Genomic DNA, 144,179 nt, shown 5'->3' on the forward strand with positions numbered 1-144,179 from the left:
TTTGGATAGAATTCTCCCTAATGTGATGTCAGCATTATGTTTCACTCTTCATGTAATTTTCAACTTTGTTTTAAACTTTTCTTCATAAATTACTTCTTGATTGGTGTAAAACTATAATTCATATTTACCACAAGTATTATCCCACCAAATTAAGCCACAATCATGAAAATCTGTCATACTCACTTTAAGTCAACTTTTTCAATGTTTTCTTTTTTTTTTTTTTTGCCTTAGTTTTAGTATATTACAAATTACAAATGTTTCCTCAGAGTTTACTTTTACTTAATCAAACTTTACCAGTCCCTTGGTGCACCATGTTGTTTTAATTTGGCAGGCCATTCAATCATTTTGACAAAGCTACATTTAATCATTGAGTCACCGGGATCAATAGATGTGGCCTTTTAATCATAGTAATATAATTATGCAAAACTATATTAGAAATAAAATTGCAAATATGAATGAAAAGGTCAGGATCAGATTGGCTGTCCACATATACCGTATAAGAACAAAGCTCCCCTTACATTGTCCTGGTTCAGGCTTTGTGAAAGATTATTACCTTAATGTAAGATGAAGTTAAATCATTCTACAGACTAATGAATTAATCTGGCTTTGTAATAACTTCAGTAATGACTTTGACCAGACTGTCTTTCTGTATCAAATTCACGTGATCAAGGGCATGCTGCCTCATTTCAGATGAAGAGAGCTTTGGTGTCTAGGTTCACTGCCTGTGTCTCCTCAGAGATGGAAACATTTACTTGATGTATGTAGAAATATGAGAAGTGTGAAAGTTAAACATGTGCATTCTCTCATGTACTGAATCATCATTTGAAGTTATTAAATGGTGAGTATTTAGGAAAATTATTTGATTGTATGCAGTGTGTGTGCATGGAGCTCTGTGATACACTTCAGTGTACAGACTCATACATCATACATGCTGCTGCACCAGAGCTGCAGCTGGGATGAACTCACCCAGAGAACACACAGCAGGATTCTGTGTAGGACCATGCTCATACAGTATGTGCTCATAAACAAGAGCCAGTCAAAAGCCCACAATAATCAAGAGAATTGACAAGGTTTGTAGAAGGTTTGTTGACATTTGACATTTCAAGGTGACAAACTGTCTATGCAAATCTAATTTATTTTCACTTTCAAGTCCATTACATTCTATAATTGGTCTACTGCCCCCCATTAGCTTGATCTCTTTGCTTAAACATGTTGTAGAGTAAATAGAAGGGTAATGTAGGGTTACTGTCTAATTTAAGAGGCCAAGCGTTATTTGTCGATACTGTATCACTAGCCGAAGTCTTATTCACTTAAAATTAACCAGATTGACTGAGCACCTCGTCTCCAGGACTTCTTGAGTGAGTACAGACACAGGTACAAGTAGTAAACATGTCGTCTTTATAATAGCTCACACACATCACTCAGTTTGGTTTTTGCGGCGTCTCAATAAGTTTGGACAGGAGCAACAAAAGACTAATAAAGTAAGTGTAGGAGGAACTCATTGTGCCCTTGTTGCTTTCCAAACATGACACATCCCGTCCATACTTTCTTTATGGCATGAGATCACACTGTAAATGAATAATTTCAGAAATATGTAAATAACTCCATAATAAATAAAGAATGTTTATTTAATTGGTACATATGTAAATGCATCAAACAATGTTACAGACAATAGACATCTCCAATAGGTGATCAGAAATGACACAATTGTGACATTATTATTCATCATATTTTATTATTATTATAATTATGTATGACATCTATCCTGAGCTTTTCAGTCAACTGAAATCTTATAGACATTTAACACAGTCGATGAGCTGGTGAAGTAATTCAAATAAATAGATGGTAGGATGTTTTCTGTAGGCTTTTGCAGTGTGTTCAATATGTTTCAGACCTATTTAAAAATGCACATAAAAATAGGACCCTAAGGTATAGCTTTTAGGGCATGTTTGAAATGATTTGTCATAATACAGTTTTAATTCACGCACCATGCAAGTTCTTTTACATTTTTACAGGATCGCTTATAGTGTTTTGACAGGTGGGTTCATGTTATTGTCATTAAAAGAAGTCAAAATAGGTCGGAAAAAACGTGAGTGACTTCCCCATGAGGGACATTTCAGGAATGGGACAATGCAGGTCACGTCAGACAGGATTCACATCTTTGATAAAAAGTGACACTGTACAACAGTTTCTATGGCAACAACCACATTGAGTAGCCCCCCAGCCCACAGACACACATATACCCCACCCTGCCCCATGTACCTTTACAGGAGTCCAAACTGAATGGTGAATCTTAGTAATAAAAAGAAATTACATTTGCAGTGGACCTTATGGGACAAAAATGTGAAATTATAGAGGTGGGTTGAAACCATTGTACAAAAAGAACTAACAGCAACCCACAGAAACACATTATTGTTGAAAAATCCATTGTAAATTTATTGATTTGTACAGGTTGCGCAGTCTACTTTTGAAACTCCAGGTGTGCCCAAACCTGGCATGTCACAGGAGCTGAGGGGGAAAAATGGTGGAGAAATCCAAAGTTGAAAGAAGTCACTCCTCCTCTGCACATCCCAGGATCTCAGCGCGCAAAGTGATTCGTCCGTACCACGACCAGGGCAGGATCCGGACGAAGCGCGCATAGATGGGAGGGTCTATCACATTCTTTCTGTGCGTGTCGTTGTCAAAGTTCCCCTGGAAAACCTGGAAGAACAAGAGGGGTATACGTAAGAAACAAGCTTCACATTTTAAAGTGCACTATGTAACCTTTCTGATGGAGAGCACTCCACCTGTTTGTCTCCATGGAGATGTTATTGTTTTACCTGGAATATTCCAAAGTAAGGTAAGTTATTCAATTACAGGCGTTTTTATGCTTGAAAATTACCTTGAAAACATACATTCTCATTTACAGTGGACTTGCCTCTACACAGATCTGACAGGTGACTAAAATGCCATACCAGTCAAAGGAACAACAGCACCATGGAGACAAGCAGTTGGCAGGATCCACCACCATAAAAGTACATGGTGCAACTTTAATTACTATAACCCACTTCACCACATGAAGATGCAGTGCTGATTAATAGCCTTGCATAGAGGTTTTGGCTGCACCAAATAAAGGCTCTGCTTCAGCCTCGGTATCATGAAAATCAACAATTTGGTGAATGTCTCTCCCCAGTCTTCACCACAATTTCACACATTCACACATACATTTCTCATGACAATTAAAGCCTGTTTATTTTATGACAAATTATAGCAAAATTTAAGAGCAGTAAACACATCTAAAAGTCTATCTATATAATTTAATGGAAAACACACATGTTAAAGGGTCTTTATCATCAATTTTGAAAGAAATTATTCTCACACCATTTTAAATTGCATTTTATTTCTAAACAGCAACAATTACCAAACCACAGTGCCCGACTACTGCAGAATACACTTAAAGCTGCTACAGTCATTAAACTCAACACTTAACCAAACACAACCTGAGACCTCCAGACACCCACATGCTTAGTCTGTAGGCTGGAAAAATCTCTTAACCACATGAACAAAACTACTGTGGGAAGCAATTCTGTGTGACCGCCACCTTGAAAAGCAGAGACAACTGAAATCGAGCGTTACCAGAAAATCCACTCTGCTGGTTTCACCACTGCATAGCACCACCTGTTGAAAACTATTGGGATGCTGCAACTTGACAATCAGAAACAAACATCTGCTGCTGTTTACCTATTAACATACTTGTGTTTTATCACACAAAAAGCCTGTTTTCTGTCATGAAATGTTAATATTCAGACTGTAGGACATTAAGACAAAGATCAATAAGGGGTTAACTAATCACAAATGTGTTTTAATTATCTAATAGGGATGGCTGCTCTGCTGTTGATTTATTTTATCCCATGCGTGTGTGTGTGTCTGTGTGTGCGTGTGTGTGTGTGGATAGTGAAATAAAGTTTATTGGAAGGAAATGTATCTACGGGGACAGCTTCATTGAAGGATATCATCGTTTTAATTAAAGACGCGTGATTATGGCCGTGTAATGTTAATGAAATTGGATTCACTGTTGTGTGGAAAAGGAAAATTATGCAGCACAACAAAACAATGCAATCAAACTGATTATTGGTAAAGTAGATAAAAGAATAAAGAAAATATAATACTGATTTTAGAAAATATATGCTCTGAACTGAAAAGGTATGCAAGACGCTATTGGTGATTGAATTAATGATTTATTTTATTTCTTTGCATCTTGTTCCAACATAATCCATGGCACAACCCTACAGACACAGATGCAAATGAACTGGGTCCACAGGCTCCAGCGTATCACTGGAGAGCCGGGCAATTACCACACATCCAAGAAAACAAATGTATTTGAACAGCAGCAGCTGCACAGAAACATCATGTATCATTAATACACAAAACTCTTTGTACGAGCACATCCTAGGATCAAACACAAACGTGTTTACATGCAAGTCCAAAGCACAAAGTTTGCTTTAATCGCTTACAGTTACTTACAGATTATTAGGCCCATATATACACTACAATGAGCCTAAGGCTGCAGTAGAAAAGACTGTTTTTCCCGATATGATCAAACAACCTCTACAATGCTCTTCAAGAGCTTTTACTCTTTCCTGATGTCAAAGGATAGAAAATTCCAAACATTTTGTGGCATGTAAAACAAAACTTCTATAAACTGATAATAAACTCAAGCCTGCCAATACACAGTGGTCAGGCGGTGATTTTGAATCTTTAAATTACAATGCTCTTATTGCTTTTCCTGGCACCAACCTTTTGGCGAATGCTTCTAAATTCTCTCTCCCGATTCCGTGCTCCAGCTATCATATCTTATAAACCCTTTGAGACAGAATATCTTTAAAAGAGTTTACTATCTTTCAATTATGCAATTACAGATCTTTTATTTCACTTGCTCTCCTCTCCACAGATCTGACCTGCTGTTTGGCCTGATGGCATCACCTGCTAGTCTCCATGGAAATAGATGCATAAGGTCATACTGTGTAGCAGAAAAGTTACGTAGTGAACTTTTTATAATTTATTTAAATCTAATATGTTGTATAGCTCTCACAGGGAACGTGCTGTTTCATGTAATAATCAGCATGCAACCTCTTGTGTACACGTATGACAAGTTTTTACCCTTGGTGCTACTCCCACACAGTGTTCAGTTTAATCATCTCACATCTGTCTTTATTCCTGTATATTTTCCACAGTCGGTGGACAAACCTGAGTCAATTCTTTGCTCCAAGTATATTTTCTGAGATTAAAAGTTTCACAGCATGCTTTTCTAGCCCTTATATCCTTGTGTATTATATAATATTAAATCTAGGCTACCTTTGCATATTGTTTCCTTTACATTGTCATTACCTTTGTGTGAACTCCTGTCTTTGAGCTGCAGTAGTGTTGAAAAAGACACATGTATTTTTATATTTTTATACTTATATTTTCTCTTCCTGTACTCTGCTTTAAGTGTTCAAACTGTCCAGACTGTACCCCCTGTATATATGTCCTCACATAAAGGTGCGGTAGGGTTTGCATTGTAAGGTCACAGATATATAAACTAATATAAAATCAATATAAAAGGCCCTCCTTTTATATTGAGTTCATATACTAGGGGAGGGCAGTAAAATCTGATTGAAATATGACAAGACACCATGTCAGAGTCAGTGTCCTTAAAATAAACAGTCTGGAACAGGGCAGGGAGAAACATCATAAAAGCAGTAATAATATTAGAATGGAGAGACAGGTAAGGACTCAGAAAGGTGTCAAAAATAATGTAGCTGAAATGTCTAATATATGGCTTTGTGCAAGACAACAGTTTGAGAAGTTGCTAGAGTGTATTTTGATGCACAACCCCTTAGTGATTATCCTTTTACATTACTTTTTTAAGTACACCAGGTCTGTGGCTTTTGTTTGTGGAAGCGGAGGCTGTGTTCTGTTCTAAATGTTTCATGGGTGACCTTCTTCTGTCCTCTAGAGCTTTCACTGAGAAATACTGGAGCTCTGTTAATAGCATGTCTTATTGTTTGGCAACAAAAACAGCAGCAACAAATAAATGCATGAGGTAATAAGAAAACTTTAAAAACTTTCTAAAATGAAATAAAGATGTATTTATTTTGAAGTATGTTTTATAATATTCAGGTCATGTCTAACTACCTCTGTTTCTTTTATTATTTAACTGACTGTTTTACAGTTCAACAATTATTACTCTTCTTATCTCTTCTAATCACTGTGACTTGAGGAACCATCATGGCCATATGCTTCTTTTCCTTGTTTGAATGACAAGTAAAGAACGTTAAACCTTGATAGATGGCAACAGACAAAATACATTAAGGGTAATAATCAACATAAGCAGTTTAGTCCCAAGATACTTCTAAATGTGTACTTCATTCCTTAAAAATACATGACAATAACTTGGATAGCAAAAAGATGGAAAGATATAGAAGTTCGTGGTTGTGGAAATATACATTAATAATAATGCTCTATGTAACATTTCTTGTAGAAGGTCCTTCATCTATTTGTCCCCATGGAGCTGATCTTGCTTTGCCTGGAATATTCCACAGTGAGGCATTTTTTCAAGTTATTTCTGAGCAAATAAACATTTGTAATTGAAATAAATTCAAAACAGACATATTTAATGAAATGTTATGGAATATTTAACACATAGAAAGCAATAACCTTTTCATATAGAAACAAGCAAGTGGTGGACCCTCCACCAGAAAAGTTGCATTAAAGTGTACCTTTAATTTACAAAAGTGTGATTATTTTTCACTGATGATTATGGAAAATATCAGAATAGTAATGATTTTAAGAGGTTTTTGTCTCCAAATCCATCCATAAAAAAAAACAAAACAAATGAATGTGCCCCAGTGGGTTATTGGGCTAAATATTTGTTTAGTTGCATATCACACCTACTAGTAAAAGAACTCTTCAATGACACAATCAGTGTGGTAAAAAAAAATCTGGTATATTTCTGATCTAAAAATATGATTCAGCCTCAGTATATCTAAAAACATTTCTGAGTCTTTTGAGCCTGACCCTCTCGCTCGGCCATGCTCCTTTATTGATTGGGCTGCTCCTGGAGTCACTGGTGTGTGGGGGAGGCGGGAGGAGTCTGCACACTGCTTTGAGCACACTCCATTATTTAAAGGTGCGGCGCAGGTCAGGGGAGGGGCTGGTCATATCTCTGCCCTGTGCCCCGGGGTGGAGACGCAGGACAGCACCAAAGCACAAGAACACTTATGAAAAAGGTCAAGAGGGACATTCACGAAGAAAAGGCCCTTAAACCAAATCAGGCCTGACAGATGATCTCTTATAGCCATTGACGAATATTTTGTAACAGGGCAATGGTTATACTCTAGACATAATGTGCTAATACTAATAGTCTAATGTGGATTGCTTCGATGCCTTGTCAATAATTCTGTATGGATCAGTCTTTTTTTGTCTCACTGTGTGAGTGCAGAGGATCCATAACAGTTACTGACTGTTACGACTCCCACAAGGTGGGTCTCAACATATTTAAAAAAGGACACAGGAGTGAAGATATGGCTCTTTAATTTCTTTTATTTATCGTTTGCTCTTAATTGATTTGCTTTTTTTTCCTTTACCTTTTTAAAGAAATTTAAAAACCCTCCCGTGCCCAGAAAAAAATAATGAAAAGTAATAAACAGAAAGGTGGACCTGGCGAGCCGGCCAAACAGAACAAAAAGGTGCGACACCGGGCCAACCCCGTACAGGGCCGTAGAAGCCGGTGCCAGCACCTGTAACTCAAACAAAAAAAAAACCCAAACCAACCTGAACCCAAAAGAAATGCGAAAACAGGACAGCTGGTCCCACCAGGTCAAAACAAAAGGCTAACGGCTAACACAGGCTACATTTGAGCCCACCCTGCACCTGGCTGACAGGGGCGAGGCCCTCAGGGCACCCTCAGGGCGCGCGCACGGAGACTTGAGCGCGCAAGGTGAGCGGGGCTGGGCGGGGCAAGGCGCACGGAGCGGAGGAGCAGAGAGAGAGCGCGCCACAGGCAACCAGCCCTATTTATAGGCTCCGCACAGTCAAACAAAAATAAACCATAAACAAAGACTATACCAACAAAGACTAATTACAACTTACTACAAAATAAAACAAAAACAACTAATAATCCGAATTAATGCACCTGCATGTAACACTGACTATTCCATACTGATATATATCTCTATCTCTATCTCTATATATCTACATATCTATATATCTATTACACAGTAGTACTGTATAGTTCTATTTTTATATACAATTTCACTTTTCAATTTGATGTTGTTACTCAACAAAAGGCTCAACAGTGGTGCAATGTATACAAGTAAAAGTAAAGTACTTAAGTATAAATTTTAGGTATCTGTACTTTACTTAAACAAAATACTTTTGACTTTAACTTCACTACAGTTGAGAGTAGGCATCTTTATTTTCTACTCCACTATATGCATTATTTCTGTGTTCTTTTAAGTAGACAGAAAATACCTTAGACTATATGACTTGATCTACTGCCAGAACTGCCATTAGACACCAAATAATCTAGAGATACATTTTCAATAGAATCCACAGTGATCAAATTCAGTATTCATAAAGCCGCAGGATGCTTTTGACTGGTAATATCTTGCTCTTTATTACCAAAAAAAAGTCTACATTTTATCCCAAATCTTGGGTTTGACCTGGTTTTACTCTCTGACATACAGGTCCCAGCAGCTAATTAACCTCCTAGTGTTACCGTGGTGACAATATTAAACATAAATCAATAACGTTTTGTGCTTGATTGCTCTCAGAGACTTCCTGTGTAAATGTTGACACTTACGGAGGTGTACTGTGTAGGAGCTAAGTAACCCCGGGTCATTTGAGGAGGCAGTTAACAGGAATTTAATAGACTGCATCCTTTGATCTCGTTGAAACAAAAATCCCTTTCGTCACAGCCAATGGCACTGTTATCATATATCATTAACAGAACAGTTTTTCTAATAAACACTTTTGTATCAAACTTGTGTGAGTGCCAGTGAGCAGAGTCTGACACCATCGGTATTCTGATGGGTCTTTCTCTCTCAATCTCTATCTAACAGCCTGCAGCCTCTGCCACACAGGAGCTGCAAGAGGGAGCTGAGAGGAATACTTACAAGACTATACCAATGTGTGCTTTCCTCAGACACACTCTCCCTCTATATATCTCTCAACCCCACTCTCTCTCTTTCTCCCTCTCTCCCCTCTCCCTCTCACCTCTATCTCTCTACCCCACTCTTTCCTCTACTCTTTCCTTCCTCTCTCCTCTATCTCTCCTCTTCCACTCCCCTTTATGTCTCTGTCCCTTCTCTCTCATCCTCTGTCTCTCTATCCCTCCTCTCTCTTCCCCGTTCTCTCTACATATATAGTTCTCGTCTCTCTCTCTCCCTCTCTCTTTCTCTGTATATTCTTGCCGACAGGAGCATGGTTCTGTGGCGGGAGTAGCCTCTGGAGCCCGGCAGCCAAAAGTGTCCTCTAGCATTATGGGCTGTGTGTGACTGAAGGGGAAACACCTTGAAGAATGGCACTTCAGAACAGCGCCGGGGGGGATGTCTGGGGACAAACTGATTGACATTCTCTGAAGCCCACACTAAACATGGCTGCCCTCTAATAAATACCCCAACATCTCATGGCTGTGTGGAAAAACAACGTACATGAAAGAAGCGTAAACATGCTCAGATTCTATTGATTCTTGTTATGATTCAGCAAAACAATGGTGCTACTTTGCCATGTCAGTAAAGCAGGCTGACCTGTAATGTTCTGTGGTAAATGCTCAAGCTTTTAAACCCCCACATGCTCCTGTCTAATTAGATGTAGTAATTAAGGTGTCCATGATGAACTTTCCTGAACATTTTTATCAAATCTTGTTAAAATACTTCAAAAGTGCAAATTAATACATTTGCCACATCTATTCTTAGTAACATCTTTGTGATTCAGTGCAAATTCATAATGTGTCAAATGTCTCAATGCTGTGAGCTAAAGCTCTATCTCTTTCTTGACACAGTGTAAATCCTTTCTCTTCTCTTCTCACACAGTCTACAGTGGTGTCTGCAGGCCTTTGGGGCCTATCCAGTCGCTGGTGTTGATATAACTTGAGTGAAAATCATGCTGAGCAGTCACTGGCCTGTATCCAAAGATCATCATGGGTGTTGAAATTATAAACCTCTCAAGCAAGGAATGAAACTGCTGAAATGGAGAGATGTTTCCAGGCCGTCTAGCTCCGTGGCACAAGGGTGTAATATTCATGTGGCTATTCAATAGTGTTACTCACCTTAATGACATGTTGTCAATTTCATTAACCACCCGCACAGACGCCTCAGCTAAACAGATCTACTACAGGTAATTGAGTCAGAGAGAAAGATGGTGCATTCTATATACAGTATTTCAATGTTTATGTTTGATTAAATACACACATATATGATCAGTATAAGGGTCAAACTACTATAGTTTTAATATATTAATTAATCCTATTGTGCATCACAGGAGAGATAGCTAGCAAAATATACAACACCTTATTAAAATTGCAAAACATTAACTTTCCTGCTATGACCAACAGATTATATTTGTCAAACATAAATCATCTTATAACACTTTGTGGATATGCCAACACAACTCCAAAATGTTTCTTCGACTTCTCATTCTAACTCAATCCACAAAAGCCTGAATGACAAATGCATCTGCACATACATAGTGAATGTTTCTCACTGGCTCCCTTAAAAGTGCAGCCTGTCTCTGTGCCATTGTCTGCTTCTCTCCTCATATCAGCACCTGTGTCTGTCACTGAGGGCCACTGCCATGGACTTGAGGATTTTGTTGAAGGCTCGTAAACAAGATTTGCAGCATAGCATTGGCCAGGCCTGTAGGTAGCCTGACAGTGCACTTTTATCTGATCCAAAACCTATGAGAGGCAATAGGCTGAAGCAGTCAGTACAAGTTTGGTCCAAAGATAAGATGTAGAGGATGGAGGATGTGGGGTGGACACATAATCTTCTTGACATTTCTGCATCAGATTTCATAATGTGCTGTTCATTTATGTCCTTCCTGTGCACTTTTCTACTTTGCTCCTTGTGACTTTACTGTGTGATATATAATTTAGACTTGAGTACTTCAGCTCCTGCAGTCATGCACTTACAATCCTTTACGTCAATATAGATTAAAATATCATGGGAAATTCTACATTTTTCTGGATGATGGTTCAAGGTAAAACCTACAGTGTATGAATTCATCATTTAAATATTTCAGTGATTTAATTTAATGGTGACTATCTAAGCAACTCAAGTAGGATATGGTATACTAAATTTATACATTCCATTTTAAATGTTGTTTCCTTTTCAGAAACATACCTAGATTGGTGTTTTGTTTCATTCATACATGATTAAGACACAAACCCTGCATAGGCTTAATTCTTTTCTCACACAGATAACACTCTGTTCCAGCCTGTGATGTAATGTGGTAATACAGGAAGTACTCCCATGTGTTTTTATACTCCATACACCTTCACTAGAATCATTTGGATGATTTCAGCCCTGAAAGTACCAATCTCTACTGAACTACAGTTAAAAGGTAGCTGTTAGCTTGAACATTATTGCTTCTGCTGAACAGAGCATTTTAAGCTTTCGAGATGTAGACAAACTGATAATAAAGGATTGTCTTGATACAACTATAATGTAATGTAGACAATAAAATGTAATTTTCAACACAAAATAATAGTACTTTCTTTAGTTTTGTCATGTACTCCTGTAGTTTTAATACAGATCAAGACCATTCTAAAAATATCCAGAAAAGGTCCAGTATTGTCATATACATGTAGGACAACAGGGTGATACCTGCTCAAAATACTATGTTGACACTAATTTTAATGTCAGTTTTTATCTGGTATTTGATTTTTATTTTTTTTTTCTTGACAACTTTAGACATGGACATACAGTCACTGACAGATCCTAATTTAATCTCACAATTCACAAAATTTTAATTCATTCTTGCATAACAGTGTGGCAATAAAGCAATGAAGACATGGTTTGTGGTACAGACTCATCTATAGCTTACTTGATGTTTGCAGTGAGTGCTGTTTACCTTGTCCTTGCCCTGCTTCACATCTTGATACACTCTCCACCTCTCTCCATCATTGCTGTAGGCCACTTTGTATGATCCCACAAACTGAACATGGCCGAAATCTTTGGCTCCCTGGGTGATGACTCCCGTGACTTTAGTTGGCACCAGCAGATCCACCTGGAAGAGAGAAAAACAAATGTTAGATGTTACATGTTTGAAATAGAGTCAGCAGATTCTCTTTTAATGTCATCCATGGATTTATAAGACAGTGGGTGCAAGAAATCTGTTTCAATTATTCAATGAATACTGAACAACAAGGAGAAAAAGTCCATAAGTTCATCTCAGCAAAACAGAAAGTGCTCTGTGCAGCAGCTTCAGAGACCTACATTGGCCCATTTGGGTTAATTTTTAATAGGTTCTCATTTGTTGTGAACAATTTACAGTGCAGGGGTGGTAGGCAGTAAACACGTGCACGCTGTTACTTATATAGGGCTTTTCCCCACTTCAATTATGCCTCATTATTCAGAATAAACACAACTGTCTGGCCTTTTAAACAAATACATACACACACCAGTTTGTTTCACAACGCATCAAAGAAAAAGTCTTACTAAACTGTGTCACACAGGCCAAACAACATGCTTTTTTTATATGTTAATTATAAGACTTCAGATGAATAATGCATACAAATCAACAGGCCTAAAGAGCAATGAAGAGGAAGGCGGTGCCTGCTCTGATTGGTAATCAAGAGTAGCTGTATAAATGCTGCTTATTCATGCACACAGAGAATTAAAGGGAGGCTCTGCAGCCTAAAAAACGTACTACAATCATAGCTGAAGATGACACAAACTAGTTTTGCTCATTCCCCTATACTCACTGAGCTGCAGAGGCTGCAATATCACCGGTTAATGAATAGTTGCGGATGGTGGGGTTTAGGGTTTAGTTCAAATCAGAGAGAGTCCTTTTAGGTTTTAACCAACTGGATTCTGGCATTGGAACTGGCATCCCAAATAAGAGACTCATGAGAGGTTCCTTGTGCTTTCTGATTGGATAACTGTCTTGAGAACCAAAACACCAAATAACATAAACAACATGTTTAAGGTAATTTTCACACGTTAGTGGACTCTGTGGACTGACCCCAGTGCACACTAGATTTAGTTCTGTTTACTTCACTTTTGAGTCAGCCATTCACCCAAAACACACCTTGAGCCACATGAGAGGAATAAGCTGATAACCAAACTTATTTCCATGACAACACGCTTCAAGTTGACTGGAGCCCCATGAATAGGCACACACATGTTCTCTTCCTCTATAGGTGGTGCTCTTTTCTTTCACCTGTGGCTAAATAGCTACACTGTGAGGGCTACATGCACTGGCGGTGAAGGAGAAAAGGCTTTTTGAACAACATACAGACTCAGGCTCACCTGTACAGACAGAGACAGGAGAAGATGTGCTGCTGAGATTACTGGTAAGTTGATTCAAATTTCCTTTCCACACTCACCACCTGTTTGAAGTGCTCTCGGAGCCGCCTGTTAATGTGAATCAGAATGCAGCTGTCATGTTCACACTGGCCCAAGTACACTGCTCTCTGAGTGAATGCTATTTTATGTTGACCTAACTAGTGGCAGTAGGAAAAACATAATTTTAATTAAAAATAAACACTAACATATAACATTGGGCCTCATTCATGAAACGTACGAACAAATTTGTACTCAAGGCCTTCTTATGAACAATTGTGGTATTTACAAATTTTTCTTATCTGAAAATGTTCTTCTGGAAAAACAAATCCTACAAACAGGCTTATTTCAGTAAGTTTATGACTTAAATATTTCCTCACTGAGCATGTTCATGTGAATTTGGACATTTGTAATCGCTGCTGAAACTGTAAAACAGCTGTATGTAGACACGGTCCACCTGACCCCCTCAGTCACACCTCAGTCACACCCTCCCTCACGCTTTCACATGTCATAACACCAAGCCTACACTGGCCATACATGGAAGTTCAGAGGGTGTATCTAACCAAATACATATTTATATTTTTATGTAAATGAAACGTAAATGAGTGTGGAGGTGTTCGTAGCTTGTGTTGGTGAATTAGGCGTAACTGTCACTTAAGAAGGAATTCGCGCTCTTAAGAATGCTTTGTGAATCTGGCACACAAGTTAAGAACAAGATTCATGAATGAGGCCCATTACGCCTCATTCACTTTAAGAAATTTCTGCCCCAGATTCACAGAGCCTTCTTACGCATTCCAAAATCCCTAATTCAGTTTTAAGAGACAGTTGCGCCGAATTCACCAACACCAACTATGAACATCTCCATGCTCATTTACAATTAATTTACATAGAAAATGAATATGTGTTTGGTTAGAAACACCCTCTGAACAACTTCCATATATGGCCAATATGGGTTTGGCATAACATGGGAGCACGAGGGAGAGCGGGAACAAGGAAGTGAGGTGGAGCACATCTACAGACTACTTCAGCAGCGATTTCAAATCTCCAAACTGACATGAATAAACTCAGAGAGGGAATATTTAAGTCATAAACTTACTGAAATAAGGTGCATATTTATTGCACTCTTTATCGCGGTAATTAGCAAGGGAGGGAGGCTGAGGTAGGGTGCATAAGAGTGCGCTCTGATCATGGGAGGTCAGGGGGGTGATGTGAATGTTGAGTCCAGCACGGTGGCCAGGCACAGGGCTGTGACAGTGGCCCATATGGAGAGCACTGGGGCTGGAGGACAGACTGAAGCTCACTGCAGCCTGTATAAAGTCTGTTAGGCCCAACAGAATACATGCTCTATAAAGCCCCTCATAAATGTTATTGGATCAGATAGTAATATGTTTATATGAAATAAGAAAGAATAAGAAAATATATAACTTACAATCATGGAGGAATTTGAACTTTTAGTTGCATTGTCAGAGTGATAATATTCTAAAACAGTAGATTTTTTGTTCTGACTGTTTGCAGGCAAGTACAAATTTGTTTGTAAGAACGTTTCATGAATGAGGCCCGTTGTTATTAGCAAAATCAGTATTTGATTTTAATCAAAAATGACTCTGCCTAAGGCCCCTAGTTGTGAAAGTCATACTTTTTGTCCTAGTTAAGATGCCTGCTTTATTCAATAGGAAACTGAAAAGTCAGGGCGCTGTGTAAAAATCTGCACACGGTGACATTTTGCTGTCAGGTTGTAGAACATAATGGCAAAATTTAGCAGCGCAGAGAGAGCAGGATATACAAAGCATGCAAATGAATGTCCCCTGCCACATACACGCACACAAGATGGAGGCAGCATACATCATGTTAATTGGCCCGGTCATAGGCCAACAAATATAGTCTCACCACAAGGCTTTGACAAAACAAATGCGCTGTAATAGAGGCGAGTTTCTGCTTCCCTGAAGTGTATGAACATATTAGTTACTGGCTCAGTGACTTCCTGTGATCACGACACTGCTTTAACATGTGTGCACTGTTATGGACCCCTGCTGAGCACATCAAGCACAGATCAAAACACACACCCACTACTGTCTATTAGCAACTTCATATAGATAATCTATACTTTAAAAATTCATAGTTAAGTACAGCTTGCAGCTATGATAAAGCAGGCTTAGAAATACAATATGTACACCAACAGCAGTCAGCACCAATATTGAGTCCAGTGATGTGGCATCGCTTATGTAGACCCTTCTTCACCAAATATGTTGTTTATGTTGTTAGTATAAATAGTTATGGAAAAAAGCATCCCCCTTTCTACAGACCACATTCAATATTGGAATAAATCTTAGTTAGCACTTAGTATTTTTATATTGCCTTTCAAGAGCTAATTAAAGCTACCGGTACACTATTTTATGTGGCGACACAGTGTGATCCACCTTTCCATAAAATATGAGAGTAACACTTAAGTCAAGTGTAATCTATTACATGCATCTGTTATGAACCTTCTTGTCCCATTCTTAAGCTTCGGATGCTCTGATACAAAGTGGACATTAGGCATACTATGTACTGTATAACACTGCTGCTATAAGGAGCCTGATCCTGCTAGCCGTATTGTCACAGCCCTCTGGTGGATAAAGGACCTGGAGGAACAGTGGCAGGGGCAGCTCAGGTTGATTTAAAGCCAGTGACAGCGTGCATTGTACACCTTTGATTATGCTCCGGTCTCACAACACTGGGGTAATCGCGTTCTCGGCAAGCAGTCAGGTCTGTCACCAAAACAAAGGCGGGCTTGAAGGGGAACCTGTAATTGCTGTCACAGGTAGCGGTCAAAAAATACGAGTGCTCATGGCAGCGGCCCCTCTCAGCACTTTGATGGCCAAACTAAATTAGGAGGAGAGATAAGCTTGTTAAACCAAAACCCCTCCTCTCTTTCTCTCCTCTGTCCCGTCCTCTTCTGTTCCATCAAACCTTTATCAGACACACTCACTCTTTGGGCTTATCTCTGAATTCTTATACCAATACTCCAAAGAAGAAAAAAGGCAGAAACGATTTAAGGATTATTTTGAAGCTTGTTTATGTTGCAGACGGTTCAATTACATTGATTATAATCTATTAAAAATAAACTATAACTCTAAAAATTTAGTTGTAGAAGTTGTAATAAAAAGTATGCAGCTATTATGGCATAATGTCCATTTGTCCATAAAGAACCTAGTGCTTTATATACAGGAGAACCAGTCAATAACATTACAATGTGTTTGACCTTATTCTGCCCTGCCCACTTTTGCCTCTGCATGTTACTAAACCACACTTACAGGTGCATAGTGTAACTTTTCTGGTGGAGGGACTGTCAAATAAATATGATCCTTGTGGATCAATAAAGTTCGTCTAAGTCTAAGTCTAATTGCATTTCTTCATGGAGATGTTATTGCTTTGTCTGGAATGTTTCACAGTATGGCATTAAACCTTCCTATCTTCATGGAAACCAAACCTGACCAAGTTACAGGTCAGATCTGTGGAACCAGAATGCCTGTTTTTCCTGGTATTTTTGAGCTACAAAACCACCTGTAATTTATTAAATGCAAGGTAGAGCTGTTTAATGTCACACTGTGGAACATTCCAGATAGAGCAATGACATATCCATAGAAACAAGCAGGTGACGAACCCCCAACCAGAAAATTAAACAGTGCACCTTTAAGTGGGAAGCCCATTTATTTAAAAGGATAATTTGAGAAACTTTTTTTCCCCACTAAAATATGATATAAAGTAGATACTTTGTGTAAAATGTTCAATGTTCATATACACTTTGTTTCCCATCAAGATAGGCAGCCATGTGCAAAATAATACACAACAACTTCCAGAAAAAGGCAAAAAGCTCAACTTGAAAGCATTGCAAAATTCATCAGTTAATTTACTTTTGGATTCATTTTCCAAGAGTGATATGTATTTGAACAGAAGTATGCAACGCCAAACTCTATTTCCTCATCGACCAGTTTGCTAGCTTGCAGATTTTTGGAGTATTCCTGCTGAAATGAAAACCCAGCAATTAGGATTTGTTCATTATGTCTAAGATCAAAAATGGTGAGACATCTTGTGCACATCCATAATACAGTCTGGGTCAATAGTAATTAGTACTTGTCTTGTCTGCATGTAAAGAATTTTGAACATTTGTCCTCATTAAAATAAGAGCTACAGAGTAATGTGTCCTTATTTGAACTGGCGTCACCGTGGCAGGATATAGATTTTTTGCAGTGATGAAGAGGCTTACAAGATGGAGAGGAAGGAGAAGGGGTTGTTTTATGATCCCTGCCTACTGCATCCCAAGTCCCACTTTGTTAATGTAACTGTAACCTGTTTAAGACTCATTTGATCTTCATAGTCTCTAACTCAGCTAAATGTGACAGTGTGAGTGTGAGACAGCACTAGGGACACTTCAATGAAAATAGGTAACTTTTAAACATATTAATGGGCCCATGTTACGCTGTTTTCTGATCTTATTATGTTGTTTCTTCATCACAAACATACCTGGAGTTTTGTTTTGTTTCATTCTCATATATTTAACACACAAACCCTGCATATTTAGGCTGAGTTCTTCTCTCAAACAAAACACACTCTATTTCACCTTGTGATGTCATTTGATGGTACAGTAGAATAATTTGGGATGATTTCAGCCCTGAAATGGCCAATCTCTAGTGAAGCAAAGATAAAAGGTAAATCATGCTTCATGACATCAGAAGGTGGAATAGAGCATTTTGAGCTTTGGAGATGAAGACAGACTAAAAATAAAGGATTACTCAAACATGTGTAAATAAAACAAAACACAACTCCAGTATGTTCCTGAAGAGTAAACAGCATTATAACATGGCTAAAAGCTTGCAGGAGTCAAATGTATGCAATATAGAACCCTTAATGAAAAAGTAAAAAGCATTTGTAACTCATTGGTCTCCTTCTAGCAAATGTATTGCATTCAGCATCTGATGCTGAAAATGTCCCATTTGAGGCAACTGTGGGGCTACTAACAAGCATTGATTTGTCTAAAAGTATGATGTTAAAACTGTAAACCCACAGTAAATCTTTATTAATTAAATATTGTTGCATAAATGTTAAGGAGACTAGAGTCCTATTGTTGTGGCTGAGATGACTTCTGTGGTTTATCAAGGGACTGCATTGCTCCTGACATTGGGAGGGGTGATGCTACAAGAAGAGAAGAGAATGGATAGGTTTCTATAATGCAGGAGCAGTGGGCAGCTTTTTGGCTGCTGTTTCTTATGGTTTTCTCTTATTGTCTAGATTGACTTGAGGGTTGGAGCACTCTACAGTTCTATTATTGATGCTAGACGAAGTGTGGAATAGTAACTCATGCAGTATTATATGTTGCAGGAAATGTCGAGGTGTAGTTAAAGGTAAAGTTTTTGGAGGAGGATACACCACCTGCTTTGCCTGCTACAGTATTGCATTATTTATCATCATGGAGACAAACTGGTGAGGCCAACAATCCAAGTTACAGGTCAGATCTGCTGAGATGTGACCCTGTTCACGACAAGAATGCATGTTGTTTTCCCAAGGTATTTTTCAGTAATAACAAACCTAAACCTGAATACATGCACTACATATATGATTAATGCCACATTGAAGAATATTTCAGCCAGGAAAAGCAATATCTTCTCCATAGAGACAAGCAGCAGGTGTTTCCTCCAAAAAGGTTCCTTTAAGATTGTACTGTTGCATCAAGTTTGACAATGTGATGTGACTAAATGAAATCTTTCAGCTTACAGCCTGCTATGGGCCAATTACAATGCTCTGAGAATCGTATGAGTTTGTGCCTGCAGGCGACTCCAGCACAAGTCTCTCCTCTGAGAATGTTTGGAAGCTCTTTAAATGCTTGAAAAATCCACACATATCTGATAAATCCCACCACAACGGATTTTATGTGTCAGTCAAAACAAAGACTGACATTAACGCATTGATCCGTGGACCTCTGCACCACTGCTATACCTTTGTGACCATGGAAAAGATTAAATACAAAACCATCTCCAAAAATAAGGCTAAAATTTGAGAATATAAAAAATCTCAAGTGTTGATATTTGAAAATGTAATGAGCGTTAAGAATATAGTGGATAAAGCGTGTGTCTAAATCCTGCATGTGTAGATACTGTTGTGGTGTGATGTGTCAAATAATGAACACAAAGGGCCAGAAAGTACCACTGGTCCACCACTACTATTTCTTAAAGCACTTGTACTTCTTCTTTCCCCTTAAGATATTGATACTTTACAGTCACATCATGCTGGGGCTGTGCTACATGTACCTCTATTACTGGAATGTTTAGGAGTTTCCATGGTGACACAATGCAAAAATGTTTTAATATTGTCTGAAAACTCAAGAAATAATACTGAATGGATTTACACAACACATTGAGGAGCATGTGATCAACATGAGCGTCCATGGTCCTGTATAAGTGTTTGATTTTCAACAAAAATGTAAGAGTGACTAATTGAAAAACTGTTGGTTAATGCGAGCTCACGTGTGCCTGTATTGTTATTTGAGAGACGCTTGTTCACCAGCTCGCCCATTGTAGTTCAGCTAAATCAGTTCTTTATGGTCAGATTGTGTTATAACAAAAGTACTTGAGTAATAGAGCTTCAGACAGAGCAGAGCTTACAGTTAGTGTCATATCCCCCGAGAATATCGATGACATCAGCTGCAGAGTATCAATGATATTCTTTTACTATCTACTACACAGCAAACCAAAACGATCTCGCCTTTCACCATTTGCTATGAGACTGAGCTTATGTTGATAGAGATTTAAAGGTGTAAAATGTAACTTTTCTGCTGGTGTCTCTACTACCTACTTTTCTAAATGGAGATGTTGCTGCTTTGCCTGGAAAGACCAGGTTACCACCAGGCCAAGTTACTGTTAAAATCTGTGGAGAGGTGAGTTCGACCACAGAAATAATGCATGTTTTTCTTGTATTTTTTTAATGAATGAAATAGCTGTATAATGTATAAAATAAATGTGAGATAGATATAATGCCAGACAATGGAACATTCTAAGGAAAGCTATACTATCTCACTGAAAAGTTACATGGTTCACCTTTAAACTTGATATTATCAGTAGCAAAATGGACATGGCTGACCTTTTTAGCACCACCACATTGGCCAGTGATCACAGTAGTTTAACATTTGAATGATCTGACTCATACACAATGTTTAAGTGAGTCATGTTAAAATGTGATAGGACAGAGCAGAGGAGCCATCAGGATGAAGGTCTTTGTTAAATAGCGGGATGACTGGTTTTGGCACCACATAAGGCACAGTCAGCTACTTGGCCGGATGTAGTAGGTTTACAGCCAAATGAGTAAGGACAAGGATGAAAGATGGTGGCACGATCACAGACCAGTCTTACAAAGCAACTGTGCATTTAACAGTCTCCATGGTGTTTTGTTCTTAATGGTACACTCGTATGAAAATAAATGTTACGCTAATTAAGCATTTCTATGACACCGTAATTATCTAGACAGCAGCTACTGATTCATTAAGTCAGCTTGATATTAATTACTACTTAACACTGTAAAAGTTTCAAGTGCCTTGATGGTAAAAGTGCTATATTAAAATGTGACCATGTAACCATTTATCATATATGCTGTCTCTATAAAAGAATAAAAACACTTGGTTTGAGCAGACACTTTTGAGGTTAAAGTTTTGAAAAATCAAGTGACAAAAGCTTTATGTTGACAGTATTTCTTGCACTGGTTCTTCAGATATTATGATTTTTTTTTGTTTAATATCAAAGTATGTGTCTGTTGACTCTATTTTATGAAAAACACAACATTTTGTGCAGAATTTAATGTTTATCCTTCCATTTATTTTTACTTGACTAATATCTTGGAGCACAACTTTGTACTTCTCCTTGAGTATTATCATTTCTGAAGTGACATTTTTGGCTACTCGTCCAACCTCTCCATGTACATGATACGACTACAAACAGCCAGTAGCCTAACAGTACACTTATCATCTGCTGTAGAGGTTTCCGGAAGCATCAGAGCCCAAATGTTATACCTGAGATGATAACAGGCCATTGGGGGAGCGCCGTAATAAAACAGACAGTGCTCGGCTCAGCGTGTCAACTGAAGCTTAAATGGTGGCACAGAGCGATGGGGGAATTGGCCATGGCAAAAGGAACAGGAAGCAAATCAAGCATGGTGCACTGGATCATTGGGAGCTATTACCACAAAGGAACAGCATCTCCAGGCCCAGTGAGGCGCACAGCCTTTCAGAGAGAGTGAAGCAGAGACTGGGACCCATGTGCGTAAAAATGGCCTTGGCGACACTGTACTAAAGGACTGGAGGATTTCACACTCTGTTTAATTGTCACTGAGACCTGATGTATGATGGACACTCTGCAAATGATCCACCCAGTCTTCCCAGAGTCTGCAGTCAAAACACTATATCTACAGTGAACATGCACAAACAAAAACAGAAATACTTTTGTCCTTTAAGCGAAAATACTTTGAGAGTGGTTTTCTGGTTATTTTAGGCCAATATTTGACAATATCAGTTCAGTTCAAAATATAATACTTGATCAAACTAGTGCTGTACAAACATTTCTTGATTGTGATATTATGCAATAGACTCGATACTCAAAGAAAGAGAGTAGAATGTGATGTATCTGTAATCCAGGTATATTCCATAGTGGTCCATGGGTCTAGTCTATAATGCAGCTGAAGATCACTCTATGCTAAGATATTCAGGAATAGGTTCTGTCCTGTGAATGTGATTTTTTTAGTACTGATACTTGTTTAAATGAGTATATAGTTTTGATATTAGTTTTAGTATTGGTTATTACCTGATTTTACTTTTCACAAATCCATGATAAACAAATCTGTACACATTGTGGAAGGGGAAAGTATACTGGATTTGTCTATTTGGGTTAAAAATACACTTGTCATTACATTACATTTCCATGATAATGTGAGAGGTAACAGGTATATGAACAACGTGTAACCTGTGATTTCTACCTTCATTCTGTAGACTTTGAAGCTTTGGTAAAAAAGACCTTGATGTGATTGATTTAACTTACAACCTAACCATACACTGCTTGTGCTGTGTAGCTCCTAATCTCCAGAGAACACGCTATAAAGATGTTAGCTTCAAATGAACTCCAGAGAATCTCCCAGATCCTCATGCACAACAGCCTGAACCCATCTCCGCCGCACTGATTTAGGCTCAGACACCTTCACTTCTGACAATTCCTCCCAATCTCCAGATTACAGTGGCGCTGCTGTGAAGTCATGAATCAATCATCTGCAGATAAAGGAGATAAATGTAGCCTGCCTTTAGCCGGGAGCCGATGAAGATCAGGAAGTAGCGCTGAGGATAAGATGGCTTCCTGGGATAATGAAAACAAAGCATTCACATCACAGGTTGTTGGTATGTTTAAGCGGACGCGGTAGCAGGGAGCAGGCACTAAAAGGCAACCAATTGGATCAGAGAAGCAGATGGATTCAGCTGCCTTACCCGTAACTTCATTTGTGAGTTAATTGAATCTGCATAGTGCTAGCTGCAGGGAATGGAAGCAAATAACACAAAAGAAACAGGCTCATTGGGTAGAACTGTGACAATAAAAGTTCAGATCAAACTAGTGAGGATTTATTTTTTAAAATTCCTGGATAATGTTGCAGCAAATTATCGAATTAACAGTGGCTGCAGGCAACAGAGTGGAACCGATATCAAACCAAAACAGTGATTATAGTATTAAGTATTGAAGTTGCCAATTTGTCATTGGATAAATATCTCAAACAATAACAGCATGAATGAGGGTTCAAAGACTTCTTCTTGTTAAGGGTTACAAATCCATGGCCATTTTGACCTGCATGCAGATGATTGACACTATGGTGGACTAAAATTCACAAAATCGCAATTTTCTTGCAGCCAGATCATAATTTGGATTTTATCATTATCATTTAGGAATGTATTTTATACTTTTCTATTTTTCTAATATCTTCAAGAGTTAAATAAAGCCATCTGCTTCCCCTGAAAGTTCAAACTTCACTGAGATTGCTATTACTAAGACGTGTTTGCCACACATATTTTATTTTTGGCCCAAGCCAGTAACAAAGTAATGGCAGGGCTATTGTTCTTTTTTTTCTCTCTGTAAGAAATCGCATTTTTCACCCTGTGAACATGGATGAAAAGTTTCCAAACTGGGTATGGGATCGACTGGCCTGGCCTGAATCTAACAGACTATAAAGTACATACAGATAATACAGCTGAACACTATAGCACCTCCTACCATAGACATGAAATGTCAAATTCTATGCATGACTACAAGCAAAAACATATATTACTGACATGAGGCATTTTTCACGGTTGGTCAGCAGGGGTGCAAAGACTCCCCAAATAAATTCTTGTTTTTTTTAAATCTTCCATGCACAGGCTTAGTCCGATCATGTTGAAATTTTATGTGATCTTGCCCTGAATATAATACACTATAAAGCATATAACAAGTTTGCAGTACAGCTCCCCCTACCACAGGCATGAAACATCAACATTATATGATTTGCAGCAAATTTGAGGCTTGGGGTTAGAGGCAAAAATATATATACTGTGTAATTTTTCTGATGGAGGATCTGCTGGCCTGGGCCACTATTGGGAAGAGAGAGAAAGGCATGAATAGTCACGTGGGAAGGGTGTGTGTGCCAGGGTGAGGGCCATCATCGTGAGTGGCTTTAATTATTTTTTATTTTTATTTAACTAATATCTTGAATCACAACTTTGAACTTCTACTTGAGTAATATGAATTCTGAAGTGACATTTTTGGCTACTCTGCCAACCTCTCCATCTAATGCATCTACTTGATACGACAGTACAATCATCATCTGCTGTACAGGTTTCTGGAAGCATCAGACCCAAATGTTTTACCTGACATGGCCACTGTGATTAGCTAGTTCTACCCGTCACTCACACACGGCCTTGCAGAAGTTAAGCAACTGAATGTGACAGTGGATGATAAAAAGTGTCAATGTTTGAGCATACAGCCGCATTAAATAGGGAAATAGAGAATCACAATATGGCCAAACTAGTAGATAGTCAAAGGAATGAGGTGGTAACAGTTTGATTTCCAACAGCATATTGCCCAACCCAAGTTGACAGATACAGTCCGTGCCCCTCACTGATTGCATGAGAAGCAGAGAGATGCCACCCTGGTAACACGTTTTAATCAGTGCAGAGACGAGTGGTTGCAGGTGCTGCTTGTTCTCATTGTGTTCTGTGACAAATCACACAAAAACAACACAAACTTTTAGGACTGTGGAGCCTTCACATCTGCAGGGACAAGTGGCTTTTCTGTTTAGATGCAATCAGACCTGAAAGACTGACATTTCTCTTGACCCTGGATTAGACAGAAAATGTATATGTTGTGCTATGCATCTTAAAATGCATGCTGTGAAACATTTCTGAGAAAGGGAGCTTGTCTCCATGGAGATTTTATTACTTTGCATACATTGTGTCACATTATAGACTTAAACTAATAAATCACTATGGAGACAAGCAAGCAGGTTAAGTCACAGGTCAGATCTGTGTGGAGGCAGCCCTTTTCATAGTACAGATACATGGTTTTCAAGTATATTTTTTGAGCAATAAAAACACCTGTAATTAAATAACTGCAAGATGGATAGGTTTAAGGACATGGAGACAAGCTAATAGTAGCTAACGTGCTAGCCGCCACATTCCAAGTAGGAAGTGCGCCAAGGGGCCCTTCCGGCTCCTTCTAACCCTGGTTCCCACTGACTTACACTGGAATAATGTCACCCCTTTCTCTGTAACTGCTGCTGTGAGCATTATCATTTTGGTCTTAAAATATTGGTTTTAGCCTGCTCTACATGATCCTGACTTTTTCATTTTGATAATTTGTCCCTAAGATAAGTAAGCTAAGTAGCTAATTAAGTCAGGAGACACAATTATGGGCTTTAACAAGTGGATTTAATCAACCTATCATACCCCTGCCATTTTGTTTGTGGATGTAAGTGTGATGGCTGATCACGTTCGTCAAGGAGTGCATCTAACAATTTTCACTTGTTAGACAACTATTTTTTCAGGTTGTTGTACTTTTTAATTAGTTCTATTAGTCTTAATATATAGCAATATAGGTTCATTTACAGTTCGTCATGGCTTGTTCAGCATTTAATTGTGCTAGCTAGACCTTCGAAGACCCCCCATTTTCCAGTTTTTCTGGTAAGTAAAATAAATAAAATAAACTGGTGGTAATTGATTCATTAGTTAAATAACCTGTATGGACGTGTCGTAGTGTAATAGCCCAATGCAACTATAACATCTGTGTTCATATGAAAAAAACAAAAACTACCGAACTACTGCGATTCGTGCAGAACAGTGTGGACAGGCACTCAATGACAATTATTACTGACAGATGTAAACAAACTGAACGATCTAACTACATCATTGCTGATTGTTTGTATTTACTTGAACTAAATCCTCCTGTGTGACCAGATGGATACATACATATACATATATATATATATATATATATATATATATATATATATATATATATATATATATATATATATATATATAAGACTAGGGATTTCAAGATTACTCAATTAATCTATAATAAATTCAGAAAGCTATATCTCATAAAGCTGGTCACATACAATGTGATGGTTGTACCCTGATCATGATTTTGACTTTAAAGTTCCTATATTACATAAAATGCATTCTTGTGAGCTTGAAGCCATGTTAGAATTTTGTTGCCTCTTCAAAAACCTACCAGAGTTGTGTTTTGTTTTATTCACACAACTTTGAGAAATCCTGGTTTATTAGTCTGTCTGCATCTACAAAGTTCAAAATGCTTGTGATGTCATGTAGTGGTTGTTTTCAAGTTAATGGCTACCTTTTACCGTTAGTTCAGTAGAGATAGGCAATTCCAGGGCTGAAATCATCCAAATGATTGTAGTGAAAATATATGGAGGTAAAAACACAGTGGAGCGCTTCCTGTATTACCACATGGTATCACAAACTGGAGCAGAGTATAATCTGTTTGAGAGAAAACTCAGCCTAAAAATGCAGGGTTTGTGTGTTAAACATGTGTGAATGAAACAAAGCACAAATACAGGTATATGTGATGAGGAAACATTATAACATAAATCAGAAAATAGCATAATGATTCATGCATACTTTGTACATTTCTATTGCCTTTATCCATCCTAAATCCAGCAGCTCACTCACAGCCTTACAGAGACTAACCAATAAGAGAACAGACAGAGAACCTAAAGTAGCACTATGTGAACACACATACGCCTCCTCCTCCTCGTAGCTGTGACTTAATCAATATGGCGTGCCTGTAGAGCTCTGGGTGAAAGAGGAGCCTGTCTCATGCTGACTGGTACTAATAGCTTCATTTGTGAGTATCAAGGCTTGAAGGACACTGAGGATACATACCCCTTGAAAGTTTGCTATAATCTCCACTTTGCCAAAGTGCTGCTCTGTTGTTCTGGAAATAGAGACATGATAGTCACTATTCCAGATGATCAAAATCCCATCCTAAATCCTTTCATGCCACAAAGCTCAACTCTCTCTCTCTCTGAAGCGGTATTTCTGTTTTAAGAACGAAAGTCTTTATCTTCACTGCGTAAACACTCGAGAAGAGCCCTGAGTTTCAATGGGACAAATTAAAGCCATTCTCCACTGTGAACAAACAGCAAGCTAATTCTGCTGATTAAAAGACATAAGAGCTAGTCGTCAACACAGCTAGCTCGATCAGAGGTTTTATATGATTAGAAGGCTTGGCGAAAATGGCATCATGCAAATACAGTAGACTACGTTGCAGTTTGATAGCAACAAAGGATTACAGAGATTCCTAATGGTCGCCTAATCTCAGCAATTTTTCTCTTCTGAGGGCCATATTCAAATTCAGATATATGGTGGAGGGCCAGACCAGTGTAAGAAACTGCTCATAACCAAATTTCTGTAAAATATAAGCTGTTGAGATCTATTTATACTATTCTATAAGTAGCACTGGTTGCTACTTAAGCCAAGAAGAATTAAAGTTAGCCAGGGTTAGAAAAATATAACAGACAAGCATACTCGAATTGTAACATTATTTCTTTTGGATAACACTTTATTCATTTCTGGTATTTCCATATAAGATACACTTAAATATTACATTAATACAGAGAACCCCTTGCTGTTCCACTGTACTATTTTACATTACCAATCAGGAGGAGCACAGTTTTCGAGGTTCTCTAACCACTGACCAATTCGAACTGTCCAATAAAGGCAATGCTTGAACTGCGAAGTAAACAGTAAAAAATACCATGAAATTTAAAGATTTATAAATGTAAAGTTATAAAATGAGTTAGTTTGAGAGAAAATATTGTACAGGAGTGAGCTAACAGAATGAGCTAAAAGGATGCACATGAGTTACTGTTAGAGTTAGGGCACACTGGTCCCCTGGTCACGCCACTGAGCAGACGCCACCTGCCTCTGAAAGTTTCCACTTCCACAGCACTCGTTTGCCTAATTGCTGTGTGTCTCTTTGCTTAATTAAGACTAGAGTCCAAACAGGAGAAACACCATACCATTCTGAGGGTCTTGAATTCACAGCAATTGCCATCAAACATTTCTGGGTGGTTTACACAAATAAATAATGTGTAAAATAAACTGTAAATCTTCTCATAATAGGCCCTGGTGACTGCTAAGCTCACATTACATGATCATTGACAGAGGTGTGTACGGGCCACAGGACACATATTTACGAGATAATAGTGTGTGAAAACAGCTCAACAAACCACAGGAGTTGTTTGAGATCCTGTCAGGTACACACTTTTAAGTTGCAAATGAAGTGAGGAATCTCGCAATGTAAACAGGTTTGACAAAATTTTTTTTTTTGAAAGAGCACTGTTTCATAACATTGTTTCAAAATAAACCTAAAAAATAAAAGAAATTTATATGTCATGTGATTTGAGAACATGGATGTAATAATTGTTTTCCCTCTTTACCAGCATGCTGCAAGTCTTTATTTGAAGCAGAGCTGAAGCTGTATCAACACTGACATGGTGAAACAAAAAAAGTACAGTGTCTCTGTGGTCACTACTTTCTGCTATGTGGACATGTTGATGTGCGTAATTAACTAATCAGCTTATACCAGCTGGAACTCTTGGCAGCTTCGTCTGACAGCTTCGGCTTTTCTCTCGAAAACATCTTGAAAAGATTATAGTTTAGTATCCCTCTAAGTAATTTTATCTCCTGACAAGACAGACAAACTCTCAACAGTCCATTTGTATGGTTTCTCTGAAGTTTTCATACACACTGTCATTGTGAAGTGTAGCTGCTGTTATTATCTGCTAATCAAGTGGTTATTCAAAAAATACTTTATTAGACAGAAAGTGCACTCTGCCCTAAGAACGTAACACTGCAAATTAACATGTGCAGCTTTGATGCTGTGCTAAATTATTATGCTTAAAAAAATGAATAAAAAAGGATTTCATTCATATTGTCTCCTCTTTTCATCTTTTTGCCACCAGTAAGAATATAAATCTATGAAAATATTTGCTCTGAACCAAACAAACATGTATTTTGATAATTAGTGCACACTACGCTTCAGCAGTGGCTACACTTACACCATTTGCCTTTTGCTTAAAATCTAGTGTCCGCTAAGCCTTTGCTGGGAGCCAGCACTCACAGCTCTGCAGTCGTCTTGATTAATAGGAATACTTAATTTGTCATTAGCCCTGATTAATTCCATTAATCCAGCAGCTTTAAACCCATTTCGTAATGTTGCTGAGAATTACGTCTTTGCCACTGTGACCACTCAGAGAAAGACAGTAAGTATGGTCATTACCTTATGATCAATAACAACATCCATATCAGTTTCATTGTGAGGCCCACATTACACAGGCCTAGTGTAAAAGAGACAGACATTTTATATGCCCGGCTGTGTAGAAATGGACTCCTGCCCAGGAAGCCATTGATTTTCTGGCTGCGCCTGTATAGCATCTCCCCTCTCCTACAAGCGCAGCATGTAATATGAGACCACTAGTTTTCTTTTACCCACAGCAATCAATTTTGCTTAGTCGAGCCCTATGGCCTAGACTGGGACTGGCTAAGTACCTGTCTCCTCTGACAGTGCCTGAACACCTCACCTTCAGCAAAAGTGTGCTGTGTAAAACCAGCATATCTGACTGGAGACCTGACCAATCCAATAACAGCGGGTGAGCAGTGTGACTGCAGAGAGAACTGTGTCACTGAGGAGAGGCCATGTGTGCTCAGAACCAAATCAAAGAAATCATTCTGACCGTTCAAATGGTGATTGCTTCTATACTGTTTTGCAGCTTGCAGCAACTTGCAAAGGTATTTATGGTCTTTTACCCTAAAAGGACGAAAGGAGAAAAGATTCAATATATAAGGTATTGCGTGAAGCCGTAGTGGGCATGATGGAGCCTGATAGATATCTTCCCTTGAGCTGCATGAATCTCTCAGTCTCATAGCCAAGCTGAGATTGTGCTGTAAAGTACACTTGGAGCCATGTCTTGTCCCTTTCAGCAGACAGTCACAACCATCAGCTGCTCTAATGAATATGATGGGCTGCTTTCTTCCAACTGTGTATACAGCGTGGGCTGCAGCTGAGCATAACAAGACTCAACTTTCCAACAGAGGCGTGTGGGAGTGTTATTCAAATACACTGGAATTAAAGGAAAAATGGAAATGCATCCTACTGCTCAATGTTTCTAAGGAGAAGGCATGAAAGAAAGCTAATAGAGTTAGAGCTTAAAGATACAGAACCCTCCACAGCAGACAGTAAAGTATATCAATTATGCAGTCAACGATGATGCCGGGTAGAGTCCATTGATATGCACTGGCATGTATATAGCATGAATTACTATGCTGGGGGAGTCACTGCTAATCGTCAAAGGAAGAGCAATACTCTAGAAAGCAGCCCTTTTGGCCAGTGGTCTTTTGTGTACCTGATGAAGACGAGCCGAGCATTACCTGTAGCCACTGAGACTGGTCACTACGTCCGGCTGTCCAGGCGTTGACCTTGCCCTGTTTGTCCAGGCGGGCCTTCCCGGGCTCCCACGTGAACATGTCCATGTTGAGGGTCCTGAAGACACTGGAGGCTGTGACCTGGTAGTCCTGGATATGACCGGACTTCATCCCCAGGGGTTCAGAGCAGCCTAGCACACATCACATATGCACACAGTACATGTTATATTTACCAGTGTGCTGCAGTGCGTTTTCACTATTGCAAGAGCAACAGAAACAGCTGCATTGGAGAACATGATTAATTGTCTGAGTGGCTAGAGCTCCTGCACTGCTACATGTGAGCATAACAGCAGAGCACGTATCCCCTGGTGCATTCTGGGTGTCCAGGTGAAAAGCATGAAGATAATAAGTATTGCTTTCTATCCACTAGCATGAACACAACCAGTGACAGACTTGTGCAGACTCATTTACAAAGACTAGTTTTATTTACTGCAACAGTTTGAGCAGACCTGAAAACTCCAACTACATCCTCCAAATATATGGTCACAGATGACAAACATCCTTTCAAGGCTGTAAACTGTTGCTCAGTCATTTACATTTCCTTTAAACATTTTGCCCTGAATGCTCTTCCTGAATGGCCTCCTCCATTTATTTAAGATGAGGACTGACTAAAACCTGTGTTAACCTTACATTGACAGTGAAGTATTACAAAGACAATTACCTGACAGCTCACACCCAAGTAGCTCCATGCGTAGAGTACAGTGCCTCCTGCAGACTTGTGGGTAAATCCGCACATACTGGGCCTCAATGGGAGGAGTAAAGGAGTTGGCCGATGGGGCGTTGTTGTCCACATTTCCTCTGAAAATCTGAAACATAAAATAGAAAAGCATTTAAAGGGATTTTTTCTGTTTCAGTGATGTAACTAGTCTGTCTGCCACTGTCTCTAGTGACTACTCCACGCTCAACAAATTGCTGTCATTCAAGGTCAATGAGCTAGAATTACCGGGAAAAATAGACAATTTTTCGCACCATTTGAGCTTGTAATTTATAAGAACAGTGGTGTGGTCTAAATTAGTGGTCCAATTATGCTACTTTACCTTCTGGAGTGTTTTATCCGAATGACCTGAGATTAGCACTGATGCATAATACATCACTGTAAAAAAACGAGAGGAAGAGAAAATGCCATGTATTTTACTGTGCCATAAGTAAAGTATGCTCAAACTTAAAAGCTTTTAGTCACTCACCACAAGCCTATTCTGTACTGAAATAAAACGCAGATGCAGTTTAGAGGTAAGATAACAATATTTCAGTTTCATATTCTGCAAACTAAGAAAGTATAATTTGATGATTTTATAATTAAATGAGTGAATGGTTGTGGTTCATAAATGTTATTTTAATTAAAGCAAGTATCATTACCAGAAGACAGTAATTTATTTAAATATGTATTGAGCATAACAAATTCTCGGCATTTGCTTGTCTTTTATAGTTGCTAATTGCTTGGTTAAAAAGAGGGTATGCAAAACGTTAACACCTGAATTTTTGTTAATGAAAAAGGAAAATTGGCTATAAATTTCCCATATAATCAAAATAATAGCTCGTAATTTTAAAATGTGTTATAACTGCTTCATAAATTCCATAGTATAGTAATTTTTGGGACCATCTTTGGAACAATGTCATTTTACAAACATACTACAGGCTTTCTTATGCCATGTTTAGTTTATTTGTGTGATTGGGGGGAATGGGTGGACTAGGGATGTGAGGTTTGTTGTTTTATATTTTTTGTGTCTTGTTTATTATTATTCTATGTTTAATGTTTTATTATATTGTCCTGAATAAAAAATATATATACCTCAGGGCTTCTATTAGATTAAATGCAACTCAGAAAAAACGAGAACTACCCTGGCTATTGTTGTGCGTAATAAATTTACAGAGAAATTTGGAGGTCGTGGTCTTTCGGGAAGCCCAGCCAAATGGAGGACAGGCGCAGTTCGCTGTCAGAGATGATAGAATGCTGTGAGGCCTGTTTGGTGGCCGTTCATCCCCAAATAGTATAAAAATTCAATCTAGAAGTCATAAAAGTGGAGAGGGGGGTACGGCAGGGGCGGAGAGACAGGCCCCGGTGTGCGCTAGCTAATTAAAAAGCCATCTCATCATGTCCTCCAGCTCGTCCTTGGTTCTGTTCACTATGTGTGTGTTGTTGTCTGTGAAAGTCTATGGGGATCACTGATGGCTGCAGTGTCTTACCATATCATCGTCTTTGCCCTTCGCTTTATATGTCCGCCATGTCTTCCCGTCGTCACTGTAGGCTACTTTGTAAGACTTGACGTACTCTGGGCTGCCGATCCGCTTGGCACCCTGCGTAATTAGGCCGGTGACCCTCATTCTCCGCAGCAGGTTTATCTATAGGAGCGAAGGAAAAAGGAAAAATGTATGAAATTATAACATTCAAACGGCTGTGCTTGTGGATGATGTGAGAGTGATTGGAATCAATTCACAGCCTGTATCTTTTCTGTCGGGGCCATCCATCTTGTTCAGAGACGCAGTGATAAAATGGAACGTTGAATTAATTTGCAGAGCCCAGATCGGGTCTGTTAGGCCTGCACAGACTGTCAATACTGAGTCAATATAAAGCAGAGGCAATTTACAAGGAAATAGAGGCTAAAGTGCTGTAATATCCAAAATGATCTTTTGTCTCAGCACACAGGAAAAGATCATTTTGTGTTTCAAGTTTTGATTTTCTGCACTGGATTGATGGTGAAGTTAGTTGAGTTGTAGGGATGTGACCATATCAGATTTTTATGTGATAATTTACATAATGTCAGATTATTATCATTGATGTACTTTGTGAACACTTTCATGAAAACAAACTAAATGATAAAGTAAGGTGAAGTAAACAAACAGCATTAGGTTTAGGTTTACATGTTTGGTCAAATGAAATCGCTGAAGCTAATTCTGCATCTAAAATGGTCAAAATATTTTTTTTTTAATTTTTTTTTTTATTCTTGGTTTATTCTTATAATTAGCCTTATTCATCAGCCGGTTTCACTTCATAGAAACCGTCTGACCTCGCAGCGTTAGAATTAATTTGCTTGACGGAAGGCGGGTACTTTTTTCAACCAATTTTTTTTAACCAATCACTGCTATTTGGTCGTGATGTATGTAATACGCGGCTAACGGGGCTAACTAGTATATTAGTTTTTCCCAAATCCCGTAGGAAGAAGGGCAATAATGTCTTTCCCTTTGATAACACTCATCGAACATTCTCTTTCTTCTGGCTTTAAATCCTCGATCTAGGGATACATTGCCAACACAGAATGTATGACTCTTTACTGATTGGCTGGTGCCCAAACTCACACTTCCGGGGTTTTAGCAAACTGTCTAGTGTATTCCGATTCCTGACCTAGTCGCTGGTGAGAAATGAAATTGAGTGGAGGCACTAGGTGGGGCCAGCCTGGCTAGGTTATAATATGATCTAAAAATATATATAACGTTACAGATTTACCAAATAATCTTGAAATTAAAAACTGATGTTCCATAGTATGACATTAAACAGCTCTTCTTTACAGCTCAAAAATATCTAGAAAAACAGGCATTCTGACTGTGTGTGGGGTTGCTTCTCCACAGATCTAACCTGTAACTTGGTCTAGTTTGGTCTCCATGAAGACAAAAACATTTAATACCATACTGTGAAACCCATTTGACGGACCCTCCACCAGAAAGGTTACAAAATGAACCTTTCATGCCAGAACCAACTACTATACTATATATTACTATTCAGGTAAAATAATGGCATAACACTGGGAATATCACTCTTCTAAAATCACCTTTTTGGGCACAGGTTCATATAGATACTAAAGTCACTCTTGTTTTACTTCTGTTTGTCAACCCAGTTCCGCTTGAAAATAATATGAATAGATTTATAAATGCATATATAACACATCGTACAATGCGCATGGACATTTACTGATAAAAGCTAACTGCATGCTTTATATTGCAGAATAGGTGAGCCGAGCATTAAATACAAATCCCTTTAAGTGAGTAATAGCTTCTTGGCAGGGAACATAAGTGATGTTTTTTCTCAACGCTAACACATGGACTGAAACCTCGGCCACCCTGTAATTCTGTTTTCTTGTTTAAAAACGAGACGAGACATGATTTTAAATTTTTCCTTAACACCCTTTGACAGTTGCCGACAGCTCACTTCATTATAACAGTGTGACAAAGCCTTTGGGGCCAAGGAGCACTGAGTCACAGATCCACACTACAGGGGACCAAACAAAAAGACTCAAATCCTCTCTCGACATTTTCTATAAACAAATGAGCGATGAAGACTACGGAGAGTGATGACAGATATCCATTAATCATTTTAACACCACATTCACACCAACTGTTTTTATAGGGATGGGAAAAACACTCCGCAGATGTCCACTCTCAAGTGACAAAGTGACGGGCCAAAAGAGAAAACTGAGCATTAGAGATATGAAAAGAAGTGATAAAAAAAACTCCACATTATCAATCCAAATGCAACTTACTCAGTTCATAATAATACAATGTTTACATGTTAATATGGCAAATACTTTGTTTTCTTTGAAGACCCAAGGGTGAAACAAAAACAAATAATTTAAAAAGATGGTACAAAAAATTTAAAAAGGCAACCTATGGTGCAAGAAACATGCACCATACTGTAGGTAAAATCCTCCAGCTAGGTAGTCCTGACCAAACCCAGCAACAAGATCATAAAGATGAGTCCCCAGGCACCCCATGTGCTGCCCATTGCTCCTGAAAGGATGGGTGAAATGCACAAGACAATTTCCCTACAAGGATAATAATAAAAAAAGCACTAGAAATGTATTACAAGTACTAAAATAAACACCTAAAATTATAATAAAAAGACATATATTTGGTTATTATGAATACACTGGATAAACTGCACAGTGTGATTTTAATGACTAAATTCAAATATATAATGATACATATTCTAATTGCTATTTAAAAGGGCCGCTTCTGATCTATGATATAATGTTGTATACCTGGAGTTGTATTTTGTTTCATTCACACACGTTTAATACACAAATTCTGCATAATACTATTATTTATGCTAATATGTCATTCTGCTGTCTAATAAAGTGGTATTTAAAACTGCCTGTCCTTAAAATCAAACTGGAATTTTAGAATCAGTGCAACCAGGGCATCTGGCATAAAACTATTGCAAATCACAGAGCAGTACCTAGACAGATATAATGCAATTGTCTTAAAACTGAATGCGTTCTACTATGTATTGCCCCTTTCATGTCAACCATGCTGTTACCTTTGTATTCACCACAATCTCCTGTTGTTTAATGACTGTTAATTATGCATGAGGACCACTCTTTGAGGCCCCCTCTGTAATAAGCCTCTCGTGAGCATTTCTTTACTCTAGCCACAGATGGATACTTCTCACTAATTAGAAGGCTTGTCACCAAAAGGCCATGGGCGAGTTAATTGGGGTGATCCTTCAGAAACACGCCTCTGTCACATGACCGCTAATAGTGATGCATTTGTTTGACTGTGGCATCAGAGACAACATCGCTCACTTCAAAAACCTTTGGCCTGTACTGCTTTTGTAGATCTGTGCAGGAAGTATATGTCAGGAATAAGCAACAATAATGGTTTAAGCTCAGAGGAAATTAGGACTCATTTTCCTTCACAAATTAACAATATATCCACAGGCATGATTTCCTCACTAAGATCCAGTTCAGTTCATTTCTACTGCACATTTTATAAACAAAGCTGCTTCCAAAGTGCTGCACATGGTGGTCAAATACACAATGAGCAAATTTAGTAGTTGCTTTAGTAAAATGAAAACAATAAAGATAAATTAAAACAGTAAAACCAAACAACACAACCAAAAACAAAATCATTCAGTCAAATCAACAAACTGAAACAATAAATGAGTACAAAAGAATAAAATGGACGGTCTGTCATCTGTTTGCCATCAGGTCAAGTTACAGGTTATACTTTTCACTCAGAATAAGATATATGTAGATTTTTTTTTAAATTTCTTTGCCATAAAATAATAAATACCGGACAGATGCTTTTAATGCAAAACTTTCCAGGCAAAGCAATATTATCTCCAAGGAGACAAACAAATGGTGGACCCTCCAGCAGAACAAGTCCCATAACCAGTGATGGGAAGTACACTTTGAAAATGCATTTAATTAGAGAATACTGAATATCTGAATTAAAATGTATGTTTTCTTTTTTTCTAACTAATACCATGCAGTTCAGAGCCAAAGGAACTGTACCGGAAAAGTCAAAATAAATATTCAGAATATGTACTATTTGTGGTAGATGTATTGAGTTACTTCCCAACACTGCCCATAAGGCATCTTTAAATAAAATGTATGTTCAGGATGCTTCATAGCTCTCTCAAACCAGCAGTGGGCCACGTGTGAAGTGTACAGAAAGTGTCTTTGCTTTGTTCGAACACCTGGTATCTGCATGTTGTGATTTAACCTGTTTTCTAAAGAGTCCTCTTTGAATTGAGAACATGCTCAGCATGGAACCATTGGCAATGCCCATCAGGGAGTGTTTTTACAAGAACTCAAGTGTTATGACCTGTTTTTGTGCTTCAATCCACTACAGAAGATACTTTTCTTAGAATATCAAAAGAACACACATTTGATTATAAATGGTATCTGTCTGCTACAGATGTAGGCATATAATTCAATCAATATACCATTTATTTACTGTGTTTAAGGTCATAGCTGCACAAGGCTCTTTGTTTGTGATTAGAGTTCCTTTTACAGTGCAGTTGCATGCTGATTATATGTCTGATTTGATTTAAGTGTGTGAAAATGTGTCAGTCCATATGTGGGACAATAAAATCATCCTTCGTTGTGTCTCTCCCTCTTCTGTACAATGCCTGTGCTTCCTATAGCAAACCACAAGAGTCTGCAGTCTTTCCCATATAAGCCAGAGCCCGTGCCTGACGGAGCCCTGTGTCCTTCCATTATGTCATTAACTGTTTAGCTCCTATTAAATTATGTATAGCCCTCTTAGGCTTCACCGCTGATTTGCTTTGTTTCATTTCACAACACTGCTCACTACAGCAGCAGCTACTACTTTCTGCCTCATATTGGTCAGACCTGGAACATATTTCCCTGGAGTCTTCAAATGCAATTTTTTGTGTGAGCAGCTCCAAGTGGCGTGCCAGATATAGACGCACACATGCACACTTCATAAACACACACACAGAGTAAAGCATGCCTGTTTGAATCACTATGATGTATTATTCAATGCTAGAGTCTGCGCTCCACTCTTTTGTCAGGGCTTTTTACAGGCATTTTATAGGAGGGAGGCTGGTCTACAGTGGTGGAAGGTAACAAAGTATTCAAGTAAATGTACTGTATTTACAGTACTTTTACTTTACACTACATTTGAGATCCTGCATATGTACTGAAAAGTAGACACATTTTTTCTTGGTGATGTCTTGCCTGAAAATATTGAATGTCCCAAGTTTAACAGACATCGACGAGTAAAAATGACCAGAAAAATTAAACAGATTCAGTGCCATCTGATGACAAAAAAAAAAAAATCTGCTAATTTATTTATCAGGGTTATATTTGACTTCTTAATAGTTTTTCAAATTGATGTGGAATACAAATTTTACAGATTAACTTGGAAATTATTTGGAAACAGCTGCTTAAACATCACAATATATTATATTAACAAAGTGCAAAAATATAAATGGTAATAACACTTTCAGAACAAATAGCAAAAATAGAAAAAGGCTGGTGTCAATAAGGCATAATTATACACATGTATTTGAACAAGTAAAAATAAAATATAGAAATATAAATGTATCTCAGTTATATATAGGTGGTTGTAAGGAGAAGCAGTGTAAAGATAAAATAATGATTGACATGACATAGGGTTATCTATTACATATCACATACATTTACTTTTAGATTTTTTCAAGTGATACTTTTACTTTTTTAGCAAGTCATGGTTTGCCCCTGTATCTGTACTTTTACTGGAGTAACAAAACTCTGTACTTCTTCCACCACTGCTGATCTGACAGATATCTATCCAACACAGACCGCTAACATGGCATACACACACTCACACACGCATCTCTGCTGATTGGCCTGTCATGTGAGAGGAAAAGCTGTCCCCATGCCACAAAACAGCACGTAGGCAAGCCCCTCACCACTCCTTCTTCTTCTTAGCATAATCCCAAATCACTGACATGACTACACCTCTGTACTCACGTCCCAATTACCAGCTCCCTCTGTAGCGCCGCGCAATGCCTCCAGCACCTCTCATGTCGTCCCACGTGGCATCATTAAAGTCAAACAGGCGCTAGGATGGTGTGGTATTCTGCTCTCAGCCATGTGCCAAGATGTCTGTCTCTCCCCTCTGTCTCTATCTGCCATGCTTTTACCAATTCATCCTTTTTCATTACCAACCTGTCGGCGCTTTGGTGCCTTGACTTTTCCCCATCACTGTGTTGTCTTTGTTTTTTGATTATATTTTGTTCACGGTTCAGCGTCTGTGCGTAAGGGAATCTGATAAGAGTATTTTAAAAAGTTGCTGTCAGCGTTTCTGTCGATCATGCCAAGACAAAAAATACAGGAGTATGTACCTATCTCAGATGAGGTTCACAGTTGAGATTAAGATGAGTCTTTTAGATTCCAATTATTTTTTGAGCTCTTGTTCAGATGGAAATGGAATATGTCTACATGTGTTTGAATACATGTATGTCACACAAGAAGGAGGACATCTTTGTTACACAGGCAGACAAAGCCTATGGCATAGGCAGTACAGGTAAACTGTAAGGCACATGGTGACAGGAGAAGTGCCAGCTGTTGCCCCATGTGCTGTGCTCAGTGACTTAAAATGTACCTAAATGAACCTGATCATTAACAGTGTATAGTGCAAAGTCAAATACTCAAACTGTTTTGAAAATGGTTTGTGAAACGATGCTCTACATCCACTAAGCTTTTACTCAGTTTTACTCTATCGTTTTGGACCGAAAATAGTGATCTCAGACAACATGATTTTGGGAGCGTCAAAAGTGTGTTTTTTTACAGTGCTCCTAACTAACCCAGGTTTTGATCCGTCAACTATTTCACACATGTATGCATCATCAGCATACCTCTGTCACAGAAAGAACACCAATATTCCACTGAGTCGTGTCTTTTAGTTCGGCATCAGCGCACAAAGAGCAAACTGTTTTTTCAGAACTTGAAGTGTATGCAAATGAGCCATGTGGTTTTAAGTTTTGTTTCTCTAAAATGTAAACAAATACATGCAAAGCCGTGTTAAACACATTCTAATCTCAAACGGGGCTGATGTGGCTCTATAGTGGTTATGTTTTATATGTTGTAAAGTTGAGTTTATTTATGCAGATTAGTAATAGTAATAATAATGATGATAATAATTTTTTAATTTTTATATAAAACATTAATGATTAATTGAAGACCTGGTGTAGTCCTGGTTCAGTCCTAGTTTAGTCCTGGTTTAGTTCGGGTTCAGTCCTGGTTTAGTCCTGGTTCAGTCCGTATGCGGCGTAAAAGTCCCGCATCTCGATCAATGTTTGTTCTGTTCAATAAATAATGCCTGTGAAGTGATGACGAATTTTTGACAGCAGTAGTCACGCCACGCACCCGCAGGCACCCGACCCAGTGCAGGTATCTGGTATGATGTAAGTTTTTGTGATGTTCATGTGCACTGATACTTGATTTGAAAAAAAAATGTGGATGAAATCGAAATTGCAGTATCCGCCAGAAAAATCACAATTACATTTTTTCTTGAAATCATTCAGTCCTAGTTTCTGGTTTTTGGTCTTTTGCATACTTATTCATGGACTTATGACAAACAGCTGATGAACTAATCCATGTATAGATGTAATAGCAACCATACTGCAACGGATTGTGACACATTTTTCTCCACACTTCTAAATTCTTAAAGAAGCAACATAAAATATGAGTCATAAAGTATGAGTCTGAATTAAAGTTTTGGGCTTTGGACTCCACTTTGAATTGTGGAGACATCATTATGTATGACTACTGCACAGATATTAACTACTGTCAAAAATTATCTGTTGATGTAATTTACCCCGGATTACAGGAGATTCCTTCTGTTTTGTTAAAAAATTTTCCCTGACCCCCCAGCTACAAGATTAATCAAGAATTTTATCCAAGGTTTCTAATTAATGGACTAATGCTTACAAATATGCTGGCAAAACAAAGTACCCACTTTTTATTAGACTATTTATTATTGAGGGTGTGACCAGGGAGGGCGGCATAAGAAATCTCACCATAAGAAGGGTGCCAAAAAATATAAGGTCATCACTTTATGCATGGTCAACACTTATAATCTGGCATCTACTCACTACTTTCAATTTTTTATTTAGTAAGTGAATAGTTTCAGATAATAATATTGCATCAGTTTTATATAGCGCTTTTTTGGACACTCAAAGATGGTCTATAGAGCATTATTCATTCACTCCATACCCAGTAGTGGTAAGATACTATAGTAGCCACAGCTGCCCTGGTGCAGACTGACGGAAATGAGGCTGCCAATCGCCGCCATCGGCCCCTCCAACCACTACCATCACTCATGCACACATCAGATGAAAATATCCAAACAAAGCAAACTAAAGGAGTCTAAAGAAGGAGTCTAAAGAAGGAGTTTAATAAAGGGGGTTAATAAATATCACAATTACTAACAATTATTAACACTGTGATCAAACATTTGTGAAATACTGAATTCACTTTCATGAACATTGTCTAAGAGATCCTCTGGAGTATGTGATCATCTTAACTTGCTAAATGATAAACTCTTGTTAATGTGACAGACAAAAGCATTTAACATGTGAGTTTTTTGGAGAATAGATTGAATTGATTGAACTGAACTGTTTTATTTTTGTAACTTAAATTACAATATTATAACAGAGACAATCTGTTCAAACAGCCTTCACTATGCAGCTAACCAAAGTTAACAGCTTCTTTTTTATGCTAAAATGAGAACTTTATAAAGGGTTATGAGCTTGACTACAGGAGCATTTTTTCTTGTAAATTTGCATCTCTTATAAAATGATGATTACAGTCCAATGCATATAGTTACCATGTAGGATTATAAAGTTCAGGTTTGTAATTACCACATGCAGGTATGAGGACCTCAGAATAGATTTGCCCTTTTGCACTGTTCTACACACATGAGCACATCTGCATCTGTAATACTCAAGATCACACTTTGTAATTGTATTAAATACCAGGGAAGTAAGTCATCACTTTTCTCAAGTTTAATTTATGTTCCCAGCAAATTAACCTCTAAATGGTCAAGTACTTAAAGGCACTAAACCATGACATTGTTTAAGTACAGTATATGTGTATTTGCCTGCTTTCCAAAATGGCTGAGTGTGTGTTGTGAGGCTTCAGTACCTGGATCCAGGGCCATCTGTCGTTCTCGGCAGCGGTCCAGGCGTTGACCAGGCCTTTCTTGTTGAGGCGGGCGAAGTAGGGGTACCACTTCTGTAAGCCGAAGAGTGCACGGTGAGTGGAAGAGGCTGTGATCTGCTGGTTGGAGATGATCCCGCCCTCCATGCCCAGCGGTCCGGAGCATTCTGAAGAGAGAGGGCAAAGAATGAGGCGCCATTATTCATGTAAACCAAATGTGAATTCAAATTTAGAGCAAGAGCACAAATGTCAAGATGTAATGTCAGTGATTGTGTCCTTTTTAAGTTGATGTATGACACTGCAAGTTTTCTTTTGGTCTTTTCATATTCAGAGCAGCTTTCACAAAAATCCAAATAATTCTTTCTTGCCTCAGTTCAGGTATATTGTATAAGAAGCTCTTGAGGTCAAAATCTGCATCTAATTAGATAGTATTTTATTGGCTGGTTGCTTTTAGCTTTACATCACAGCAAAACTCTGAACTGGTCTCTGGAAGATGTGAAAAGTCATCACAGAGAATAATTAGGATGATTGCAATGCATAAGGTAAGGGGGGATCACTGCATATACTGTTTAAACTGGATTAATTCATTTTCCCACATTTTAAGACTGTATAACTCAGGTACATCACCTTTAATCCAAATGTCTCTTAATTAATGTCAATGTATATATGTTTACAGTATTTGTACAAGTAAACCTTTAGGATCCACAAAACATATTGATCTGATTCACAATTCACCAAATTTTAAATTGATTTGCTTAAAGTAGCTCTGGGCAAATCAATACACTTTTCATTTGTACATGATTGTATTCTTCACTGTGTTTCATGAGAGATTTTGTAGAGCTAAAAGAAGCCACTATTCTGCATTGAACAGATTTTGATGGATTTAGTCATTTAAAAATCCAATAGAGAAAGAGGAAGAGAGGGAAAACACAACTTGTCTCTACAGATGGAAAATGAACCATGAATTCTGAAAATACATTGGACATTACAGCACTCACTGTACTGGATAAATAAACAGCACTGTCAACATTGTAATATCAGGCGTTTAAAAAGGTACCTCCAGCCTAATGAGATTTTCTTAATTGCTCATTTACATATAAAACATCTGCCTTTTCTATCAGATCGCATCAGGTTTTGATAGATTCCTAGTGCTCTGGAAGGATTCAATTAGAAGGCAATATGCACAGGAACGTGGCAGTTTGCCTCCGCAATTATAAGTTAACTGAGCAGGTAGAAGCTTCATAATTGGGCATGGAGGTACGCTACCAAACAACCTAAACAGTCTGGCCCTGGATTGTTCTCCCCAGCAGATGGCTATAAGGTGGCTATAGTTAGCTATATGTGCATCTTTGTGTGTAAAACTTTCTTATTGTGTGTTTTTGTAACCAAGAAATCAACATTAGTGCCTCCTAGTGCTATTTTTCAGTTTGTACTCACAGTTAATCATCTGGAATGACAACTGAGACCATAATAGTATACAGTTGTATTTGTAACATAACATTGCTTCAAGTTAATAAAGATGAAGTCAAAATCTAAGCACAGTCTCTCAAAAATGTATTTTTCCATTCAAAAACCACCTGCATGTGTTAAAATTAATACTGGGAATCAATTGAGGAAGCAAAATATCTAGAATCCTAATTATGTAAAACGATGAAAGTGAAGATCCGCACACTCTTTTTTAGTGAACACTGACAAATGACAAACAAACATCAGTATTATCAGTGTTTTGAGTTCTGCCAACATGTATCCCAATCACAGGAGGCAATTACATCTTAACTTTCATTCAGAAAATTGAAAGAATGTAATGGATTTCTCGCAAATTAGCCCTGAATGGTTACATTTTATAAAAACTACACCTCACATGATTCAGGCTTAGTGACTATTTAACTGGGGGATAAGGTTAGGAATTAGGGTATTTATTAAGTATTAGTTATTAAAGACAGTATGTTTCATGAAGTCATGTCACAGACAACATTTTATCTAACACCAACTCTCTACTAAGCCTGAATTATTCTTAATAAACAATTCACTAATTATGAATGAAGCATTTCTTCATGCTTTATTAAGGCTAATTAGGAACAGTTATTATAAAAGGTCACCCAATAAATAATGTTTAAAATTTGCAGTGGCCTTTCCAACAGCAGACTGATGATGCAATTCCTGTTACCAAACTACAGTGTGTTCATGTGTGAAATGTAATCCAGAAGTGTGAGGGGAAGCTCCACTCAAGTCTAGTCCCAAAAGAGCCAGGACATGGCAGTCACAAAGTCCAGCCACAGGCATTGGGCTCTCATGCTCGATACAATGTGAAATGTCCATATAAAGTAGCCCTGAAGCAGCGCCCCAAGCAACGGTCACCAAAAAGCTGAGACTTCAACTCCAAATGTACTGTTAGCATTTAAAAAGGACCTGAGACCCAAGCCAAAAGACAATAATAAAAATGATAGCACAGAAAAGTCAAAAGAAGAATGAAACAATGAAAACAAGTCCTCACCAGCTGCTACACCATAGGCTCAGGGCTATAGGGAGTGCACCATAGACAGTGAGAAATGCCTTTGAGAACGCACAGAGATGTGTGTGTTTCTATATTTCACTAAGGTAAATCTCTGGGGCCACACTTTTTATGGTGTCTGACTCACCATTTGCTGCGTATGAGAGGGTGGTGTAGGTGTATGCAGCAAACATATGAACGATGGTACTTCAACAGTGTCAAGTACCAGTTTAGTTGTGGTTTCATATACACATGTTTAGGGTCATTATTGCTGAATGGAGGCTTAGTGGCAGAGTAGATATTGTTCGTGTGATTTTGTTATTGCTAAGAAGCCAATGAATATGAAATAATACATGGTTGACCTGAATTGTTACTGTAAATAAATAAAAAGATTAACAGAAAATTATAAATCAAATTATAGAAAATGTGCAATGAACCACTGCACCCAAGCAAAGTTGGATTTCTAATAGTGTTCTAGGCTAGGTATCACCTCCCTGACTCAAACCCCATGTCCTGTGCCTAACAAGGCAGGGCATTTCTGTACAAAGAATGACATTTTATATAAAACCAATCATTATTTATGTTTAAAGTACCATATATTTATGTATGCTTAACCCAAGGTTGACTTTGCATTGTAATGGTCACACTTTTGACCCCGTCTGTTGCAGAGGCTACAGTGCACTGTTGCATCACCAGAGCATTAGTGTGGATATGGTGACTCTCCCGGTGGGCTCTCACCTGGTCTGACGGCCACTCTTAACGAGCTGCTGCCACGCGTCCGTCAGCCGGAGGAGACACGGGGCCTCGGGGCCCTGGCCTAGTGGCCCCTGAGCATACATCAGCCAGACAGCAGCCATCACTAACACAAGCACTGGCCCCTGACAGCTGAATCCATCTCTCCCACACACGCCCTACCTACAGCCTAAACAAATTAGACACCCACTCAAATGAACACAGTGTCAATACTAATGAGCAGAGGGAGCGTGAAAAAGAGGAATACATAATACTAAGCAGATGTTGGCCATACAACAAAAGTTCTACAGGTAATGAACGAAATGAAGGAGCCCCACTTCTATCTGCATATTAACATATACTAGTAGAAGTAGTTCTCAAACTGTGGTACTGATACCACTGGTAATATTCATCCTTCTACTGGTGATGCTTGAAGTCATGTTTTGAGGCTGATTTCATCTTGATCATGTTAAACTTTGTTTAACCCAATGATGATCTGTATGAAGCCGCATATTTCACAGTGGCACTTAAATTTAAATAACTACACTAATTTAAACTTACTCTCTTAACAATGACCATTTTAACCTCATTTTAAGGGAAAAAGAGTCTTACGATGGCTGTGCAGTGGAAAAGTCTGTGACAACATCTCTCGCTGATGGTTATTGTTAGCCTTAAGATGCCTTTGGTTAATGAGGCCTGTACCGTCATCACCTCTGTTCAGTATGCGCCTTTAACTGCCCATTTAGCCCTTATCATTGTTTTTAAATGGGAAAAGGCTCTGGATGATTACAGCAATAACAACCCTGAAGCACTCAGAAGAATACGTGTGACTATCATCAGTAAAGCGCAGTTTCAGAGTTTATTTTTAACTAGACCTAAAAATAAGCAGTCCGTACTTTAATAGCAGTCCATACTTAAAAAAAATATATATGTTGTTATTTGCAATATTGCTACATTTGAAACACAGTGCATGTCCAGAGAGAAGATTTGAGAATGTAAAGTAAACATGGCAACTTGTTACCTTGTGGCCTTATACTAGTTTTGATAAAGCCCAACACCATTCTAAAACTGTTCAGGAACAGTCAAATTTTGTCCTGACTTTCTTTCAGTATCTATACATGTGCAAATGAGTAGTTTCAATACTAGTTTTACAATTGGTTAGTATCTGATTTTCAATACTTTTGATAAGCCTAGAACTTGGTGTATATTTTTCATACTAGCTAAACATCTGCCACCAGTGATTCTCTCTACAGGATTATATGGGTATTATATGGGTATTTAGGCTGTGGGCATGTGAACACCACTACTATTGAACAGCAGCTTTATGGCCTTCTGATGCCATGAGGAAATATCACTAAAAAGTGCCCTATTTCTACACACTTCATCTGCTATATTACATTATAAGCAATACTATGAGTCAGCATTGTTTTAGTGCACATTTGGATGGAAGGCAAAAAAGAAGAATAAAATTTGAACACTTTGCACCTTTTATATGCTGAGAGAATTCATACTTTTGTAATTTGTTCTGCAAATATTTAATCCACAGAGGAAATAGGTCTGAGCATCATTAACTCAATTATGGAGCTTAGCTTTCAATTGTTTTTCTTCTCCTCTTTCTCTGAAAAATGCAATGCCCATTTCAACATAAGGCACAGGCTGCCAACAGTTCAGACTAAACTGTGGATAGGTCCATTTGCACATTCACCCAGCATGAGATCAAATTAAATCTTAAAATGTTCCCTGATAAAAAAAATAAATAAAAAAAAAGACAAAATGTTCAACAAATGTGAGAAAAATTGAAAAACGTGACATAAGATAGCGTCACAAAAAGAAATAGAAGTTTTACTTTGCCAAAGCTTTTATGCATTTCAATGATTTTATATTGGGCAGAGCCTGTCCCAGCACGGAGAGGCATGGCATTAGCTATTACACATAAAACAGGATACATTTCATTTTTTAAAATTCCATAACTGTGGAGGGTCACTTGTTTGTCTAATCTATCTCACACAGCAAGTTTTTGTAATAATCTGATGAAATGCTAGATATACATTTAATGCCTTACTATGAAACATTCCAAGCAATGCAACAATATATCCATGGAGACAAGCAGGCGCACCTTTAAAGGGAGCAAATAACACATGTTTTCTGATAAACTGTATCTTATAATGTTGTTTCCTCATCAAAACATACCATGTGTTTTGTTTCATACATGTTTAACACACAGATACTGCATATTTAGGCTCAGTTCTTCTCTCAGACAGAAAACACTCCACTCCACCTTGTCATGTGTCAGTACAGGAAGTGATCCACAATTTGTTTGTTTTTTTAACACCATACACCTTCAGTAGAACCATTTGGATGACTTCAGTCTTGGAATTGCCAATCTTTAATGAACTAAAAGGAGCTCTTAACTTGAAAACTACTACCTCATGACATCACAATGTGGAACTGAGCATTTTGAGCTTTGGAGATGTAGACAGACTAATAATGCAGAATTACTCAGACATGTGTGAATGAACCAAAACACAACTGCGAGCATGTTTTTGTAGAGACATGGCTTAGAGCTCAAGAGTGATTTTTTGCTTTAAAGGATGTATAATGTGAATTAGTCTATAGCGGAAATCATGTTGAAGTCAATGGTTGTTGGTGAGTAGCTTTATGTCACTTCCCAGCATGTATCCATGTGTGAACAGCCTATGGGGGGCTCTATAAAAGTAGTAGAGTTGTGAGAGCTAATTTAAATCATAATTAACAGCCCAAGTCAGCAGAAGTGTGTTTAATGGTCTAATATTTGAGGTGCAAACAGTTGTACCATTCTACTTACTATACTGGCAGTTGTGGCCCATGTATTCTCCAGGGCATTCACACGAGTAGTTGGCCACCAGGTCTGTGCAGATGCCTCCATTCTTGCAGGGCTCCCGTTCACACTCATTAATATCTGGAAGAAACCCAAAACACACAAAGCTGAATTCATTTATCCAATGTGGACGTGTGGAAAATTAAAAAGGGCTCTTCCTCATTAGAATGCATTGGTGGAGACGCTATATTGAATTTTCCCTGTTCGTTACTTGATTCTGACCATATGAAAGCTCATGAAGATACAGAAGCAGGGAGAGCAATACATTAAAGGCTTCTATTATGGTGTTTGAATGCACTGGAAAATATGCAATTTCTTTATGACTTTATGATGCAAATGATGATGTTTTGTGTTGGATTTGAGCCTTGAAGAGTTGCCATTAGTTTTGTTTATATATACACTGTACTGGCTGTCAATAAGTCTGTGGCAGGGCTCTATTAAAAACTCAGGCAAGATCAAAATTCCAAGTGCAGGTGGTTTATTGTGCCAGTGTCCAAAGTGCAAAAAATCCCCAAAACAGTGCAAAAATATTTACAGTGCGCAAAACAGTCCAAAAAGTATTTACAGCAAAGAAACAGGGTCGAGTTCAGCATTAACTGTCCCCTTTAAGATCCTTGTTCAGCATACCGACGTTATCTGCTCTGTAACCGGTGGCAGACTGATTGACAGCCAGAAACGGCTCTCCTTTATCCCCTCCTGGCTCCTCCCACTGAGCAATACATCAAAATCATTATAGAGACAGACAATATCACAATAAACCTACCTTGTCTATGCTATGTTGAGCACACAGTAATAAAGTACATTAAATGTCAAAAATAATAGCTGAAAAACGTGAAGAAAATCATATTACATAACGAGCGTCACATGGTCAGCACCACGGCGCGAACAGTGCCTATTTCAACTAGCAGGAAATAGTGGCTCGGGTTGGCAGAGGTGCGCCGCGTCGAAGGAGAGAGACGGCGTCATTGGACAGGTAAGAGACAAGTATGAAATAAAGTACTCTAATGCGCTCAAGTGTGCACCCTTGGCGAATTAGTAACGGAGGAAAGAGGGGAAAAGGCAATAATAGTGAATACGACGCGGATGAATGAAACAGCGGGGAAATGGGGAGTGAACTCGTGTGTGCGGGATGAATCAGCGTGTGTGTGCGCGGGCACATCAGTGCAGGCCGCGGTTATGTGTAGGGGGGAGAACGCCACCTAAAATCATAGACGGACTGACTCCGTCACAAAGTCATATAGAGAAAAGTTAGGACACACCACAAAGTACCATAGACCCATATCAAGGCATTTCCCAAATCTCGCAATCTCGCATTAGCCAACAGTTTTGCAGTTAGTCACTCTCACTTTTTTGTTGAAAATCAAAACATCTAAATGCTCATATTGAACACAGGGTCCAGAAAATCCATTTTATTATTTAAATCCATGTTTTTTTTGTTTGTTTGTTTGTTTTGTTTTGCTTTTCTTGAAGACGATTTTTAACTGTGTTTGCTAATGTGCATTATGTGTACATTGTGTGTACATTGTGTGTGCATTGTGGGGGTCTTTAATGATTGAATGTTTAGAAGTTACATCATTAGAGATGTAAAGTACGCCCAGTATGTTACTGCAAAGTATAAATTGTATTCACTAAGCCATAATGTATCTAACGGTAGCAAACTTCTTAATTTAATTTGTGAACCCATGTGATCAGGACATAATATGTTGCATTTGTGTATTTCTGTGTTCCTGTCTTGCTCTTTTATTGAGACATTAAGGCTGTCCCAATGCAGCCTTTTTAGTTTCAATACAAATAATTTGTCTTTAAATATTTACTGATACCAAATATACAATTATGATTTCCTCGAATACAAACTAAATTTAACAAAACCGACCTAATTGTGCTATGTTACTATTATTAATTAGGGATGTAATGATATCCAAATGTCATGGTATAATATTATCACAATATGCATCTCACGGTATGATATTTATTGCGATATTTCGAAGACGCTAATATAATTGTAGATGGGACACTCTTTTGCTTTTAAAATACCTTGACAAGATTTTGGTGTGAATCATTATGTCATAATCCCAAGAATTCAAGTAAATACATATTTCTTCATGTTGTCTGCACTGAAATGAATCATGGGATATGTAGTTCCCTATGTTTATAAGCTGTTGCTACTATAAAACCATGCATTTAAGCAAAGGAACTTGTGATTCGATATATTGTCACAGCCCATGACATTATTGTGAGATTTTACATTTACGTTACAGCCCTATTATTTATCCTTTAAAGGTGCACTGTGTAACGTTTTTGATGGGAAATCTGCTACCTACTTGTCTCTATGGATATGTTATTGCTTTCCCTGTAATGTTCCATGGTATGGCATTAAGCATTGCTCAAAAACACAATAATTTATTCCGTGAAAAGGGGTGACTCTCCACAGATCTGAAATGTAATGTAGAATAGTCCTGTAACTTGATTGTCTCCCTCGTGATAGATATGTTTAAACTATACTGTGGAACATTCTAGACAAAGCAAAAGCATTTCCATGGAGGCAAGCAGGTGGCAGGCCCTCCACTAAAAATGTTATGCAGTGCAACTTTAAGTCACTACAGAACAGCTTTGTGTAAATAAAAATCAAACACTATGGGCTAACCTTGGCCTATAAATAGTCTTATTACATCAGTTCCGACGCCCCGCCAGGATGTGAGCCCTTGTTAATTCTAAAACAGTCTATTTTAATCCATGTCAAGCCCAGACTATAACTCCCAGCAGATTCGACAGACATGCTAAGTCAAAGTTTGCTCAAAATCGCAGTTATCTTGATTTAACCTTATTCCTCCTTTGGGGAAAAATACAAAAATCATTTACCAACAGAACAGGGCAGTCAGCGAGACAAAAGAGCAAGTATGATAAAGTGTGCTATGTGTGCTGTGCAGTCACCTTTGCTTTTAATGGGCCTTTGAAACAGCTGCTTTGCTCTAACCACTGACTACTGCTCAAGGTGAGATTCTGTATACAGCTCCTCAGTTACACTTGAATTTAAGAGGTAAACTTCTCCCACATTTTTAAAAATAAATTTAAGCAAACATCTAATGGTTTCCACACTTGCCTGGAGCAGTCACACAACTTTTAATCCTCTTCAGCATGCCCCGAGTTCTTCAGTGACTCACAGGTACGTTTTGGCTCCATGAATATGTAACTAGGACTGCGATTTGGAAAGCTTAAGAAAGTGAAATATGATTAGAATAAGTATGTTACAGAGCTACATCTCCCCGTTTAATCTCCGCTATCTTGTAAAGTCACCCGGGTGCGTTTGGTAATATCTTCAAATATCTTCAAATGTGTAATGCTTTAGGGAAGTAATCTTTTGGAGGTTTTTACGCACATTTTCAAATTCACTTACTTTTCAAAAATGGGCCACCAAGAAAAATCCATAGAGGTGGTTATGAAAATTTGGATTGATTGATGTGAAAAGAAATAAGTCAAAATCAATCAATTGCAATAAATCTCATGAGAATCAAAATGTTAATGCCATTACATTTGCAGTTGCACAAGTTTATTGAAATGTAAATGAGTTTGTATCCATATTTTCTTGGCTAAAATATAATTGTGATTTGAGTTATTGCTATATTCAATTACATTTACGCTATAATAAAAAAATGCAATGAATTAACTTTATTCTGATAATTAATTAACTTTGTGGCTGATACAGTATGTGTACTCGTTCTGCTCAGTAAAACCTAGAGCACTTGTTTAGCGGACAAACTATAGCGGTTTGATTCTTTCTGTATCGGTACATTTATTGAAGTAATCACTTGAAATCACTGTGATTTAAAATATGAGCCAAATCATGATTATAGTTTTAATTCAACTTCACCTATTGGTAGACAATGGTAGACAGTTTGCACTTGTTTGTTATCTTGGTTAATTTAACACATTCAGTAGCAAAAGAGCCAGTGGTACCAACTCCATCAGACAACGTTACCAAGGAAATGATTTTATATGATTTCTCTTCTGATGTAAAAACATAGCGAGTCAATATAGATAAATGTATATTATTAATCACTCTATTGCTGAAACGTTCTGATTGTGGGACCAATAGAGGTTCTTTTATCTTATAAGACACATTTGATAAATGCCTAAATGTAATGAAATATAGAAAATGTTGAAAGAACGTTGAGTGTGGTCAGTTATCAGACCTTCAGTGCACAAGGCCATCAGGAGCCAATCACAGAGCGTCCAGTGCTGTCATTACTGGGGAGGGTGAGGGCGGTTTGGGGTGTACTGGCACAGCCTAAGTGCTAACTCTAATCACATGCAAAATATGCAGCAATCAGCAGTAATTCTTTGTGGCTGATTATAATAACTATGATGACTTAAATCAAAATCATATCTTAATAGCGGGTTCCTGTGTTGTTTCATATACTTGAGCCCCAGAGGAAATGAGCTACTGTGGGACAATTGGATGTGATTACAAATGCAAAAACAGCTAGCATGGGCAAAATAAACCACATTGGAATTGAACTGCCAAACTAAATGGTGAGATATAATGTGCTTTGGAGTGTGAGCAATGCTAATTTAGAATACTCTATATAAATCTCTATAATAATTACTGACATTATTATTAGCACATTATATTAAAGGTCCTATATTACACAAAATGTATTCTTGTAAGCTTAAAGCCATGTTATAAAGTTATCACCTCCTCAGAAACATACCTGGAGGTGTGTTTTGTTTCAGTCACACATGTTTGAATCTGTATTTTACTATTAGTCTGACTACATCCCCAAAGCTCAAAATGCTCTGTTCTACCTTGTGATGTCATCTAGTGGCAGTTTTCAAGTTCACAACTACTTTTTGCTTTTAGTTCAATAGAGAATGGAAATTCCAGGGCTGAAATGATACAAATGATTCTAACGAAGTTGCATGGAGTTTGAAAACACTTCGTATATTATGACTTCACAAGGTGGAACAGAGATCAAAGCACTCAGCCTCAATATGCATGGTATGTGTGTTAAACATGTGTGAATAAAACAAAACACAACCCCAGATATATAAAAACAACATTATAACACAGATCAGAAAGCACAAACTGCAAAGCACAAAGTGAACAGAAATTCTGAAGAAAATAAATAAATAAATAAATAATTCAGGCTGTGTTATCCAGTCCCATTGATAAATCATGGTTCTATACGTGCTACCTCTAGGTTCAACTGCAAAGGTTATGGAAGTGGGTAAAGCCACTCAGATGGCCTGAAGCAAAACACAGCACAGTGAGAGCAAAACACGGCACACCCATCCAAAGGTTTAGCTTTCTTTTTATGAGAGGCCATCAGCCCCTAGGAGCAGAATACAGAGAAGGAGATGTTAAGGTAATGCAGTGTACTTGTAGTAAATCAGGTGGGAGGACTGCAAAGACTGCACAAAGCTACACAGCTGTGAAGCAGAGGTAAGAGACATGTATTCATTACTGTCAATACAACTATGTAATACAACAGTGTGGGCTACAGTCTGCATGTTTATATTCAAATAAACTAGACAAAGATGCTTTTATGTCAGTAGTGTTGATGTAGACTCTTACAAGATGTCTCTGTAATCAATAATTAGATCCAAGACATCAGAAAGCAATGGTATTCCCAAAGCTTTTGGCTCAGTCCTGCAGTGAGAATGCCAAAATGAACCAAAAAGTTCACAATTGGGACTAGACCAGGATTAAACCAGGACTAAACCAGGGCAAAAACCAGGACTAACAGGACCAAACCTAGTCTGCACAAACCAGGAAAAGCACACCTTTAAGTATCTCGTTTGCATGTTTTATAATCCAGACAGAAAAGAACAGTAGTGATCGTTTTCAGTCTCAGATGAAAAGAGTAGAACCATAACCTGAGTAGAACCATAATCTGTTAATCAGATCTAAAAATGAAAAACATAACTCTATAACTGTTCCAAATTTCATCCACCTACGCCAAGACTTGCCAGTCCCCTCTATCATAAGGATCTTCTTCTAGGTGGTGCTACTGAGTCAGTTTGCATCAGACATTTTCCCAATGTTAAATTTATCCAGTTTTTCATTGGGCCATTTGTTCGTACACCCAGTTTGCTTTGACTTTTCTGCAAAGTTCAAGGAATCAAAAATGCCATCTTTTAGGAGGAAAAATAATAAGAAAGCAGGCAAAAACAACAGCCTGTCCAGTTACTTTGTTGGTTCAGGCTAACGAATACATAGCCAGAGAACACTGTTGAGAATGACAGTTTCTTCCCCAGTTGAAAGTACACGTCTCCAGTTTGACTTTGGTCTTGGCTCAGAAGCTCTTTGCTCCAGTGGCTGTCTCGCTGCGTGGCCTGGCTGCTCTGTCGTTCTGTAAGAAGTGTCTCAGTCTGCCAATAATGAGAGCAATGAATAGTGCTGTGTGTCAGGGGCTCACCCCAACCAAGGCGCTAAATTGGCTCGAGTGTGTCCAGGGAGCACGGGCAGGTCGGCTTAAGTGTGTGTGTGTGTGTGTGAGGGGTCAGATGTGCTCTGTTCACTGGGCTGTTCTGTACACCTGCACCTGCTGTCCATTCTCTCTCTCTCTCTCTCTCTCTCTGTCTCTCTGTGTGTGTGTGTTCTGTCTCTCCTTCTCTCTCTCTGTCTCTGTGTGTGTGTGTTCTGTCTCTCTGTCTCTCTGTGTGTTCTGTCTCTCCTTCTCTCTCTCTCAGTCTTTCTCTCTCCATCTGTCTTTCTCTCTGTGTGTGTTCTGTCTCCCTTTCTCTCCCTCTGTGTCTTCTTCTTTCTCTCACTCTCTCTCTGTGTCTCTCACTCTCAGTTAAATGGACTGTAGAGGTGATATGTAAAAGCTTTCCCCAGAGAAATATAGATGAGTTAAAAGCAATTAAGGGAAGAAACATTGACAGCCATAACAATCAGACCAATTTAGCAAATTTACCATGACAATGACGACACAAAGTATTTTATGAGCTGCTGGAGAATATGAATGATTGGTTACATTGGCTTACCTGGCAGAGCGTATATTACACACTCTGTCTCTATTTCAAAACATTTTATGTGTTTTTTGGTTTTTTGGAGATGGGTCTTTGGGTGTTGCATTGAGATCACCCACTGCAGCAGCATTGAAGGAAGGCCAAATGCAAAGTCCAAATTTCCCAACAGGAACAATAAAGGATGCCTTAATATTAATGTTGCTAGTAATTTTAATAACTGGATTAGACACTATATTGTTAAATATGATTAAAACAATAGTAAAAGGTAGCAGATAACTTGAAAATTACCACAACATCACAAGGTGGAACAGAGCATTTTGAGCTTTGGAAATGTAGACAAAGTAATAAAAAAAAAAAAAGGTTAATCAAACATGCGTGAATGAAAAAAAACACAACTTTGAGGAAATAACAGCATTATAACACGACTAAAAGCTCACAAGAGTCAATTTTGTGTAATATAGAACCTTTAATTTAAAGCCACAAGACATTAGTAGAATTGCTTAATTCCCCCTTGTACTTCCATTTCCACCTCAATCTAATTCCACTCAGATGTCTTTGGCTGAATATTTTCCCAGTACATTATAAACCACACAACTGTAATCTCTTACAGTTACTACATCTGGACTGAGTTTAACCCTGGGCGAGGCTCATCCTTAAAGTGCTGATTCATCAAACCAACCCCATTGACCCTGTGTGAGACAGAGGCAGCTCTACACCTCTGTCACTGACGGACATGAATGAAGTGCTCCTGTGCTTGTTTATTCCTGCCACATCATTAACCTCTGACCTTGGGAACTAACTTCCTCTGAGCACATTTGTGATGCAGGGTGTGGCTTCCCCCGAGACTCTGTGATGAGATAGTGCTCTGATTTATGGACAGATGTTAAATTTGATACACACTTTTGGCAATGAAAAAGACTGTTTCACAGTATGCAACAGCTAGGTCAGGTTTTTGTATAAATTAGACTAATGTTCCAAATCATATGCTGAAATAATCTCTATCCAGGCTGGCAATGCTTTAATTTGCATATTGATTTGGCATAGGTTTTGTAAAAGCTCGTTTCTGATGCAAACCTCTCAACGTATTTGCATTTTGGACTGGGAATAATCACACTGGCGTGGGACTTGGGTGCCGTTTGAAAGTTGGATTAAACCATTTAATTTAATATGTACTGAAAAATGTAAAACTGTTATCAGAATTGAAAGACAAATTTGACTACTTTGCTTCCTGAGCATATTATAGATAATTTGCACTTTTAACCCACATTCCACATCACTTTCTTTGTAGATATTTAATAATATTGAACTATTCATTCCACTTTCTGCTGGAAAACTTGAAGTATAGTAAAACACAGCATCATAAACACAGATTATTTAACTTTAGACATGTGAGCTGGTAGTAAATCACAGCCTAATGACTGTAAGAATTAGTATCTTCCAGTATCTTCCAATCCAATCCACTTTTCTTATGTAGTATATTTCATAAACAAAAGAGTTTCCAAAACAAAACAATGGGAAAATAAAATAAAGCTCTATTTAACTCCACTAGTTCTCATTTTTTTATCCATCTTTTTTCACATTAAAGCTCTATTACATATATTCTCTCTTGGAAATTGGTGATGTTAATTTTCCCCCAAATAAGGTTCACAGCAGAAGCAGTGTTTTGTAAGAAAATTAGATCACTGCACACTACCTGTATGTAGTTGTATAATTATGGTGTTTCTATGCTTTGGGACGAGAACTTATTGATTGGTCTTAGGTGGTCCACTCTGGTTCATGCCTTGTGTGAAAAAGGTGTTCAAGACCTGTGCATGTGTCCAAAATGTATGCAACGGTTTGTGAAAGCTAGGAACTAGTTTGACAGATTTACTTTCTCCTTTCGCTGTTTGAAAAGCGGGCAACCCCTCAGGTTTAAGCAGCTCAAAGTTATGCCTTCTTACCACACACTAATTTATAATATGACAGTACCACACTGACAGGTATGTACCTAATACATAAACATATGTGCCAAGAGAGAACAAATCTTAAACATCAAAGACCCTTGCATATAACACTGAATTTGATATGTGTAAATTGCATGTACTATATATTCCTATATGCAGATTTTGGTGACTAGTTTCTGCAAATATTTTATGAAATCTATCACCACTTCTTAGAGATAAAAGAGACTGAAAACATACCAGCAAGGACAGCTAGTACGTTGAGAGAGAGTATACAATCTCTTAGTGTACACTTTTTATTTGATCTGATCCCTCTGCTGTCCGATTCGGTTTTATTCATTGTCATGGCTGGCTGCCCGTACAGAGCTCACACCGCACTACACCTTTACGATTATTGGCTGTGTCTCTATAATGTCACAGGGGTGCACAGGACTCTGCAGTGGGGAAGCAGCCTTGGATGTCGGATTTGACAGGCTATGGAGCAGTGAAATGTGTCCGCTTCACAATACGCAAGGCCAAAAGCAGCAGCGCCTCTCCAAATTAAGTTGGGAATTGAAGGCGGCATCAGGAAGTGGCTGTCTTCGCTGTCAGTCCACCCTGTCACTCTGCACTCTGCTCCCTGACACCAGTGACCATCAGTAACGCAAACTTTCTATGGTCCTCTGTATTAGCGCCCTAAATTCATAACTCAACGTACAAAGAATAATTTTTAAATCTATTGTATCGATTATCTATTATCGATGTCAGCAAACGCATTGAATCATGTTTCTATGGGTTTGTAGATGCTTTGGCCTTGTCTCATTGTCCAAAGACATTTCTGGAACTCTAGGCCTGCCATGATAAACTTCGAAGTGTGATATATTGCTGAAGAAATTAAAAACTAAATTATAGCTCAATAAAGCTGAAGTAATGAATATTCTAAATGTAAAATATGGTAAGAAACACAACCTCCAATAAATAAATTGCAGAGGGAAACACTTTTGTAATTAGTTTGTATCTCTAATGAGTCATAGAAGTTAATTATTCAACCTTCTAGAGCTTAAATCTAATCACAGTACAGTAAAAAAAAAAAAAAAAGTATTGTATATATTAATATAATACATAATAATATCGAACCCCAAAAATTATTATTCCATCGGTTATAAATTGAATGAAAAGTCAACATGCTAATTATCCTGACAGGCCTATGGAACTCTAAACTCCTATCAGCCATTACAAGATGAATGATCATAGCTTGTCTAAATATGTGGTTAACTTTTTGTTTGATAGTTACTACATACCAGTGGTGTGCGGTCAGGGCAATCACGGCAAGCAATCTAAAATCATTGCATGTCAAAAGTCTCCAAATAGTCCCATTTTCTCTTTAACATGGTGCAGTCACGATGTGCTTTATAACACTCTTATGGCCACTGAGCAGATTGCAGCAACTGTGGCTCCACGTAACGAAGACCTGGAAGCACATATTGAGAGTGCGGCTTTCTACATGCACTCTTACAACCGTGGAGGCCTGTAAGTTGTTTTAGAGGTTTGAGCAGGCGAACTGAAGACCACGGCCAGCTCAAACAGCACTGAATAAACCCATGTCATCATCCATGGGAATCATACATGTGAGGCAATTCCAAGTATGTGTGCATGTGCAGCAGAAGATGACAACAGCAACTCTAAATTTTAACACAAATATTACATAGTATGGAGGTCCAGGTCTCTCTAATTTGATTTGACTGATGTATTTAATATGTCAGTGAAATAAATATAGTAATTTGCTAAGTAGTATGTATAAAAAGTGGCATTATTAAATTGTTAAAATCGTAAAAGTCATTGCACACTACTGCTGCATACATATACAGTGAGGATGCACAAAATATTCAGAGAAGTCGCAAATAGAACATGTATTGACAGTTTTATTTCAGACCTTACAGAAGAGTTTTTGCCTTCCCCAGAGGCACCATTTGGCTCAGCACAGTTCCTTCCCTGGAACAAAAATACTGACCACTGCACATCTACAAACAACAAGAACTGAAGTTTTGGAGAATCTCACACACCGTCATCTTGGTATGATTAATAATTGAAAAATGACTTAATATTTCCCCCTGGTGCATATTATCAACTTCAAGAGGAAAATTTGACAATTAAATAGCAATGGGCATGTGCTATTTTGTCAATCTGCCAAAGTAATAATGTCATAGTGATGCTTTAAGTCCCGGTGGATAGCTAGACTTAGACAATCTTTACTGATCCACAAGGGAAATTATTTGGACAAAGTAGCTCACACATCACAATATACAGTATTATAAAATAGTTATAAAATAGCATAGTTTCTGGGATTGGTCACAACTCCTAACATTCAAAACATGGCAAAACACTTAATCCACGGCATGTTTCAAAGGATTCTATGTGTTTGAAACAGAGAACAGTATATTCCTTGGACAGGATTTTTGAAGTGGGATAAGACTTGAAACACTAGCTTTTAGGTGCATTGTAGTGGAGTTTCTAAGAAGCCAAACACTTGTGGTTTGTGCTGTCCGGTGGAGAGTGCATGCACAAAGTGAAGAGCACACTCGACTTGCAGATGAGCAGTAGCACTGGGAGGAAAGCCTAAAGTGTCATTTTGAGCTTATACAGATGGAGGCTCCAAAAGCACGTGTGTGCGGCGAATACTGATGGGCCTGGAGCAGTGCTATAATCCGGTAGCAGCTTTGGAGTGTCACCTGGATACAGTGGGTGAATGCTAAAAGACACTCAGACATCTGCTCTTATCATCAGCGCTGATGGAAATAAATGGGCTGCTTTGAGGTGACTGTAATTGTGATTTGATGGGAGATTTGGGTCATAAAGAAGTAAAATATGCAACACTCTAAAACTTAATTTCTAAAATGATAGGGTAATGTATATTTCAGTGTGAATAATAAACCAAGTAAAGGTAATTTGAATGTCTTTCTCTAGCTGAAGCAAAAAACACAATATCACAAATGAAACTGTAAAAAATATAACTTTGAAATTAATTATGCATAGCTATATCATAGTGATAAACAAATGTGGTTATGGATTGAGAGAAGAGTGAAGATTCTGTTACCTGATTGTGTGCTTTAAACAATCGAGAATACAGGAATTAGTATATTCAAAAAGTTCAAATATGGGTGTAGTGGGAATAATTAAAGGCAGAAAATACTTAAAGTAAAAGTAAAAGTGTATGTATATGTGTATGTGTACAGATGGGAGAGCTACAGTATGTTATGTTGCATGGAGGGGCAGCTTGTGTCAGCTTGTGGTAATGATGGATGCTCATGCAGAAAGCACATTGCTCTCTAAAAACAGTCAATCTTAACCTTTGCCTATTTGCATGCTGTATCCTTTATGTGCAATGGACATATTGACTAGCAACGCACTGTTTATCAGCGTGGTTTCTCAGCCCAACTGTAAAAAGCCTTTTATAATCCTGGGAAATAAAATCATTTTGCAGTCTATTAGAAATATCACATCTCAAGGGGCCAGCCAAATAAATAAAATGGTATAATTTAAGTTCCTGGGACAGTGTGTGTGAGGAACCAAACCTAAGCGGCAGTATGTTAATGGTGCACTTGGCTGTTGTTATTGTTGCACTTTGAATGAGCTATGGCCTCCCAGCAGCCCCTCTCACTTGGACCTGCACTGACCCTCCTGCATTAATGCAGCTCTTGTGTAGTGGAGCCGAACATTTATCAGAACTGTGTTTTGGATGGCCGGGCCAAATTCAAGGGCAGCTCTGCATCCAGCTCTGTTTGTGCCACCTGGGATTTGAAAGTGCATCTCCATTTAAAGTCTGGACATCTGCCAACAGGTCCATCCTTATAGTGCAGTAGGCCGGAGGTGACAGCCCAGCTCAAGTGGACCTTACACAATTAGGCCCAAGTATAACGGCTTATTCCCCCACATCCGCTGCAGGCAGAGGGATAAAGCAGCTGAATGTGTGCTCAGGGACATGCACTGGCACAGAGCAGGGGAGAGAAATATGCGCACGCTTTCTGGCAACTCATTATTTTGAAGTTATTTTCTGCATAAAAGCAAAAGCAACTCATTCCATGCCATTTTCTAACTCAGATTTAACATAATTGCTGAAATTCAGGTTGGAAAAACACTCTCCTGAAGCGTTCTCAGCGTTCTCAGCCATGTCTCTGCAAAGTATGTTTTGCTAACACGCCTGCCCTTCAACTCACCTCTCGATTTCATGCAACTCTAATAAAAACCCACTGCCAATATATACAAACAGCAGATTTCTCTTATTGTAGCAACTATGCCAGAAAAGCATGACCTTGCCAGAGAAGAGGCTATACTTTACAAAGTGTGTTCAGTGGCCTTGTGCAAAAGTGTGCCCTTTGAAAGCTTTACTGGGGTAATCCTTAAAGAGCCCTGGCTTTAAGTACACTGTATGTAAAGCCTGACAGGGTCACTGTGCCACTTGGCATTTATGGTTTGGTTGAATATATCAAAACAATAAGAATACATTTGATTTGACACAATGCAATACATATATATGCCCTGGATGTGGATACCATTTGCTATCCAGTTTATTCTGCAAATGCTTTTGGAGGTTAAGGTCAAAGGTGAGGGTCACCTCTATTGGGAGAGAAATAAAGACAGCTGTATTGAATGTCTTATTTGCAGCATGTTGTAATGAATCAAAAAAATGAAGAAATGCCACAGAGTATATAAAAATGTTGTTAATTAAAAAGCATTGTAGGTATAGCCAACAGAGTAACTCACCTTAAGAATACAAATATGCAGTAATTAATTAACAAAATGAAAATGACAATCAACTGCAGCCTCAGTCCACACAGAATAGACTAGCTTGAATGTGAATAAATTGCCTTGAACACCAGCTATCCATTGTCATTGAATAAATCCCATCTTTTCACCTTCCTAAATATTACAGGGCTCTCGGGGACACTCTACTAAAGACAGTGCACATTTGTCCTTCAACAATGCAGATGAAAAGAGGACAGAAATGTGTCCAGAGCTTTAACCTAGTCTCATTAAAGGAAACTGTACATTGAATGACTGTGAGGTGCAGCCTACATTCTACATCTGCTATGGTTCACAATGCACATTTTAGAGCAGTTCTAGTATAATCTGTATCCTGTTGGTAGGGGGTGAATTACACTAAAGAAGAGCTGAGTGATATGAAGCTAAAAAATAAAATCATGATGTGATTCACGTGGCAATATGCTATTTAGGTGAGATCATGATATTTGTTCAGTAAATGTGTTTAATGTAGCTTTATGCTCAGACATAGACACTTCTTAGCACTCCTTCCTCCTATTGGTCAGCCTCTGTCATGAGTGAGTGACAGGTGGATTTAACCAATCACAATGATGTATGAAAGAACCCCAAGAAGCAGCAGATGGCTTTGGTTATATCCTGAAAGCAATAGAAGCAAGTAAATAAAGAAACTCTGGATCATGATATGAACTTTTTGGCATATTCCCCAAGCCTAACTAGTAACTACTCATTAAGAATTTAGTCTGTTTCTGTGCAACAGTTAATTAATGATAATTGGGCACACAGAGGAGACATGCCAAAATTACAGAGAAGTTATGTCCAAAGTCCATTTTGCTATAATGCCATGAAATATGCATTTTGTAAGGTGAAAGTGCGTTCTTTTTGTAGCAGCAAAAAAAGAGAAAGGGCATCTGAAGTAAAATCAAAGCCTATGGAATTCAGATAAGAATAAACCCACCGAGCCTATCCCATTAATTACGAAGAAAAATACCCAGTTCACTTTAGTATAAAATGGATTTCCTATTCATAAAAATGCATAGTAGACTTAAAATGCAAATGAAGACGTTTGGGTTTGAAAAAGGGTTAGCGCTGGGGTGAAAGCTATCCCAGTTACAATCTGTACTTGTGAGGCCAGACACAAAAACAGCTAAACGGAACAAAAAAATCCTCCTGGTGGCTGCACTCGCTGATCAGATCATGATTGAATCACCACATAAAAAGGTTGCCCTGCTGACTGCCCGGGATAGACAGAAATGTGCGCCACTTTGAAAAGGAGATGACCAAATTGCAGGAAGCTTAACAAAAATACTGCACTGCTAGCGACCACGCAGAGCCATCCTCTTTTCCACTTCTATCCGTGGCCTACGCATACCCTCGTCCCTCCGTGTGCTGTCTATCAGTGGCGTCTGGCGGTTCGGCTGGGTGATTGTGGTCACTTCTTTGGATGTTTGGTCAGACTATAGACCCTTCCCCCAGGAGTCTCTGCACTCATCTCTTTCCTGTAAATGCTGCTCTCACCACCACAGACAGGGAGCGGTGGGTGGGCTGTGGAAATGTGTCCACCACAAGCAGCAGAGCAAAAGGAAGGCTCCAGGCTGAAACTTTCTATACAGTGTAGTTCTCAGGGCTGTACAAAGTGAGCGAAGCTACTCCAAGAATCAAATCTGGTTATTTTTCTTGTGCAGAATGAGAAGGCTTGGGCATGATTCATTGTGACTCACTATTATAGAGTTGTAATAAAAGTATTAGTAACCATAGTAGGATTGCCAGAATATCGAAAAATCAGATACTTATCAATATTAAAACTAGTATCTTAACTAGATACTAATTTGTGTAAGTACAATTAATACTAAAAATGCTACATTAAAAGGGACACTACTTTTCCTGAAATATTTTAGAATGATTTTGAGCCTTATCAGTACTAGTAGAAGACCGCGTGGTAACATCAAGACAGTATCACTGTATTGTGCTTCATAATACATTTACTAATTTGCATAAAGAATATTTCTTATTTAAAATTAAAACATTTATCCTAGTTTGGCATAAGATATAGACAAATTATATGTATATTCTATTATCATTGTAATATTTCATAGTTTCACCGATTAACATAATGTGTATTAGGAATGAAGCCTGTAGGACTAAGCCCCTCAAAACCAGATGACCATTTCAGGAAAAAATAAATAAATTAAAAAATAGCTGGTAGTCTGAATTCTGCTGTTGTGTAATATAAAAATTGCCCTAAAATTCCTCCAGCGTTTAAATCATTCTTAATCCACTTAGCTAAGCCTGCCTTCCAAACATAGTTCTTGAAGTGAAAAAGTGCCTCAGACCTAATTCCAATAATGCTCATATGATCCAAGACAGTAAATACTTTACCCAGAGCCATGAACAAAACAACAGAGGCACTTGGGGCATGATGTACTACGCCTGCACAGACAAGGTTATTTCACCATCACTGGCAAAAATATAGCTCTTTTCTGGCTGAACATGAGCAATGCAAAACAGAACGAGAAGCTTCAGCATTGCCAATATTGTGTGTATTACTGAGGTTTTACATTTGTTTCTATAATATTGATGTTAACATGTTTAAAAAAAAAAAATATATATATATATATATATATATATATATATATATATATATATATATATACATTCAGAAGCCTTCCTAACTTAAGTCTCTCATTTGTACTGCCTTGAGAGCAGAGCCAGCCATGTGCCTGTTCAGTTGCCATCTGAGAAAAGTTAATTCTAACATCTTTAATAGAAAATAGCATTATGCTAGTGAGATTATTTGGTGTGGTGACCTCTGAATGGGTAAATTGGGAGATCCAGACAAATAGAGGAAGATAATTCCCAAATAATTGCTGATGATCTGGGCTGAGCTGCCCAGTGAAGCGTAGCAGGATCTCACTGTGAGCTATCCTCTTGATGCTATCTGTTTGAAGGCGCAGAGAGGAGAACACAAACCTGCTCCTTGACACTATAAAGCTGCCACTACAAAGTCCTCCCCAAAGGAAAGTGCCAGGCCTCAGAGACACACAGACATTTGTCTCTGAGGCCAAAGGAGCACGAAGGTGAAAGATAAACCTCTGACACCTCTTGACAAAATCCACTTGTTGTAGGAAACAGCTGAAAGGAGACTGTGAACATACCCACTCCAACATGTCACATGTGTGACATAAATGTGGGAAAAATAAAGTGTCACGTCCCCATCCTCACCATCCACACAAATAATGAGTCACTGCAAAAGCTCTGTTTGACTCTTCTTTGAGGTGAGAACCTGCCTGTTTCAGACCTTCATTTGTCACCAAAAATGGGCCAAAATTTAAAAACAGAACTTATGTGGTACTCTGGATAATAATGATAAATCCATCTAATGTTGTAAACTCACATGTATTCACCAGGAAAGTTACTGAGAGACAGTAAGAATAACTGCTTTACCACCTAAATAAAACCAATGTGTCCAATGTGTTGTAGTTATGTCTTTAAATTAAGTTATATAACCCGCTCTACTTTGTGCTTAGGTACAAAGGGTAATTTCATCCACTTAAATAAGAAATGCTGAAAAGTGTGGGGAGTTTTGCATTGCTTAGAGCTGACAGAGAGTAAATTGGTCAATAATGAGAGTTAAATGTACTTCCATGCAGTGTTTCCTGCACAGAGTGTGTGGTCCTCCCCAGGTGAGCGGTCTCACTAATGGCTCCTGCAGGTCTCTCCACAGACCTCTGCAATAAACACTGTCTGATTATGGTGTGGCATTGGGTTATGGATACACTGTGCTAATACGCCATGATAAAAGACGTCAATACTAGATCAAACGCAGCCTCGTGTACAAAAACGTCTGCACATCGCACATTTAGCCTCAATCAATTCTGCACGGCTGTTCCATCTCAGAAAAAAGCAGACATCTATTGATCCGAAAGGGAATGTGCTCAGAGCGTCGTGACCAATAAAATGATGGAAAAGTATTACCATTTTACACTGTTGGGCTAAAAGGCAAATAGAACAAATGAACTCTGCAATTTTTAGTTTCATCTTCCACAGAGATAGTTTTGAATACTTGAGTCTTTTCAAGAACAAGTGACAGATACATTTACTTTATCAAGTAAAATAACCAGGCCGAGTTAAAGAGCAGATCTGTGCAGAGGTAAGCCCATTCACAGTCAGAATGCCTGTTTGTCTAGGTATTTTCCAGATATAACACCACCTGTAATTTAATAAATGTAAGATTAAGCTGTTTAATGTCATATTGTGGAACATTCCAGGCAAAACAATGACATTTCCATTGAAAACTGAATATGCATTTATATAGATCCAAAAGCTAGCTTGTTTATGGATGATGGATAAGGACATGTGTACATAATAACTGCACCAGCTCAAGTCTTCTAAACTTATACTTTAATGTGTGGTAATGCATATGATGTTCTTTATAACAACTGTAATAGGGTTGTGTGTTATTGGCAGACAAGTGAAGCTGGAGAGAAAGACTATTATTATTATTATTATTATTATTATTATTATTATCATTAGTAGTAGTAGTAGTAGTAGTAGTAGTTATTTATTTATTTATTTATTATTTTTATTTTTTTCCCCCCCAGAAGTATAAATCTTCAAATCACTGTTTGGCTGCACTATTTTCAGTACCCCTGCAGTAGTTACACTTTCAGCTTTTCAGACTCCACAAGGCAGGTCACACCCCTCAGCAGGAATGCCATCATGAATGTGATCTTTTAGTACACCCTTCACCATTGTGATAAACAGACAAACAGTAATTGCACAGTGTTACAAAACAGCCAACTGTATTAGTGAATCTTCATCATTACAAAATAAAAATTAGCCCAGAGAACACATGCATTTTAGTCTCATGTCATTTCCCCCAGTTAATTATTATATAGGCATGTCGTTTATTACAAACTATAATAGAGCAATGTCAAGCTGCCTTTGTACACATGTTTATTTATGAGCCCCAATCATCAATTTGCAGATTTGATTATAAATACCTTCATATGCACAACTTTGAAATACTCGCTCGCATTCAGATGTAATGACCATGAGGGAAATTGGCAGTGGTAATGTATATGCGTACCATATTGAATCAGTTTCTCAGTCCCCTCAGGGTGTAATAGGAAACAATTGAAATGACTTAATTATGACATAAATAATGAACGCTCACAAAGCTGTATGTAGACCAACAATGGTCTAGACTTCATTGTCCCTAGAGAGAAATCTGACCAGTATTTGATCTATCCTTCCTAGCATGCTCTTACCAACACACAATACATGCATGATTTACCTGTTGCTATTACAAACAAATGAATGGTGAAAGTATAAAAGTATATACATTGTTTATTTCATGGCTTCAACATCAGCACCATTTTGAAAGAAGAGATATAGTTGTCAATATATGCCAATTAGAAACTTCTACTTAAAAAAAGGGTTTATGAACTCCACACTGACATTTAACTAGACTTTGACATCATGTGGTTGATGAACTGGTACTAACGCAAAACACTCTTCATAGTAACAGAATTGTGTGTTTCCTCTTTTGATATTTTCCATGACAACCCTGTAGAAAATACTGCTTATTTACATGCACAAGCAACTAATATAACCATGACCACGACTCACCATTTTACAGTTCTTATCTTAATGTTTTTATCCATTTAGTTCATGCCTTACATTACATTTTTCCCAACACACCTGTCCTCTCTGTCTAAGATCAATAAGGGTCAGAGCCTGTGCAATACAATACATTAAAACTATTACCTACAAGCATATCCGTGATGATGGACAGTGTGCTGGAAAGCAGGAAAACACTGCTTAGACTCAGCCTTAAAACGACCCAGCCTATATCTCACCCAGTGGGAAGTAAAAGACTCATACTTACAAACAAACCAACCCAATCCTAGGATGAGGATACAAGCTGGAAATGCACCATGTACTGGGTTTATGAAGTGTGTTTGTACTGAGGAGATTGCTGAGCTGTTGTCCATAAAAGCTGACCCACAAAAAGGTTTAAGTTTCTGAAAGATGACAACACTGCAAGAAGTGAGTTGTTTTTGCTTTGTCTAAAATGTTGCTGTGTGTGTGGCCCTTCTCATAACTGGCCATGTCATGTCTTTTGTCATGTCATGACTTTTATTCGAGACCTTTTTTTATCTGGCAACTCAAACTAGCATCATTCTTCCTGGACATATACTTCTTCGTTACCAAGCTTCCATGTTATCATAAAAGGTGCCAGAAAAAACATTTTGCTCTCCTTCTTGCTGTGATGAGCCGGTGCTAAAATGTGACATATATAGACATCCTTCCTGAGCTTTTATTTCCAGTAGGGTATCACTATATGTTAGAACTGATTTGAAAAAAAAGAAAAGAAAAATCTTGTTGCACCTGTAAATTAGATCATCTTATGAAATGTGTGGGAATCTTATATTGGTTTATCAGTTCATGTTTCAGTCTTCTCTCAAATGTTTAGAATGTGTGAACTTTTTAGACACAAGTCACATAAATTGAGCCAGTTTAAAGGTTCTATATTATGCAAAATTTAGTCTTGTGAGCTTTAAGCTTTGTTAGAATCCTGCTACCTCATCAAAAACATACCTGGAGTTGTGTCTTGTTTCATACACACATGTTTGAGTAACCCTTTATTAGTCCGTTTAGTAGCTCAAAATGCTCTGTTCCACCTTATGATGTCATTTCTTTAACTTTTGTTTAGTAGACATTGGAAAATCCAGTGCTGGATGTCACCGCAAGGTGGAACAGAGTGTTTTCTGTTTGAGAGAGAAAAAAACAACAACACTAGCCTAAATATGCAAGGTTTGTGTGTTAAACATGTGTGAATGAAACAAAACACTCACAACTCCAGGTATGTTTGTGATGATGAAACAACATTACAACATAGATCAAAAAATAGTGCAAGAGTGCTCTTTAATTTCCAGAAAACAGAAAGTCAGAGCAGACAGCTAATGCCACATTGTTGTAATTGCACCATGACAACCCCTCTATGATTCATTGTAATTCCAAAAAGACCCATCTTCAGCTGCTGTCTTCCCAAAGTAAAACTGTTTGGAATCATGCTGCTCCATTTTCACACCTTCTTTTTATTTGCGCTGAAACTCTTTTGTCACATCTCCAGTTTCCTAACACAAGAGAGCAAATTAAACCCACAGCGCTGTCATGCTAATTTGTAAAAAAAAAAAAGAATAACTCCTGTGCAATTTTTCTCCGCCTATATGTGCTGTATTTCATCACGATTGTAATAATAGCAAAGAACAATGCTTCAAATCCAGGGTAAAACTAATATCTCATGCAGCCAAAACCTTCTGACACCAACTTTTATTAAGTACACGGTCAGATGTAGAAAGCCTCTTCAGCAGTTCTTTTCTCTCCTGCAGCCACACAATGCTTCTGTGGAACTTGTCCTTGTAACACACATTTACTCACTCCTCAAGGTCATTATGTGTGTGCTGAAATCTTTGTACAAATAAAATGTCTTAAAATGTGACACTAAGTAAAGTGTTCATATTTGCCATAATGTGAAATATAACATCAAGGCCTATGTAATAAGACTGCTGCTAAAAAGGTAATTCAATGTTTAAAAAAAAAATGAATAAGTTATGAATCAAAAGAGGATTTTATAACATGGCAAAAAAAAAAAAAAAAAAAAAAAAAAAAAAAAAAGTCTGAAGACAATTCCTTGGTTATGTTTCTGACTGATGATTCACAAAACTGTACTTAACTGTATGATCGAAATGTATCCAAGCATCCCATGCAATCTATATTAATGTGATTAATTTTTAGCATAGGTTTTACACTCTTACTATTTAGACTGAGACAAAATGGATTGCTCCCCAACACAATATCCAGCTCACCTTTCAGATGTGTCAAAAAGTTACCGTATTACAAATTATTCTCTATATATTAAAGAGTTATTATTAAAGAGATGATAGACCCATTATGATAAAATTATCTAAGACATGTTCTGTATGACTTTGTTATTATTGAAACCCCACATACAGACGTGTACAGTTACTTACTGTGCTGGCAGTGGACTCCACTGAAGCCAGGCGGGCACTTGCAGATGTACCCAATGAAGGTGTCTCCCCGATAGGACTCACTCACCTCACACGTGCCCCTGTTGTGGCATGGGTTTGGGTGGCAAGGGCCTGGAGAGGACATCAAAACATATAACAATGAGCTATTGTATACTCAACCTTTTCATTTAGAATCCACATACAGAATCAAAGTGTAAAAGATTGTGATTTTGTTTGAAATAGCAGCAGTGCTTGCTTGTTTGTTTTTATTTAGATCCCCATTAGCTATTGAAAAAAACAGTTGCTATTCTTCCTGGTGTTTACATCTGTACCAGGCTATAAATGCATGAAACTTTTAGACATACAGGAAAAGAGAGGATGTCCATGTACCACATCCACAGGTAACTAACAGGTGGATTTAACCAATCACAGTGAAGTGTGGCCTTTCAGAAGCAGCAGCTAGGTTTTGTTACCCTTTAATGTAGGATAGAGAGATCCTAAGAGAACTGTGATTTTTGTCATGTTGTCCACCCCTATAAAAAGCTACAGATGAACATGTCTATATTTGGAGTGATGACTGTGCATAGACACAAAGACACTAGTAGGAGCAAGGATGAGTAAAAGACTTTGACAGAGCAGTGTGGCTAACATAAGCGCTGGCACTGGTGGGCTCTCAGTGACTATGGCAGGTCTCTGTGGTCTGAGGGGCAGCCCAAGGCATCACCCTGAAATCCTTCAATATGTCCCCCCAGGAAGAAGCTGTGCTGCAGCTGCTGTGAGAGGACAGCATAGACTTAAACCCGCTCACACATCTTCACATTTGAGAGAAAAGCTGGATTTGAGATCATGAACACTGGAGGCATACAAATAACTACATACCTTGAAGGAAAATTAAACATTGTGTGTATTGATAATAATATCATTACACATTAAGTCATGTTTGATTGTAATTGTAATTAGATTAGATTAGATTTATTTATTGTCATTGTATGAAATACAATGAAACTTCAACAGAGCAGATCTGTAGGAGTAAAAATTAACAAATATACACGCATCCTCACATCCATACCAATAAAAAACATTTAATAAATAAAATAAATAGATTATTGCGCTGAGTCCCTTCAGGCCTTTTATCTGTGCCTGTGCCCCTGGAGCACGTACACTGCTCGTGGATAGAAGCTGTTGCGCAGCCTGTTTGTGCGTGTGAGGGGAGTTTGAAGTCTTCCTGAGGGGAGAGTGTGGAAGAGGCAGTTCCCGGGGTGTGTGGGGTCCTGCAAAATGTTGGAGGCCCATGTGTGGTGAATAGTAGATGGTGGCCAGGTTCAGGAGTGAGGAGCCCACCACCTTTTCAGCTGTTCTCACCACTCGCTGCAGGTCCTTCTTTTCAGCAGCTGTGCAGGCTCCGTACCTTGATGTACAGCAGTACGTCAGAACACTTTCGATGGTGCACCGGTAAAAGTTGATTAGGAGCTTCTGGGAGAGCCCGTTCTGGTGGAGTGTTCGTAGAAAAAACAGTCTCCGCTGGGCACGCTTTATAACGCTGATGGTGTTTAGGCTCCAGGTCAGATCCTCACTGATCTCCACACCCAGGAACTTAAAGTTGGAGACCCTCTCTACCTCTTCTCCATTGATGCAGAGGCCAATGTGATGGGGAATGCATTTGTTTTTCCTAAAATCAATTATAATTTCTTTAGTTTTCTTTGTATTTAAGTGCAGGTCGTTGTCTTTGCACCAGGAGATCAGTGTCAGGACCTCCTCCCTGTAAGCAGCTTCATCACTGTTTGTTATGAGCCCCACAATGGTTGTGTCATCAGCAAATTTGATGACAGTGTTGGAATTATGGTGTGCTATGCAGTCATATGTGAAGAGGGAGTAGAGAGCTGGGCTCAGGACACAGCCCTGAGGCAGACCTGTACTCACAGTGATGGTGGAGGACAAATGCTGGTCAATTCTGACGTGCTGGTGTCTGTTAGTCAGGAAGTTCTTTATCCAGAGACACAAGAGGGGTGAGAGGCCAAGAGTGAGCAGTTTATTAAACAGTTTGGTTGGGCTGATAGAGTTGAATGCAGAGCTGTAATCCACAAATAGCATCCTGACATAACTGTTGGGAGTTTCCAGGTGCATCAGAGCAGCGTGCAGTGCAGCGCAGATGGCATCGTCAGTGGATCTATTATAATAGGTGTAGTGGATAGTAAAAGTAGTGCAGCAGTAGCAGTAGTAGTGGTAGTAGTAAGCAGAAAAGTAACCATTGCTGTTCATTTAATTTGAACAGTTTATTTATCATATATTATTTATACTTTGTGTTTTAATCAAGAAATCATCTAAGGCATTTATATTTGTGGCAGTAAGATGTCCAAATGAATGCACTGGACTTTTTAAAATTCAAATGTTTATCGTTAAGCATGAACAAAGACACCCAGAATAATAATTACTCCTATCTTAGGTCATAAAAATGCACTGTCAAAAAATACATTGCTAAAAAATGCATTGTTAAGAAATACATGGTATATGCAAAACATTATGCGATAGGTATGGGTGAATTCATTGATCTAGGACACTACTCTTAGCTGTTAAATCAGGAAACAAATACATAGGACTACTCAAAGTTGATGATTTCAGCAAGCAAGATAACTCTGACACAGTGGGTCTGACCAGCAGCAATTCATGACTTAATCATTACAAATCATAACCAGTCAAATAAACAGTGTTGTGGTGCTTATCTGTGATCCAAATTCCAGTCAAAATGGCAGCAGCTTCTTGGCCTCCACTTCCTTGGATATAAAACTGTAGCAGATAGTCATAACTTTATGATATGTGCAAGTGCAATAATCCACAATTTCTTGCAATGCATTTTTACAATATCTCATGACATTTAATATTCAGATACTATGTTGATCAATGGGGTTTTAAATCCCTGGAGAGTACCATGAGCCAATATAAGTGTAATATATTAAATATTCATGATTTCTCTGCAGTGTCCATTCTGGAGCAGTCCCAGGTCGGTTTAACCTGCAGCATGGGGCCAAATGCAAATGGCTAGGCCTTGATGCAGGGTTATTGGTTTCATATCTCAAGGCCTGCCGATAGCCATCTCATCTTTAAAACATCCACTTGTACGACTGCAGTCAGCCTGTCAAAACTTTGAAGATGAAGATGGAAAAAAGCTCAGTGCTCTCCCCGAGAATCCTAATGCAGGGTGTGGGAATATTGTAAGCCTGGTCGGTAAAGTGCTACACTCAAGAAAATGTCACGTCTATTTAGATGTTTATATATTCATTACATTAAAAAAAAAAAAAAAAATGAAATAAACTTTTATTTAATATGATTACATCCATGAACTATTACATGGTTATTTAAATCATATTTGAAATTGTAATATTAATATTATGTATGGCAGAGGTAGAGAAATCGATTGAGGTATGGCCTAAATAAACAATGAGCAGTGTCACTTATAGGTATAATAAGGTATACTGGGAAGGTCTTCATGCATAATTCAACTGCTAAATGGCATATTTACTGAGAAATAAACATTTTTTTTCCATTATTAATTTTTTTTTAAATCCCATGTTTCATCTTCTTACCATAGAAACAACCAGGCCCCATATCATTGTTATTCCCATCTTCATTCAGTCATATCTGGCCGTCACTGGTAAAGTGTGCTGTGACAAGCCTCTTTCCAATCCCAGTGATAAGGCGCCAAACGATGTCTCAAGGGTGAGACTATCATGGCCTCTTAAGTCAATCTGACAAATGAGCAGCCACAAGTCGCACATTTGACAACAGCCTATAAATGGCCACAGCCTTGAGATGTGTACTACATACATCATACACTTAGCCATTTCACGCTAGCCTTAACCCACACAATGCATAGCCCTACAAAGGAGGCAGGGAGGAAAATAAATAAACAGCACAATGGTGTATGAATGCATGTTTGTTGTGCGGTTGTGCTATTGCAGTGGTATACAGATGCACTTGCCTGTCTGAATTTATTTTATTGTGTTAACCACTGGCCCTGGGAGTGAAAATGGAAAATAGTGTTAGCTAAATCTACTGTCACACATGGTCTGTTTTTGTTGATCTACGAGTTTTCACATATGTAGGTCCTGTCAGATAAAATAATATTTGGTACTGTAAAAGGATGAATTAAAGACAGCAATATATCAATGTACTGGTCAATGTTTGGATCACGGTCTTTTTTCATACACAACCGTAGTCACTAAAAGACTGAACTAGGCTTTTTTTTTTTTTTTTAACAACATATTCTGTTTCCAGCAATTTGATCCTTCTGCTACTGGAAAGCACTTTGTAATGAATATTTTGAAAAGTGCTATACAAATAAATCCACTCCTGCCCCACTGATGTTAACTGTACATTGTTGTCACAAGTTGTCACAGATAGATGTGATAAGTAAATATGCATGCATTTCACACAATACTGCAGTACTGACATCTGCAATTGCACAGTACATCACAATCAAATCACAAAAGTGTACTTTCACACTCATTAAACACTGCAAATCTTATCGCAATTGTAATTATTTTTTTCCAAAAATTGTGCAGCCCTAATTTGCAATATAGTATAGTGCTCCACCAAGAAAAATGGACTAATCACTTGACCAGAGGAACATATAATGGTTTCCACAGGGCCTTGCACCAGCAGGGGGGAGGGGAGTGACAGGTTTGGGAGCTGTTTTGACATGTCGATCTATAGCAGCAGCAAGCACTACCGACAGGCCCCTAATGGAGAGAGCACCAGAGGAACAGGCAGCCAGTGGAACGGGCACATGCGTCACTCGTGTGCATGGGCGCTATGTTTCAGTGACCAGTGTTATTTTTACTGAGGGGTTTGGAGTGGGAAGAGATTTGGAGTTCTGATTCCTCATGTTGCACAATAACAAGCTGCTCAAAATAAGCTGAAAATAATGCATATTTGACAGAACATATGGTAAAAAATTCAGTATGAGTCATGTTCAGATCATTTAAGATGAAATGTGATTATCACTTGGGAAAGTTTGAGACACACAGTTCAGAGAATAAAGATTAACGCATCACAAGTTTCAATCCAGCTTTATTTTCTGCCTTCTGAAAAAACGTAGCTTAAAGAAGACATATTGTGCTTGTGTCTGCTATTCAGTTATAACCTATGACACCTGTGGATCATTATGTTCAAATCTGCACATTTTAAATGTCAATATTCATCTAAAATGAAAACTGAGGTGAGTAATGGGAGCTGACACCGCTGTAAATGTCATCACAACAAAGAGTCGTGCAGATGTTGGCACCTCTTGTGGATAGTTGCACATCATGCATAGCGAGTTGACTTCTTTTTATGTACCAAAATGATTGCACAAAGCAGTCTAATGCTATACGTATTACAAATAGGAAAATAAAATTGGAGTATGAAGTAGAGCCCGACCGATATGGATTTTGTTGTGGCCGATATGAAACCGATATAATGCAAGTTGGAGCTTCCGATAGCCGATATAATCGCCGATATATTTAGTGATGTAAAAATTCACTGTAAATGTTGAATTGTTTAAAAAACATAGGTTTGGCTCTGGTGGATTTTAAATTGGGTTTATTTAGGCAATATTTATTGTTATTCTGACTCTTTACATCATATTTACAGACAGTAGGTCAGGTCTAATGGCATTTTTGCATCACATTCTAGCTACTAGTGATGGGTATTCCAGTTCTTTTTAGAGAACCGGCTCTTTTAGCTCGGCTCACTAAAAGCTGCTGGCTCTTTCGGCTCCCAGGCAGCTCTTCAGATTGTTTTGTTGCAAGCAGGTCTAAAGCAGGACTGAACCAGACCGAACCAGGTCTAAACCAGGACTGAAAAAGGACTAAACCAGGACTAAAACAGATGTAAACCCATGTGTAAAACAGGACTAAACCAAAACTGAACCAGGACTGAGTGTCGGGACTCGGTCTCTATCTCTCTCCCTCTCTCGAGCCCAACATTAGTCCTGGTTTATTTATTTTATGCTGAACGCACATGCAGATTTCTGAAAGTATCGTTGTCAGCCGCTGCCGCTGTCAAACTACCACGAGTCTGCATGCAACATGAAGAGAAAAATGTGAGAGAAAGAGAAAACACGGCTCCCAATAAGGAGCAAGCTCCCGTCGTTCGCTTCAAAGAGCCGGATCTAAGAGCCGCAACATTCGCGACCGACCCATCACCACAAGCTAGGAAAGAAACTACTGCTATTAGCCTTTAGCGGTAAATACGTGCGCGCCGCGGTAATGAATTATATGCGCAAATGTCATAATTAACACCTCTATTCACAGCTCATTTACATATCAATGCAGGTCCAGTAACAAACATACGGCCAATGTAGTCAATTTACTATTGACCAATAGAAAACAGTCTGTTTGTGTGTGGGAGCTACAGGAGCTAACAGCTAATAACAAATAGCCAAAACTAGCTTCAAAGTCGACATATTTCCAACACTCACCGCTCACACAGGCTCCTCCTCACATCACAAGTCTGCACTAATAAATGTCCTTTTAATCCAGACTCAAACCGATTGTCCATAAAAAGAATATACTCTCAGTGTTTGGATCTGTGTCTGCAGGTGTAAACAAACACACGTGAGTGACAGTACAGACACAGACACAGATAAATGACTCGATGCGGAGCCACATTTTAGGACATTTATCTGTCTGTAAATTGGATTAAATGAACATAATGTAGGGAGTCTAAGATTTATAATGACGTATCATGCCCACGTGAAATATTGGCCCCTATCAGCAAGCTATCGGTTGATATGTCTCCAGGTGCCCATATCGGCCGATAATATCGGCCAACCGATATATCGGTAGGGCTCTGGTATGAAGTAAGTACAGTGCAGTACCAGTGAGGGTGAAAATGCTGAGCAGCAAAATCACCTCTTGTAAATAATTGCTCAAACAGGCACAAAGACTTTGGGTGAGTAAATGTTGAAGGAAAACAACTACAACATGGTTAAAAGTCAAATAAATTACAAATCGATTGAAATGCTATTAGTTGGACAGGTTCATGTTTTAATTACGTGTAACTGTCAAATTAATAACTGGACAAGAGCCTTTCAATATAAATAGCCAAACTTTTCTACAGGCACTAATATTTGTCTTGCTTCACCAAAGAGCAGCCATATTTGCTGTCAGCTGAATAAGACCTGGATGTAGTGTGGAGGCAGTGTATAGATCTGTGTCAGGGCTCCTCACAGAGACAGTGTTTAGAATCCAGCAGATCGCATGAGACTGTCAGCACTGCTCTTAAGTGGTGCTCTGTGTGCATCTGTGTGTGCTTGTATTTGTGCATTTGTGTGTGTCTCTGCTCTGTGATTGATATGGGCCCATGTACACAGCGTTCAATGCCACCGTTCTGCTCGTCACGTCACTCAGCTGAGAAGGCCTGACCCCAGTGAGCAACAGGGAAAGCCTTCTCTGTTTCAGTGCAGGTAAAACATATCTGGGCAGCAAATATAAGCATATATTTGCATTCAAAACATGAGAATGAGGCCTGTCACGATAACGCATTTGAAGTACAATATACTGCTACAGAAAAATATTGCTATAAACCATAATATCAAATCTACTTTGTGGCATTGACACAAAGCACAATAATCCCACTAAACCAATTTTGAAATATTCTGTATAATAGAATGAATTAATAATTAGAGAAAGTTATTATTCTACCCTCTAAAGCTCAAATCTTACATGAAATGATTGCAAAAAATAAATAAAATAAAAATCATCCAGGAAGCTGGTCACATACTTGCTAATCTATTAGAAAGTGTGAATGAAAAACGAGGGATTTCACTGCTTAGTCATGGTGTTAATAATTGTGAATAATCATAAAATTGTTATTCCAGAATAAATGTAACACTAATACTGGACATCCTGACATTCAAAGTTTCTAGTTTGCAAGTTGGAAATCTATTATACTGCTTTGCCAACTTTGATGGTTCCTCCTGGGGTCTAAGGTTTTCATTATCAGTATATAAAGCTGCTACATTTACTTGGTGATTATCTCTTAAATGTCAATGGCACATTATGAAAAGACAAATTGCCTGTAAGCTGTTTACATAATCCCTCTGGTCAGGAAAGTCAAATGGTATTGACTCATTGTACAAAAGCACAAACACACCGTAGCCAGAAAAACACATCTCCCTGACTATCATTGAGGGAGCAGCTAGTTTGGCAACCAACTCTAATGGACTGTTCTAAAGATTAAATAAAGAAAATCAAATATTTTTTTGTATTTTCATAATTAAATAAAAATAAAAACATAAAAAAACCTGCTTCTATTTACTAATTCAAATGACTTATTCTTATTACTTACTTGCGAACACTTGTCTTTTACTGTGTCTTTTTCTGTGTATGCCCGATAACAAATTTTGAAATGTGAAGTAAATACAGATGATAAATTATAATATTTTACCATATTTATGCCACTGGCACAAATACCCAAGAGCCACTTTATACCATAAAACTACTAAATGTACAATATTGGAAAAAAAAAATGCAATATGTGATAAATACGCAGCAGAATGAAACACTTTAGTACTTAAAAGTTATTAATTCAACATCACTACAGCTCAAATCATATCAACAATGCATACTGACCATCAAAAAATATTGTTCCCTCTATAAAATACTAAAAGACAAGTAGATATACAGTTGTAATTATTGTGTGTGTGTTGTGTTTTTGTTTTTTACTATACTAGTACTATACAAAATATTCCCATGAACTAAGAAATTCTGTAAGTGTAATATTCATTCATATCTTTTTTGCTACATCCATTAGCTTAAAGTATTTGTATACATAACACTAGCAAAGCCACTTCCATAAACATCACTTACACAATTAGTTTTTACAGTGCGCTGCTGAAACTGAGAGGCTTGAGGCATTAAGGCACGCAGGCTTTATGAGAGTGATATAATTAATCACTAAGCTACCATTCACTGCGATTTTATGTCTGAGCTCAAACACAAACATCCTTTTAAAGACAAACATAAAAGAGTACATTATAGAGGGTACACTTTTGAAATGCAAAGGTATTAAAGCATTGATTCTTTGACCCCAGTGCCCTAATAATCTTATTTAGGTTTACTACACTGGCGGGGGTTACAAGCGGGTCAGACAGAGCATTACTGACTGCATGGCTTTTCCCTCATCAAGATTTCTGCTGATCCTGGTGAAGTGGGTCAGCTCTGGGACATCTGTATGGGCATGATCTCCTCTAGACAGATGCATGGGTTGTAATAAAACAGTAGCTGAGCGATTTGCTGGATTGAATACCAGCTTCCAAATATTGTTGAAGTCGATATATAAAATCATGCAATAATACTACTTGTGGTCAGCCCAGAAAGTCTCACAATGTTTAACTTTTATTATTTATATAAAGCTGTTTTATAGTTACTTGAAATAAATAATAGCTGCATAACACATTCGGATCGGTTTTGTCTTATTTTGGTATCAGTTAATATTGCGTATCGGCAGATATTTACAGCTCTAGCATTAAAATCAGCATCAGAACTGAAAAAGATTGGTGCATCCCTAGTAGTAGCGTCATTCATTCAACATAGACAATACTTATACATGAATATTTTCAAATACATGTACTGTTTCAATAAATGTGTAATAAATATTGTGAAAAAAGTAGAAGGTCCGGTATGTTTCTTGCCTTACCAATATCATCAATAATGCAGAGCCCAGTGAGCAGCAGACTTCTGTGCTCCCTGCAGTCCTGTTTAGCTCACTGTATTAGAGCACTGTGCAATTATAAACATTAGGTATATTTCATGCATGAATACATTCTGAATTGAATTCTGAATTGGGATGGTTTAGATAATCCAGTCGTGTTTTGCTGTTTATTAAAGGTGCACTATCTGGAATATTCCACAGTACAACATTAAAACATATCCATCCATACACCCATACCTTAAAAAACAGACATTCTTACTGTGAGCGTTACCTCTCCATAGATCTGGCCTGTAACTATGCTTGGTGGCATCACATGCTTGTTTTTATGGCAACAGAGAAGGCTAAAACCATCTTATGGCACATTCCATGCAAAGTAATAACATTTCCACAGAGACAACAAATGAGCAAAACCTCCACCAGAAAAGTTACACAATACACCTTTAATGCTGCTTTAGTTCTGGCTTAGACCAGCTGTGGCACAAGTGTCTTCTAGTGTCCAGTTCAATTAAAAGTATTATTATTTATTTATGCTGCTTGAGATATGATCATGTTCATACTGTTATATATCTACATAAATGTCCTTTTTTGCCCTTTTCTTTAGTTAGTTTAAAATAGTGAAATGAAAATAACACATTTTTGAAGTACACTATTCTACACTGTAACCATTTTATCTGAATGTGTGACACGATTCTCCTACAGTGAAATTTACAGCACTCCTTAGAACTAAATCTGTGGCTGACCTGATCACGGACAAATCTGCCATGGCCTAATTGTGTCAAATCTATTTTAAACTGAGCTTTTCATCGTTCAGTGCTTCACCCGCTGACGGTCGGTCAGTGCACCCTCCTTCACCTTCTCTGATACTCACTGGCACTGTCTCCAATATTACACGCCTTTAGTGAGTCCTTGGCCTCCCATTCCAGCTTGCCCTTGCCACAATAATGCCAAGTCAAGTCAGTGCATTCAGCTGTCACTGTCTGACAATGTCACCCACCAGCACTTAGTGTTAGACACATGAGGAAGCACGCAAAAAAACTATGGACCAAGAAGTTGTCCGATAAATATTGACATGCAGAGGTCACACTGAAGACCCATAAGATTCTGCAGGAGACATATCAAAGCAGTAACAGAGACGTAAATGTCACCCAAATGTCACTGTGTCCTTGCAATAGAAAAGTCTTATCTTTAAACCCATTTCCCTTATTGGAATCTTTGTGAGCATGTTGTGTTTTGTGTAAACAATTAGCCTGTAGCCTGATGGACTCTTGCATTTACATGACACATTTCTATTCCACAAGAGCAGTCCTGTTTACCATTCAGTCATTGAGTCCAAATTCTGTAGACAAATGTATCTATGGACCCTTTCAGTGTTTGTAAAAAGGACAGCTACATTCAAAAGGCTGGAATGGTTCTAAAAATATGTTTTAAAAGGCTCACAGTGTTTTTTATCTATGTTACATTGTTATATCCTCATCAAAAACAAACCTGGAGTTTGTTCTGTTTCATTCACACATGTGTAACACACAAATCCTCTGTTCCACCTTGTTATGTCATGTAGTAATATGGGAAGTGCTCCACTGTGTTTTTAAACTCTATATACTTTTATACTCTTATACCTTTATTTCATCAAGCACCACAAATCCTGGATACATTTGTGAGCTTTAGAAAACTGTTCTTTTAAAAAGGACATACAAAATCAAACAACAATATAGAGGAGCTAATAGTTAGATGTTGACTTTTAATACTTGTTGGCAAATATATACCATAACAACCCCTTGTTTTTGCAGTCTCTAACATCAAAATTCGTGTTTTTTATTTTAATGCCTCATTAAAAAGAATGGGAAAGAATTTTTATCGACCAGACAGTCTGTGCGGTCATTCCTGGAAGAGACTATGTAAGTTAAAATTAGATGTTGACAGATTTGCTTTTAAGAAGAATTCAATGCTTTTAATGCAGTTAATGTCATGCACTCTGGGCTTCTCTTCTTTTTTCCAATGTGTTTTTATACTGGCAAATCAACCAAAACTAAAACGTTTGTCTCAGGGTCCTTTTGTTAGACTTGGCTATGACATACCATTGAAACTTTTGCTATTTGCCTGAACATGGAACAATCAACTCCAGTCTTAAATGTTTCTCAGTATGTTATTTTTTACTTTTTATTTTTCTTTTTTTTCATAAGAGGCCATGCTGGTTATGACACAATCTATTCATACATTTCTGTGCATGGCTAATGCACCTGTCAATCACATCCATCAGAACTCAGTGAAATATGACTAAACCTAAGGGTGCTTTCACACCGCTAGTTTGATTATTTGGTCCACACTATGCAATAAAATTGTTATTTTGTAGCATATAGACACCAGTGTGGTCCGCTTTCACATCTGCAAACAAATTAAAATTGGTCCGACTGACGTATATCCAAGGCTCTTGAGCACAGCGGGTTCGACTGCACGTGGCTCGAGGACGCTGAGGCTCTCCCGCACGCCAGACCTCTCGGAGGTCCTGCCTAAGAGCCTCCCTGGCCCAGTGTGATCAGACTCACAAACCTACAGACTGCCATCCACAGGGCGTCCGGACTCAACTTTGGCCCCTGTCACACCCCTTAACTGGGGAGCAAGAGCCCACCGCCTGGGCCCCACTGGCCTAGTGTGTGCACACAGGGCTACCTGGTTGATCCTTTGATCCTGCCAGTAGAATATGCTTGTCTCAAAGATTAAGCTATGCAAGTCTAAGTACACATGGCCAGTACAGTGAAAGTGCGACTGGCTCATTAAATTAGTTACGGTACCTTTGCTTGCTTTACTGTTACTTGGCATGATTAGTCGATTAATCGATAACTGATCATTAAGAATTTAATCGATTACGTTCATTTTAATCGACAAACCGAATGTAGGTTGCTGTGCATAGCGTGACCAAACAGGGTCCGTACATGTAGCTCTCTGCACTCAGAAGGAGCGAGCAAACACAAACAATCGGTCAGCCTGCAACGTGCCAAAGTGCAAATGGGTATTTAACAATGAAATGTACAAGAAATTCCATGCTATCCGTTGCGTTCGGGACAAATAGGAGGCCATGTGCACAGTGTACAAAGCAGTACATATGTTTCGGTGTCCAGTGGGAAAAAGCTTTGCCAGGTGAGAGTCGCGCAATGTCGATGACGAGTCCCCACCTCCCACCCCCCGTACGGTGTCCTGGTTTTGACAAATGCAAATATGGTCACACTAACCTGTATTCCACTGAGTCGTATCGCATCAGCGCACAAGAGCTGTTTTTTTTTCTTTGCTTAAGTTATGCAAATTAGCCATGCGGTTTTAAGTTTCGTTTCTGTGAGAGTTGTGCAAAGCTGCATTAAACACATTATAATCTCAAACGGGCTGATGTGGCTCTAGAGTGGTTACAGTTTATATGTCGTAATTTATTTATGCAGATTAGTAGTGCAGATAGTAATAATAATGAATATAAATTTTGATATAAAAAACTTTAATGATTAATCAATTATTGATCGTTAATTCTCCCGACGATCGATTAAGAAAATTTAATCAAATGCCCATCCCTAGTTTGGACCCAAGTTTGCGTTCTCACCAGAGGGACCGCACCCCAGGTTGGCATTTGGTGCAGAGTCAAGCAGTCTGAGATCACCTCTTTTTTGGGGCCTGCTTGATGTAGTGCGGATCTGAGTGCGATTGATGCTTTCACACCAACAAAACCAAACTGAACTAGGAGCTTCTGGTTCAAATGGAATGGTTGGTGTGAAAGCGCCCTAAGATTGCCCCTTTTTGTATAGTAAGTGTAAACTTAGATGGCCAGGCTACAGTGCGGTTAATGAGAAAGAAAGTGTGCTGAGATGTCCGTGATTATACTGCATCTCACACGGGTCACGTGGGCCATTGTAAGCTGGTGGACAGTTTGACAGCACACAAAGACACTCCCCGCAGTACGTGCGTCTGTACTGTAGAGGACACAGCAGCTGATCAGCTAAACGCCTCAAATCTGTCACGTATAATTTGGCCTCCCTTGTCGCTCTGTCCCATTTTCTCTTTACACGCCGTTCCAGGTCAGTGGACACCAGTCGCACCTAATTCGGTCATTTTATAAAGCTGCTAATTATCGCTAATGCCATTTGCCTGTTTTTTAAAGGTTTATTGGGATTTTAATAGTGTAATAGCTACAAATGCCACATCCAAATAAACCATTCATGTTTGATTTGCATAGCCAGTGATTATTATGAATGAGTTAGCGCATATAAGGCAATTTTAATATTTATTAATAACAAGGAGTACTTTGTATGCAGAATCAGACCTATCTCGCAATATGAAGAGACATTTAAATTGTCCCATTGATGAAGATGAATCAGCTCCTTGTTGTTGCTGTCTTCATATACGGCCATTCTTTTGTTTCATAAGTAGTTACAATAAGTACTTTCAGTAATGAGCAAAGATACTTCAGAATGCAAAACATGGCCTCAGAGGCAGGACTTTTTTGTATAAGTATATGCAAAGCGTTGGGAGTTAGAGGAAAATACATCCACTGCCCTCCTTCGGGACTGGGTACGTTCCATATTAGCATTGAAAGTGTTGCTAATAGGATGCATTTTAGGCTTTGGTGGATTGTGCTTGAGATGGTTAATAACGAAAAGAGTTGTTTGATTTATGCAGTGATTCAGTTAAAAGCAATTTTCTGCCTTTTGAGACATTTACTGTGGTGAAATCTGTTGCATTTTGAGGTTGTCAAGTTGTCAGTCAACAAAAATGTGCACTTACAAAGCACACTCCCTCAGAAGATTTCTTCTTTTTAAAATGCATTTTCTCTGGTAAGATTTTGAGTTGACCTTAATATCAACCCAACAAAGGCAATTTTACAATAAAATAATTGACACTTTTATGCATTGTTGTTCCCAGTGATAACAAATTGTACATGCTCTTATAAACCATGTTTTTTTTTCAGCAAACAGAAGACGCAATTTGAATATCACAATCTTTCTGAAATGATGGGAAGAAATTGTTGGCAGGAAAAAAGTGAAATGGTAACTTCCAAATCAAAAAGCAGCAATTGAAGTAAACCAACACTTGCCTTTAGCTATGATGGACAAGGCAAAATGTTCTATTCGGTGAACCACAAACTACTGAATATATTACTGATACCGATACTGATATTGGTACCGATCCATGCAATTTTGTCGGATTAGATATCTGTCGCTTGATATCAGTTCATCTATTCTGGTTGGGGCTTATATTAGATGTAAAATGACCATTTACTGGCTGATGTAGATTATGTTAAAATAATGATTGAACTTCTATTCATACAGAGTTGAACAGTAATTACTTTCAGGACAAATAACAATTACATAACACAACTGAATCAAATTTGTATTACGTTAACTGTGTTGTTTTGGGGGAAAATTGCAAGTCTCTGCATGGTTATTGGTTAATTTCATGTATCAGCAGACACTTAAAGCATTGTTGAAGTATTGATACTAGTGTCGGGGCTGAAAAAGCTGGATCGGTACATGTCTAGAATATATTTAATGTATGTGTATATTCATTTATTAATTGCAATTTGAAATGACTGTCCAACATTGTTTATCTGCTTACACAAACCAAACTAGCAAAGCAAAGGAATAACCCGCCAATAAAGCACAATTATTTAAAAAAATCAAGTCTGGATTTAAGGAGGTTGTTGCGTATTCCATTGGCTATTAGCTTGAATGATCACTTGTTTTGCCCTTTGCCAATGTGTCCTTGGGCAAGACAAGAAGATAGGGCATTGCTCCCAGTGGTCACAGCATGCCTCAGTGAGTGATTGAGTGCACAAGACAGAACAAAATGTCTTACATGACAGGAGAAACCAGAAGAGCACCAGTGATTTCACTTTGACAAGACTTCACACCACAAACTCAACATGAGCCAAAGATAATATTTGAGCACTTATAATTACAAAAAGTCATTTATTCGAACAAAAGATGTATTTCTTTTGAGGTGCGGGGTATGTGAATCGTGCTGGCGTATGAAGTGAACTACTAAATGATATAATGATAAGTGCTGCTGACCAGGCATGATCTGAGAGTCGATACCAGAATTACACAGTGTGGTAATGAAAGAAGGAACGCGCCTGGCCAAGAGGTAGAAAATTAAGCCCCTCAATCTCCCTCCCCCTCTCCACACACACTGCAGAGCCATTCTCAAATGAAGGGGAATAATGTTAGCAAGGAAAAAAACCCACCTGCTGAAGTTGGTTCCTCACCATCTGCTGCTGTAGAGAGAAGAGAGAGAGAGAAAAATGCATTAGTTTTATGGCATCTATATGTCAATGCGCTCAGCTGCACAGAAGTGCTGAATCCACACTGATATTATTAGACTCTATACCGGCAAGAACAGAGATATATGTTCTTATTACATATGTGGGACAATTAACACAACTGCACACCATGAACTAAAGAAAAGTGTGTAAGTGTAAAGTAAAATGTCTGAACATTTCTAAGAACACTATGAACATTTAAATAACTAAAATAATAAGCATATTGTCAAGTTGTAAATTAGCTGTGTGTTTATGTACGTATATGTTTTATGCGCAAAGGAAGTAATGCCTGTGTCCATGCTCACAAACACATGCACATTGGAGGCAAGGTGGCTAGAGTGCCAACAATACAACAATACAACAGTAGTATTATTGTCAACAGTACAACAATATGGCTGAAGTTGGAATTGAGTCACTAATCTGAGAACTGATGCACCAGTGCTCTGCCTCTGAGTCACCTGATTTGGTCCACCTATGGTAGGATCCATAGCAAACCTTCTTTTGCTATGGATCCCACCTGGTCCAATATGGATATTTTTTGTTCCGCTGCCGATATTCAAACTTTATCTTGTTGATATTGCATATATTTGACAATATCAATATTCAGCTTTTAAAATCTGTAGCAAGAAACCATAATTTTTTGTTAAGTTATACTAAATTCACAAATTTACTTTTCACTTTTGTAAAAAATAATAACATGTATTTATCTGGGCTCTTCTTGCATGATTGTGTAAACATACAGCCATATTTCTACACACAGACAGGGCTTTTATAATCAGTATTTTCCACCACCAAACATTAACCATGGCTATTAGTGCTAATCCCTAGAACTGTAAGTGTGGCTCCATCCACACCTGCTGCTACCTGTAGGCACACTGTCCCAGCAGGACATAAAGCCCCACAGCAGTGGACATGTGTGCTGGCACCACACACACACACCCCTCTCCTGCCCCTCCCCCATCGGGACAGGCCCGGTCAGTCCACTCATGTATGTGCTCCGGATTTTGGCCCAGAGCAGGATTAGCCCCCGTGGCATACATCCCCCTCCACTGCCCAAGCCAAGTCTACAGCTGAGATCTGGCCTGTCTGCCACCATTACTGCTCTGCTCTATCTCTATCAGCGATTCAAGAAACTGTGCCAAGCCGGACATGCAAACAGAACACAGGAGGAATATGAATGAGGAGCAGAATGAAGTCAGATGAAGTCCACATTTCTGGCATTTGTAGGATGTTAGCACATGTATTAAAGGGCCTGTATTACTCAATTTTCTGGTCTATATTACAATATTGTTTCCTCATTGCAAACATACCTGGAGTTGTGCTTTGTTTTTTCCCACGTTTAACACACAAATCCTGCATATTTAGACTAAGTTCTTCTCTCTAACAGAAAACACTCAGTTCCACCTTGTGATGTCATGTGGTAATATAGTGTTCCACTGTGTTTTAAACCTTCACTGGAATCATTTGGATCCATTCAGATCTGGAATTGCCAATCTCTACTTAACTAAAGGTAAAAGGTAGCTGTTAACTAACACTTCATGACATCACAAGGTGGAACAGAGCAGTTTGAGCTTTGGCGATGTAGGCAGACTGATAATGCAGAACTACTCAAACATGTGTGAATGTAACAAAACAACTCCAGGTGTGTTTTTGAGGAGGCTATGACATTCTAACATGACTTAAAGCTCACAAGAGTCAATTCTGCATACATTTTAAGATTACTATAAATGGGATATGGAAACATGTAAATCTCATAACCTAAGTTCAGCCTGCACCTGCGTTATTGTGGCAATGTGCTGTCAAAAGGAGAACCATGTAATCTATTATGCAATTAGCTTTAAGCGGTTTGAATATTACACTCTCTCAGGTATGGTAGTGCAGTTGTAAGTGATTGCATAGTTGTGTGATTCTAAGGCTTAGAACAGGGGTCATCAAACTAGTCCCCGACTCCGGCCCTCCACGCTTCCATTGACCGGCCTCCCAGCCCCTCTGCTCCCCACCACTTGAACTGGCCCTATGAGGTAATCCTCAAAAGTTGTCATGGCCTATTTTTTACTTTTTGGCAAATAATAATACAACTGCATCTTGTATTCTGTTGATTTTTTTTTTCATTTTTCATATGAAGTATTTATATTTATATTTAAATAATTATCTGACGTGTTTACATTTGCCGCTGAATTTTCGTCACTTTACAAGCTCGAGATCAAACAATGACAGTCAACGCACATGCAGAGTACTGTAGTGCAGCAGTTAAGGACAGCAAAATGGATAGGGTTAAAGTATAAAAATTTGACAAAGAATGCAGAGTTTTCAAAGAACAGTGGATGACTTTTTTTTTTTTTTTTCCTTCAGTGTAAGGACCGTGCAGTTTGTTTGATATGTAAAGAAAGTGTGATAGTTTTCAAAGAATATAATCTGCGTTGTCAGGGTCTTACAGTTCTATTATACGGCCTACCAGACCCCAGACCCCCATCACAGTCAGGAGCAATAATGTGGCCCTCAGAGAAAAAAATTTGGTGAGCCCTGGCTTAGAAAATATCAGAGAAAAAAATATATCCCCCAACAATGACTTTCTTAATAGCAAAAGTAGTAGCACAACAATACTGCATATATTGGGGAAATGCTCTGAATATAAAATTACAGTTGTCCATTGTCCACTGGCTTAAACCTACTTAATATAGAATACATATGCCTCTATATGTTATGCTCTGACATCACAAGAGCATAGATTTGTAGTATATTGTGCAGTCCTAGTTTCTATGACATGTTTCAATCCACAGGGGTCTGTCTCTGTGTCAAATGAACTGAAACCCCAGGCTCTGCACATCAAATGGGATCTAAGGCAGAATTAAAAATGCATGTTGGTTATTTCTCAACACTAATGACACATCCTACAAATCAGATATGAGTTTAATTAAAGCATGACTCAATGCCATGTACATGTTTTCAAGCCTCCCCTGCATACTAATTATGTATTAGCATATGGGGAGAGTTAGAAGCCACATAGATCATGAGGCAGACAGCCCAACAGTCATGGCCACAAGCGTTTCCTCACTGCTAATCCATCCAAATCTATTTGACAACTCATTAAATCTTTTTCGGGAAGCCAGACAGAGGGCAGACTACACAAATCATACACTGGGCATGGATATTAGAATGGGTAATAATAAAAATATAAATAAAATAGAAGGCTGTAACTATGTCCGACATAATGAAATCCAACATTAAAGGGCCCATATTACACTATTTTCTGATCTATGTTATGATGTTGTTTCTTCATTAAAAATATACCTGGAGTTGTTTTATTCACACATGTTTAACGCACCACTTTCATACTAGACAATGTGGCTGAAGTGTCTTGGAGCGGGAATTGATCCTCTGACCTTCAACGTAGAGGACCATTGCTCTAACCATTTAGCCACTGTTGCCCCAATGCAGTTCTTTCCTCAAACAGAAAACACTCTGTCCCACCTTGTGATATGTACTAATACAGACTCTATACACCTTTAATAGAATCAATTGGACAATTTCAGCTCTAGCATTGCCCACTAAATGTAAAAGGTAGCTGTAAACATGAAAAAATACAGCTGCATGACATCACAAGTTGGAACAGTGCATTTTGACATTTGAAGACAGACTAATAATAAAGGGTTAATTAAACATGTGTGAATGAAACAAAACACAGCTCCAGGTATGTTTTTGAGGAGGTAACAACACTGTAACATGGCTTATAGGAGGAAGGAAAAGGCTTGATATTAATTTCAAAACAAATGAAATAAACACACATAATTTTTCGTGATCGTAAGGTACATTGCTGTAATAGTCCTAGACAGAAAACTGCAGTCTCCTCCACTATGTCCATAGTCAAATCATAACTGTATGCAGTATCCTCTAATGTCCTTTTCAGCCCAGAATAATAAGAGTTTATGGATATGTTTATATGAAATGACAAAACCACTCATAGTATCAATACATCTTATCTTTAAAGCTACCATCTGTATGTTTATTTTATTTTATTTACCAGTAGATGGCAGATGTGAAACCTGCTCCCCTTCTCTCCCCTCCCCTCCCCTGACTTTTGTTTAGGCTCACCTCTGTTCTCTGGTTTTCTTCTGTCAGCGGAAGTTGGCACACTATCAGGCAGAGGGAATGGAGGTCTAGTGTTGTTAAGTGAGAATGCAACCGGGCTGGTCCTATCTAATTACAGATGGTAGCTTTAATTGACAGGAATTTGTACAATTTGTGTCTTTCAAGCTTGCCTAAAACGTTTAAATGTGAGGTACAGCTTTAATATGATAAAAAAGAAAATACTCTAATATGAACTATTAGATATAGTATAATATGTGCACTTGTACAGTTTCAGGGGGTACGAAACTACTGTACAATCGGTTTAGATTAGTATATCAATTTTACCAATCCTAGTTTGACATGGATCTTTTAAACAGCACATTCCCCTCCTGCTGCAGCCTTGAAAAAAAATAACAAAATTGATCTGTGAATTTGGCTCTTTTGGGAATTGAACCTCTGCCCTGTATATGGAAGCCAGGGGTACTGGGGGCCATGGTCACTGACGTACAAGTGCTAGCCATCAGTAACAAAAATACATAAATGTTCCCACAGTAATATGCAGTTGTGCAGAGCTTTGAGCCTTGTCCAACATCATCACTGAAGCAATTCCAGGCTTCTGCAGCTTGAAAATGAAAAGTCCTTTGTGTAGAGCTCTTGGGAAATCACTGTTTTTTCCCCATTCTTTTCATTTAAGATGTATTTATTTGCAAAATTTTATGTGTGTCCCGTCTTCGATTCCAGCTTTTCCACATCAGTTATTAAACAAAATATACATCTGATATTGACCCAGGCCATTTTCTTTTTCCAAAATGAAAACAAGTAGACTCAATATCAAATTATGAACTGGTTTTCTAACTGTTTCAAGTGTGACGTGGTTTGTGAATTGTCATTTCCTCTGTATGCACAAGGACCACAGAAATCCCAACAGCCCTGCACATTCCACGCTTTAGTTATAGAGCGGTTTTCTTCTTCTCTCATGCTTAACCAGAAGGGTCAAGAGAAGCACAGAGGCAGGCCACAGACACATACTAAACAGGCACCATACACACGCTTACACATACAATAAAAGACAAAGGGAAAAAAAAACACAACATGGCTCCCAAAGCAGACAGCAAAACCCCCGCACTAACACAGAGATGAAAGAGCTGCTTTTTCAGCCTACACTTGAGTAGCTGAATCTTGTACATACATTATTAATCCACACAATATCTCTGGAGCTGTGCATTGTAATATAACTGACACTGTTTCAATGAATGGTGGCATGAATAAGTTTAAATAAAACTGTAAATTTTGATGCAGAACAGGGTTGTCAAAAAGTTCATATGCACAAGATACCAAAAGTAGGGTCAAAACTAGATAGACATTTCTGAGGAGGATTCGATACTGGACAAAAAAGAAACTATAGTACAAAGTTCAACCCTCTCATTGCCTCCGCCAAGGAGGTTATGTTTTTGCCGGTGTTTGTCTGTTTGTTTGTTTGTTTGTTTGTCTGTTAGCAACATAACTCAAAACGTTTGGACCGATTTTCATGAAATTTTCAGGATTTGTTGGAAATGTGAAAAGGAAGAACTGATTTCATTTTGGAGTTGATCCGGAAAAAAAATCCTGGATTCTGGATCACTTTGAAATTTTAGTTAACATTGTGGTAAATGGGGCCAAAAATTTTGTTTCTCAATATCTCGGTTAATTATTGACCAAATCCCATGAAATTTGACTCAGGGATGGACAATGGGATCCTCTTTCATATTCCAAAGGCTGATCCGGATCTGATCCAGAAGACTGGTTTTATCGCAATTTATATAAAAAATGGGGGTAGTCCTTGGCGGAGGTCTGCGCTCTCTGAGTGCTTTTCTAGTTGATAAATAATTCTATCAATATTTTGTCACACCTCTGTAGATATTGTGGTAATGTCACTTGGTATCAAAAATTGCAGTAAATTGTACATAACAATCTACTGCTGTGTTTCAGATGACAGCACAACAGTTTAAAGACCAATGTTATTTAATCCAGATAGGGAGATGCTAAAATGAATATTGTAATAATGAAGATTTTTGTTGTCATATAATGAGTTCTAGGGTCCAGTCACTAATACAAATGATCAGGTTAAACATTTGTGACTTTACCTTTTGGAGATTTCAACAGAAAGCACACTGTAATCTGTTGGGAAAACTGTCTCTTGTTTTCCATCTGGGAGTAAGACTTCATCACATTCTAGAGTCTGAAAACCACCAGTTGCATTGCTCCGTGTGCCTGGTGTCTCATTTGAGACAGATAACGTTATTAAATGCATTCTTAATCATTGTCTGTCAAAACCACTGAATCAGCATCTCTTTAAAATGTCAAACAATCACAAGTCAAATCTGTCTATAGTAACAACAGCAATGCAAAAATAATCCAGTTGTGAATAGTGATTGCTGTATTATTTGATTTCAATTGTGTATACGTCATATAGTGAGAATATAATATACGGCTTTGGCATTCAACTCAAGTAGCAAACAGTAAAGTCAGTCATAAAGCACTCGAGTCCATCTGCATGTATGTTGTTATCCTTTTAATGCGGCAGTTTCTCACAACATCTTGAGACAGTGCTAATAAATTTGTAAATGTATTTAGGGGATGGCTTGTTTAAATGGGCGCTCCTGGTTCCAAGGAGAAGGGTCCTCTGTGATAAGCCCCTGTGCAGGCCCATATTGGTTTAATCTGAGTGACAGCCTGGAGGAAGTAATAACCATCCATCCATAATCTAAATGGGATGCAGTCAGCCTGTCCAGCAATGGGCCGATAGCACCCAAAGGTGTTCAGCCCCGATAGTGTGTCTGTGGACTGGGTGCACGGGACATACAACTATGAAACACCACTATTCTATGAGGAAGAAGGAGCACTTTCAATACAGACAGTGATCCATGTGCAGAGAAGGAAATGGTCTAAAGAAGACATACTTTGGCTGGTATATTAAATTATAACATACAGGGTAGCAAGAAGCAGAGTTAGAATTCCCTCACTGTATTGTTGTTGAAAATTTGCTATAAGACCATTTAACCCCGTGTATATGAACCTGTGTCAGATTTTTTTTTTAAATAATCACATCTAAGTACAAAGCAGAGAGGGGTGGGGGTAGGTGTAAACTGAATTTCTCTGAGCACTCAAGTCTCAAATGCAGGACAAGTAAGAATAACACAAACGCACATGAATCAAAACACAAATCTGTGTAAGCTAGATGAGGGAACAGCGTTATAATCATAAATTTTACATGATATGCTCCCTTTAACAACTTAGCCATTTCAAAAAACAAAATGTTAGCAAAAAAGGATGTAGTTAGAATTTTCAGCACTGAAAACACCAAAACAAGCTGTTGCTTCACATTGTTATAGACATATGGCTCACCAGTGTGAATCATCTACTCTCTGTATGAGTAGGGGCTTCAAGCCAACAAAAGATGGGTATTCTTATTTACCAAATCTATTTTTGTAATATTATGTTAAAAATATTGAAACCTGTGGACTTTTTGTTTTGTTGAAAAGAATTTGCGATGCAGCACAACGACATCTCGTAAGTTGAAGAAACAATGTAACGGCCTGTTGGTCCTGTTTAAGAGTTTAAGACAAAACATTTCCATCTGACTTGTGGTTTTACTTTGTGCTTGGTTTGTACTAAACAAATGAGTTTCTAACAACTTCAATCTACAACAGCTGTCAAGGAAACATGAGCTTAAAATGACAAAGCTCTGTAGTCAAGTGGTTGAGGGATCGTTTAATTTTCAGGACATGGGAAATTGACTATAAATTGTGCTAACCATCAGTCTTGGAAATTTCAGTAGTTACATCGGAAAAGATCCGATACTCACACAGCGTTACCCCATAAATGAAGAATGAACATTCAAATGAAAAAAATGGAGGAATAGACTTTCCCTTGTGTATCTGTAAACTTTGTCTAAGTTAAAACTGCTTTCCTATTTCTTTTTAGATTTTCCTATTTTTGTAAATTTACTTTATTTAGTGGGATAGATCCTGTGATAAATAGTTACCATAGTTTTACATCAGTTTTACATTTAGAAGGCAGCTTCTAAAGAAAAGTTATAGAATTACCTCTATAAGTTATATCTGCTGCTCATGCCCATCCAGGAAGATCCATCTCCAAAATTGTCACACTAGAACATTTTTAACTAAATCTTATGTAACTTTTGGGTTTAGGGTCAGTCACCTGCTTGTTTCTGTGGATAGGTCATTGCTTTGCTTGGAATGTTCTACAGTATGACATTAAACAGCTTTACCTTACATTTATTAAATTACAAGTGATGTTATAAGTAAAAACAAAAACCAAGCATTCTGACTGTGAGAAGGGTTGCCTCTCCACAGATCTGAACTGTTTGGCCTTGTTTATGCTCCATGAAGATAGAAGGGTTTAATACCACACTGTGAAACATTCCAAATGAAGCAATAACATCTCCATGGAGAAAAGCATTTGACGGACTGTCCACCAGAAAAGTTACACAATGCACCTTTATCTGTGAAATGCACTGTCTAACCTATCAAATGCACCTTAAAGAGAAACAAGTATACCAGTATAATAAGCGATATGCATTTCAGTAGCATTAGCATTTAACCTCGAGGCCTAGACAGCTTTGTTAAGTATTGTTTTGATGCATGAACATTAGACTGGGTGAGGGTCAGGGAGATGATGGCTTTAAGTGTCATTATGGGACCAGTCCATAATAGCAGAGTTGTCGGAGCAGCCTGTGTTTTGTGATGCCGCAGTTAATGGCATTGACCTGTTGGATGGTTTTACACTCAAAAGGTTGTGAGAAAGCCTTTTTAATGTGGGGTTATTTGCAGTAACAGCCTGTTCAGTGACAAGTAGGAGGGGATGTATAAGTGTTAAGCACCTGCATTAGCATATCCATTATACTGGATTAAAGTGCGTGTGTCAGGTTAGACTGCACATTTTACTAAAACACAGTTAAGATCATTATATTTAAGATTTTTGCAAAAGCATTCACACTCGTTTTCACAATTTGCCCATTTTTATAGGTTTAAAAAATGTACTTCCTGGTTGTGAATCACGACATCAAGCAAGGCAATTCCATAACTGTTACCCAGTTAAACTCCTCTAATGTACACAAATTATTATCTGACAAATACAAATATAAGAAAACATGTGTGTTTTGTTGAAACCATGTTTAAAGTGTCTGAAAACATGTGTTTCTTAAGTGTAAATTGTGCTTGAACTTTTGGATAGAATTCTCCTTAGTGATGCCATCCATGTTTGAATTCTGTAACCCCGTAATTTTCAAGACATTTTTCAACATTTCGTGGCATATTGCCTCTTGATTGGTGTAAAACTATCATTTCTACTTACAATAGCTACAATCCCACCAAAATCAGAGAATCATACAAATACACACTTTAACACACTTTAAATATGGTCTACACAGAAATTATTGTCAGACGGAATTTGAAAGTAAAATAAACAAAACAAAAAAAAAGTTTGCTCATTCAAACTTCATTTGTGTGTCATCTCAGGACAAAGTTAAGAATAATTGGTGTCATGGATTGTTCTTATATTTTAGCAATTACAGTGTCAGTCAGTTGTCGGAGAGAGAGCAGGCAGAGGGCGGGCCACTTGCCAAGTCTATCACATCCTGTTTATGTCTGTCAGCTGTCTTTGGAAATAAATTTGAATAGTTTCGTGTTTTGTTCAAGGGCTTTTAAGTATGATAGATCTATAAATAAAAATGGTGAGTGAGGGAATGCCAATGGGTCATATCATTCTGGTATGAACTTTAAAGGGGTGTCAGAGATTCCAGCGTCAAAATATAGGCTTTTATGTGGAAATTAAGATATAAACATTCCACACATACAGTTAGATTTTACTTGGCTGGTCTGTTGAATTGTATAAAAATGCTTAGACTTAACAAATAAAGTTCCTCTTTTCTGTAAAAAGCCCAACTGTCCTGTCTGTTCACCTCTCCAATTCCAGAAGTACAATTCTCATTAATTTCTCCCATAGACTTTTTGTAATTTAATAAGTGTTTGGGAGCTAATCACCAACAAACCTTTTATGTAAAATCTGTTTGATGGGAAAGGACATTTACTTTTGGAACCAAAGAAGGCTTCAGTGTGGGCGGACATTTTTCCTTTTCCAGTATGTAATTGTTGGAGCTCTGCAGTCATGCTTCATTCCTACACAACTCATATGGGGTCCTTGCCACCTACACACCATACCTTCACAAACAAAGGCTGCATATCTCCCACATAACAATGACTGTTTCATGTATTGTTGCTTATTAACATGAAATAACTTCTTGGGACCGAGGCAGTGGCAGTAAAATGATTCTCACCACTCACACAAAACAAACAGCAATAATTAAGGCCACATTGTTGATGCTTGCGCAGCTAATGATGAGGGAGAAGTCGCCTCTACATCAGGAGCAGTAAACACTATCATTCAGTATACAAACACACCATGAATTTGCACGGCCAGGCTAACACTATTAATGCTACTTGGCGCAGATATGCCATATGCACATAAGAACTGTGTAATCTGAAAGCTGTTCCTTAAATATTAATGAGGCAAACTAACAACAACTCAAATTCTGTAGCCACAGCGGTTCTGGGGTGGTCTGATGGAAGCAAGACTACCAATCTGCGCCATCTGTCCCCTTGATCACATCATTATTCACTCACTCTCACACCATCACAATGCAGAAGAGTGTGGACACAACAGTAGTAAGCACTAGAGATACAGTTATCTGTGCTGACACTGAAAAAATTCTGGATCAGGTATCAGCTTCCAAACGTCGGTTCAGTTGATATCCGGGTTAGGTATATACACTGATGTAAATAAGACTATTTCCTGATCGTGGTCGCACAGAAAGTCTCAAAATGTCAGGTACTTAGTAGACAGGCTGACACCACCTAGTGCCTCTGCTCAATTTCATTTCTCTCCAACGACTAGGTCAGGAATCGGAATACACTACATGGTTCGCAAAAACCCCGGAAGTGCAAATTCGAGCACCAACCAATCAGCACAGAGCCATATATTCTGTGTCAACGATTCCCGTGATCGAGGATTTAAAGCTGGAACAAAAAGAATATTTGGTGAATTTTATCAAGGGGAAAAAAAATATTGCCCTTTTTCCTACGGGATTTGGAAAAAGCTTAATATACCAGTTAGCCCCGTTAGCAGCGCATTACATACATCACAACCAAATAGCAGTGATTGGTTAAATGAAAAGTAGTACCCGCCTTCCGTCGAGTGAATGAATCCTAATGCTGCGAGGTCAGACAGTTTCTAAGAAGCACATTTATTCATAAATTTATTTTAGTTTTGTTTTAAGGAAATAAATGCTGTTGTCAGTCTGTGCACTGATACTGATTGATATTGAGCTGGATCGATGAGTGTGTCTAGTGAGCAGACCACCACCCCACAATAATACCTTCATAAAACTTTACCTAGAATGTCCCATTACATTATCAACAAAGGTTGTCTCTCCACCGATCTAACTTGTAATTTTGCCTGGTCATGTCACCTTCTTATCATATCTTTACTGCCACACTGCCGAGTGCAATAAGATTTCCATGGAGACAAGCAGGTGGCTGATCCTCCACCCGAAAATTTGCGAAGTGCACCTTTAATCCTGGTGGTTTGCGAACAAGTGACAAACTAAAAGTGGAGATGAAATGGTTTAAAGATCCTGATATCAGTGACTGCAGGTGGTGTGTGACTGCTGCAGGATAGGATGTTCAGTCAAACAGAATGAAATTGCTTCTTGGAGTATAACTGAAAAAAAAAAAAAAAAAAAAAGGGCCGAGAGGGTCTACTGGGAAGAGTTTGTGTAACATGGTCAATACAGTGCAGATATACCCAAAGCCTGATTCATAGTTGGTTTTCCACACACAATCAATATGTTTTTGAAAAGTCCGCTCCAAGTGTCAATGGGCAAAACCAGTAATACAGGTTCTCAATGGTCTGGATTGATTGCAAGTCCCAATGAAGGCTACCACCAGAATACATAAACAGGCTGGATTGACACTTCTGAATATTTGTCAATAAAACATAACAGCACGAATAAAACCAATAGTTACTGCATGACTTTGCCACATTCTTTCAAAAATAAATGATACAAATAAAATATATGTTCCAATTACAGAGATGTAATTGCTCCTCGTCCAAAATAAGAATCTCAAGATGGCACAAATGTAAAATGAAGAGCCAGATGGTACGATAATGATGTGGTAGTGAAGCAAACTATTTTTCTGTGCAACATATGCTGAATGCTACAACTTTGCTCAAATTAAATAAGAATCACACATGGCTTTACTTTTATTTAGCAATGGAAAAATAAAAATGTAAAAGGTCCAAAAATAAAAACTGATATTAAGTTTGATTCAAATACAATTTCAATAAGAACGATGATACTTATTTGGTAATTAGCCAATAGCTCAACCTACTTTGGATTTTAGGAGTAGAGGCTTTCCTAATTTATCTGCACAGAAATCTTAAAGGTTACAACTGCTGAAACGTTCTGCAGAGATTTAATATTTGCAAGATATGTTTAGGGTTTCTGAATTTCTTTCAAGGTGTAAATAGCACTTTTAGCAAAACTACAGGCTACAATTTTACAAACTATGACATACTATTACTCATTTTATGCTAATATCTACATCCACTATTCGAAAACACTACACTATAATCTTTGTTTATCACAATCAACTTGCACAGGACTTTCACCACACACCAAACTGGGGTTGCAAAATCCATCAATGGAATCAAAACTGAGTATAGGCCCAATTATGAAACTGCAAAGGGTGCGACTATTTAGATAATGGCATGTCCTCTGCAAAGAACAAAATATGTATAAACATGTTCTGAAATTCATGAGATTCTTGTTTTGTTTGTCAGTTCATATTTCGGTTTTCTCTTTCTCTTGATGTTGTTTACAATGTGCACTCTGAACAGAATCCTATTTTTAAATATATATCACAAATATAGATGTTTTCTCCAAAATTGTGCAACCAACAAAACAATAGATTTTTCTATTTTACAACAAATTAATGTTAACTTTAACTCATAATCCATGCATTATTCAGAGGCAGGGGTATTTAAAGAGTCACCCAGAAACTAGCACAATCCTTACTGAAGTGGAAATGTTCAGTAAATGTTTACGTCTCTATATTCTGGGAAAAGAAAACAAGGAGTTCTCTATAAAGTAGGTTGACAGACAGGAGCACTACCAGAGCCACTTTGTGCTAAAACATTTGAGATTATACAATCAAAATCTGGGGACAGTTATAATTCTCAGCAATCTAAAGCGACATTTTAAAAGATAAATGGGCAAATTACAGGCAGCATCCATCCACACCAAGCTATTCCATTGTGTATCTTCTTGTTTGTCAAATGAAAAGGATTGCAACTTGAAAGAGCGGAGTGGAACTTTGTTTGCGTGCCAATCGGTGTATGTGAGGTGTAATTTGTCAACATCAAAGAGGAGAAAAGAAAACCCCAACTCAGAGCGCTGTGTCCCACATTGTTACCGTGGCAGCAGGAGGAGGGCTCAAACTCTCACTCATCTTAATTGGATGTAATAGCTGGAGGGAAGAGGCTTGCTCTGGCCTCAGGGATAGCAGAGCAGAGAGACAGGAGGGATGTTTAGAGAGGACTCAAATGCTAAGTGTCTATGGGACAGTGTAGGCTGGGAGTAAGTCAGCCAACTGCTATGTCATAAATGGCTCTATTAAAGCCAGGGTACCTCATTTTCAAACTGTAAAAGGAGGAAGTTGTATTAAAGGGATAGTTCGGATTTTTTGACATAAATCTGTATGGCATCCCCGTCATCAGTGTTGTGCATCCACACCGACTTACCCCCGAAAGCGTCCGGTGAGCCGAGACACTGGCCGGTTTTGGTGCTGAGGAAAGTAGTTCGGCAAGTTGTGTGGGGACTGTATACTAAAGCGTTTTTCTTCTCAAAGCAATATGTGTTCAAAAGAGTGATACATTTGCATCACAAAATCATCGTCGCCAAAAAAGTCAGATCTCATAATCGCTTGGCGCTATTTTCTCTCCGTACGTACCACTGCGCGCGGCCGCCAGGTGACAGCCGCGCACGGATCCATCACTTTCTTCAGTTGTTCGGCAGTGTTTACATGCGCAGACTGCCGCCACGCGAGAGAGCTAACGAGAGAGCTAACGAGAGAGCTAGAGCCATAAGTATATGAGCTTGTATAAGATACATATGAATATATCTAAAAAATGGTGCGAACTCTTGATTATCCAGGCTGTAACAACAAAAATCTGGCTGAATCTCCACGCACATTTCACTGTTTTCCTGTCACGGACTTTGCACTGAGGAAACTTTGGCTTCTTGTCTTTGGCTTCAATGTGGAAACTAAACCAGGTAAGAACGAAGAAGTGCCGCTACGTTTACAAGAGAACAGGTTCAAGAATCAGCTGTAACGCTGTGTGCAGTAAATCACTCAGTGTCATATCACCAGTGAAGCTTCTACAAAACGTAACTTTATAAGTCGACTGTTATTACTATTGTAAATGTCGCGTACACTATTGGCAGCAGCTACGTGGACGTGTGAATGATTCTATGTTTCTGTTAGTCGTCCATACTTCAGTCACAGTGTAGGCTCTATGTTCGCTGTATATGAGTTTATAAATGACATGATGGTGATTGTCACTCACTCAGTCTCTCACGGCTCCAGCTTCAACTTGTACCACTTCTCTGTCTTTTCTCTCTCTCTCTGCCCGTTCTAACTCCATCTGGTGAAATTCGGCATCAGTATATTCGGGTTCACAAAGATCTCCCCTTGGGTTTGTGGTAAAGGCAAAGTCTTTATTGTCGGTGTCATAATCAGACATGTTGTCGCTAACATTCCGAGCAGTAAACAAAGTGAACCAGGCTCATATACTTATGGCTCTAGCTCTCTCGTTAGCTCTCTCGCGTGGCGGCAGTCTGCGCATGTAAACACTGCCGAACAACGGAAGGAAGTGATGGATCCGTGCACGGCTGTCACCTGGCGGCCGCACGCAGTGGTACGTACGGAGAGAAAATAGCGCCAAGCGATTATGAGATCTGACTTTTTTGGCGACGATGATTTTGTGATGCAAATGTATCACTCTTTTGAACACATATTGCTTTGAGAAGAAAAACGCTTTAGTATACAGTCCCCACACAACTTGCCGAACTACTTTCCTCAGCACCAAAACCGGCCAGTATCTCGGCTCACCGGACGCTTTCGGGGGTAAGTCGGTGTGGATGCACAACACTGATGACGGGGATGCCATACAGATTTATGTCAAAAAATCCGAACTATCCCTTTAAAGCTCATACTGACATTTCTAACATTCCTAGCTATAAGAAACCATTTGGCACATCACTAATAACATACAGTTAGATATATTTTTCACACATTTTCATTTCAAGATTAACAAGACATCAAACTGTTTTGGTTCACAATACAAAAACCCCCCCAAAAAACAATAATACTTTTTTTTCAATGATTCAAAAACTCTGTAAATGCCATTTTTATTTAATTTTATTTATTCATGTATTTATTTTTTTTTATAGATTGCATACTTGATAGTCTAATCTTTCAAAACTCCAGACCAACCATTGTGATTTTATCCATGTATTTATGTCTCCCATTCAATTCTGGATTTTTGTTTAACAATGTATTTGAATATGCAAGTATTTAATTAATTTATTTTATTTTGATTTTGAAAAGGCAACAAAAATAATGCATAGTCATTTTTAAAAAGGTCACCAACACTTGCCATGGTATAGATAGTTGGTGCATACAGTGTAGATTTTTCTCCTGCAAAATCTAATCAACGTGTGAATAATAGCCATGAGAAATAAAATGAAATGAATGCCGATAAAATGAATTTTGGGACAGAGCCACTTCAAAGAGATAAACAGCTCAATGATTGCACAGGGCAGGAGGGCGCAGGCTGAGTGGAGCATTTTCCTAGGCCCATGGTCACAGAGCGGTGCATTGTGGGAGCAGTGGAGAGCTCAGAGTGGGACTTATGACCATTGTGCTATAAACTGCTTCATTTACCACAGACAAAAACAGCAGGCTTAAGACAATTTCTCACTTAAATTGCATAATTACATGCTAGGACAACACAGCATTCAAATACATTAACACAGTGACTGAACATTATGAAGAAGAGTACCATACAGTTCGTTAAAGACTGACCAATATAGTTTTTTTTTTTTTCATGGCCACGTGTAATTGTTTAGCATCCAGAGAAACGGCTGATGTGCTCTGCCGATATTTTGGGGCTGATATATAGGGCTGATTTTTTAAATTATTTTAATAAAATTCTGTAATTTAAATTAACTACACATTTACCCACATCTTTACCATTAGCCTAAGAGAGCTGTGTAATTACATTTTGTGCAGTTATCACCTGGCACTAAAGTGTTCAAATCATAGACTGTATAAAAAAGTGGATTAAGCAAGTGTAATGTCATTCATAAGGTTCAGCACCACTTGAATGAAGCTCGGATTGCTAACGGTTACAGGAGCGAATTTGGAGCCAGGTTCAAAAAAAAAAAAAAACTCAAAGAGGGGCAACAATATTCCAATGTAAGGCAATAGGAGTGAGGGTCAGTAGGAGCCAGAAGAGCCCACAAGCGAACTTCCTATTTGGATGGCCATTTATATATACAGTCTATGGTTCAAATATAGCTTTGTGTGTATTCTTTAGGCAGCTGGATGGGCCAAAACACCATTCTGGCTGGTTCTGGAGATTTAAGGCTGATACCTGATATGCTTAAAAGGGCAAAATATTGGCCTTATAGGTCTATCTCTAATCACAATAACGAAACATAATTGTGGGTTTAACATTTTGCATTGGAACTACTGGTATGGTTTCATTGTGGTTACAAATAGAAGACAGCTAATTATAGCATTCTTTATTGTAGAATAACTAATTAGTACAGCATGGAAATTGATTATGCTCCCTGATCATGACCTTAGAAGAATCCAGCTGTTTTAAACATTATACATCATATAATACTTGTTTTTCCTCTTCAGAATTTTCCCCTGATTTCTGAGCAATACATATGTAGACTCATATGACTCATATAAGATACTGTATAAACATGATATAAGGAAATGTACTTCCAATCTCTGAGGGAACATAAAGCAGACATTTTAATCTCAGTTTTTCATTTCCAGCTGCACTTCAGTTGGGTTTAACCTACAGCAGGCTCGGCAGGCTGTCAGAAGCCATAATTGACACAGCGTGGTTAGACTGGTCACTGTGTGGTTCACGGCTTTACCCAGACCAATAATCAGTTCAAATTCGTCTGGATGCCAAAAAGAAAAATACAATAAAACAACCAGGCCACAAAGAAAGCCACTTACCAAAGCACTCAAAGGCTCACTGTTGACTTGTCATGCATGTTCCACTTTTATTATAAAGCACTCTTTGTATTTTCACACAGCATCCGCAATTACTATATTTGTTACATAAAGCTGTGTTTTATAATTTAAAAAAAAACAACGTGATCATACATTGTACAATGGAGTTATTAAAGTGTGAGTTTTTAATGTGACAGATTACATAAAGCCCTTAAAGAAGCAACATACTGTGAGTAATTGGAAATAATATCAGTGTTATTCAGATTTTCAGACCCCAGAAAAAAACCTGTGACAGGTTCCAGGAGACAAGTGTAAACTCCACTTTGCTCACCACTCAACACCATTGCACTGACTTACTTAACAAACACAAATGAGGTGATACTCAGTTACTTTCATTATATAAATTATTTTAAGAAGTCTTAAGTAATCTATTACTGAAATACAAAATAATGACACTATAATTATTAGTATCCCGGTATATCCAGACTGAAATTCTCTGGAGTTAAGAGTCGTGTCACCACTCGCTCCCCTGTGTCTTCAGACAAACTCACAGAGTTGTGCAATCAGGTTTGTTTATTTCAGTGATGCATGGGAAACAAACTCACTGGTCATCTATCTGTACAGAACAAAATACAAAGCAATGCTTCTCTCAACTTGCGATAAATAAGGTTTAGTTTAGTCTTTAGTTTTTTACATGTAAATTGTCATGTTTGAATTCACATAGACAGACCATGCACTTCTATTGGCTAAATCACCTATCAAACAGACCAGTTGGAAATCTGGGACTCACCTGTCTAGTATAGCCCGTGGTCTTGTCCGGCAGTCCCAGTTATAGTAGAGTACAGTCAGTTAACCAGATTTACTTTTCAGAGATGTATTCCCAGTGGAGTCTGACATTCCAGATAAGAGCATCAGGCCTCCTCAGAGAGACTAAAGAACAGAGCGCATCTGGAAGGAGGTTAAACAAAAACAGAAAAGGCCGCTGCTAGAATATCTCTTTTGTGTAAAGGTCTCTGTTCTTGTTAGCATCGGCCTGTCCTTCTTTCTCTCTCATTATGGTGCATCCACTCTTGCTCACTCTAAGCCCCTGCACAGAGGAGCACAAGGGGGCTTTGGATGCGGGATAAGATCAATACTACTCCTCATCATCACGGGCCAGGCCAGAAATAATGTACTAAGTCAGGGCCACGAGCTTCACAGGGCTAGGCAGGGACCTCACATTTGAGCACAGCAGTGAAGTTGGTACAGATGTCAGCTGTGGTCACTTGAAAATATAAGATTTGTTGAATAAGAGCTGTTCGATGGGATAATGTATATATGAGCAGATCGATTTTGAAACTAAGGAAAAGGCTAATTTCTCAATAACAATTTGGATACCACAATGATAATATAGAAAGGAATTTTCAATACAATACCTTAATATAACAATGTGGTCTTAGACAAGTTCTGATTAAGATCTAGACCATTATAAAACTTCAGGAAAGGTTCAATTGTGTCCCATGCATCTATTTTTTTTTTTTTTTAAATTTGTATGAATAATTGCATAGAATATATCCGTTTGGACACCAGTCTTAGTATTGTATTGTATATGACTACCCCATTCAGCACAGGTGTACCACTGGCTGGTCTCCACAATCATTTTTAAACAGGCACTATTGTCTTACCTTCCAACTATGCACAAAAATCAAGGCCCTCTTCCAGCATATGCATATACTAATAATAGAAACCCATTTCCATTATTTCTTTCTTTTAAATTTCAATGTCTGGTGGGTCCCACTGAGCATACAAAACACGTCTCAATATAACACATCTTTATAGACAGTTGAATTAATTGTCGCTTGGCAAACAAGCCCAAAATCAATAGGTAGGGGATAGGGGATGTATTGGTGTTATAGAGGTGGGCCAGAGGACTGTGTATCTGAGATGAATAGTTAATGGCCCAAAATGTCAATGAACATGTTAGACACACAAGACTTGTGCTTAAGCCTGAATGATTAAACACAGCCGCAGGTAAACAAAATAAAACTCTGGCACTGATCAGATCTTTGGCTAATGGAGATCCCCAGTTTACCCCAGATTCAAAAACAAACAACCACCACTACAACAGGGCTGGGAATCACAGGGTTGATTGAGTGATTGAATTGAAGATAGCATGTGTCAAAGAGCTGCCAAAACCTCCAAATGAGGCTCAAGTGAGATTAATTGAGATCTAAAAAGTTATGTCAGCAGTGCTGCATAACTGCTGTAGTATTTACTAAAGACTAGCAGCTAGTGAAGTGTAACTGTTTCCAACTGTATTCACTGAAAACACAAATACAACTTGAGCAAATACATTATTCAAAACAGCAGCCTATAATTTTAACACTAAAGTAGCTACCATCTTTAATTATATTCAAGAAAAATACCTACAAAATTTTGAAAATTAAAAATGATTGCTTTCCATCATCTCCTTGATAACTTGCTCTTGCTCTTATTCACTCCCAACAATTGACTATTATAAATGCACCACCTCCTATCATTCAGTGTTAGAAAAAGTGAACCACAGCATACAGCAGACATTTTATAAACAGCACTTCTGTAATTATTGCTTTGCTTCTGAAAGCTCTGTTTTGACTGACACCTCCTTGCATCGGACAGTAAAGTTAGCTTTTACCTGTCATGGCAACCCACCACCCCCTCTTCATGTGCACGCTCATTACAGATGCCCTACTTTATCCCAGAGCCAGGAGAGTCTAGCTACAGCCTTGTTACAAAGTTGGACACCTCCCATGTTTTGTACCTTCCTCTCCCTGGCACAATCCTGCACTTTCACTATTCGGTATCCCAGAAATAGCATGAAAAGATCTATCAAACATGCATTAAACAGCGGAGGCTAACTTCTCATCTGCATCACTGAAACCACTCAAGAGGATGTCTGGATGGGGATGTCACTACACGTTAGCATACAGGCCATGAAAAACAGGCAGGATCAGGGGAGAAAGAGCATTCTCTTTGCAAAAAGTGTGCCAGTAATTTATGTTTTATGCATATGTATGCACATGAAGGCTCTGCTGTGACCCTGTTTGTTAAATGTTTAGTTCATTAGCTCTCTTGTTGCTGGGATGTTTTCCATGTGCTATTCTGGATGAAAGGAAGAGTATACTACACAAGGGCAGACTGACGAAGCAAGCCACTCATTCAAAATAAATTTCAAAAGCTGGAAAGGCTCACAGGCTCATTGGAATAGTGAGATGTGTATTGTGAAATAGAGAGAAATCACTCTAGGCTTTTGACTGACAGAATCTACAGTCACATCTTTGAATTGTGTCATTGAAGACTTATCTGAAGGATCAAATCAGGCTTAACTTGAGTATTTTGAGGCAGAATGAGTGATTGAATGGAAGATAGCATGTGTCAAAGAGTTGCCAAAACCTCCAAATTGAGACTCAAGTGAGATTAATTGAGATCTAAAAAGTGACGTCATCTTTGCAGCATAACCGGTGTAGTATTTAGTCAAGACAAGCAGCTAGTGAAGTGAAGTGATTCCAATTGTTTTCACTGAAAACACAAATAAAATGTCAGACATTAAATGTGTAAACATTTTGTATAATGTACTGTTATATTTTGCCTTAATTTACTCCATTTGAATAAGCAGCAGCTCAATGCCATAAAGAGATGGAACTGGCTTAATCTTTTAGTATACCACAACACAAATGTATGTCTTTTCTCTTTGAGTTTGAACCTTTATTTTACTGAACAAACCAAGCAAACTGTCAATAGTAAGTCAACATCAGCAAAATTAGATACAATACATGATAATGGATCATGATACGATATTATCACTATACACTATACATGTGATAACTGATACATTGCACATGATACTCTGTGATATACTGCTGTGTTTTGAAGAACCAAATACATTTTAGCAACATATTTCTGGTTAAACCACTACTTGTGCAAACTTAATATGAAATACATGTCAAGTGTATTGCATAAACTAGTTTCCTTCCACTAAATTAGCAACAAAATTCTTAAAAAATAAAAAAAAACAGTAAAAGATACCAAAAATAGCAATATATTGATACAGCACATCACAATCATAATATATTGATATTTCAATACTTTTCACACCCCTAATCAGCAAAAAACATTATACAATGCTGCTGATTCTTGAACTACAAATCAGCATTGCAAAGACAAGAATCTTTTGTGTTTTGAATGCAATGTGAATTTATTTGGTAACCTTCGTGAGTGTATAATGGGCACAAATGGTATTTCACAATTCTCTTAGTCAATTTATTTCAGTTTTAGCCTAATGCAAAGCAAAGACGTACTCATTAGACCTATGTGTGGCCTGACTGCTATGTTTGATCCACTTCATATAATAAAACTGATCACGTGTCATGTCAGAGACAAAAGTTAGCGACATCTTAGCACTATTACTAAACTGAATAAACACATAAGAAACCCAAAATGCAACTCCACAAGCCCATTCGGGAGCCTATCAGAAGCGGAAAGCTTAAAGGTAAGATTTTAGATATTGTACATCATTTATGAGAAAAACTCTTGCAATTATTTTATTCCCACTACACCAGAGTCAGAGGTGCAGCAGCCATCTTTGAAACATGTTATAATTAGAGCTTGTGTTGAAGTTTGGTTTGAAAACAAAAAGAAAGAGTGAGAAATCCTACAAAGAGTCTCCATGGGTGCACTGAACCTGGCTAAAAATACACTTTAAATGCTCCACATGCTAATTTAAGTTGTCAGACAATCCACAGTGTCAAATAAAAGTGCTTTTCAAACACACAGCCACTGCATCATGCTAAAATAAATGATGTCTTTCCTTCACACATCTACCTGCAGAGAACATCTGAAGATCACACCTTTTAATATTTGATAACCCCCAAACACTGGTGAATAATACAGAGAGTTTACAGCCAGACTAAGAGATAGAGAAGTCAAATGGAGAAAGACACTAAACTATGTCAGTACTTTCTGGAACATGGCAATAGTGCTGTCATAATAATCAAATTACAAACTGATCTCAATATTAACGGAAAGGCCAGATGCTCAATATCGTTTGGAGTACCACAAAACTTTAGACAATATAATGTAATTTCAGTACAGCATAATGGTAATAGTTAATTTCATATTAAAATGTGGCAATTATAAAATGCAAAATTTGGTCATATTTAGGTTTTTGTTTCAGTTTTGGAATAGCACTGACATTATACTTGGAATCTAGTTTTGATACAATTTTTTTTATTTTTTTTTATGTCAGATGCCCTTCCTTTGCCTCCCATTTAGCCAGCAATGAGACTGACACCAACAATAGACTTATGTAACCTTTTCGCAGCCAGATAGGCTCATGTGAAGTTTCCAAAACCCAGTCTGCTGTAAAAAGACTAAACAAGAAATGCAACGGTTCTGTCTGTGATTTTTACTGTGATCTTTTTCTGTCTTTAAGCTCTAAACTTTAACAGCAATCCCCCATAGCTCCCAAAACACAGCTTTGATTCAGCTCTGAGTGTGATGTTACTGTAAATAGACTGTAGCAGAACATATGCCTGACGAGCTACAAAGCACTTTTTGGTTTTGTGTTTCAGAGCTGAAGTGGAGCCAGTGGGCATCTCTTGTGCCACTAGCGCTCATTAACACAACATCTCTGGGCTTCCTCCACACGCTGCCTCTCAACATCTGAGGACCTTTGTGCTCCTCTCTCACTCTGCATCTTTTCTTACTGCATGTTACGGCAGATTTACAGAAGTTTAGCCACTTGAGTTAAACAATGTGTCCCCCCTGACCTGTGCAGCCATATTAGTCTGCATTACAAATGCATTAGGCCTTGACCTTCAGCTGAATGGTTATTCATGACTTTTCTTTGAATATTGGACTTAAGTGCTGTCCATTGAACTTCGCAAGAGGATTTTTCATCTCAGCTAACAGGCCTCTTGCTCTTTATCCTGTCATCCTTTTCCTGCCATTTAGAAGACACTTCAAGAGACAAGATTTGTGCAGGAGATGCGTCCTCAAAACACTTCAGCTCACTTATCTTTTCTCCACTTTTGTTCATCAGTGGGGCATCAGTAATTTGAAAAAGACCCAGACCCAAAGGCAATAACTTATTTTATTATACTGGAAATAGATGAGCTATGTTAATATGCAGTGTTAGTGATCTGCATAGGTCACTTTCATAAGAACACGTCAATGAAGAATTAGCCAAATACATTTTCATATAGAGAGACAATGATACAATGGCATGGACGATCAGTAAATCAGTGATTCCAATACAGAGATATTTTCCACACAATCTTTTCTAGTCCCAAGTGTTTTTCTCCAGAGAAAATATCAGTAGTAGTGGTGAAAACTTAACATCAGAAGTCAGCGGAGAACAGTAGTCAAACTATTTCAATAAAAGTGAAAGGCAACAGATAAGCCACAGCCAAGGTCTAGAGAACATCTCTGAATACTCAACAACCTTGAGGGACAAGATGCCACCAGGGTCACTACAACTGTTGAACGTGGGCCAAACAAAAATACCGAAGGTGCTAAGTACAGAATTACAGCTGAAAAGTCAACTACTGCTTGCCAGAGAGTGCATCTGGTCTGAAACCAAGGCCAGATTTATTAATATGCCATCCTCCACACACTAACAGATGAAAGGAGACACACTTAAGATTATTATTTTTTCAGATTCAATTTGTGAAAGATTATCAGACCAGTTTAATTAACCCTCCCTCTCTGGCCCTGGTGTATTCTCTGATATTGGCTGCCTTTAGAGCCTCTTCAGAACAACACCTGGAGGCCCACAGGCCCTGGTGCCCGCTGGAGAAAGAGCATAAGCCACCTGCACCATTTGATCCCACATAAAGAGACTGGGCTTATTCCAAATGCCAGCATGTTTCAGAGCTCCATAGAGAGGCATTATCAGACCAAAGCAGCACTCATTGCCTAACTCCTCAATCTCTTTTGACTAAAGCAGGCTTAACTTCAGAGTGTAGTCAGAGATGTGCTACTTTGAAATATTCATAGTTGAAATATACATCAGATCTCAGCATATGAAACCATACTTCTATAGCTTATCTACAATATGGCTGGGTTGTATTCATTTTCAAAAGCAGTCCAAAATAATCATATTTCACATACACAGTTTTGCATTCTGCAGTATAAGAAATGATCTAAAGCCAGCATTACAGGTAGGGGCAAACACTGAAACATGGACATGACATTTTGTACTAGTACTGTATTACTAATGTTGTAAGTGAATATAAATACAAGAATATGACAATTACACACAATCTTATTTATTTATAGATAAAAAAACATTACCCATTTAAGCAGGCATCAAGCAGGTTTTTTAATTATTGTGGTACTGAAATTAGTATCGATAATATGCATTAAAGTATTTCCTTACTGAAATCAAGTTTTTAGTATTCTACACAATACTACTGCACATTACCCTGCAGATCGATTAGTAGACTAAAGCTGGCACAGGCTCAAAATGGCAAAATCTCAGAACTCTATCTGACCCAAAGTGCCTTTAAAAGGACAATAAGTGCATAGTAGTCCATGAAAAATCAACAATTTATGCAGAATATATGCAGAAAAGTACAAGAAATTGAGATTAAAGATTAAATTAGCGGTGAAAGATATGCAAAATTAAATAATAATATCCCGATTTTTTAGAGCCAGAATTTCGATTTTATCACAATTCATGTAAACTTGGCATCTTTATATTGTCTTGAAAAGGTAACTAGTCATCTTCTTCTGAAATTTTACACTTCATTGTAATTGGTAAAATGTCACTTACTCAGGGCATTGCCGTGACTGGCTAGGAGGTGGTGTGGCTGGGAAAGATAAGTGAGAGAATATGTGAATCACGATATGGCGATTTTACCAGAAACAGCAGATCGTCACTGAAATGGGATCACCATATCGCCCAGCGCTAGATTAAACTCATAATTACAACTAAATGACTACCTCCCTAATGCAGTCATGTTGAAAAGGGATGCAAGTTAAAAGGGCTTTTTATTAATCAATTTAACCTTGAAGGTTAAATACTGACTGAGTCACAGCTTTGTGAAATATTGCCTTGTATTGAGCAGATGCAGTTGCTGGGTGCACAATGGTGTGTTCAAGGCCATTCCTAACAGCTCAAGTTTGGAGAATAAACATGAAACGTGCCACTCACAAGAGACTACACTTTCTCTGCTTCCTTTCTCACCGATTTAAGCAGCAGGATTTGGTTGGGTTCCCAAAAGGTGTGTGTGTAATTACACTGTACAAGTTAACAAGAACCCAAGGATGTGTCTTTTCATTTCCATTTACAAGCAGGCGCAAACAAGCAGAACTGGGGCCAATAATGAAGGCTATAAAACATATTTGTACCTCAGAGATTAGCAGATTCATAAATTTAGGCTTCTATTTCTTATTTCTGTTACCTGGAGCCTGCAGCAACTATGGGCCTTAGGCAGTGCACAGCCTCACCAGCTCTATAAACAGAAAGGGAGATATTTATTCATTCACTACTCACTAAAGGGGCATTTTCAGACTCCATGTCCTTATATCACCTGCACAGCAGTGGGAGAAAGCCAGGGATTGAATAGAAAACCATCAAGTAGAAGGAGAAAATCTTTTTGAATATAAATGAAAGCAAACCACCCTGCCAATAATGTTTAATTGATCATCATTTAGGGACAGATATATGGAAGGCACTGCAATAAAAGGAACCTTACATTGTTCCTTTTAAACAGTATGGCAAAATATTTTTAGCCGTCTGGCAAAGAATCAAAGCAAGAAAAGGCTATTTATATTGTATAACAGAAACAAGACGAATTCTACAATGACCTTTACACACAGGATAAAACAGCCTCACATCAAAACCTCATGTCTAACTCTGATTTTACACACAAAGACGAATTTCAAACAATGCTACTGTGTTGTCAAGAAATGTGCATGATCAAGCTCTTCTCTACATCTTACCGGATCTGTTTTTTTTTTACTCCTGGCATCACCTTGACAAACAAATGTAGCTTTAATTTTCAAGCTAAACCTTAGTTTATAAACCTTAACCAACACATTAGAAAGATTCACTAGCTAATCCAATTTTGCCTTCACACCTATTAACTCTGACACTCCTGAATTACTCCAGATCAGCGTGTGGTCTTAATAATGTTGAAACAAGGAAAGAAGAGCTGCTCTGTCCTCTCAGACTCAACACGGGCTGACACTACAAAGAAACCTCTTATAATCATTTTTACTGATCAGAGGGGGGCCCAGCTGGCACCGTCCTGGGTGGACTTTGACAATACCACCATGCTCAGAAGATCACCCCTTGAGCCAGTAGACGTGCTGGTAAAGTACCACAGGTCAAAAGACATACAGAAATGGACTTAAAACATGTGGTGCATTTCATTGTGAAAAAATTTATTGGGATCGAATCACTATATGATGGGGAGCAGGTTGGAATTCTCATGGGGGAATTTGCTGTTTAACTGTCAGATTGCAACTTGTTTATGGAAACATTTCCGTAATTACAACCTATTCAGATTAAATCAAACTAGCATGGCCAATGTTTTCTCTTTCAATATTTGTTCAGAAGATACTTTTCTGGCAACAGTTTCAGAAAGTGGGGCTATTATTGTTAACATCAGTTATGTGTTTGTTGGACTTGTTGGAGGGTCCATCAAATGCTTTTCTTCGTGGAGATCTCATTGCTTTGTCTGTAATGTTTCACAGTATGGTATTTAGCCTTTTTTTTCTTCATGGAGACCAAACTCTGTTTCAAGTTATAGGTCAGATCTGTGAAGAGGCAACCCTGCTCATAGTCAGAATGCCTGTTTTTGATGCTTGAGCTTTAAAACCATGTGTAATTGAATAAATGTAAGGTAGACATTCTAGGCAGAGCAATGACATATCCATAAAAACAAGCAGGTGATGGATCCTCCACCAGAAAAGTTACACAATGCACCTTTAAGCCATAAGATGAACACTGCCAGTCAGTATAGCATATCCCGAATAAATAATGATAAGTGTTGTGGATCATGGGTACAGAATGCACAGATCTGATACTAGTATTGATATCAATCGATATCGCTGATACCATGAATATCACCAGATACTTAAAGCTATAGTATCGGAATATGTAACGAAACTGAAAACGCTGGAGGTTTGGATAGGTTTGGATATTTCTAGCAAAAACAGTGAATCTCCCATAGTTATACAGGTCTGCAATTTATGTGAAGAAAATTACATAATCAAATTTGAGAACTTATTGGGATGTCCTTGCTGTGTAGTGACAACATACCCATTTTAATGTAACCTTTTGCCACTGAGTAAAAATATTACAAGAACTTTTTTGTGCTACATTTGACTTGCACAACACTTACTAACCAGGTGGCCAAAGGCCTATTAAAGGTATGGCATCGCACTTATATGGAGTTCTAAGCTGTCCCATTGGTGCCCTTCCAATACGTCAGTGGTGAAATGTGGGCAGGGCACAGCAAAGACATGGCGCTATGTTCATTAACTTGTCAAAGCAGGAGACAAATGAGCTCTCCACCTCAGATTAATGGCATTAAAGAACATCTGCACTGACAATGGATGGCCCTATAAAGTTTGCAGACAGTCATAACAATAACATCACTGAGGACACATTAGAGACCACTAAGCAGATTTTCAGATGATATCCCATGGTGCATTGCTTCGTGCGTTGGTCTGTCCAGTGAGATTCCTGAGGCTGATCTGTCTGCTGACTTAACATGGTGGTGAGTTGAAAATGTTTGAGCTTTTATGTGTACAGTAATGAATATCCAATATAAGTTTTATAAGAAAAATCTTTAAATAACATTCACGCTCTACATTCACATTGTAAAATTTCAAATGGACAGTGAAAAGTCAGAAAAGAGAAAGACTGCAGCACTGAAATAATACATAAATGGTAAATGGTCACAATTTTATAAAGTGCTTTTCCACCCTCAAGGCACTCAAAGCGCTTTACATCAAGGAATCACTCACCCATTCACACACATTTTCATACACCCGTGTACACAGACACTGGGGGTGAGATGGGTGCCCAAGGACATGATGACAGCATTTGTCTGTGGAATCTGGAATCGCACTGCCAACCTGTGGATTAGTGGATCTGACTGCTCAAACAATGATGTTTATGTTGAAAGTGAGATTCGAACTCCTAACCTTCAGATCAGTGGACACTCATTCCACATTTTTGACCACAATGTTTAATTAAGACTACTGTAGCCCCCTCTCATTTAAGATAATATTATCTTACAAGAAATGGAATATGCTACATTTACAGCCAGAGAGTAACAGAAACCTATAATCCTCACATCAAACAAGTTCAAGGTAGGCATTGGCAGTGGGACTGTAAAATGAAATGTGGATTAGGAAATACATTCAAATCATTGTTTGTCCCTTATATTATGTGGGCATGTCATTATTGAAAAATGATCAGTTTCTTAATACATTTGTATTGTTTTGATTGTGATTTCCTCATTTATTTCTAATTTACAGTGACTCTCAAAATGAATGATGCACAAAGTAGCCATGCCACTGAGCCTGTGGTGTTCTCTCTATGAGGGGAGCGTAATTACAATTTTTCCACTTTGTTATGCCCTTCTGTCCAATCTGTTATATATTAGTATAAATGTGGCAAATCAACTGCATAGTCATTATGGAAATAGTAGCATTTCTAATTCTGCATGATCATCTAAATTGAGAGAAAATCTGAAAAATCACAGTCGGTATCTAAACTAATCACCATTCATCAACAGCAGACGATAACAGAGGATTTCCAGATGGCTGTCCATTTGGTTAAAAGGCACAAACTGTTCCACTATTATGGCAAAGATGAAGATTTACAACAACTCATTAAAACAAGCAAACTCTTCCATAAAGGGACCCATGGTAGTAGCAAACAATGTGTGCGTGTCCGTACCAGTAGCCAGCTCAGAAAAGTGATGCATGGCACAATGACTTGGAACAATGCTTTGGCTTTTTACCTGAAGTTTCTCGCCCATCAATTTATTTTTAAGAACAAAGCTACAGTCAATGACATCTTCAGTAGTGTGTTTGCCTGCACCTGCTACTACGAGCACAGGGAAGAAAGGTTAAGTGTGGGATGTGGCATTTGAAGACTCACACAAGAAACTTGCACTATTGATCAATATTGAGTTTAGATGTTTGCTACATGATTAACTATTCACTAGGCCTGTCACAATAGCTAATTTTGAAGCACGATATATCTGAACAGAGAAATATATATAAACTGCTTTATGCCACTGACACAAAGCAGGACAATCCCAGTAAATCTATTTTTAAATATACTGTCTCATTAAAAGACATGCACTGCAACAATTGAAAGCTCATTTAACCCTCTACAGCTCAAAGCTTATCATATTTCATAAAATGACAAAAATCTCCCCTCGATTGCAAATAAGAAAAATGTACACGCAATATATATATATATATATATATATATATATATATATATATATATATATATATATATATATATATATATATATATATATATATATAATATAGAGCCCCAAAATATATTGTCCCAGCTTTCATATACTGACCACTATTGAACACAGTCAATACAGTAATTATCATGACAGGCCTACCATTCATGCTAGGCCATTCAAATAATAAGACACGGAAATACTGTTACACGCTTACAACATGAAAAGTCCATTTTAATTATGACTCAGGTCTAGCATTTGTGGCGGACCTCTTTTCAAAATATCCTTTTATTATATTACTACACACTGTATCTTAAAATGTGCAATAGTTCAAAGTCTTATACTAACAGACTAATGATTACTTAGACTTGAGACAATACGACTCATGACATCACAACTCCCTGCCTTGTTATGCACTCATTACACCATCCGGATGGGAGTATAATGCCATGTAAGAGCAGAAACTGGACAGCTTAAAGAGGAGAGGCCCTCAGAAACCCCATCTTAAAGCACACTACATGCTCTCAGAGACTGATGCTGTGTAACATGTGCAACTCCCCGGGCTAGCATGTCACCCAATGAATCGAGACAGGAGAGATGGCATGACCCACTTCTATAAAGGGTGATACAGCTTCCTATTTTTGCTATTGAAATCCCACATGTAGGTACCAGTGTTGTTCACTGTAGAGCAGTGGGGTTGACTATTCCCATCACTGGAAAGGGCAAAGGTGACATACATGCGGGGTTATGTGAATGCTAGTCCTTGTTGGTTGTCCTTTTTGCTCAATCAATAGATTTACAATGTGCTTCTGACCTTCTTAGGATGACATTTTAGTCAATAGCAGTATCTAGCTTTGGTTAAATATAGGGCTATCCCAGACACTGTAGTTTACCCTAGCCTCCATTGTAAAGATCTCATTTTAGCACTCTTTTGTTGCAAGGAGAGACATTACCAGGACAAATAGGTTCTTTTATCCCGTGGCAGAATCATCGAGGAGCACAGAGCAAAGAGCCAGAGATTATCAGAATAGTGAAGCAGTCCGGTGCGCACTTATCTCTCCTCCAATAAGCCATTCTGAAACGATGTAGCCATGCTTATCAGGGGCTATTAAAAACGCCATTATCCACTCAAACAAGTGTTACACACGCAAATAAACCAATTAACTCCTGGCTCGTGCGCAAGAGGAGTTGTCTAAATAGAAACCCATTAGGAGCCTGCGTGGTTTGATCACGAACATTGCACCCCTTCATAAACATGGGGGCTTTTATGTTGTCCGTGTGGTGTAGTAATGGTAATTGACTAGTTGCACTGAACACGATAAACAGCAAGGGGCAAATTGACATGTTATGACAATTGATAATAGGATGTAGTCCGTCACCAACTCACCTCTCACATGCTGCGGGACAGCGGTGCCCAAACACAGCGCGAGGGAAAGGAGAAGTGGTCCCATCCTCTCTGCGTGTCGCTCAACAACAACAAACCCGTGTGACAGCCTGGCTTCCAAGGTTAAAGATACGGCCGAAAATCACCAAGCAAAAGCCAAAAGTTCTCCTTCGTCCGTGGTGGCTGAGCAGTAATTTTCGCCGCTGAATACGTCCGGTAAATTGAGTTATAAAGGTGAGGTCCTCTCTGTTGATGGAGAGCGCGCATTCAAGTTTGTGTTCTCGATTGGATGAGATGTGGAACAAGTGAACCGGACGCGGCAAGTCCTCCGGTCCTGGTACTGTCTCCTACCGCAGTGGTGCGATGTAGTGGAGACAGCGACGTGCGCGCTCAGCTCCCGGACAATTAAAGACAAGCGCACGGACGTAACACTGCACCTCCGCAAAGCACCTTCAAAATAAGGCACGCAAGCGCACAACTTCCGCTCTTCACATAGGCTGAATTTATAAAACCAACGAACTAAGGTAAAATAAAATCACCTTTGTTTCTAATAAACCCTGGCTGTCCTAATTCCAAATTTAGCTCACGTTTGGCCTTATGGGTTTTATCACTGTTAAATAATAATAATAATAATAATAATAATAATAATAATAATAATAATAATAATAATAACAATCATAATAATAATAATAATAATATAATAATAATAATCATAATAATAATAATAATAATCATAATAATAATAATAATAATTTAAAAAATACCAAAGAAACCAAAAAAAATAAATAAATAAAATGGGCACGGTATCCTACTTATTAGTCCATGGCAATATATCTGGCTCTGACAGTTGAGTCTTTGTGTAACCTATGTAAAATCATGGAAAGTAAATGTTTCTGATTTGAATGGAGCAGAGAATGGCAGTGTCACGACCAGCTGCCACTGTTCAAGGCATACCCTAAAACAAGATTCTAGGCTCATCAACCAGGGTCACCAAACAATGTTTTAAGAAAAACCTTCTCTTATTAAAGATTTTTTACAGACTTACCTTGTCTAAGAAAAGTAATTTCAAAAGCCTTCCAGACAGAGACTTGAAATTGTATAATCAGCCTCTTCTGCCTTCCCCTATAACCTATTTTAACTCTCCCAATGGTTTCCTCTGAGGTATAAAGAAATCGGGGTTACTTATGATGAATTAGGCTTTTTTCAAGCACCCTTTCTTTAAAAGCCTCTGCTGCTGAGGAGCTGCAGTTTAAATCCCTCCAGATTAAAGTGTTTATGGCAGGTATCTGAAATTACACTTGCAATAGGCTAGAGGTTTGTGAGCACATCAACAATGCGCCCGCACTGTCTATAAAGAAGACACAATGCCTTTTTTCTGCAATATAGTTTTAATCTATGACACCCATGGATTATGATTTTTACATTTTAAATTCCAGTATTGATCTGCACTGTAAACAAACATCACAACAAAGTGCCACATGTTGGTCCACACTGCTGGGTCCCCATCGCTCTCTTATATTGTTTGAATTAAGTATGCGTTATTATTGGGCTCTACAGACTCTGGGAACAACTGTACCCAATAAGTAATACTTTGTTCTGACTTAAAGGCTTGATACCAGAGAGGGTAACTATAATCCAAGTGTGCATGTATCATATTTAGTTAAACCACCTTTCTTTTATGAAATGACTTGACTCGCATGTTTTAGAAAATATAAATACAGTAAAACGGCCTGGACATGTGAGGAGCAGTGTGATTGGTCTAACAGATATCCTCACATCAGACTCTATCCCTGCAGTCACAGACCTGAACTGATTTGTAGGTCTAATCAGGGCAGTCATGTGTGATGTCATGTAGTTCATAAAATTGCAGTGGCCACTGGAGGAAGCACAGGGACACACCCCCATATACCTAGTGTATATATTTATTGCTACTCGACTGACATACTGATCAGTTTTTGAAACTGAGGTTTTTGTGCTCAGTTTTTAATATTGTATCATGGGATTTTAAACAACAAAGGGCCTGTTGGATTGTGTGAAATGAGCTGTTTGTTTGTCCTGGTTCCATAGAGGCTGCAAAACCTAGCTAGAGAGTTGGATGTGGAGCTACCTATAGACCTCTGAGATGCAACAGGCTTTTTACATTAAATGTGGCAGAAGACCATCCAGAGGAAATAATTTGAGGGAATGGATCATTTCATCACACAACATGCATAAAATTGAGTTTGAAATTAATTTACATAATTTATTTGCATCATTTACTACTTAAATACTAAGCCCATAAACATTATGATATGCACTGTTAACATGTACATTTGTGAGGAAACATTATATATTGTTTTGAATTGAGTATACATTGTTATTGGAGGTCATGTATAAGGTCAGATAAATATGGGGGGTGTGGCTCTACAGACTTTGGGAACCAGTGCCGTAGACGACTGATAGATAGTACTGACCACTGGAAAAGTAAAAGCTTGTGTTGTTCATTGGTTAGTTACAATTTAACGACATCAGTGCTAATCAATTTCATTCTGAGAAACTGACAATAGCATTTCTGTATGTTATCACATTGGCTACATGGATTTACAAGCAAGGTCTTACACTGCTGAAAGGTATTTGAAGAAAAAGGAAAAGTCACTTGCAGCTATTACTGTTTCTTGTGTGTAACCTTGAGGTGTGCCACGAGGCCGCTGGAATTTTATCATGACAAAAGTAGCCAAGTAACAGAAATTATTTGAATTTATCAGAAAATCCAACCGCATTTACAGTTTATCTTTTGTCCCCTGCCAGTTAGAAGCATAATCTAACATTATTATTGTATATCAAGAATTTATCCCTTATTTGTTACAGTCACTGACAATTGGACATTTTCGGATTAGCTGCCAGTGGTAATACACAAGAGGCCTATTTAGATATGAATGACAGTCTATACACAGCATTCAGCAGTTTCCAGGATTCTACCCAATCCTCTGCTTTATCACAGTTCATAACAACTGCTCCTCTTCCAATTCATGACTCAAATAAGTAAAAAAGTATTGTGGGAGGAAGATCTGGTTTATAATTTAAGTTAATACAATTTGAAAGACAAAACATCAACTAATCCAACTCTTTTTATAATTATGCTTTATTGCAATATTTATTCATTTTTGGTAACAGATTTAGTCAACAGGCACATGTGGAAAAATGTGAATGTAATCTTGAATCAAAAAGTGACCATGATTTCTGTGCACTGGACATTGTGCAACCAAAAGGAGCTCCTGAGATATGCTCTGACCTATAATGGAAATCAGCAGTTGAACACAATTGTTTTAAGTGAAATTTCTCATCAGAACACCTCAAAAGCTCCAAAGATAAAATCCCTTTTATGCAGCTTGCCACGGAGGGTCAAACTGCTTTAAGATTTGGAATAATCTCAAATGGAAACTGAAGTATGCATGAACTCAGCGTCAGCATGTGCTGCTGGCACAGGGCTTTATTACGTCTCTGGCCTCGAGCATGTCCATAACCACTGTTTTAATGAGGTTAACCTCTGTAAAACACTGCATCAGGGCATATCTGCCACTTCTATCCTAACCCATCACTATGCATTTTCTTTTCTTTAAAAGGCTTTTCTAACATCCTCTCTCTTTCTCTCCCATATCTGCAAGTCCCCCCTCCAATCAGAGCGTGTGAGCATGTCCGAGGTCTGTGCCTTGCACCTCAAAAGGCAGCCTAACAAAAGCCCAGAGGCGGACTGAGAAAGAGGAGGGTGCTTGTGGTGAGATAGTAAAAGAGATAGATGAAGAAAGTAGGGGAGATGAAGAGTGCATGGGGCAGAATGAGACAGTGAGGCAAGCAGGCAACACTAAATTAGATGCTCTTGTGAAAAGACAGTGAATTAATTCCAAAGAGAATATTACATTGTGTCTTCTCGGTGCTTTTGCTCTTTCAGCGCTGGGACACAGCAGCACACAGGCTGTTGTGTATCCCAGCAGGCTCCTCGCTCTTCTTCGCCTCTCTATTCTCCATAGTAGGGTGTTCATACAGCCAGTGACATCTCAGAGTTTGTCATCTTCACCATTATTTAATCACTTTTCTGCAAAAATATGTAGCTTGTTTTCTCGCTATCTCTGTGAGTTTCTTAATGGTATTCTGCTTCCCCCCATCAACCAAAACATGCCAAATAGGCTAATGCTCCAGTAAAGAGGAGGAAGGGTCCCCAGGCACTGCACTGTGGTGGCCCACTGCTCCTGACAGTCGCCCCAGTGGTATTGAACAATGAGCCAACTGAACAGATTAAGTCTCTGGTGTATCTGAGTTACTGCATTTACATCCAAACCTGTACAAAGCCATTCATTGATTTCTTTGTTAGTTTCCCATGAGAACCGATCACCACAGAGCGAGCATTTTCCATAACTTACCCCCTCTGTCTGACCATAATAAGTGATCCGCAGTGAGCATCTGTTTCCACTATGGGCACGTTCAAGGCAGCAATCTGGTGGTTGTCTGGCCTCAGTCCCTCATAATCACAGACCACCAGCTCTTATTTGGCTTGAAATCATTACATTTGGACTACTTTGTTTGTCAATTTACATTTCCCTTCTAATATAATGAGTCAGTGTCATTTCTAAATGCTGTAATAATAACTTATACTTTTCTTTCTATAAACAGAAACACATTCCCTAAATATAATAAACACAACAACAAGTAAACTGTAATGGGCAGAATACGAAAATGTATTTAGTTACAGAATACTGAATACCTGCATTAAAATGTATTTTATAATGTTTTCTGATACATGATCAGAGTACTATATTCTGAATACTTAGAATACGCAGGGTTGCTTTTAAATTATAGTGTAAAGATGCAACATAGGATAAAAAATAGCTTTATATTTGTTTGATCAAAGAAGGAAAAATCACACTTGCACACATCACAAGAGCAGTAGCTTATAATTTTGTCACTAATTATGTACAGTTTGAAGCCTAAATTGTATGATAAAGTACCACCAAGTATTTTATTTTAGAAAAGTAACTGTATTCTGAATACCACCAAATGAAAGAGTAACTGTACTGGAATAAAGCTGATCAAAAATAGTATTCAGAATGTGTATTCTCTGTATTCACTTACTTCCCAACACTGCCTGATTCAGACAATCCACTTCGATTTGTTACTTTGATTTGTTGGATAAAGTTTTACCAAGCGAGCCACCAAGTCACCCTAATTTAGAATTTTTAATATAAGGTTCTAAATATGCAATAAATAGATAACGCATGACAACAGCACACAATCACCATAAACACTTCTAAATAATATTGTCACTATCTGTATGTGTGGCACAAAACAACATCAACTCTCCCCATTCATTCTGCAATGGCAAATTTCACATGGACCTGACATGGTTATGGCCTGCATGGCCAGATATCAACCCATAAACTTGAAAGGCAGTTAGGCTAACCACTCTGTCACTGTGCACCCCTTTGACTAGAGCAGTTCAGAATGACAACAGGCTAAATTATGCAGCTCATGTAGTCTGTAGAGCCAGCCCTGTCTGTCAACAATGGCCCCTGACTTAAACGGACTGCATTTTGTGAGGAGATCAATATAGTGTTAATGTATCTGACTGCAGGATTAGCAATGTCCCAGTGCAAATGATAAAAGTGATGACTGATTATACAAATCCCATTATATGTCTCATTCTTCCATCTATGTCCTAACTTGAATCAACACAGCACCCTAAATCACAAGGCAAATATGTAATTAAAATAACTTCGACTTGGGTTAATTAAAATTGGTGACTGTAGTGGGTTTAATCTTTTTTAAGTGGTTTAAATTAAGAGTAGATGTTTTAAAATATACAAAAAATATGTTTTAAGCACAACATAGACAAACAAGCAAATATTGGCGCCCCTTAAAATAGCTGAAGTTATTGAACATTAGTATTGACAATAGAGAGTGCTTTATGCATTTCCAGTTGCCATAGTAACGACCACATCTAACCTTTAGCCCAGACTCAAAATCCAATCAATTTTAATCACATACATAGAAAATGTTAAAAGTTCCAAGGAAAAAATATTCTAAATGAAGAGAACTGAGGACACAATCCTTAACCCAACAAGAGTAGAGTGAAGTATCTCTCGGCCTTGGTTTTGATTATCTCCTCTAAAACTGAGTATCTTTTATAAAGGTTTATTCTCATTCAAAAATTCTATTCATTATTAAACTTTTTTTTTTTTTTTACTAAGAGAGTGGCAAGCTAATACTATAAGTATTCTTAATAGGGCCCGACTGATATGGATTTTGTTGCGGCCAATATGATACCAATAAAATGGGAGTTGGAGTTGCCAATAGCCGATATAATCGCCAATATATTTAGTGTTGTAAAAATTCACTGTAAATCTTGAACTGTTTAAAAACCTTAGGTTTGGTTCTAGTGGATTTTAAATTGGGTTTATTTAGGCAACATTTATTGTTATTCTGCCTCTTTATGTCATATTTACAGACAGTAGATCGGCCTAATGGCATTTTTGCATCACATTCTAGCTACTAGTGATGAGTATTCCAGTTATTTTTAGAGAACCGGCTCTTTTGGCTCGGCTCATTAAAAGCAGCCGGCTCTTTCGGCTCCCAAGCAGCTCTTCAGATTGTTTTGTTGCAAGCAGGACTAAGCCATAACTGAACCAGGTCTAAAGCAGGTCTAAAGCAGGACTAAGACAGAACTGAACCAGGTCTAAACCAGGACTGAAAAAGGCCTAAACCAGGACTAAAACAGATCTAAACCATGTGTAAAACAGGACTAAACCAAAACTGAACCAGGAGTGCCGGGACTCGGTCTCTATCTCTCTCCCTCTCTCGAGCCCAAGATTAGTCCAGGTTTATTTATTTTATGCTGAACTATAGCCAAATATGCAAATTTTTTCTATCGTATGCACATGCATATCTCTGTCATATTGCTGTCAAACTACGGATCTACATGCGGCGTGAAGAGAAAAAAAGTGAGAGAAAGAGAAAACATGGCTCCCAATAAGGAGCAGGCTCCCGTCGTTCGCTTCAAAGAGCCGGATCTAAGAGCTGACCCATCACTACTAGCTAGTAAAGAAACTACTGCTATTAGCCTTTAGCTGTAAATGCGTGTGTGCTGCGGTAATTAATTATATGTGTACATGTCATCATTCACACCTCTATTCACAGCTCATTTACATATCAATGCTGGTCCAGTAACATATATATGGCCAATATAGTCACTTTGCAATAGGCCAATAGAAGAGAAAACAGTCTGTTTATGTGCGGGAGCTACAGCAGCTAATTGCTAACTAATAACAAATAACCAAAACTAGCTTCAAAATCGACACATTTCCATCTGTCATCGCTCACACAGGCTCCTCCTCGCATCAAAAGTCTACACTATTAAAAGTCCTTTTAATCCAGACTCAAACCGATTGTCCCTAAAAAGAATATAATCTCAGTGTTTGGATCTATGGCTGCGATGTAAACAAGTGCATGTGAGTGACGTGACTCTGGGGCTGTGTTCAGGGACAGTACAGACACACACACAGACAAATGACTGCAGATAAATACTGATTCAGGGTCACATATTAGGACATTTATCTGTCTGTAAATTGGATTAAATGAACATAATGTAGAGAGTCTAAGATTTATAACGACGTATCACATGCCCACGCGAAATATCGGCCCATATCGGTCGATAATATCGGTCAACCGCTATATATCGGTCGGGCCCTAATTCTTAATGCTAGAACCGCAGCAAGTACTGAATGAGAAGTGATGTACATAAAAGGACAGTGTATGATTAATTTGCATATATCAACATATTTTTGAGGGTTGTTAAAACAACTTCCAGAATAAGATGCAAATGAGTGCAGTTTTGCTTTGGTGACTTTTGTCAGAAGTGAAAAGGCCACACATATCACTGCTTTTATATTTTCTGTTCGTGATCATACAGAGCATTTCAGGGTCTTGCTTGAATAAAACACCATGAATTGTAGCTGTGAACAATATCTAAAAGGTTTAATTCATTCTCTTTGCAGCTGCCAGTAAGTTAGCACAAGATGAGAAACTCCCAAATCCACTTATTTTGGGGTGGTTAAATCCTTTTCAGAACTTTATTCATTGGTTAAGATTTTTGTGGAATCTGTCCAGGAGCCAAAAGTGCGCAGAGGAATGAACAGTCGAGAGAGTAGGAGATAGGAGCAGAGCGTGGAAGGCTGACTAAATGTTTGTGTTTTTCTGGTCGTCGCGGAGATGAGATGAGGGGATGAAGAGGAGAAGAGGAGGCTGTGTGGGCAGATGAGCAAATGAAATCTACTGATAACAGGTGACACTGAAACATCAAAATGCCATTCAGAAAATGTAAACAACTCTCTGCTGTGCGGTAATGTGTTGGTTTATTTACACATGTGAATTAAAAAGAGCAAATGAAAGGACCCATAATATTTTCTTTACATGCGGTATGATGTATTTATCATTATCAGAGTGAATGTAAATCAAGCTGTCCCATCTGTCCCAAATTAATTCTAGGTTCCCATTTAAAGGGCCCATATTACACTATTTTCTGATCTATATTATAATGTTGCTTCATCATCACAAACCTACCCAGAATTGTGCTTTGTTTCATTCACACACAACCACTGCATATTTGGGCAGAAAACACTCTGTTCCACCTTGTGATGTCATTTGGTAATACAGGAAAAGCTCCACTGTGTTTTTAAAATTCCATAAGTGTGTTTAACCCTGGAACTGCCCATCTCTACTGAACAAAAGGTTAACTACAACTTCATGACATCACAAGGTTTAACAGAGAATTTGGAGATTTAGACAGACTAATAAACCAGAGTTAGTCAAACGTGTGAATGAAACAAAATAGTACTACATATTTTGGAGGAGGTAACAGCATTATACCATGGCTAAAAGTTTGACAAAAAAGAATTTTGTGTAATATATGACCTTTAAACTCATTACTTGTAGTTGATTGCAGTATTTTGTGAGTACAGTTAATGTAGAAAACACTATGTTAGGGTTTGTATGAATTTGTCCACTTGGGTTTTACAGTGATGTGTGTCCACAGAGACAGGAGGAAAGTATCTGCTTGGCCTTGTCAATATATTGATCACAACCAGGGGGTAGCGCCATGTCAGTGGTTGCCCCAGCTCTGCTTAACTTATTGATCACTTAATAGTTTTTGCCAAGGCGGTCAATGACTGTGCAGGGTTTAATCTGCAACTTCCTACTTTCTTCTCACTTAAGATACTGCTGTAAAATAAAGGTGCTGTTTTTGAACCAAACTGAACCTAAAATCGGTTGTGGTCTGCCAGATTACCCACAGTAGAGATCCTGCTCTCTGGGGTACAGGGCTCTATCAATAGCAGTTAAAGAATTGTGTGTGTGTGTGTGTGTGTGTGTGTGTGCACTGATACAAGGGCAGGGCATTGTCAAATACATTTTTCCATTAAAAATGAGCTCCAGTTTGAGATGCATGTAAAAAGAGATACTAACCTTGGTTTGTTCTTTTACCAGCTCTTGTAGTCCTGTCTGATTTACTACTTCAATTAATGCTAAAAAAAAAAAAAAAAAAAAAAAAAAGAGAGAGAGATGTACAAAACACATAATAACTCAGATTAAAAGCAGTGCTATGTTTACAGCAATAATTTAACATGCACTGTTCTATGTGACAGTTGTGCCTTTCAGTTGCTCCAAATCAATAAAGTTGGGCAATTAGATGGAGGTATATCATCTTCGATTTCATTTTCCTCTGATGTAGTCATCGCTCTAATGTTGATGTTTTTGCAATACTAATTAAAATATTTTGTTCTGAGAATTACTCTTGTCTGGAAAAACATCTATGGGTTCTTATTGGAAGGACGCCAATCTTTGCAGAATAAACAATACATTTAGCCTTGGAGGGGCTAGCAGTCACTGGACAACAGTTTTAGTATTGTCATCTTTCAATAATGGTCTGTTTTCTACACAGGAGATCAAAGACAACAAAAAACTCACTTCTGATGTGGACAATAAAGTCGATCAAAGCTATTTTCAAGTAGATCAACCTGTCAAACCCTTTCATTGCTTTCTCTCACCTCACCAGGCTTTTGATATACTATATAAGATGTATCTTTGCCACAGGAGCTTTCTAAAACATTAATACTTTAAGGTCTATGGGAGTTATTTGAGCTAAACATTTGTACCTAAGCATTACATATTCCTCAGTCTGACTTGCTAATGAGAATAAACAGCAGCCATATGTTAAAGACAGCAAGTGCAATTACCTGTAAAGATGTAAAACAAAAATGCATTGGTGGCATTTGTTTGTGAGTCCCTGAGAAGGGCTGTTACTATGGAGACCTGTGGACGTGGGTGTGGGATGAGGGACCCTGGAGAAACCTTAGTACCTGCCTCTGTCTCCCATTCACATCTGCTAATTTGTGGTCTGGTGAAATCGCCATTCGGGGCATGGATGGAGAGATTACCCTTGAATCCTTGTGCTAAATCTGGAGGCTGCACAAACGCCTGCATGGACAGATATCACAGGCATGTTCATAGTGGAGATTTGAAGGTCATCTCTGCTTTAACTGCATGCCCCAGTTCCATACATGTTTGATAAAAGCGTATTTACGCAGTGTGCACAATACTACTTTCTTGTGTGTTTGACTCTGGATTGCCCATGTTTGGTGACATTTCCAAATCTTCTTATCGATGAGGGATGCTTCTTTTCCATCTCATTCACCAGCAGTGGACTAATTATTACCCAGCGGCCTCCTCTCACTCTCACAGCAGCCCAAATAAACTTTAGGAGGCTTAGAGCGCTGGAAGACATTCTTAAGTCGGGATAGAAAAATGTCAAGTGTACTGCTTAGTAAGGGATGGGGGAAATTGAAAATCCTGTGGTTGCTTGTTGTTTCTTGACATGCATCACCTCTAAATGATTTACATAATTCAAAAGGGTAAACATCATTGTTAAACTAATGCCTGAGTGCAAATGTGTGCAAACTGGGAAGGGTACACTGAGCACCAAAATGTTTGGTTTATAATGTGGACAGTACAGTTGCATTGGATTATGATTAACTTTGCATTTGACTATTTACATATTTTGCTTAGGTATACCCCCTGTTTTCATAATGGCCATTTAGTACTGGATCTTAATGGAACCAACAATCCAAGCCTGAATAAATGGTATGAAAAGACAAGGCTACATACACAAGGTTACAACTAATTACTCATATTTAAATCACATTATTGACTTAAGTGACCCATGAAGGAGAGGAAGCATTTGAAAAGGATACCCTTTGACTCTAGAAATCAGGTTGAGTTCATTTATTGACAGTTTTGGTTGGTATTGGATACCTGCACCTCTCTTGAATGTGGACATGTAAAGTGTATTTGTATGATCAGAAAAATCATTGCTTGCATTACAGCCAAATTTTTTATTGTTATCTAATTTCTGGAGTTAAGCAATTATTTACTACCTCTCTCATTTTATGTATAGAAAAAAAACACACATGCTCAAGAGAAACACTCCATATGAACTTAAAGGATTATTTATGTTTACTAAACCAAAAGCTCCAACAAATGTCATGTCTGTCAGTCCAAAGGGTGAATGTGTGGAACAGTTTACAATCTAAATTTGAGATGATGATCTAAAGCCCTGTTCTTTCCATATGTTAAGTTTAAAATAATCTTTAAATCTTTAGTCATGATTTCTTATTTAGCAGAGCATGGATGTATTATATTTTAAAATTGCCCATTGAGCACAAAGTACAAATGTGAAAAGGATAAGCATAATAATAATTCAGTCAATGCCTTTTCAGTCTTGTATTGGATTTGATTTACCTGAGTGAGACATCATGTTGTTTTGCTTTTGTTAAGGGAATAAACTAACTAAGCAAACTAATTACTGAAATGTCATGTAAACAGTTCTGTGGTGAGTAGTCTAATTTCTTATTGTTCACACTTGTGCATGTTTTGACAAAGAAAATGCAAAATACAAGAACCACAATGAGCAAATGAGTAAGGCTGAATATGAAGAGTTATTGACTGTTGTCTTCCAAATACTCTAAAGATAACTGATTAACTGATACATGTCCCTAGGTGTTTCGGACTATTTATTTTGTGTATGTAAACACAGGATACTAATGAGGGCTTATTATTGAGTTATCTGATTATTTTAGCTCTGATTTTCACCATGTAAATGTACCCACAGATAAAAAAAAGCGTAGAGGTATTTTGCAAAATCAGAAATGTTTATTACTTCACATTACTATTGATTGAAAAAATAATACTAACAATAGTAATATACAATCAATATACCCAGTGGGATAATTACCAACTGTTTCAAAATAAATAAATAAAATAAATAAATTTAAAAAAACAGCTCTAAAAAGACACAAAATCCCAACTGGCCAATGGGATATTCCAAAAATACACTGACACACATTTCTTTGCTGTTTTTCTGTTTGTGGCTATGTTTTGGAAGAGAAGCTGATCTCATTAATCACATGTCAAGCCTAAAACAATCTCAATTCACAGCAACAGAACATTGGGAGCACTCAGAGATGCACCGGTGTTTGCAGAGGCACAATCCAATACAGTATGAAGGCACTGACCTGAGTCTGTATGCACAAGAACTAATAGAGTTAACAACACTATTGGACTGCTGTGGGCTGTGGGGAGGAGGGCTCGTACCAACTGTTTTCTGGGCCGTGGAAGCAGTTGCAGCTGTTTTCCACTCAAGTGAAAATCCACTTACTGTTGGGAATTTACAAGGTCCCTGAGGCTGACTATTGATGAGCATAAAAATAAAAAAAAAGTCTGCGCAAGTTTAAAAAGAGGAAATGACAATGACATCAACACTGCAGTTAAAACTATGGTGGAAAGGATCTCTACTAGCAATAAACCGATATATCTGTTGTCCGATATATACGGCCGATACTTGGACTTTGTAGCATACTGGATATTGGCCTTAAATGTCCAGCACAAGCCAATATTTAGTTTTGATCAAACTCCTGCTTAAAAATAAACACACAAAGGTATATTTTTAACACTTTAATAAGAATTGATAAAAAATGGGACTACACTGTTCTCTTAAAGGTTATGGTAAAAAGAGCTGTGGGTGAGTTTGTAGTGAATTTAAATGACATAATTTGGGGGAAAATAATCAATTGGTCAAATGGGCCAAAAATATCAGCCAATGGTCATTCTGTATTTGAAATCCAGTACCGGTATTGGCACTCACAATGAAAAAAAAAAAAAAAATCGTATCAGTCCACCTCTAAACTCCACTCTGCCCAAGACTTTATTGAAGAAAATTATGTTCTATGAATTATAGTGTATTAACAATTTGCATAATTTGTTATACAACTATTATATGTTACACTCTGTATTTTAAAGGTGCACAGTGTAATTTTCTATTGGGAGTCTGTCACCATGGAGATGTCATTGTATTGATGTTATTTGCCTGAAATGTTTGACAGTGTGTCATTAATTAAAACCTCCACTTTCTGCGAACGAACTTGCCTCAACACAGATCTGACCTCTAGTTTAAATTCAATACCATAGTAAGAAACATTACAGACAAAGCAATAACATCTCCATGGAGACAAGAAGTTCAAGAAAAGTTACACAGAGCATCATTAAATCATTTTAGAATCAGAATCAGAATTTATTTGTCATTTCAGTCTAAAAAATACACAGAAACGAAATATTGCACTCAGGTCCAAGTCAACAGCAGCAGATAATAATAAGAATAAATAGTTTAAAATAATGTATGTCAAATACAGTCTTAGTGACAGGCCTATATTTTTTTCCCGAAGAAGATAACAGGTAATTACAGTAACAGTGGCTAATTTATTTTACATATACTATAATACATTTTACAGATACAAAAATTTAGGAGCTATATGAACTTGTTTGGAATTCAACAACATCTAATGCAATACTGAAACAGTAAAATACTTTGAATGGACAGAGTGCATTTGAGTAGTGGCCAAACCCTTGAACACTCTGATATAAAACAAATTGCTGCAGATTTAATGTTTGTTGCATAATCCCTGACTCATTAAACACCCCATTTCCTGCTAAATCAAAAACCACACTGTGGTTTTAAGTGTTCAAGTCCATGTGACTGGGCATAATTGGAATTCAAGAATCACAAATGGGATAAAAGGGTTATTCACAACAGTTGAGAGATTACACAAGACATAATCCTTCTAATTGAATTCCATTTCCTGATATGTCATTCAGAAAGACACAAAAACACAAGCAATTAAAAGTGAAGTAAATAAATAATAAGAAGAACTCAAAATGAAGTTCATTCATTTCATTAGTACTTCAAAAGTCATCATTACTCCACTGCTGCCACTGTTGCTACTTGAACTGAAACCTTAATGTAGTTAATTTCAGTATTTTAGGGATTTATTTCACAGTCTTGAAGCCCAACCAAGGCATATATGGTATGATTATTGTTATTGTCAAAGAACAGAAAGTTAAAACTCTTAATTCTGACCAATATTGCCCAACCCAGTTTTTCCAATAACTCCCGTTGTAAAAATATCCAGTAAGCAGAGGTGGGGACTTGAACTCGAGTCAGACTTGAGTCACTATTTTTAGGACTTGAGACTTGACTTGATAAAATGGACTAAGACTTGGGACTTGACTCGGACTTGAAGGTCAGTGACTTGGGACTTGACTCGGACTTGAGGCATGTGACTTGAGAAGACTTGAGAAGCACTTTTAAATCTGAATTCTTTCTATTCTGACCGTAATGATTCACACTAAGATCTTGTCAAAACATTCAAAAAGGAAAAATGTAAATTTCTACAACTCTTGTATATTTGTATACTGTATAAATACTCATATATAAATATAGTATGATATTTTAAGTACAATTTAGTTTAAGATTCAAATAAATTGCAAAAATCTAAGATATATTTGGTACTTTGGTTTAAAGATTTGAAATGACTTGAAGCTCAAAACAGACGATTTGGACTTGACTTGGACTTACGGACCAGTGACTTGAGACTCAACTTGGACTTGCCTGTATTTGACTTGGGACTTGACTCGGACTTGAGGTCAAAGACTTGGTCCCAACTCTGATAATAAGTATACCTTAAAGGTGCATTGTGTAACTTTTTTGGTTGGGGGGCTGTTTGCTTCTATTGATGTCATTATTCTGCCTGGAATGTTCCATAATATGACATTAAAAACTCTACCTTACATTTATTAATTTACAATTTTATAACTACCTTTATACCTAGAAAAGCAGGATTCTGATTGTGAGCAGGATTGCCTCTCCGCAGATCTGCTCTGTATCTTGATCTGGTTTGGTATCCATGAAGATACTGTGAAACATTCCAGACAAAGCAATAAGATGGCATTTAATGAAAAAAAACATTTGATCGACCCTCCACCAGAAAAGTTACACAATGTACCTTTAATTAACCTTAATAAAGCATTTGTTAGTTCATGTTGTAAGTGTTGTTATCATAAAGCGTTAGCAGCTGTTCCCATATCATCGGGAGAGGAGATTTTTTTTTTTTTTTTCCAGATATTACACACCAGCCCGTCCACAGAGGCACACAGGAGACTGTGTAAGAGCCACTGAGGGCTAAGATAAAGTTCACGAGAAGAGAGAGAGAGACGATCACAGATCTGAAGTCTGTCTTTTGTTTGATTGACATTTTCTCCAAGGCACTGTACAAGGGAAACAATGAGTAACAAGAACATTCCACAAAGGCTTATCCCCATATGCCATTACAGAAACTCAAATAACAGGTCTTCTCCCTCACGCTATAACTTTTTATCTCTTTAATTCTCTTAGGTTGAAAACTGAGTGCATGTATTGTTGCAAAAATGAGTATATAACAGATTACAACTACTAAATGAATGTGTGGAGAGGATCAAACTATCCTGGCAAAGTGAACTAAGGAAGCCTGCAGCAGTGGTTGGAAATAACTAATGTTGTTTTTTTCAGAGCCAAGTTCATTCAGTGGTTGGAAATAAAAGAGAAGGAAAGAACTTATGCAGTAGCTCCTTCGGAAAAGTGGAAATACACAATGAATGTCGAGTCAAGTCAAAATAAAATGTGGAACTGAATTATCTGAAATCCAATTGGTTTCAACCTAAAATCCCTCTCTCTGATCTGAATGGCCACTGCATAAACCCCAGCATCTGCAGCCAGTCATCATGTAGCTCAGTGAGGGAATTCTGGAGGTGCTGAGCTTTCTCATGAGACATCGTCGTTACATATACTGTGATTGAGAAAAACATGCATGTATCCTCTAGGTAAGTGGAAACTAGATACTCATTTGAGCTGGTATCTGTAATAAAAAAGTCACATTCAGAGGACAGAAATTAATTACTGAATAGCTTTAGAATGATCTTGAGCTGTGTCAGAACTAAGGCCACATACACGCCCACGGACCACTATGGATGACTGAGAGATTACACATGGTAACATAATAGAAAGTAAAATGATTTAATGTTGAAAATTACATTCTATTGTCTACAGAAAAGGTGTTTTTATTATCATTGTTGTACCAGAATCGGTATTGAATATCAAGTCTATCCGTCAAAATCGAACACTAGTGCCCTTTACATGCAAGTGAACAACAAAAAAAAGTTATTGAAAGTCTATAAATATTCATCTAAAAAGTAAAATTGTCCTTTTGTAAACTTTTTAAAATCATGCCTGCGTACAGTGAGAGATGTGATGAAGTGGAGCTGTAAATGTCAAGGTTCATCACACCATTTATTCTGTTGAATGAAAAAATGTTATTTAGTATATTTGCACATATGTATTAATATGTACAGTCGTGTTGGAGTGTTTGGTGCAGTGGAGTACTTGAATGTGGCGGCTCTATGTGGCTCCTCTGGGCGGTGAAGTGGCTATCCTGACTGAGTGCCTCTTTAAACTGTGGAAAACTGGGCTTGTTCTGCCAACCTCCTCTTCAACACTGGGCACTCTTTTCTATGAGCCAATGCATTATGTCATATTAGCAGTGACAAGAATGGACTATCCAGCGCTCTCCTCTGCCTCTGATGTGCTATCTGAGTCAAGAGGGCACATGCAGTTCACTTAAGCAGGTAGTTACAGCCATGAGTCTTTTGTGTGGTTTAAAATTTTATGTCACATTGGCTGTTGCTAAAAGTGAACTGTGAAGTTAAAACGTGTAATTCAGCATTCAGCTATTATACAGGGCATCATATAAGCTCATGGAAATGCTCTCTTGTATATACTGGTGCACTTTGTAACTTGTCTTTATGGAGATGAATGCTTTGCTGTTGTTCTGTCCTTAGGCAAGACAGGGCAGCTGTGGCTACAATAGTAGCTTACCACCACCGGGTATGGAGTGATTGAATAATGTACCAAATTGTAAAGTGACTTTGAGAGACTGTAAAAGTGATATATAAAACAAATGCATTATTATTATTTGCCAGTAATGTTCTACAGTATGGCATTAAGAACTAGCATTGAGCTCCATGGAGATAAGCGGGTGACGTCACCAGTCCTAGTTACAGTTCAGGGCCACTCACAGTAAGAATGCATGTTTTTCAAGGTATTTTTAGCACTGAGAATGCCTGCACTTGGATAAATGCAAACAAATTTAATAATAATAATGGCACACAATGTAACATCCATAAAGCAAAAACTCCATGGTAGCTGAGCCCCAACCAGAGAAAGTTACATAGTGCACTTTGAAAGTGATAGTATGCGGCTTTCTGGAGGTGAATGACTGGTATGATTCCATGGAAACAGAAAGTTAAAACCATAGTTCAGAACATTCAACATGGAGATAGATATGTTTTATACCATACTCTGGAATATTATAGCCGAAGGAACAACATTCTCATGGAAACAAGTTGGAGGAGGCCCTCCTCCAGGCCAAACAATAGTCAAGTTGTGGAGATGCAAGCCCGCTCACAGTAATGATGCATGTTTTTCAGGGCAATAAAAACATCCATAATAAAAAAACAAACAAACATGCATTTATTTTAGTCTATTTTTTTTTTTAGCAAAAAGCTAAAATAAAATTTTAAATAAAACATTTCTAGTACTCAATGCAAGACTCATTCATCCATTGATGTGCAGACAGATACACCAGTCTACATCCACACCTGTTTTTGCCCAAGGATACAGCAACTGTACATATGAAGGAGCCAAAATCAAACAAGGCAACATTGATTTTGAAAGGACCGAAACTGTACCAGTGTCCCCACCACAAATCAAAGCGTGCTTTCACAAACTCTAAACACTAAATCAAACTTTTGAATGTCCTTACTGTGGCAGGCAGTAAAGGTTTGGGCCCACAGCAACACATGCAGACGAGGGCCTGGTTGGGCTGAGTGAAGATTTAGAGACAGCACTTAGCCACACGCTGTGAGTCTGTCGGGGGTTCAGAGCTGCTCCACAGGAGGCAGCGCTGACGAACGCTCAACAAAGCAAAACCAGCGTCGATTAGCTAACAAACTGCCACCAACAACTTCATATGCACAAAACAGCTACAAATCGATCTCTGTTTAGTCAATACGTCCCAAATGCCCACTTATTTGGCACAAAGAACCTTATTAGCCACTTGCCGTCTGGCACATTTGCAACGAAGCCCAAATTTAATCAGTGGGTCCTGCACAGCTAACACACAGCCAAAAGAAGGGCTTGAAAAGGAACAAAACAGACATTCTAAGAAAAGTCTATACCTGAGTCATATGACTGGTAATAGTGGACAACGAAAAACAGGATTCTAAGAACTCTCAGTTAACCAGAAACTGATTTTGAACAGGCTACTGAGAAAAAAGAAAAGAAGAGCAATTAGGGTAAAAATTATGACACATGCAGGAAATTGTTTTACATCATAACAAATATATGGTATTATTTTTACTAAAGTGAAAAGTTAGTGAAGTTAACTAACTAAATAGTGAAGTTAACCTGGCAAACCAGGTTCAGTTATGATTGTAATACCTTAGTACCAGTAAGAGCAGAGGCGAGGTACAGTTCGTTTAATAATCTCAGCAGCACATTTATTTAACCCAAATTCTCTGACTCCCAGTAGAACAGTCACTAGTCTACACTTTTGAGTAACACTTTAAATATAGATCCGTGTGTGGTATTCCACTGCGCTGAAGCCACAAATGATACTGATAATACCCACAGCTCGTCCCTAGCCTATGCACATGGCTTTATCTCCACAGGCACAGTTTCTGCCTGCTCCTGGCTACTACTGCGTCACACTCCTACTACTGCATGCATTTGAGGGGGATGTTGACATTCAGAGAGAAGTGCTGTGCAGAAATGCTAAGCAGCTCCATCACACTATATTTTGTACTTTGGAATCATGGGTAATCCTGAGTGTTGCGGCCAGAACGCTTCCAGCCTAGAATAAGTTGATATATGGTCGAACATTGTGCTAGCGTTGGGGGAATTATCTTGTAAGTTTGTGGACGTGTTGAGCTGCCTGTATTCGCTACAATAGAGTTGTCAGCAAACTCAAAGGGGAACTGTAGTTTTACCTTGGGCATTGCAGGGCGCTCATTTTTTTCTGTCATGGTTTAACTCAAATCCTGTTTTCTGGTGTGAGCCTTGCAAGTTCAGAGTCGTTTCATGGTGGAGAGTCCCACAAGGTTAAAGCTTTTTTGCAAGCAACTTTGAGTATTATGAAATAAGATAAATGTTTAGAATGGGAATGTACAAGGTGAAATTAAAGGAAGGAAAAATCAATATGACCAGTCTCCATGGAAATATGTATTGCTTTGTCTATAATGTTCCACATTATAGATTAAACATATCTATCATAAGAGCGACATGCAGTTTACAGCACTATGCTACATTTAGGGTTAGGGTTAATTGCCCTATTTTCAGAAGGAAATATTGTATTTTTGAGCAATAAAAACACTTGTAATGAATTAATGCTAAATGTAAAAGTTTAATGTCATAACATGGAATATTCCAGGCCAAGCAATAACATCTCCGTGGAAGTAACAGACCCTCCACGAGACAAGCTGCGCAGTGCACCTTTAATGTTTTCATATTCTGAAAGTTGAACCTGTATTAGTGAACTTTTCTGGTAAGATCGTCCTGTCTGTTGTCATACTGATGAACATTCAAGGCAAACCAATGACATCTCCATGGAGACAAGCTGGTGCGGACACTTCGCCAGAAAAATAACACAAAGCACCAGTAATTTGTTAAAATTAATATCTTGGAATTATTGTATCATCCCATTTTTTTTTTTTACAATTACATATTTCACTATTCAGACAAGATACTACATAAACAGCTAAAATGTAAACATTATAATTTTCCACATCAGTTAACAGCCTGAAATATCTTAAAGCAGACAAAATAGAAAAACAAGAGTTTTCCAGATCAAGAAAATCACTTATTTTCAAGTGCCATATTGCTGATCAACCCCTGTTTTTACCGCCACTGGCATACAGCCATTGCCCAATTTTATTTTCTGGTAATGCACTTAGGATTTGGCAGCATTGTGTCACCATTTTGGTACAAATAAAAAAAGATCTGCTACTCGCCACCATGATCTGCAGCTATCCAGTTTGCTAACTCGTTGATGTGATAATGTTTACTGCAATGTCTGCTACCATCGGGAAGCTTTCTTTTATTAGTCATTTTAGTTTAATATTGCAATTTAAAATGTGCAAAATTATAACATACATGATCCATGGGTGTCAAAGATTATATCTATATAGCAGGCTCAAGCACAGCATGTCTTCTTTAACGATGGGTGCAACAGGTCTTGAAAAAATGCTAAATCTATACCTTCTCTATGGCAGATACAGATGTTAAACACAACTCACTTACCGCTAACCAACAGTAGAATAATGAATACAAATGTGGAACCATTTAGATACATATGCTAATGTATTTATGCTGATTTGCAATGGAGATGAACAGGTTGGAAATGTACAATAGTGCTGTGTTTAGTTGAGCATCTGCCCCTGAGGTCTCCTGCCTGAGTCAAGAGGCAACACTGTCCTTGCTGCTGGATGGGTGAATTCACTCTCTTGGCCACGGACCTCAGACTTTGTAAGGAAGTCTACAACGGGTGGCCCCATGCTGCTGGCTATTCTAACACACTTGCTTTAACATTTCCTCTAGGACTTAGTTATACATAAGATTTTGAATTTGTATGGTTTAATAGCAACTGCTGTGTTTTTATATCTCTGCCATATGCACAACTAGACATAGACATATAATGATGGTTTAAAGGGCCCATTGTTCCCTCATCAAAAACATACCTGGAGTTTTGTTTCATTTACATGTTTAACACACAAATCTTGCATATTAAGACTTCTATCAAATTGAAAAGATTCTGTTCCACCTTGAGGTAATACAGAAAGTGCTCCACTGTGTTTTTAAACTTCATACAATGTCACTAGAATCATTTGGATCATGATGGACAATTTCAGCCCTGGAACTGCCTATCTCTACTAAACTAAAAGGTAAAAAAGTACCACTACATAACATCACAAGGTGAAACAGAGCATTTTGAGGTATAGACAGACTAATAATAAAGAGTTACTCAAACATGTGGAAATTAAAAAAAATAAAAATAAAAATAACACAACTTCAGGTATGTTTTGAGGACATAACATTATAACATGGCTTAAAGCTTACAAGAGTTAATTTTACATAATATAGGACCTTAAATGAGTAATTGAGTATGTTCCTTTCCCTCATTGCACCTGTTATCAGTGGGTAAGGCAACAAGTGACGATTAGTCCTCAAAATTGATGAGCCCATTAATTCCAGATGAAATAACCATGAACTGCACTCGTGATTTTAGGTGAGACATTACAGCCAATTAATTATGTATGAATGCGGCGTGTGTGTATGTTGATGGTGCTCGGAGAGACTGATCGTGCAGATTTGCAGCCTTGTTTCTGTCACACTATCCCTGGGCAGCTGTGGCTACATGAACAATGCACAAATACCATGGGGAGACAGCTAAATGCAGCTAAAACCTGGAAAAGTATTTCTGAAGATGTTAAACAGGCCTTTACTTTGACCATATTTAGCTGTGAGCATAACTAGAAGTTTTGGATTCTACACTCTTCTCTTTAAATGCAAATTTTATGATGATTATTTATGTTTTGATTTGTTTGTATTGTGATTTTCATCTCTTTCTTATTCTGTAAAGTACTTTGAATTACTTTGTGTATGAACTGTGTTGTACAAATAAACTTGCCTTGTTATGGGTGGTTATATTTACAAAAAAACAGGTATGGTAATATAGATAGGCCTGGTCAGTTTTCCCATTCAGCCAAGTACATACAGCTATAGTCTGCTCCGTATTCCCCAGTATGTCAGGTTGCGGAATGCTGAGTCTGACAAAACCTGCTCTCTGCCTGGCGTTGCCTTTTCTGCTTACCCTTACACTTTATCTGCATGCAATATTTACCCTAGACATTCACGTTCAGACAACACGGCGGAAAGACGCGGTCCGCACGCTTGCGATTTCTCCGTTTCCTGTTAGATCTGCACTTGATTAATATCGCTCAGTCATTGCCAAACCTATCCATAAAGTTGTCTTTGATGATAAATGGTGCGTGCGGTAAACAGGAGATCTGGGATATGCAAATAAGAAGCTTGGTTGCTATAGCAGGCTTAGTGACAGTAGACAGTTTGATATGATCCTGGGGGTTTGTGTGCACGCATGGTACAATGTTGAATTAACTCTGTCACTAATCTAGCCCTGGCAATCAGAGTATGATATTCAGAGATGGAGCATGTTTTTACACTGGCATCGTCTCTCATGTGAACTCTTTTAATAGCTTTGGCATTTAAGCACATTGGGTGGTTCTCGACACAGAGCTGAAAGAACGATCATTAGGACAAGATTTATGATGCTTTTATATAAATGGCAAATGGCATGTGGGGATAGTTGTGGGGAAGTTGGGAGGGTGATGGTAGAGAGAAAATAAAACAAGATCATATTTTTCAGAAGTATAGTTTTGCAGCTGTTGATTCATGTGCATTTGTTTCCACCTTGAGTAGGATTTATTTTTCTTTTGTTCTATGCTTATATGAATCTATTTGTGTATGATAATGACCTATTCACTTTTTTGGTAAGAATTTCAAATTATTAATATTACAGTTTTATTTATATAATTTTTTTTTTTTTTTCAATACCAGTACATTAAAGATACCTGCTTTTCAATACTGGTTCCTTTATGTTGTTTTTTGGATGCCGGTTGTTTTTTGGGTGCCTGTATTTATTTTAGTGGAAATTAATGACCAATATTATTAATAAATTATTAAAGTACTTTTCAATTCTTTAATTAATTTATAATTATGTTCATTTGTATATTAAAACAGATTAGGCTATTATACTAAGTTCAGTTGTAACTCCACACAAATGCGCATGCAAATGAACCAGAGCACATAGCTGATCCTCATGTGGATTTACACACACTTAGTTTCTCTTTTGTTTTCTTCATATATCCCTCTTTATATCAAAGGCAGTGCATGAAGCATGTGCTCTTTGTTTTGTTAATAACTTTATGGTTCTACTGTGCAGTTACATGGATGGAGGAGGACTATGGAGAACTTTACATGGACTAGTTTGGCTGCTTGTTTATCCACAATGGATTTGTAATGTATATATAAAAATATAAAGGACTGGATGTGTTTTAAGCTGGATCTAAGTTTCTTCATCTTTTCTGTTTTACTAGTAAGATGACACACTGCGCTTTGTTTGGACACATGTAGAACTATGTTAAAACGTGAGTGCTGTTTGTGCCTCTGAGTTTGTTTAGGGTGCAGTCATGAGCCTGAGCACCTGTGCTGCTGTTAAATTGCTGCAGGGTATTTCTTGGGTTAAAAAAAAATTGGCACCAAAAGAATGTTAGTTTCTCCGTACCAGTACTTACCGTACCTTTGCGGTCGGTTCCTAGTTGGAACCGAGTTTACACATGCCTAATTCATAGAGCGACACTCAATAGTTAAATGACTTGCATTTGCAGCAACATGTCCCTAATGTTCATAGAGATACATTAAAGATGCACTATGTAAATTTTTTATTGTTTCTATGGATATGTTATTGCTGTTAATTTCAGGTGGTTTTATAGTTCAAGAACATCTAGAAAAACTGGCATGCTGACTGTGAGCAGGGTAGCCTCTCCACAGATCTGATCTGTAACATGGTCTGGTTTGGCCTCCATGCAGATAGAAAGGCTTAATACTATACTGTGAAACATTTCAGACAAAGCAATAACATCTCCATGGGAAAAAAAAACAAAAAAAACATTTGAAGGACCATCCAATGATTGCACCTTTAACAAAAACAATGGAAAATGTATATAAAAGTACATAAATCCATAAATCACACTAGAGTTACAAGTCTCCATTGGTTTAATGGAGATTGTGAATGGCATGTCGAGCTCTATAGCGCAAAACAATAATAAACAGCTGATGATGCAAGACAAACTTTCTGTACAAAAAGAATGTCTGGACATTTTATCACTAAAATGTTTTTTTTTTTTTTTAAATTATGAAGTAAGCTGTTTCCTCTGTGCTCATCAGGTTAATTCTGATCCAGCTCCACATCCAACATTTTGAACTAAGCAGCTCTGGCTTCCTGTAGCCTGCACAAACGTGATATGGAGCTATTGATTTGAAAAGGTATATTTAGAGAAAGCCATAGCCCTCAGTGGACCTCGGGCTTGTTCCTCAGGATATGAGTACATTTATCTGTCCTGAGCTGTCACAGAACCAAGAGAAGGCTTTGATTAAATGTACTGGAGATAGACAGAGTTCAGTGAAAACAAACACTATAGCCTGATACAAACCTTCAGACTGAAAAAAGACTGTAGTGTATTAAAAGTTAAAGGAAGAGGAAAGAATGCCAAGGTTGACTGTGTAAAGAAAAAAAGACTGATAAATAGGTAGAATAAAGAGAATATATGAAAGTAAGGTACAATCTTATACTGCGTTTGTTACTTGCATATTGCAGTTTATATGATGATTTTTTTCAAGACAATACATCATTGCAAAAATAAAGAATGACAATGAAAAAATAAAAAATTTTAAATTTAAAACAATTTGAAGTGATCCAAAGTTATTCCTCACTTGCATTCTGCACATCCTAATTATTCCTAATGAAGCACTTCTCACAACTTTCAAAGAGAGGAGCTTTGCCATCACAGTACTGGCATGCTCACATGCACATCGGATAATAAAGCGTTTTATAATTAGATGCAGACAGCATACAGCAGACATATTTTGAACTTACAAGTTGCATACTAGCATATAAGGTTACTCAGCTTTAATGGTTCCAGTGCATTTATTTATGAATATAATTTATCATGTATTATTATTAGGGGTGTCAAATTATCGCGTTAATTGCGATTAATTAATTACAGTCATATTTATCGCGTTATGTTTTTTAATCGCGTTAATCTCATTTTTAATCTCTAACTTTACTGTTTCTGTATGTGAGTTGCTTTATTATAAAACCTGTTTTCATGTGTTGTTGGGACAACAACACACACACATACAAAACACATTTATACATTTTTTTATTTCGGTAATTCCACTCATTGTCGGAAACCCACACAAAACGCGCGCAGTAACAGCGATGTAAACGTCACATTGGCGGCGTCAGTCGCACAATGGACGAGGTCGAAGAGCCAGTAGAACAGAGTCAGCAGTGCACAGGTAAAAACACATTTGTGTTTTGGAAATTATTCTCCCGACGTGAAATATAAAAGAAAATAACAAATATAAAATCGCCTACAACTTAAATGTCACTGGTGAAAACAACCTGCATAGACTCATAATATCTGCACCACTGTCCTATAGTGACCTGCCACATGAGGGGACACGCACACAAACACACACAAACACAAACACACACAAACAAACAAACACCTTCATCATCGTCATCAACCTGAGAACGCGCGGACCACGTTTCCTTCCGTAGACACTGCGTGGACACCGACGTGCTCCCGTGAGCCGCGTGTGGACCGTGTTTTCTCGCGTACACTGCGTAAACCGCGCTTCCTCCTGTGCGCCTCTAAACCAGAACTAACACCAAGACTAAAACCAGGACTAATCCAGTCCAGGACTAAACCAGGTCTAAACTAGAACTAAAACCAGGACTAAACCAGGTCTAAACCAGGACTAAACTAAACCAGAACTAACACCAGGACTAAAACCAGGACTAACCCTTTCCAGGACTAAACTAGGACTAAAGTAGGACTAAAGCAGGTCTAAACCAGGTCTAAACTAGGACTAAAACAAGGACTAAAACCAGTGATCTCATATATAAAGCATTTCTCTATCAATAATATTTTTAACATGGTTAAGGAAAGACTGGACTTTTTATTGTCTTTAAGTAGACAAAAGTTATTATGTTCAGATTTCCTCGTCTTTGCTACTTTACAGCAAACAGTTTCTTATTCATGGAGACTTGGGCTCAACAGCCAAATTGAAGAGATTTGTTGAACAATAAATGACTTTATAAAGTCACTTTTTTAAATCTATATTAGTCTTTTGATCTGCCACAATAATGTAATAATGAATTTAAATGAAAATACCTCAAATTGAAGGCTTTTCTCAGCAATTTTTAGGTGAGATTAAAATGAGATTAATTAGATTAATTAATTACAGATCATAATTAATTAATCTCTCAATTTTTTTTATCGCATGACAGCACTAATTATTATTTCATCTAGGTAACAGCTAAATATTTTTTATAAGCATCCTTTCACAGGATGTGTTATGATTACATATAACACAGCAGCTGAAAAAGAAGGAAAATCTGTAAATATTGAATGTAAATAAATATGAAGTACAGTATGTTTGACTAAGATGTTAACACATTGACAGCAACCTTTTCTTTAGATCATCTTAACACGTGTATGGACTCAGAAAACATAAAAGAACAGCTTGTACCTCAGCTGCGCCTCTTATATGTGGATGTTTGCTTATTTACAGAATATCATTTATTTATATTGCACCTATGGCGAGTTGTGCTTTGAATGCAGAATGTCTGGGCATAAGAGTCCGTCTGTCAGTCAGAGAGGAACACGGACCCACAGCCAACATCCGAGTGAATAAGTACATGAGAAGATCTAGATCACACAAGAAGCTTTGAACAAATGTGCTTTATGTAGGTTAAAGAATAGTTTTATTACTGGACTGACAATGGCTCAAGATGGCAA

The 144,179-nt window shown here is 38.0% G+C and overlaps 1 protein-coding gene across 1 annotated transcript; it reads right to left on the reverse strand.

Annotated features, from left to right (window-relative positions):
* Window positions 1-1,644: 1,644 nt before the first annotated feature.
* edil3a (EGF-like repeats and discoidin I-like domains 3a) lies at window positions 1,645-117,129 on the reverse strand. Its single transcript, XM_020917402.2, has 10 exons — window positions 117,018-117,129; window positions 85,642-85,671; window positions 69,732-69,860; window positions 47,993-48,106; window positions 41,931-42,112; window positions 32,746-32,901; window positions 31,223-31,367; window positions 30,508-30,692; window positions 12,094-12,249; window positions 1,645-2,700 (listed from the first exon to the last, which is right to left on the reverse strand). The coding sequence occupies exons 1-10, from the start codon at window positions 117,079-117,081 to the stop codon at window positions 2,551-2,553; spliced, it is 1,311 nt and encodes a 436-aa protein (XP_020773061.2). The 5' UTR covers window positions 117,082-117,129; the 3' UTR covers window positions 1,645-2,550.
* Between the last annotated feature and the right edge of the window lie 27,050 nt (window positions 117,130-144,179).

Source organism: Boleophthalmus pectinirostris, unplaced genomic scaffold, assembly GCF_026225935.1.
Source record: "Boleophthalmus pectinirostris isolate CB_2022bp ecotype Guang Dong unplaced genomic scaffold, ASM2622593v1 HiC_scaffold_4, whole genome shotgun sequence".
NCBI classification, from domain to species: Eukaryota; Metazoa; Chordata; class Actinopteri; order Gobiiformes; family Gobiidae; genus Boleophthalmus; species Boleophthalmus pectinirostris.

What these genes read in the sequence shown, in the direction of transcription:
- edil3a (XM_020917402.2), bottom strand. Translation starts at nt 117,081, where the DNA reads ATGGGACCACTTCTCCTTTCCCTCGCGCTGTGTTTGGGCACCGCTGTC. An exon ending in TGTCCCGCAGCATGTGAGAG is followed by an intron (nt 85,672 to 117,017) that starts GTGAGTTGGTGA and finishes TTCTCTCTACAG; the next exon opens with CAGCAGATGGTGAGGAACCA. An exon ending in AGGGCAAAGACGATGATATG is followed by an intron (nt 31,368 to 32,745) that starts GTAAGACACTGC and finishes TTTATGTTTCAG; the next exon opens with ATTTTCAGAGGAAATGTGGA.